General features: G+C 35.6%; 5 protein-coding genes and 1 long non-coding RNA gene across 14 annotated transcripts; 2 read left to right on the top strand and 4 right to left on the bottom strand.

The window, feature by feature from the left end:
* Window positions 1-15,567: 15,567 nt before the first annotated feature.
* Window positions 15,568-52,469, top strand: LOC110602956 (CBBY-like protein). 3 transcript variants are annotated; one of them, XM_021740578.2, is made up of 11 exons: window positions 15,568-15,941; window positions 22,526-22,575; window positions 22,682-22,745; window positions 23,938-23,986; window positions 24,059-24,127; window positions 26,565-26,626; window positions 31,032-31,112; window positions 42,852-43,006; window positions 43,111-43,195; window positions 46,044-46,187; window positions 52,326-52,469. In XM_021740578.2, the coding sequence occupies exons 1-11, from the start codon at window positions 15,679-15,681 to the stop codon at window positions 52,327-52,329; spliced, it is 1,026 nt and encodes a 341-aa protein (XP_021596270.1). In that variant the 5' UTR covers window positions 15,568-15,678; the 3' UTR covers window positions 52,330-52,469. The 3 variants fall into 3 exon arrangements, with proteins under 3 accessions (XP_021596270.1, XP_021596268.1, XP_021596269.1); XM_021740576.2 differs by lacking the exon at window positions 52,326-52,469 and adding an exon at window positions 51,917-52,238; XM_021740577.2 differs by lacking the exons at window positions 31,032-31,112; window positions 52,326-52,469 and adding an exon at window positions 51,917-52,238.
* A 116-nt stretch (window positions 52,470-52,585) lies between these two features.
* Window positions 52,586-119,036, bottom strand: LOC110602955 (protein ROOT HAIR DEFECTIVE 3 homolog 2). 6 transcript variants are annotated; one of them, XM_043951812.1, is made up of 23 exons: window positions 118,593-118,731; window positions 117,744-117,836; window positions 109,203-109,269; window positions 108,977-109,079; window positions 105,590-105,660; window positions 97,353-97,434; window positions 97,206-97,271; window positions 97,044-97,091; window positions 96,882-96,944; window positions 96,698-96,754; window positions 96,288-96,446; window positions 96,144-96,212; window positions 95,956-96,047; window positions 95,569-95,647; window positions 72,962-73,127; window positions 58,486-58,610; window positions 58,109-58,371; window positions 57,933-58,029; window positions 57,679-57,849; window positions 54,061-54,165; window positions 53,884-53,981; window positions 53,650-53,746; window positions 52,586-53,086 (listed from the first exon to the last, which is right to left on the bottom strand). In XM_043951812.1, the coding sequence occupies exons 3-23, from the start codon at window positions 109,220-109,222 to the stop codon at window positions 52,796-52,798; spliced, it is 2,322 nt and encodes a 773-aa protein (XP_043807747.1). In that variant the 5' UTR covers window positions 109,223-109,269; window positions 117,744-117,836; window positions 118,593-118,731; the 3' UTR covers window positions 52,586-52,795. The 6 variants fall into 6 exon arrangements, with proteins under 6 accessions (XP_043807747.1, XP_021596262.1, XP_021596264.1 ...); XM_021740570.2 differs by lacking the exon at window positions 117,744-117,836 and having other exon boundaries at window positions 118,593-119,036; XM_021740572.2 differs by lacking the exon at window positions 117,744-117,836 and having other exon boundaries at window positions 97,353-97,416; window positions 118,593-119,035.
* On the bottom strand, window positions 82,598-84,520 carry LOC122722107. The gene is made up of 2 exons (XM_043951813.1): window positions 82,855-84,520; window positions 82,598-82,761 (listed from the first exon to the last, which is right to left on the bottom strand). The coding sequence occupies exons 1-2, from the start codon at window positions 84,518-84,520 to the stop codon at window positions 82,613-82,615; spliced, it is 1,815 nt and encodes a 604-aa protein (XP_043807748.1). The 3' UTR covers window positions 82,598-82,612.
* Window positions 84,292-85,064, top strand: LOC122722108. The gene is made up of 2 exons (XR_006348955.1): window positions 84,292-84,348; window positions 84,442-85,064. It is a non-coding gene; the product is annotated as an uncharacterized LOC122722108 (long non-coding RNA).
* A 9,749-nt stretch (window positions 119,037-128,785) lies between the features above and the next one.
* Window positions 128,786-130,858, bottom strand: LOC122722082 (zinc finger BED domain-containing protein RICESLEEPER 2-like). Its single transcript, XM_043951736.1, has one exon. It carries the CDS (start codon window positions 130,856-130,858, stop codon window positions 128,786-128,788), a length of 2,073 nt encoding a protein of 690 aa, XP_043807671.1.
* A 7,590-nt stretch (window positions 130,859-138,448) lies between these two features.
* Window positions 138,449-140,609, bottom strand: LOC110604244. 2 transcript variants are annotated; one of them, XM_021742391.2, is made up of 2 exons: window positions 139,382-140,607; window positions 138,449-139,131 (listed from the first exon to the last, which is right to left on the bottom strand). In XM_021742391.2, the coding sequence occupies exons 1-2, from the start codon at window positions 140,010-140,012 to the stop codon at window positions 138,779-138,781; spliced, it is 984 nt and encodes a 327-aa protein (XP_021598083.1). In that variant the 5' UTR covers window positions 140,013-140,607; the 3' UTR covers window positions 138,449-138,778. The 2 variants fall into 2 exon arrangements, with proteins under 2 accessions (XP_021598083.1, XP_021598084.1); XM_021742392.2 differs by having other exon boundaries at window positions 138,781-139,131; window positions 139,386-140,609.
* Window positions 140,610-144,179: the final 3,570 nt, after the last annotated feature.

The raw sequence follows: 144,179 nt of genomic DNA on the forward strand, positions 1-144,179 counted from the left end.
TGGTCTCTATAGCAGTAGAGTTAAAGTTGATATATAATTCTATGGTTGAAGATAACAACTAGGGAGGATTTAATGTGTACTAGTGCAGCATCAAAATATCGATGTTGAGAGAAATTGAGTTTTGCTTGGATTTATGAGTGTGAGGTGCGCTTGATGCTCGATTTCTCTAGTTGAAGGCGAAGGGAGGATGATGGTGGAGGAGAAGGCGACGGCAGTATAAATTGAGATGAGGAGAGTTAGAAATGAGGGATTTGATGGAAATGGAAAGTAGGAAGATGGAAAAGTGGGTTCTTGGAGATGAGTAGGTGACGATTTCCGTTTGAGGGAGCTGGAGTTATGAAAGAATGGTTCTGTTTAATGGGTGATTTACAATATGTATGGTTGAAGGTGAAGAAGAGGTAAGTAAGAGAAAGTAGAAGTATGTAAATATTTATCCTTGTTTATGAATAGATGAGGAAGGTGTAAATAAAGGGAAGGAGGAGTAGGCTTATCCTTCCCTCCCCCTCAAATGCTAATTTTTTTTTTAGACACCATATTGGAGTTTAAGGAGGAGAAGTGAGATAATGCCTTGAAATTTGTCAGTTCACCTCTTTTCAAACATGCAACTTTCTTCATTGTACCTCTCCCTAGCCTTTCCCCTCTTTACCTTTCCTTAATTACATTCTCTCACCTCATCCAAACATAGTGCTAGAGGAGAGGAGGAATGGAAATGAAGGAGCTAGTTTAGAAAAGTCACATTTAGGTGGAAGTGGGAAGGAGGAGCTGTGAAGTGGAGAAAGAGAAGGATGAAGTGGCATTGGTTTTGGTTAGAAGGGCAATAGGAAAAGCTATTCTCGCAACCCCTCTTCCTCCAAAATTTCTCCAAAGTTCCTATAACAAATAAACTGTAATTTCTAATAGTTTTCACCCATAAACAATAACAACTAACACTTTATTATGTTTGTGAGGAGATAAAGTAAAATAAAATTTTTTAAAATATGATTTTATTAGCTAATATTTTTCATATTTTTTAAACTTTAATAATTTTTATTGTTTGAAAAAACGATAAGAGCGTGTCTAGTTATAATACATACATGTTTTCTAGAAAACGTATTTAATTTTATTTTTTTTTAATTTAATTGAAAAACATAAAATAAATTTTATAAAAGAAATAGAAAATACTGAAATGACTATTTTTCATATTTTTTTATTATATTAAAAAATTAAAAAATATAATTTTTCAAAGTAAAAAACATAGAACTCCAAATACGGATATACTTTACATAAATAAAATAGATTTTTAATAATTATATTTCTATATTTAAGTATGCATAAGTTTTTCTTTTTATTTTAAATTAATATAAATGCATGCATTTTTTTTCATTATTTTAAATTAATATAAAAACTAAGGTGGAAAGTTTTATAAAAATATAAATATATTTCTACAAAAAATAATGATAATTTAAATATATTTTCTAATTTTTTTAATTAAAAATAATTTTTAATATTATATGAAATGAACATATATTTTTTTTCAAATTTCTATGGAGAATAAAATAAAGAAAACGAAAATAAAACTGAGGATAGAAGACAAAAAATAACTTTTTATAACCAAATGCACTTTAAAATTTTTCAAGGTATTTGGAGGGTTTAAAATTCCACACTCTCACCTAAATACTTTCAAGGTTTTTAAATCTTGAAAAATTTTGTATTATCTTATAATACCTCTTTTCAAACAAAGAGTAACAAAATCTTAAATGTAGAAAATTAGAAAATTTTAGATGGTATAAAGACAATTTCCTAAAGAGAGTTTATGCATTAGCAGACCCAAATGCTTACCATTGAAAAGAAAAATTTTTAACAGGATTACCAAGATTATTTTCAACAAAAGTTAAAGAAACAATTGAACAAAGGTTTGGACATATTTCATATGATGATTTAACATATGGTGATTTAATAACTTGTGTAAATTTAACTGGAATAAGACTATGTAGAGATATGAAATTACAAAATAAATTAAAATCAGAAAATAGACAATCTAGAAAAGAACTAGGAAATTGGTGTGAACAATTTGGTTTTGGGACCATAAAAAAGCAAAAACAAAGAAGATATAAACCTTTCAAAACGGATAAAATTTATAGAAAATATAATTATCAACGAAAAGAATATAATAATAAAAAACAAATAGATAAAAGAAAACCATTTAAAAGAAAAAATTATAACAAGAAATATAATTACAAAAAAATAAATAATAAGGATAACATAACATATTACTTATGTAACCAAAGAGGACACTATGCAAAAAAATGTCCTGCTAAGAAAAAGATTCATGAGTTAGGATTAGAATTAAAAATAGACAATATTGACCAGTTATTAGATAAAATTGACCAAATTAGTTTATCTTCTTCAGAATTAGATGATGACTATAGTAGTGACCATTCATCAAAATCAATGTATAGCACAAATAGTGACCATAATTGTAAAGGAGAAATATGTGCTTGTAATAATAAAATAAATGTCTTAACAGAATATAACCAAGTACTAGAACAAATAGAACAAGTACAAGATTCTAATATTAAAAGAAAATTCTTTAAAAAATTAACAAAACTAATTAATGAAGAAATAAAACAAGTAACTGAGTCACCAACCAATTTTGAAGAAATAGAACAAATGTTCAAACAAAAGAAACCAATAACAACAATTTCTTCTATGGATTTACAATCAGAAATTAAACAATTAAAATCAGAAGTAAGACAATTAAAGCTTAGATGTGATCAATTAGAACAAAATCAAAATTTAAAAAACAAAGCAAAATTAGAAGAAAAACTAGAAGATATTAATTCAGATAATGAAAGTGAAAAAGAATTAAAATTTAATGATATTACTAGAATTAAATTCCAAAAATGGTATGTTAAAATTACTTTAACAATTAAAGACTTTAAACTTGAAACTATAGCAATGTTAGATTCAGGAGCGGATATGAATTGCATAGACCAAGGAATAATCCCAAGTAAATATTTCCATAAAACTAAACGAACTTTATCAGCAGCAAATTCAACAAAAGTCAAAATAGAATATAAAATACCAAGTGCACATATTTGTAATAATGGCATCTGCTTTAAAACAAGTTTTATGTTAATCAAAAATCTTAATACTCAAATCATATTAGGAAATCCTTTTCTACAAATGTTATATCCTTTTAAAGTAACACAATTAGGATTAGAAACCAACATTTTAGGGCAAGATATTATCTTCAAATTTATATCCCCAATAAATTACCATGATGTAAATTTATTTCAACAAGTAAACATAAGTAAAATCAATAATATAGAAAACCAAATAAAATTTCTCAAGAAAGATTTACATTTTACAAAAATAGATGAACAATTGGAAACATTAACTATTAAACAACAAATAAAAAATATTCAAGATCAATTTGAAAGAGATTTATGCTCAGATTTACCAACAGCTTTTTGGGATAGAAAACAACATATAGTAACATTACCATATGAACCAGATTTCAAAGAACAAGATATTCCAACAAGAGCAAGACCTATTCAAATGAATGAAGAAATGTTAGAATATTGTAAGAAAGAAATTCAAGATTTATTGACAAAAAATTTAATCAGACCAAGTAAATCTTCATGGTCTTGTGCAGCCTTCTATGTAATAAAAAATGCAGAATTAGAAAGAGGAGCACCAAGGTTAGTTATAAATTATAAACCATTAAACAAAGTTTTGAGATGGATAAGATATCCCATACCTAATAAACAAGATTTATTAAATCGATTATATAAAGCTGAAATATTTTCAAAATTTGATATGAAATCAGGATTTTGGCAAGTACAAATTGATGAAAAAGATAAATACAAAACCGCATTTACTGTACCCTTTGGACAATATGAATGGAACATAATGTCTTTTGGATTAAAAAATGCACCAAGCTAATTTCAGAAAATTATGAATGATATTTTTACACCATATGCTTTTATAATAACATACATAGATGATGTTTTAGTATTCAGCCAAGATATTTCCCAGCATATTCGACATTTACAAATTTTTTATAAGACTATAAAAAGAAATGGATTAGTTTTATCTAAACCAAAAATGAAGATATTTCAAACAAAGATTAGGTTTTTAGGTCATGAGATTTTTAAAAATACAATTGTACCAATACAGAGAAGTATTGAGTTTGCAGACAAATTTCCAGATGAAACAAAAGACAAAAATCAATTACAAAGATTTTTAGGATCCTTAAATTATATTTCTGATTTTTACCCTAATTTAAGAATTTTTTGCAAACCACTCTACAATAGATTAAAAACAAATCACAAACCATGGAGTGAAGAACATACTAAAATTATTCAAGAAATCAAAAAATATGTCAAAAATCTACCATGTTTAAATATTTGTAATCCTAATTTTCCAAAAATTGTAGAAACTGATGCATCAGATCAAGGATATGGCGGTATCCTTAAACAAAGAATAAATAATAAAGATTTTATTATAAGATATTATTCAGGAATATGGAATCCTACTCAAGAAAAATATTCTACCATTAAAAAAGAAATTTTATCGATTGTATTATGTGTTACAAAATTTCAGAGTGATCTTTTAAACCAAAAATTTACCATTCGAGTAGATTGTAAAGCAGCCAAAGATGTTTTAACAAAAGATGTAAAAAATTTAGCTGCCAAACATATTTTTGCAAGATGGCAAGCTTTCTTATCCATATTTGATTTTGATATTGTTCATATTAAAGGAACTGATAATTCTATTGCAGATTTCTTAACTCGAGAATTTTTGCAGGGCAAATGACTGACAAAGGCAAAGAAGCTGAAAAGATCTCTTTGAGATCACAAACTAATGTTTCTAAGACCAATTTGACAAAATTACAGTTATTCACTTCTGGACCATCCACTAATCAAAGACCAATTTATACTAGTAGTACAAGTATCATAAATAGACCAATGAGTCCGATGTCAAGTGCTTTAATTACCCAACCAAATAACCCAAGGCCCAGATCACCAAGACCAAATATTAATCCCAATTTTACTTCATTAAACAAATATAGCCCATTACAATCTCCCATGGGTGCTATCAGACCAATTACACCTTCTACCTTTAAACAAATTGTTTCAAACACACCATCCTCTACCCAAAGTCCAATAGTCTCACAAGACTTCATCCCAACAGATTACAAATACAAATCCATTGAAGACCATGTGATTACCATAGAGCCGGAATATTGGGCTAAAAACCCAAATCTCAATGCCTATCAACTATGTGATTCTATTTTTCCTAAATCACATTTCTATATTCCAGACAATTTTAATAAATCCCAACATTATTATGAAACCATCCTTGTTCAGACAAATTCTATTCTTATTCAGAACAATTATGATCCAAAATATCCAAACAAAATTCGATATTGTAAAGTCCACTTAATTAAAGTCTGGACTCTGGCAGAGTGGGGACAAGAGCCCCATCAGACAAAGGAATTTACTTTGACCAATGGACAAAATGCAAGATATAATTATTATGATTACCAAATTGCTTGGGAACGAGCATTCCTTAAGCAAAATGACCAAATGTCTATTTCTTTCTTTTTCTATATCTCTGACAATTTTGAATACCCAATACCATATGGGTTCCATCAATGGTGGAATAAATTTGGTATACATATAGACATTATCCCATATCAAATTCAGACAGCACAAAATCAATTCTTTGAAAGAACCAAGTTAAAGGTTTATCTTTATACTTATCTTTATACTGTATACATTGTATTTAAATCGTAGCTGAGTTTGTTAAATGGTATCAGAGCTTAGGAAGTTTCTATCTATCTTAAACAATTCAAATTAAAGTTTTAGGGTCAAAACTGTGTCTGGATTGTCGTCAGTCAGGCAAAGAGAGTGTAAGTCCTGCAGAAATGTTTCTAGAAGGAAGTGTTGTTGAAACCCTAAGATTTTATAATGAGTATGTTTAGGAGAAATAGATCTTCTAGGTCCCGACATTCAGATGAGGAACTTATAAACGATTTAAATATAAATAAAGATAATAATAAGACAATATTATCTAGAGAAAGTAATTGGAATACCCAACAATTAGCTAATTGGAAGCCACCTACAACACCCATATCAACAATATATAAAAAAGGTATATTAGATTTTAAGGCCGCTAGGGCAATTAAAACCAAAGAAAAAGTTGTACCCCTATATTCAGAAAACCAATCAATGAGTCTATTAAGTAAAAAGACAATATTAAAATATATTAACCAAGGTTATAGATTTATGCATATAGGCTTAGTACAAATTGCAATTAAACCATTAACGGTAGAAGGTTTAAATACTAGTATGCATGTAGCATTAAGAGATTGTAGACATATAAATTACAAAGACTCTTTATTAGGATTATTTGAAACGAGTTTAACAAATGGACCAATATATTCAAATTGTTTTCCCAATTTTACAGTATCCTTAACAGATCCACACATAATGAAAATATTAACATTAGATATTTTAACACATAATTATAATATGTTAAAAGGATCACATACATATGAAATATTTTATAGGTTAAATTATAAAATAATGAATACAGGATTATGTCCAAATGCAATAGACCATAATAGATTAACAGGAGAAACAATTTTTTGGGAAATTGACCAAACCAAAGCAAATATAACTGTACCAAAAACTATACAATGGAAAGATGTAAGTTTACTAGAAAGTTGGAAATATCCAGTAAAAACAATACCAAATCTACCTCCAAAAGAGAATAAAGAAATAGATTATATTATACAAAATTAAGATGGATCAGTAGAATTAAAATTTAAAAGGTCAAACTCTTTTAGACAAACTAATTCTAATATATACCAACCCTCTCGACATTCCTTAGAATCCTCACGAAGGAGACATAATATAGAAATACAAACAGATACAAGTATATCGGAGGAATCAGCTGTTCCTCAATACCAAGGACCCTTTTTTGGAGAAACATCTGGTACCAAACCTGTAGAAGAAACCTTTGACCATCAAACTAAACCACAAACTACAACAAAAGGAATAAAAATACAAGAAGGCATTTTTAGACAAGGACAGTTTAGTCAACCATATGAAGATAGTGATTTTACCATAAATATGTTAACCAAGACTTTTCTTCTTGATAAGGACCAAATTCAAGCTGACTATATGTCAGATAAAAACCGGGGGAAAATGGATATATTTCTTAACACATATTCCAGAAAAGAACAGAGTTTCATTAAGACTAAATATTTTGAATTCTGTGAACAAGTAGAAACAACTATACCATTTTTTACATACTTAAAATATTTTCATGAAGATAGACTAAATATTTTAGAGAAGAAAATACATAAATGGAACAAAGTTAATGACATAGGAGAACCAAGTGATCAATATTATGAGTCAGAGAGACCACAAATGAATAGGGCTTTTTTCAAAAAAGATCATATGAATAATGGATTACAACCAATAATACATACAAACAAAATACAAGATAATGAAATGAAAGATATTTGTTTACAAAATAATTGGACAAATGTAACATTACATTTATTAGGAAACCAATTAGATAGAATAGAAGAAAAAATAGAACAAAGTCATGAAGCCATAACAGATATAGATCATATAGAAATGCCAAAAGCACATTCTCCCATAACTTATAAACCAAAAACTACATATATTTCTCAAAAATACACTAATGCAAAACCATATAGCATAGACCCTGCTAAAAAACAAATAAATAAACTTTTCACAAAAATGATACCACCGTCACAAAATCCTATAGATATAGTAACAATAAATCCAAAAACAGAGTTAAGTGATATGTCAAAATTATTACAAAAAATAATAAATGAACAAAATATTTCTCCAAACACTAGTACCTCAGGAGGTATTAAAATAGAAGAACCTTTACAATTCCAAAGTAATACAAAAGGAGAAAATACCAGTAAAGACAAAGGTAAGATTACTATTTTAACTGAATATAATGAAACCTCTTCCTCAGATGATGAAACCATAGATAATCCTTTAGAAGTATCAGACTCTGACCAAAGTTATACCATTCCTCTAAATACCATAGAAAGACAATATAATAAAAGACCAGATGATTTAAAAACTTTAGACAGAAAGCAAAAACAATATAATGCAAAAAATATATATGAATGAAATATAGATGAAAGATCAGAAGTAGAAATAATACAAATTACAAAAGAAATGGTAATTGTAGGAAATATATATAAACAAAGAGTAGGAATTACTGAAAAAGAATCAGTAGAAAATATAATATTAGGATTCACAGGAGAATTAAGGACATGGTGGGACAAATTATTAAGTAATGAAATAAAAGAAAATATTTTATCAGCCAGAAGAATAAACACAACAACAGGAGAATTAATTATAGACCCATCAACTGGACAACCACAATCTTTTATTTTAGCATATTTAGTTTATAATATTATATCACATTTCATAGGAGATCTAGACTTATATACGGAAAGGAATAGTGAAATTTTACGAAATCTTAAATGTAGAAAATTAGAAAATTTTAGATGGTATAAAGACAATTTCCTAAAGAGAGTTTATGCATTAGCAGACCCAAATGCTTACCATTGGAAAGAAAAATTTTTAACAGGATTACCAAGATTATTTTCAACAAAAGTTAAAGAAACAATTGAACAAAGGTTTGGACATATTTCATATGATGATTTAACATATGGTGATTTAATAACTTGTGTAAATTTAACTGGAATAAGACTATGTAGAGATATGAAATTACAAAATAAATTAAAATCAGAAAATAGACAATCTAGAAAAGAACTAGAAAATTGGTGTGAACAATTTGGTTTTGGGACCATAAAAAAGCAAAAACAAAGAAGATATAAACCTTTCAAAACGGATAAAATTTATAGAAAATATAATTATCAACGAAAAGAATATAATAATAAAAAACAAATAGATAAAAGAAAACCATTTAAAAGAAAAAATTATAACAAGAAATATAATTACAAAAAAACAAATAATAAGGATAACATAACATGTTACTTATGTAACCAAAGAGGACACTATGCAAAAGAATGTTCTGCTAAGAAAAAGATTCATGAGTTAGGATTAGAATTAAAAATAGACAATATTGACCAGTTATTAGATAAAATTGACCAAATTAGTTTATCTTCTTCAGAATTAGATGATGACTATAGTAGTGACCATTCATCAAAATCAATGTATAGCACAAATAGTGACCATAATTGTAAAGGAGAAATATGTGCTTGTAATAATAAAATAAATGTCTTAACAGCATATAACCAAGTACTAGAACAAATAGAACAAGTACAAGATTCTAATATTAAAAGAAATTTCTTTAAAAAATTAACAAAACTAATTAATGAAGAAATAAAATAAGGAACTGAGTCACCAACCAATTTTGAAGAAATAGAACAAATGTTCAAACAAAAGAAACCAATAACAACAATTTCTTCTATGGATTTACAATCATAAATTAAACAATTAAAATCAGAAGTAAGACAATTAAAGCTTAGATGTGATCAATTAGAACAAAATCAAAATTTAAAAAACAAAGCAAAATTAGAAGAAAAACTAGAAGATATTAATTCAGATAATGAAAGTGAAAAAGAATTAAAATTTAATGATATTACTAGAATTAAATTCTAAAAATGGTATGTTAAAATTACTTTAACAATTAAAGACTTTAAACTTGAAACTATAGCAATGTTAGATTCAGGAGCGGATATGAATTGCATAGACCAAGGAATAATCCCAAGTAAATATTTCCATAAAACTAAACAAACTTTATCAGCAGCAAATTCAACAAAAGTCAAAATAGAATATAAAATACCAAGTGCACATATTTGTAATAATGTCATCTGCTTTAAAACAAGTTTTATGTTAATAAAAAATCTTAATACCCAAATCATATTAGGAAATCCTTTTCTACAAATGTTATATCCTTTTAAAGTAACACAATTAGGATTAGAAACCAACATTTTAGGGCAAGATATTATCTTCAAATTTATATCCCCAATAAATTACCATGATGTAAATTTATTTCAACAAGTAAATATAAGTAAAATCAATAATATAGAAAACCAAATAAAATTTCTCAAGAAAGATTTACATTTTACAAAAATAGATGAACAATTGGAAACATTAACTATTAAACAACAAATAAAAAATATTCAAGATCAATTTGAAAGAGATTTATGCTCAGATTTACCAACAGCTACGATTTAAATACAATGTATACAGTATAAAGATAAGTATAAAGATAATAGAATATGACTTACAAGTAATTAAATACTATACATAATGCATACATACTTTAATACATGGTAGATATACTGTTTATGCATACTGTATCTTATGAATTTTAATGTAATCAAATGAACAACACAATTTCTGATGTGGAAGATCAGCCTAAGCTGCAACCACAGAGCATACTTAATATGAATGTAAATTTTTTAATTTGGTTTAGGTTCCTGCAACCTTAACCTGGAATTCCCAGAGTTAAGTCAGAGTGAAATGTGTAGAGAGAGAGGAAAATTGCCGTCAATACGGACTTATACTGTAACAGTTGTATAATAGAATATAAATATACAAATACTTACTTTGTATTACAAACTTGTATTACAATATACTGCTACGTCCAAGTTGTTGTAAACTATGGACTCCTTACAATTTGTCAAAACATAAACTTGGAATTGCAACATAAAGAGAAAGAAAGATTTTCAGAGAAAATTCTTGTGTGTCTCCAAATGAAAATGGAAACCCTATATATAGCCGTCGGACTTCAATTTTTCATTCAATTTGATTGAGCGGTCATTGAATGTTTGTTGAGTTGTCTTTGTCTGATGTAGGTCATGCTTCGTCAGCTCTATTATGTTTTGTCGGCCATTTGTCTTGTGTGGGTCATGCTTAGTCAGCTCCATCATGCTTTGTCGTTGTCTATTGTGTCTGCTGTCATTTTCAGGTGAGTCACTTTGTGCTTTGTTGAGTCATTGTGGGGTCTTCATGTCTTTGTCAATCTTTATTTTTGTCTGGTAAATAATTGAGGAGTCTTCACATTTCAGCTTGAGTGAAAAAATCATCATTGTCATCGGATAAATCTACTGGTGATGCTGTAGAATTTTTTGTCTCATTCAATTCTTCTAATAATTTGTCATATTCCTCTTCGGAAGTACATGCTGCCATTTGTGATATTATCATTTGTTTCCTTGCCAAAAAGGTTTCATGTTTAGATATGCTAGCTGGACTTGGGCTTTTACAAAATTGTGGGTATCTTGAGAAAAATGGTTCTAGGGCTTCTGGGCCACAAGCCTGCAAATCAGTCTTGGACCACCATTTGGTCTTATATTTTCTGACTAGAATGGGTATTTGAAAATTGTCAATGGTCTGATCTTTAATTTGGTACTCTATCATAAATATCCATGGTATGTGAAAATAATGGCTATAAACTAACCATTTGGGAGAGCAATTAATGGTGTCTGGTAACTTGGTTCTTTCAAAGAATTGATTTTGTGCTGTCTGAATTTGATCTGGGATAATGTCTATATGTATACCAAATTTATTCCACCATTGATGGAACCAATATGGTATTGGGTATTCAAAATTGTCAGAGATATAGAAAAAGAAAGAAATAGACATTTGGTCATTTTGCTTAAGGAATGCTCGTTCCCAAGCAATTTGGTAATCATAATAATTATATCTTGCATTTTGTCCATTGGTCAAAGTAAATTCCTTTGTCTGATGGGGCTCTTGTCCCCACTCTGCCAGAGTCCAGACTTTAATTAAGCGGACTTTACAATATCGAATTTTGTTTGGATATTTTGGATCATAATTGTTCTGAATAAGAATAGAATTTGTCTGAACAAGGATGGTTTCATAATAATGTTGGGATTTATTAAAATTGTCTGGAATATAGAAATGTGATTTAGGAAAAATAGAATCACATAGTTGATAGGCATTGAGATTTGGGTTTTTAACCCAATATTCCGGCTCTATGGTAATCACATGGTCTTCAATGGATTTGTATTTGTAATCTGTTGGGATGAAGTCTTGTGAGACTATTGGACTTTGGGTAGAGGATGGTGTGTTTGAAACAATTTGTTTAAAGGTAGAAGGTGTAATTGGTCTGATAGCACCCATGGGAGATTGTAATGGGCTATATTTGTTTAATGAAGTAAAATTGGGATTAATATTTGGTCTTGGTGATCTGGGCCTTGGGTTATTTGGTTGGGTAATTAAAGCACTTGATATCGGACTCATTGGTCTATTTATGATACTTGTACTACTAGTATAAATTGGTCTTTGATTAGTGGACGGTCCAGAAGTGAATAACTGTAATTTTATCAAATTGGTCTTAGAAACATTGGTTTGTGATCTCAAAAAGATCTTTTCAGCTTCTTTGCCTTTTGGGTTAAGATTTATTTGTCGGCATTAAAATTAATGTTAAACTTAAAATATATACTAGTTTAATAAAAATTAAAGAAACAATTAATGTTTTAAAATTAAAAGTGAATAAAATTGATATTACGAAAAATAATAACTTTGATTAGATCTAAATTAAAATAAACATTTAATTTTTATATTTTTTTATTTTCTAATTTAATTAATTTTTAATTTTATTTAAGATTGTTTGGACAAAATATAATGTTAATAGTGAAAATAGAAAAGTATTAAAAGTACATATATATGATTCTTTTAAAATTTTAAAAAAAATTATTATTTAGTTAATATGGTATGAAGAAACTCACTGAATAGGTATTTAGTTTTGAAAAACGTTTCTAATGATTTAAAAAATCTATTAATTATTTATTTCATTAATTTTAACTGTTAAATATTATAAAAAAGTCTAAAATAGTATAATATGGAATGACTAGTTAATAAATTTTTTAAAAATTTGAGGAACTAACTATAGATTTTTAAAATTATAAGGATTAAATAATAAAATACTTAATAATAAAATTAATAGAGAGACTAATTAATAAACTTTTTAAAATATTAAAAATATTTTAATATATTTTAGTGAGTTTTTCAATATTGTAGAGACTAAATAATAATTTTTTTATATTTATTTTGATATTTTCTAAAGATTTAGGCAGCAATTATGCATATACTTATTTGAAATTTTTGGTTATATTTAGATATGTGTGCTTTTAGAAATATTACAACAAATAGCTGTTATCAGTTTAACAATACTAAATGAGATTTAGTACTCATATTATCTAAGTCTCAATCAGTACTTAGATGTATAAACCGTATGAACACCGTTTAATTAATAGATATTTTACTTGGAAAAGAAAATATAATTAATAAAAACTTACATATTTATAATTTCACTTATATATAAAATAATTAAATATATTAACTTTTTTATTGTATTAAAACTTAATTTGTTTATAGAAAATAACTTATACTTGAAAAAAATATTTTGTATAAGATAATTTATTTTTTATTATTTAATTTTAATTTAAAAAATAAATATATTAACAAATTTATATATAGAAATTTTAATAAGATTAAACTGTAAAATAACTTAATTTTTTTATTTAAAAATACTTTTTATTGATTAAATATTCTGAATCTTACAAATATTAAAAATGTGAAAAGTTAATTTTTATTTTTAAAATATTTTACGTGAAACATAGGGAGCCTAAGTAATAAAATTTTAATTTTAATTGATTTAGATAAAAATCGAATTACAATGGTAACAACATTTTGAAGTTATGTTACAATCCACAAATACCAAAAGGTTTTAATTTTTTATGCCACATCAGTTTTTTTTTTTTTCAATATTTATGTCATATCAGTTTCTCTGTGAATGATGGCTAATTTTAGTTTTGTCAATAAATTAAAATAAAAAATTATTACGAAAAATTAATTAATTAATTTTAAAAAATATATTAAAATGTTGTTGATACTTTAACAATTTATTAATTAATCTCTCAATTAATTTTAATTATTAAATATTATAAAAAATTTAAAATATTCTAAGACTAATTAATAAAGATATGTGATTTCGATTTTGATTTCGAAACGATTTCTTAATAGAATCGAAATTAAAATTCTGGTTTTGGAACGATTTCTTAAAGAAATCAGAATTAAAACTGAAAGTCGATTGCTTAAATGTTTTAAAACCAAAATCAAAATTAAATTTTGGTACGATTTTGATATAGGTTTATGCATTTTCAATTTCGATTCAGTTTATCAATTTTTTTTTTAGTTTTGATATATTTTTCAATTTCTATAAAAAAATTTAAATTTAAATAAAATAATTAAATATTTTTAATATAATATTAATATTATTTATATTAAACTAATCAGTATCCGTTATAATTTTGAAATAATATTCAATATTCATATATTATATAATATTTTTATATATTAATATAAAAAAATATAATATAATCTATTTAAATATAATAAAATATAATTAAAAATTAAATTTATTAAATTATATTCTTATAAATTTTTAATAATTATCAATGACTAAAATATATAATAATTATATATATATACACACATACTTATTAATAATAATTATAATTATATATATACATATCAATGTATATAATTATTTTAGTAATTTATATTTTATTAGTATAATTCTATCAATATTAATATTAAAACAGTGTATATACATTACACATAATTTATTTAGATAGAATGAATTTTAATTAATTAATTAAATTATATTATTATAAATATTTAATAATTGATTAATAATTTAAAAAGTATAATAATTTTATATTATATATAATAATAATAATATATATATATAGTTATTTTAATAATTTATATTTTAATAATATAATTTTATTAGTATATATATTATATATATGTAATTTATTTAAATAAAATAAATTATAATCAATCAATTAAATTGATTAAATAAAATGATAAAAATATTTAATAATTAAATAATAATATAATTATATATGCATCATTTTATTAAAATTTATATAATATATAAAATATATTATTAAAATTATAATATCACTATAAATTATATATACATATGAATTTTTCGATCAGATAAACGATCAATATTAAAATTAAATAACTAAATAACTAAATAAATTTTATTCGGTATAATTTTTATATTATATTTTTTTATTCTGATTTAATTTTTTAATTTAATTTAGAATTCAAAAAATTACAAAAAATTAAATAATAAAATATTTAATTTTAAAATTAATTAAGAAATTAATTATTAGATTATTTAAAACATTAAAAATAATTTATTTTTATAATTTTTTTATAAATTTAAAAAATTAATTAATAAATTTTTAAAAATAATAAAATATTTAATTTTAAAATTAGTTAAGAAATTAATTATTAAATTATTTAAAACGTTAAAAATAATTTATTTTACTTTTTAAAATTAAAAAATTAACTAATAAATCTTTCTAAATATTTTTATATTAATTAATGACAATATAACTATAATTTAAAAAAAATCTATTTTGTTATATTAGATTAAAATTTATTATTGGAAATTTAATGATCTACTACTTTATAGTTTTTATCAGCCCCAAAAGTAATGGATTTTTGGTTAGTTTTAGTTGGGTACCAGAAGGAAGCATCATAAACGACAGGAAGCTAGCAGTAACAGTCGCTCGAAATACAGAGAAGCGCAAGAGCATTTGCCAAAATTGCCATGGAAACATCTTCATATTCAGTTCTTTATTCCCTCCGTTTCTCAACCACCATAACCAACTCTAACAAATTCTACTATAGAATTCCACCAAGAAGTAATTACAATTTCAGCTTGGGTCCTTCATTTTCCTTCACTCCCACTCGGAAATTCAATTTTCTGCGAAAATACTTGCAACCCAGTGGGTTCGCTCCATTTTGTTCACCGCCTAGCTCCCCCAACCAAAACCCCTCTCCAGAGTTTGCTGTTCTTCTTGAAGTTGATGGGTATTTGTCTTTTATTTATTTACCTGCTGTGCGCTAGTGTTCCCTGCCTTTGTATTGGAAATTTGAAATTAGTTTAGGCATTGCTTTGTTCTTCAATTTTTGACGTTTACAAGTTTGATACTTTTGACTAAGAGGTTATGGTCTATGATGAATTGCTGTTCTTGATAAGTGGATAATTGCTTCATTTTCTTTTTCATTCTAGAATTATGTCAATACTTGTATACGGGAAAATGCTTGTATAGTCTTTCATACTATACCCCTTTGCTACCTGCCTGCCTTTTTGTGTCCTGGTTCTTCTTGCTTGTGCCCCTTCCTTTCCCTTGGCCCATAGTCTTTATTTGCTCACTGCATTTCTACCAGAAACTGTCCTACATTCTCTGACCTCTTTTTATTGGTTTGAATTTTCTTTTTTTTTTTTTTTTTTTTTTGCCAAAGAATTTTCTACTTCAGACCTTTTGAGAACGATGATGTTTCTCATCAAGTTACTGTACATGAAATTCAATGATATTTTGTTCTCTTATTAACAGTCTTGTTATGATGGATTATAGCTCCTGTTGTAGTTTTGGGTTCGGAATGTCTTGTTTCTCTCATGCTTAAATGGCTCAGCTCAACTGAACTCATCCTCGATCCAGACTTATTTATTGATCAAATAGACCAGGCTTAGCATTATTGATCCTCTTCCTTCATCCTGCTTGGTTTAGGGCTCCACTTTTAGATCACTTCCCAGTTCTCCTTGTCCTCCTTGGTAGTGTGTCTTTCTTCTCCTATCCTTTATCTTAGATATGCCATGCATTTGTCGTTTTATATTTGACAAGGCAAAATCATCTTCTTTGCTTCTCCAATTTATCATTAATGGGTGTACTTCTATAGTTCCACTTTTTGTAGACATGAACATATTTCTTACAATATGGTTACCAGATACATATATACCCACTGTTCTTTGTTTGATTCACTTTTTGTTTTCTTTTTCTTTTTTTTTCCCTTTCTTTCTCTCTCGCAATTCTGATCTTGCCAATGATCTAAATCCATATCAAGATTGGTAAGTAAAGTCTACCAAAAAGAATAATGTAAGGAAAACAAATCATTTTTCATTGAAATATATATATTTGAAGCATTTGTGGCTTTATTGTTTCCTCACTAGTTATTCACTTCTATAGAATGAAAGGGATGCTGTAAAAGATAAGATTGAAACTTGTATTGCTATTGTGAAGTATCAATCATTGACGCACTGATTTTTCTCTATTTCTTCTAGCTTTTAACTCTTCATTAATGTCGATACCTCTAGGCATCTTGCTTGTGTTGTCTATTTGCTTGCAGATTAAGTTCTCTGCATTCTTTCATATTAACTTCTCTGCATTCTTTTTGTTGACTTATTTGCAGATCCTAGCTAATTCTAGGGTTATGATTTGATCTGATTAGAATCCTTAATTATCTCTATAATTATTATTTGACTATTTGTTTCCTGTTTAGATATGATTCTTTGTGTATAAATAGTCATGTAGACCAATTGTAAAAATTAAGAGTGAAATACAAGAATACTCAAAATTTTTCCAAAATTCTTCATGGTAGCAGAGCCTTTTCTTGAGTTTTGGGTTCAAATTCAATTTTTTCTCTTTAGGGTTTCGAAACCCTAGATCTACCTTTTTTGGTACTAACCCATCTAGGAGCCTTTTCTCCTCTCACTGCTGGCACCAGGAGAATTGCTGGACTGTCGCCGGCCGATTGCCCAGCTCCGTGAGGCTCACGCGCCTCACCTTCCCGGCGCGTTTCCCATTGCTTCCCAGTGCGTGACCAATCGCCTGACGCCGCTCCGCCTCTTCGATCACTCCGGCGACGATTCCAACCATCTTTCCGGCCTTCTCGTGCTGCTACTCAGTCTTTTGGTGAATCGATTGGGCTCTCTTGTGTGTACAACCTTGGGTGCCTCCTATGATTTCACTATTCATAAATCTTTACCATGGCAAAAAGTAAAAGGGTCTTGATGGCAGAAGGTAAAAGGGTCTCGATTTCTAACTCTGATTACTCATCCTCCGGTGCCACATCTAACTTTGTAACGTCAGGTAATGCTTCCTCTCTTAATAATGTTCCATAGATTATCGATTCTGGTGCGAATAGACACATGATAGGCTCTTCTAAAGAATTTCTCAATTATTTTCATTCTCTAACTAAATATAGTGTCAGAATTGCTGATGGCTCTTTTATTCCCGTATCCGGAATAGATTCTGTTATTTGCACATTCAACATTAAATTATCATCTGACCTTCATGTTCTCCACTTTCCTGTCAACCTTTTATCTGTCAGTGCTATCACCAATGCCCTTAACTGTAAAATTGAACTCTTTTCTGATCATTGTATTTTTTAGGATCTTCGCACAGGAAAGAGGATTGGCAACGGTAGGCTGCATGATGACTTACATATGTTGGAGGGTGATCGAAGTTCTTCGATATATCAAGCCTGTTTTGGAGAAAATAAGGATGTCAATCAGGAAATAATACAGTGGCATAGGCGGTTAGGGCATCCATCATTTTTTGTCTTAGAAAAACTTTATCTTAATTTGTTTGCTAGAACCCAACTTGATTCTCTATTTTGTGATGCTTGTGATTCTGCTAAACACACTAGAACATCCTATCCTTTGAGTCATAATAAGAGTCAAATTCCTTTTACGACTATTTATTATGATGTTTGGGGGCCTACTCAAACTGTCTCCTTGTTTGGTAATCGATGGTTTGTCACCTTTATTGCACTCGAATGACTTGGATCTATTTGATTAAAGCTAAAAGTGATGTCTTTTCTTGTTTTCAATCCTTTCATAAGATGGTTTGTACTCAATTTGATACTAAAGTTAAAATTTTGAGAACTGACAATGGAAGAAAATACATAGATAGTAGCTTTTCTGCTTATTTGGAGAATAATGGGATAGTACACTAGACTAGTTGTCCTTATACTAGTGCTCAAAATGGTGTTGCTGAGAGGAAAAATAGGCATCTATTGGAGGTAGCTTGATCTCTTATGTTCACCATGAATCTACCCAAAGTATATTGGGGAGATGCAATCCTTGTATCTGCTTATCTTATCAATAGAATGCCTCTCAAGACCCTTAACTTTATAAGTTCTTTAGAGGTTCTACAAGGGAAGAATTCGTACGTTGTTCCACCAAAAGTATTTGGGTGTGTTTGCTTTGTTCATACTAGGACGACAGGAAAATTGGATTCCAAGCCCCTTAAATGTGTGTTTGTTGGGTATTCTCCGACACAGAAGGGATACAAGTGTTATCACCCTCCTTTTAGGAAATACTTAGTCAGTATGGATGTTACCTTCCGAGAAACTGAACCCTACTTCAGTACCATCCACTCACCTCTTCAGGGTGAGAATAATGAGCAAGAAGAGGTGATCCCGAATTCTGTGATTCTGGATGATATGGTTCAACTAGAGAGTTTGAGTTCTAGTAGACAGGGGAAGATGTCCAATCAGAGAGAGAGAATTGGTCGTTTGGACAAGCCAGATTTGAAAAGGTATTCGAGGAGAGACAAGGCAGAAGAAGCCATTATGCAGTCTACTCAGAGTCAAGAATCTTCTTCTGATAAGTTACCCAGTCAAGAATCTTCTTCAGGTAAGTTACCCACAACTCTTTCTTCTAGTGAGTTACCCACAACTCTCGAATGTTCCAATGACTTAGATAAACCTATTGCACAAGGAAAAATGGTAAGATCTTGTACTAAATACCCTATTTCTAACTTTGTTTCTTATGAATCCTTGTCTCTTTCCTATAGAGCCTTTGCCTTGTCTCCTTCCTATAGAGCCTTTGCCTTGTCTCCTTCCTATAGAGCCTTTGCCTTGTCTATTTCCTCTGTGTCTATTCCACAGGATTGGAAGAAACTTTTGCGGATCCTAGATGGAAGGAAGCAATGATTGAAGAGATGAAAGCATTGGCTAAAAATGAGACTTGGGAGCTTGTCACTCTCCCACCTAGAAAGAAACTCGTTGACTGTAAATAGGTTTTCATAGTGAAACACAAAGTTGATGGCACAATTGAACGGTATAAGGCCAGATTGGTTGCTAAAGAATTCACCCAAACTTTTGGAGTGGATTACCAATAGACATTTGCTCCAGTTGCAAAAATGAACTCAATCAGAGTTTTGTTATCTTGCGCAGCCAACTTGGACCATGGTTTTAAATAACGGCCGTTACGTTACGTAACGGCCGTTATGTAACGGGTTTTGGGGGGGTTGTTACCCGTTATCCCGTTATATAACGGCCCCTCCTGATTTGCATGCGTAACGGCCGTTACAGATTTGCATGCGTAACGGCCGTTACAGCCGTTACGTAACGGTAACGGCCGTTACAGCCGTTACGTAACGGTAACGGCCGTTACCGACCGTTACGTAACGGTAACGGCCGTTACCAATAATTAAAATTCTTTTATATCTTTTATTTTTTGCTCCTTATTCTCATTTTCATTAGTTTCTACACTTTTCAGCAGCTTCAAAGACTATTTTTTAAGTTTTCTCTTCCCTTTCTCTTTCAAATTTCAATCTTCCTTGCATATTTCTCATATAAACTACTCTATTTCCAAGCTTATTTCTTCTAAAAAGTTAGTTAAATTTTATCTATTTTAGTTTTTAATTGTTGTTTTTTTTTCCTTTTTTTTGTAAGTTTTTGTGGATTAAAGTGTTAGTTTTGAGTTAAAATTATACTTTGAGCTATTAGTTTACTCAATCTATAAAGATTATGTTGATTTTTCTTATTTTAAACTATATGATGTTTAACTTAAGTTAAATAATCTATATTTTATATATTTATATTTATTATGCATTTGTATACATTGTTCTATATTAAATCTAATCAATATCATTTTATTTATGAACTTTGCAAATTTTTTTAAAAAATTTGCATAGCGCCAGGCTGTTACCATTACGTTACGGCCGTTATAGGTCTGTTTCCGTTACCCGCAACCACGACCGCGAATGTGGCCGCGACCGCGATTTAAAACCATGACTTGGACTAGGACTTGCAACAGTTTGATGTAAAGAATGCTTTCCTCCATGGAGATTTAGAGGAAGAAGTGTTCATGGAAATTCCTCTTGGGTTCGCTGATGAGAAGACACAAGGAAAGGTGTGCAGATTAAAAAAGGCTTTGTATGGGCTAAAACAATCTCCCAAAGCTTGGTTTGACAGGTTTAGCAGAGCCATGATGTCCTTTGGTTACTAGCAAAGCAATGCTGATCACACTCTGTTTATCAAACATCACAAGGGTAAGATCATCCTTCTTATTGTGTATGTTGACAGGCGATGACAAAGAGGAAATGGCTCAACTAAAGAGGTTGTTGGCTCAGGAATTTGAAATCAAAGATCTAAGAAAACTGCTATATTTCCTAGGTATCGAGGTGGCTAGATAAAAAAAAGGAATTTTCATCTCCCAAAGAAAGTACATCTGGATCTTTTGGAAGAAACTAGTATGATGGGGTGTAAACCAGTAGAATCTCCTATTGAAAGTAATCACAAGCTGGAAGAAGGAACTGGTGAGTCCGTGGATGTTGGAAGATACCAGAGATTGGTAGGAAGGTCCCAAAGAAAGTATATTTTGGATCTTTTGAAAGAAACTGGTATGATAGGGGGTAAACCAGCAGAATCTCCCATTGAAAGTAATCACAAGCTGGAAGCAGGAACTGGTGAGTCCGTGGATGTTGGAAGATACCAGAGATTGGTAGGAAGGTTGAATTATCTCTCACACACTCGACCAGATATAACCTATGCTATTAGCTTAGTCAACTAATTCATGCATGATCCTCGCGAGACTCATATGCAGGCTGTACTTTGCATTTTAAGATGCCTAAAGTCTGCTCCAGGGAAAGGACTTCTTTACTCCAAACATGGTCACCTTCGAGTTGAAGCTTTTATAGATGCAGATTGGGCAAGATCTCTCGATGACAGGAGATCCACCTCTGGCTACTGCATGGTTGTGGGAGGGAACCTTGTCACTTGGAGGAGCGAAAAATAAAGTGTTGTTGCTCGATCAAGTGCTGAAGCAGAATACAGAGCAATGGCCTAAGGTGTGTATGAACTCTTATAGTTACAGAAGTTATTGGAGGAGTTGAGGTTGCTCGAGAGAGACAAGATAACTTTGTATTGTGACAATAAAGCTGCTACAAGTATAATACAAAATCCAGTCCAATATGACCGGACGAAACACATTGAAATTGATCGGCACTTCATTAAAGAAAAATTAGTAGACGGTGTCTTGAGTCTAGTTCATGTGATTTCTATTGGGCAATTTGCGGATGTGTTTACTAAATGGCTCAATAACAAGATCTACCATAATCTGATTTGCAAGTTGGGCATGTGCGACATTTTTGCACCAACTTGAGGGGGAGTGTTGACTTATTTGCTGATCCTAACTGATTCTAGGAATATGATTTGATTTGATTAGGATCCTTAATTATCTCTGTAATTCTTATTTGATTATTTGCTTCCCGTTTAGATATAATTTATTTGTGTATAAATAGTCATATAGACCAGTTGTGAAGATTAAGAGTGAAATACAAGAACACTCTAAATTTTTCAAAATTCTTCACTTTTTTTTACAGGGTCCTTATGGATGCATATCGCATAGGAAATCGCCAAGCCTTTAATATAGGTGCGTAGATGCATTAATATGACATAAGATTCAAATGCTTATTTTGTCTAATTATTTGGGATGCGTAAGTTTTCAATTTTAACTTACAGCATTTTTTCACCATCAGCATTTCAGAAGCTTGGACTTGATTGTGCAAATTGGACTGAACCTGTCTATCTAGATCTCAGAAGGTGTGAAGTCATTCCATATGTTTTTCAGTTGTGATTTAGATGAAGTTTATCATGCCAAGAATTAAATGGTTTGTAAGTCTTATAAATAAGTTTGTTAGTAATCAAATGTGCACTTCTGGCTACAATGCTTGGACAATTTTGGTGTACATATATATATATATATTAAATATCATTTAGGAGATTGATGCAAAATTAACATACAAATTTGTTCAGTTTTTAGAAATTAAATAGGATGTGAAGGAGGAGGAAAGGAAGGGAAGGGGAAGAGAAGAACCGAAAGGAGTACATTTTTAATTCTTCACATTTCTTAATTCATAGTACATAGGATAGAGCTCCATATTTATAATGGGAGACACTAGACAGGACAATCATATCCAGAAATATGGTGCATCAAAGTCAAAGCGCACCTTTAAAACATCTGTTTTGACACAAGTAAAAATACAGCCTACAACCTGTGTTTTGACAGGTCAAACCTTGTGTTCCGACAAGTGTTTTTTTTTTTTTTGCGGAGAATCTCATCATTTTCCATATTCCCCCTTGATGAGATTCTTTTTGAAACCAAAGACGTTGTCAAGAATACAAGTAGTACAAAAAATATATATATATACAGCCAGCAGCTTATGGGGTAGCACTAAGACAATACAGCACAAGAGTAAATTTCCAGCACATACAAGATCTAAACACATCTTTAGAATAATGCACTATATCAAGCAACCTAAGTCAAACAGCAGCTAGTCTCCAAATTCAGAAGCATCTTCTGGAAGCTGGTGGAAGTGGTCTTCTTGGGTCTGTTCTTTTCTTGAGAAACAGAGGATAAAAATAGTAGAAATAGAGTAGGAACTTTAAATATAGTGAAAGGGATCTGAAGCAAGTTACATTGATTTGAAGAAAAGAAGGCTAAGATGCAATAGCAAGTAGAAACAGCACCTCTAACAAAGAACGAGGAAGAAAGGAAGGAAGATACTGGCACTGCAACATTTTGAAACAAAGAGGCGACCAGAATTTTTAAGTTGGAAGTAAGAAAAGGAAGCCTAGTATTTTAAAACGCACCCTAAAACCTGGTATTGATTGGTCAAAACTTTTTCTTTGACAAGTGCCTAATCATTTTTCACAGAATTAAACAATTATTTCAGTTACATTTTTTCAGCTAAATGTATGTTACCATACAAATTATATCTTTTCCCATTTCCAGGAAGAGTGCTGGTGATGAGGAAAGGATGCTGATTTTATATTTTAATCAGGTGAGTCTTGTGTAGAAATTATGCATCTTGTGTGGCTTGTTTGGTCTACTTCACCTCTTTATTTGATTGCAGATTGGTTGGCCTACTTCTTTGCCCACAAGTGAGAAGGGCACATTCATAAAAAATGTTTTGCGAGAAAAGGTATTAGTTGAATGATTGGCATAATATTAATGTGATTCAATCACTTGGTTTGATAAAATATATTATTACCTCATGTTAGTGTGTATCTAGAAATTGGTTACTACAGAAGAAAAACCATCACCATTTAGATGTTCAATTATATATTTCACTAGTCAAAGAAGAAAAGATTCCAAGATTCAAAATTGTTAAAGAAGATTATAAAAGGAAAATTTATAATAATAGTTATAATGTATGGTCTTTAATTGGTCTGTTCACTTAATGAACTCACATTTACTATTTATCAATTACATTTATAGTGTTTGACATTGATTACAACTTCATCCATCTCACTAAAATTGGTAATAAAATTAATTTTGTTGCTAGTAACTCGAATAAAATGTTTTTAATTGCTTTTTAAAAAAAATTTTTTTTATCAAATGAAAAAAAGTTATTTTAGTAAAAAAATGATTGATTAATTCATGAAATATGAATATATATTTATACACAAATTTTCTATAATTATTTTACCTATTTAAGAATAAAAATCCTATAATATAAATAGGAATACAATATCTGTGGGTCGACTTCTCAATGTGAATTTTACCTATTTGTTGAATTTTTCATGAACAAAATGACCATTTATCTCAATATGTTTAGTTTATACACACAGGATTAGAAGCATTATGGAGAGTAGCTTGACTATTGCACCACACTTAGTTATTAGAATAATCCATAATGTCAATAAAATAAACCCTGCCCTAGAACTCCCTTTTAAGTAGCATAAGATCTATTCTAAGGTTGCATAATGATTAATTGTTGGATAAAACAGATATTGACTTGCAATGGTAATATTATATAAAGTGTTAGGATGAGTCACTATTAAATATTTAAGGATAAATTACACTTTTATATCTGAGTTATACCATAATTAACGGATTAGTCCTTTTATTTTTAAAATCGAACTCTTAAAATTCTGTATTTTTATACCATCCAACTTGGAGGTCCTTTCGTCCTAAAATCTGTTAAAAAGAAGAGAAATATTTTAAATTCTAAAAATACCCTTATTATGCATCAGCCAATGGGTTCTTGGATCCACCTCTGGCGCACCCCCTAGTAGCACTACAAATATGGATCTAAGATTCTTCCTCCGATTGAAGTTTCTTAAAACTTAATTTTTGATAACGATCTCTGGCGTAGTTGCCGCTAAAATGTCAATATGTCCTCTGGCAATCGATATAAGAAGTTCTATGACGACGATGATGAGTGACTTGAAAATACCTTTCCAAGGGAGAGAAGTCAATTGCAAGTCCTGCTTGTGAAAGTTCCCATTGGCTATTTTCGAAGCCTTTGAGGGTGGGAAATATCGATATCAAGACTCAGCGACAACGAGTCATTTATTAAGATATTTCCCTTACCCCATGGATGAAAAGGAAGCAATTAGCATCAAGATATTTGAAGTTATAATTTTATCATGCATTTCGTAGGAATCATGACCAAGGCTTAGTCATCATACATCATTCCATGGTTTCTCTGATAAAGATACTCTGTGTTTAGTAACAGAGCATAGTTGCGTTTCAGTTAAAATGCATCCTTTTCCCTGTTTTGATTTTTTTTTTGATAAGTTTACTCTCAATAATATGTCAGTTAGTTGATTACAAGAATTCCTTCATATGTTTATTACATAAAGAAATACAAAGAAATATTTAGGTAAAGCTGGTTGTCATGAGTCTTACAAATTCGTTGAAATCCATCACTCCATCTCTATTATCATCGTAGCTCTAATCATCCTTCTGCAACATGCTTCTTCTAAAATTTCTGCCAAACATAATGTACAAAGGATTGTTCTCAATTACTTTGCATCAATAAAACCTCATTTTGGTAAAGCCAAAAATTTGATTTGAAAAATCTTGCATTAAACGGTTATTAAAAGCCATTTGTTGATTCTGAAGTTGACAAAGATGTAGAGAGAGAGAGAGTTAATGTGGAGGGAAGTAAAGGGAGAAAGAGGGAGAGAGTGAGGTTTTGGTAAAGGGTGTTTTTGAAATTTAAAATATTTTTCTCTTATTTTTAACAGATTTTAGGATGGAAGGACCTCCAGTTTAGACGGAATAAAAATAAAGGGGTTTAAGTTTTCGGTTTTAAAAATAGATGGACTGATGCGTTAATTATGCTAAAACTTAGGAACTAAAATGTAATTTACCCAACATTTAATTTTGCAACTAAGCTCTTAATACTCTCAGGATCTTCATACAATTCACTACCTTCTTTTGTGCAAATTTAGTGTCCCTTGTTTCCATAATACTTCTGACTTAAAGCTAAGTATGTACATGCATGTGCAAGTGTTTCAGAAGCTTAATGCTAACAATTATGTATTTATATTATTCTCTAATCTTCCATTGTTAAATATAAGTGCTTTCAATATATTGTAAGTTTCTGAACAATTATTAGTTATTGCCAGAAAATTGCAATGGATGAATTTATGATGTCAGAAAGTTCACCTTTACGTCCTGGAGTAGTAGAGTGAGTCGTCTCATCCTAGCTGAGTTCATGAATTTTGTCATATGTATTCCCTTACATGGCTACTTCCATAGTTTTCATGCCTTTCTTTATTATTTAGGCAAATGTAATTATGTTTGAAATTCTTTGGTGATTCTTCTAGTTTTATGCTACTTGTGTTAGATGTGTCAAATCTTCTTAAAGTGTTAGAGTGTGAACGTAATCTATACATAATTAATGGAGATTACAAAATCATAGGTTAATTGATACTAACTGATTGATTGAGGATTCTTAGGAGTTGCTTTAACAAGACTTTGTAATTTGTATATAAACACACTTATTCAATAGAGAAAATACATAATTTTTTCCACAAATCTATCTGATTACATGGTATCAAAGCCTTTTAGCTCGTCTGCAGATATCAAAATTCCTTGATCAGAAGAGGCCTCAACTGCTATATGCGCCATTTGTGAGTGCTGATTCTTATTCTAAAGTTTTAGACATGTCTTCTTAGTGTGTCTAGGTTCACGGCAGTAATAATAAATGATTCCACCAGAGTCAAAAGTAGAAACTGCTTCCCCAGGACTTGAGATCCTCTACCACTATTAAAACCTCCCCTATTTTCACCTCTGTTATTCTGTCTGCAACTGTCATTGCGGATAACAAGGGCACTAGTGGTGTGTGAAGGAACTGGAGAGAAAGATTTTGTACGCAACACCCTAGTGAAAACATGACGTAATGATAATATTTCAGAGTCAGAAAGAATATGAGATTAAGTTGTCTAAAACTCTGGAGGGAGGCTTGCAAGGAAGCTTATAACAGCCATTTACTCTCGTTGAACTTGTTGAGTTAAGGCATCAAGACATTAAGTTCTTCGTACACTCTTTTAAAATCCATAAAATATGAGATCAAAGTTCTATCGTGTTTCTCAACTCGATAAAATGCCTTACACACATTATAAATGCGAGAAATATTTTATGTCAGAATATAAAAACTCCAAATAATCCATTAATTCTTTAATAAATTCATAGTAATTAATAAGGCTGATTACCTCACTATGAATGGAATTTCGGATCTGCAAAAATAATCAAGCATCATCCCTCATCCAATCTTTCTCAGTGTCATCAATTAGAGGATCATTGGTAAGATGATCATCCATTCCGATACTTCGTAAATAAATATGGATAGTCTTCAATCTAGAAAATTAGATCCATTTAATTTGTATTCTGTGATTTTTGTCACCACAGGAATCACATCAGCTATGGTTTTTTTCAACTTCAGCCATGAGAACAACTAACCCAAAACATGATGAGATTAATGATAATATTTCGGAGTCAGAAAGAATATGAGATTAAGTTGTCTGAAACTCCGGAGGGAGGCTTGCAAGGAAGCTTATAACAGCCATTTACTCTCGTTGAACTTGTTGAGTTAAGGCATCAAGACATTAAGTTCTTCGTACACTCTTTTAAAATCCATAAAATACGAGGTCATAGTTCTATCGTGTTTCTCAACTCGATAAAATGCCTTACACACATCATAAATGCGAGAAATATTTTCTGTAAGAGTATAAAAACTCCAAATAATCCATTAATTCTTTAATAAATTCACAGTAATTAATAAGGCTGATTACCTCACTATGAATGGAATTTCGGATCTGCAAAAATAATCAAGCATCATCCCTCATCCAATCTTTCTCAGTGTCATCAATTGGAGGATCATTGGTAAGATGATCATCCATTCCAATACTTCGTAAATAAATATGGATAGTCTTCAATCTAGAAAATTAGATCCATTTAATTTGTATTCTGTGATTTTAGTCATCACAGGAATCACATCAGCTATGGTTTTTCCAACTTTAGACATGAGAACAACTAACCCAAAACAATGGCAACAAAAGAAATAGAAGAAACAGGGTAGGATGTAAACAGTACCAAAATATGATCCAAACCAAAAACACCTCCACCAAATACCCAAACGGCAAACAGACCACAGAACTGACGAAAGTGCTTCAAGTCGACTCCGACGAGGGTGGCCGGAGTAGCAACGGACACGTGACGCGCCTCCATGTGTTGGTGAGTGGGACGGTGTCAGAAAACTTGTTGTGGCGAGTGAGATTGTCGGCTCTTCAAGGCAGTGTCGTCGGCTTTCCGACGTCCTTCCTGGGGGGCGGTGAGAGACGTGTCACCCTATATGGGTAATCTAAAAGAACAGGAGTCTAAGTCTCCAAACAGAACAGACGGAAAGAAAAAAAATTCAAATCTCTACACGAGAGGCTCTGATACCATGTAGTAAGGCAATATTTATTGTGTTTATTACAATAGTGTTGAATCCCACATCGATTGTGAAAAGGGGTAATGTGCCCCTTGTATGGGCTATAGGCACTCCTCCCTCTTGAGCTAGCTTTTGGGGTGAGTTAGGCCTGGCCCAAATTTAATAAATAGAGATTACAATATATTTATACATTAAAGGCCTTATCTAGAAATGAAAGGGCATCAAGCCTATGGTCATGCAATCCCTAAGATTAAGCAACTAATACATCTATTAATATTTACTTTCTATATCAACATATTTACTTCCTATAACCTATAAGAGATGGTTTATCACTTTTATTGATTATTGTACTTAGATGACTTGGGTATATTTGATTAAAGCTAAAAGTGATGTCTTTTCTTATTTTCAATTCTTTCATAAGATGATTTGTACTCAATTTGATACTAAGGTAAAAATTTTGAGAACTGACAATGGAAGAGAATATATGGATAGTAGGTTTTCTGTTTATTTGGAGTTAAATGAAATAGTACATCAGACAAGTTGTTCTTATACTAGTGCACAAAATGGGGTTATTGAAAAGAAAAATATTAGAGGTAGCTCGATCTCTTTTGTTCAGCATGAACCTGCCCAAAGCATATCGGGGAGGTGCAGTCTTTGTATCTGCTTATCTTATCAATCGAATGCCCCTCAAGGCCTTTGACTTTATGAGTCCTTTGGAGGTTCTACAAGGAAGGAATTTATACATTATTCCACTAAAAGTATTTGGGTGTGTTTGCTTTGTCCATACTCGGACGACAAGAATGTTGAACCCCAAGACCTTTAAATATGTGTTTGTTAGGTATTCTCCGACACAGAAGGATATAGGTGTTATCACCCTTCATAGGAAATACTTTGTCAGTATAGATGTTACCTTAAGAGAAACTAACCCTACGTCAGCACCACCAACCCTAAATAGAAGGGAGCAATGATTGAAGAGATGAAAGCCCAGACAAAAAAAGAGACATGGGAGTTTGTCCCTCTCCCACTTGGGAAGAAATCAGTTGGCTGTAATTGGGTATTTAGTGAAACGCAAAGTTGATGGCATAGTTGAACGGTTCAAGCTAGGGTATTTAGTGAAACGCAAAGTTGATGGCATAATTGAATGGTTCAAGCTAGATTAGGTGCTAAAGGTTTCACCCAAACCTATGGAGTTGATTATTAAGAGACATTTGCTCTAGTTGCAAAAATAAACTGAATCAGAGTCCTGTTATCTTGTGCAGCCAACTTGGATTGGGACTTACTGCAGTTTGATGTAAAAAATGCACTCCTTCATGGAGATTTAGAGAAAGAGGTGTTTATGGAGATCCCTTCTGGGTTTGCTAATGAGAAGACACGAAAAAAGGTGTGCAAATTGAAAAAAAGGCTTTGTATGGGCTAAAACAATTTCCCAAAGCTTAGTTTGACAGGTTTAATATAGCCATGATACTTCATAAGGAATGAGGTCATTATTAGTTGTTGCCATAGGAATTAGATTTGCTTTTCTTTAAATGGAAAGTAGCAAGTCTTGGGTTCAAATCCTAGCCAAAGATTCAGCCAAAGCTGTCATTGCCATTGGAAGTTGAGTCCATGTTTTCGAAATGGAAAGCAGGCGTTTTATGTTAAAGCAAAAGAATGCTATAACTGTTTCCCAAGGACCGGCTAAAATTGTGGAAAATGAGAAAATTGAAAATCAATTTTCAAATAAAAAAATGTTACATTTGAAAATAAATTCTGTGTTCCTGTTCCGTCAGAAAATTTTTCCAGAAATTTCCTAATTTTCTACAAGTAACGCATTCTTAGAGATTTAGGTTTCATTGATGGTACTTAACAATTCAAGTATGACTTGAATGTTGTGCTGCATGCTCAATGTTTGACTCGGAACACTTTAGGCTGCAAGTCTAAAAATTTATTTTGGTAACTATTTCTTAACAAAATGAGTCTTTTGAAAAAGCATGTGGAAAGGATCAATCATAGTAAATTTTTAAGGGGCATGTAAAATATGACTAAATATTTGAGATATGTAAACAAGCTTTAAAATTTTCCTTGTTTTTATGCCAATGAATTTATTCAGTGTTCTTGTATACTCCAATTCCCGTAGCATGAACTTTTTATATTTCTTTTGAAATTTTTTGTTTAACAGTTTCATTGATGATGCATCTAATGATGGAATACCTGTGGTCATTCTGACAGCATATGGTAAAAGTGAGGAAAATATTGCAAGGTATGGCTTATGGGCAATTTTTTTTTTTTATAATTTGTTAAAATATGAGTATTATGATTGGGAATGAGGTAATGCATAGAAGTTATACAAGCAACACTAATGGCCTCACTCTCCTTGCATTTTGTTTTGTTGTTTTTTTTTTTTTCAATTCAAATCTTAAGCACTTCATGCGGTAGTGATGACCTCCTACATCACATCATAAGGTAGAAAACTTAATTGCAACAGCTGATGCTGTATGATATAGGAAATAAATATGTACAAGTTCATTGTATTCATTAGTAGCTTGATCTTATGTTTGATAAAGGGATTCACTTCCTTTCTTAGATATATCTCGTGTATATAAATATGTTGTAATCTCCATTGCAAATATATAAGAAATATTATTTTCAACATGGTATCAGAGCCTGCCTTGTAGGAAAATTTTTTTCCCCTTGTTTGTTTCTTGAGGCACTATCTAAAGACTTCAGGAGAGGCTATCCTTATTGTCTGTTGCTTGATTAACTATATGCCTTCATTTCTATTGCAACATCAAAGTCCTAATTCTATCCTATTTCCTACTCAAAACTCCAACCAATTGTCCCTCCAAATTTTTGGATGTATATATTTGTTCATAATTATACTCTTGGCAAAAATAAATGTCGGTCTAAATCCATTAAATGTGTTTTTCTTGGATATTCACGACTTTAAAAAAGTTATAAACGCTATGATCTTGTTACTAACAAATATTTTGTATCTGCAGATGTCTCCAAATGTTACCCTTTATGGGTAACCCAAATACACAGAGCCCTAAGTCTCCAAATGTTACCCTTTATGGGTAACCCAAATACACAGAGCCCTAAGTCTCCAAATGTTACCCTTTATGGAGCGCTGAGTCTCCAAATATTACCCTTTATGGATAACCCGATGAACAGAGCCCTAAATCTCCAAATGTTACCCTTTATGGGTAACCCAAATGAATAGAGCCTTAAGTCTCCAAATGTTACTCGTAACCCAAAATGAACAGGGCCCTAAGTCTCCAAATGTTACCCTTTATGGGTAACCCAAATACCCAAATGAACAGAGCTATAAGTCTCCAAATGTTACCCTTTATGGGTAACGCAAAATGAACCGTCCTAAATCTCTAAAAGATTTATATCTCTATGGGTGAGGCTCTGATACCATGTAGAAGGATAATATTTGTTGTTGTATTTCACAATATAGATTACAACCTATTTATACATGAGAGACGGTATCTAAACAGGAAGGCAAATTAAGTCTATGATTATACAATCCTAAGATTAAGGAACTGATCTATCTATCAATATTTACTTCCTATATTAACATATTTACTTCCTATAACCTATAACAATGTCCAAAGCATATTTTCGTTGAGAAATTGCGATACCTGTTTTAGCTTGTGCCACTTCAATCCCTAAGAAATACTTTAGTTTTCCAAGGTCTTTAGTTTGGAAATGACTGAACAAATGTTGCTTAAGCTGAGAGATTCCATCATGATCATTTCCTGTTGTTGACTTATTTGCTAATCCTAGCTGATTCTAGGGATTTGATTTGATCTGATTAGGATTCTTAATTATCTCTGTAATTATTATTTGATTATTTGCTTCCTGTTTAGATATGATTCTTTGTGTATAAATAGTCATGTAGACCAATTGTAAAGATTAAGAGTGAAATACAAGAATACTCAAAATTTTTCCAAAATTCTTCATGGTATCAGAGCCTTTTCCTGATTTTTTGGGTCCAAATTCAATTTTTCCTCTTTAGGGTTTCAAAACCCTAGATCTACCTTTTTTGGTACTAACCCATCCGCCGGCCGATCGACCAGCTCTGACGTCGGAAAACCCTGCGCGTGAGGCTCACACGCCACCCCTTCCCGGCGCGTGACCCATCGTCTGTCACTGCTTCGCCGCTCCGATCACTCCGGCGACGATTCCGACCAGTATCAATTAACAAATAGGACTTAGAGATATGAGGTTGCATAGAGTTCAGTAACCATGTCATAACAAGACAATTATCCGACTCCCATTGAGAAAAATCTGGATCCCTCTTATCAGGTTGCTTTTTATTACCAGTGACATAACCCTGCAGTCCTCTAGTCTTGATAAACAACAAACAAGACCTTGACCAAGCAAGATAATTGGTTCCATCAAGTTTTATAGGACTAATTTGCAAGGAAGGATTATCAGAGTTAGGAATCGAGACCCTTTTACCTTCTGCCATAGTAAAGATTTATGAACCGTGAAAGAATAGGAGGTACCCAAGGTTGTACCTTATATGAGCCATAGGTACTCCTACCCATGGTTTTAAATCGCGGTCGTGGTCGCGGGTAACGGAAACAGACCTATAACGGCCGTAACGTAATGGTAACAGCCTGGCGCTATGCAAATTTTTTAAAAAAATTTGCAAAGTTCATAAATAAAATGATATTGATTAGATTTAATATAGAACAATGTATACAAATGCATAATAAATATAAATATATAAAATATAGATTATTTAACTTAAGTTAAACATCATATAGTTTAAAATAAGAAAAATCAACATAATCTTTATAGATTGAGTAAACTAATAGCTCAAAGTATAATTTTAACTCAAAACTAACACTTTAATCCACAAAAACTTACAAAAAAAAAGGAAAAAAAAACAACAATTAAAAACTAAAATAGATAAAATTTAACTAACTTTTTAGAAGAAATAAGCTTGGAAATAGAGTAGTTTATATGAGAAATATGCAAGAAAGATTGAAATTTGAAAGAGAAAGGGAAGAGAAAACTTAAAAAATAGTCTTTGAAGCTGCTGAAAAGTATAGAAACTAATGAAAATGAGAATAAGGAGCAAAAAATAAAAGATATAAAAGAATTTTAATTATTGGTAACGGCCGTTACCGTTACGTAACGGTCAGTAACGGCCGTTACCGTTACGTAACGGCTGTTACCGTTACGTAACGGCTGTAACGGCCGTTACGCATGCAAATCAGGAGGGGCCGTTATATAACGGGATAACGGATAACGGCCCCCCCAAAACCCGTTACATAACGGCCGTTACGTAACGTAACGGCCGTTATTTAAAACCATGCTCCTACCCCTTGAGCTAGCTTTTGGGGTGAGTTAGGCCTGGCCCAAATTTAACATGGTATCAGAGCCTCCCCATCCGATGTTAGGCGCCCCATAAATGTGCCAGCACCAGTAAAAAAATTCTGGGCGTGAGGGGGTGTGTTGAATCCCACATCGGTTGTGGAAAGGGGTAATGTGCCCCTTATATGAGCCATAGGCAATCCTACCCCTTGAGCTAGTTTTTGGGGTGAGTTAGGCCTGACCCAAATTTAACAGGAATGATGCCCAAATTTATGATATTCGGAATAAGATTCATGGTACTAAGCAAGGAGAAATGACTATCTCCCAATTTTATTCTGAGTTATGTGGCTTATGGCAGGAGCTTGATTACTATCAAGACTTCCAGGCAGACTGTACTGGAGATATAGTCAAATTTCGGAGAATGATTGAAAAGGAGTGGGTCTATGATTTTCTTGCAGGGTTGAATAACGAATATGATCCAATTCGGGTCCAAGTATTGGGAGGAAATCCTTTTCCTTGTCTAGAAGAGGCCCACGCCCATGTTCAATAAGAGGAAAGTTGTCGACATGTTATGCTCTATACTGCACCAGTTGAAAAGGCTGGGTTGACTACTAGTTTGAGCACACCACAACCTCCTACTTTTGAGAAAGATCACTTACACTGTGACTATTGTGGAAAACCGAGGCATACCAAAGAGACTTATTGGAAGTTACATGGTCGTCCCACTAGAGGTCGTGCAGGAAAATGAGGTACCTCTAGAAATCAAGCTAATTTAGCAGAAACTGTGGAGGAGCCCTATAAGGAGACAACAACGACTGAGTTTCTTTCCCCTAATGAACTTCAAAGTCTCAAGCGCCTCTTGTCTCATATTGACACTTCTTCATCCTCTGGTGCCACATCTAACTTTGTAAAGTCAGGTAATGCTTCCTCTTTTAATAATGTTCCATGGATTATCGATTCTGGTGCGAATAGACATATGACAGGCTCTTCTAAAGGCTTTCTCAATTATTCTCCTTCTCTAACCAAAGATAGTGTCAGAATTGCTGATGGCTCTTTTACTCCCATATCCGGAACAAGTTCTGCCAACATTAAATTATCATCTGTCCTTCATGTTCCCCACTTTCCTGTCAACATTTTATCTGTCAGTGCCATCACCAATGCTCTTAACTGTAAAATTGAATTCTTTTCTGATCATTGTGTTATTCAGGATCTTCGCACAGGGAAGAGGATTGGCAATGGTAGGCTACATGATGGCTTATACATGTTGGAGAGTGATCCGGGTTCTTCGATATCTCAAGCCTGTTTTGGAGAAAATAAGGATGTCAATCGGGAAATAATACAATGGCACCGGCGGTTAGCGCATCCATCATTTTTTGTCTTAGAAAAACTTTATCCTGATCTGTTTGCTAAAACCCAGTTTGGCTCTTTATTTTGTGATGCTTGTGAGTATGTTAAACACTAGAGCATCCTATCCTTTGAGTCATAGTAAAAGTGAAATTCCTTTTGCAACTATTCATTCTGATTTTTCGGGGCCTACTCAAACTGTCTCCTTATCTGGTAATCGATGGTTTGTCATCTTTATTGATTGTTGCACTCGAATGACTTGGGTCTATCTGATTAAAGCTAAAAGTGATGTCTTTTCTTGTTTTCAATCTTTTCATAAGATGGTTTGTAGTCAATTTGATACTAAAGTGAAAATTTTGAGAACTGACAATGGAAGAGAATATATGGATAGTACCTTTTCTGCTTATTTGGAGAGTAATGGGTTAGTACACCAGACTAGTTGTCCTTATACTAGTGCTTAAAATGGCGTTGCTGAGAGAAAAAATAGGCATCTATTGGAGGTAGCTCGATCTCTTATGTTCACCATGAATCTACCCAAAGCATATTGGGGAGATGCAATCCTTGTATCTGCTTACCTTATAAATAGAATGCCTCTCAAGACCCTTGACTTTATGAGTCCTTTGGCGATTCTACAAGGAAAGAATTCATATGTTATTCCACCAAAAGTATTTGGGTGTGTTTGTTTTGTCCATACTAGGGCGGTAGGGAAATTGGACCCCAAGACCCTTAAATGTGTGTTTGTTGGGTATTTTCCGACTCAGAAGGGATATAGGTGTTATCACCCTCCCTCTAGAAAATACTTAGTCAGTATGGATGTTACCTTTCGAGAAACTGAACCCTACTTCAATACCATCCACTCACCTCTTCAGGGGGGAGAATAATGAGCAAGAAGAGGTGATCCCGAATTGTGTGATTTTGGATAATATGGTTCAACTAGAGAGTTTGAGTTCTAATTGATAGGGGGAGATGTACAATCAGAGAGAAAGAATTGGTCGTTTGGAGAAACTAGATTTGAGAAGGTATTCAAGGAGAGACAAGGCAGAAGAAGCCATTATGCAGTCTACTCAGAGTCAAGAATCTTCTTCTGGTGAGTTACCCACAACTCTTGAATGCTTCAATGATTTAGATAAATTGATTGCATAAAGAAAATGAGTCAGATCTTGTACTAAACATCCTATTTCTAACTTTGTTTCTTATGAATCCGTGTCTTCTTCCTATAGAGCTTTTGCCTTGTCTATTTCCTCTGTGTCTATTCCACAGGATTGGAAGAAAGCTCTTGCAGAACCCAAATGGAAGGAAGCAATGATTGAAGAGATGAAAGCATTGGCTAAAAATGAGACCTGGGAGCTTCTCACTCTTCCACCTGGAAAGAAACTCATTGGCTGTAAGTGGGTGTTCACAGTGAAACACAAATCTGATGGTACAATCGAACGATTTAAGGCCAGATTGGTTGCTAAAGGTTTCACCCAAACCTATGGAATGGATTATCAAGAGACATTTGCTCCAGTTGCAAAAATGAATTCAATCAGAGTTTTGTTATCTTGCGCGGCCAACTTGGACTGGGACTTACAACAGTTTGATGTGAAGAATGCTTTCCTCCATGGAGATTTAGAGGAAGAAGTATTCATGGAAATTTCTCCTGGGTTCGCTGATGAGAAGACACAAGGAAATGTGTGCAAGTTAAAAAAGGCTTTGTATGGGCTAAAACAATCTCCCAGATCTTGGTTTGACAGGTTTAGCAGAGCCATGATGTCCTTTGGTTACCAACAAAGCAATGCTGATCACACTCTGTTTATCAAACATCATAAGGGTAAGATCACCCTTCTTATTGTGTATGTTGATAATATAGTGGTGACAGGTGATGACAAAGAGGAAATGGTTCAACTAAAGAGGTTGTTGGCTCAGGAATTTGAAATCAAAGATCTAGGAAAACTGCATTATTTTCTAGGTATCGAGGTGGCTAGATCAGAAAAAGGAATTTTCATCTCCCAAAGAAAGTACATTCTGGATCTTTTGGAAGAAACTGATATGATGGGGTGTAAACCAGCAGAATCTCCCATTGAAAGTAATCACAAGCTGAAAGTAGGAACTGGTGAGTCCGTGGATATTGGAAGATATCAGAGATTGGTAGGAAGGTTGATTTATCTCTCACACACTCGACCGGATATAGCCTATGCTGTTAGCTTAGTCAGCCAATTCATGCATGACCCTCGCGAGACTCATATGCAAGCTGTACTTCGCATCTTGAGATACTTAAAGTCTGCGCCAGGGAAAGGGCTTCTTTACTCCAAACATGGTCACCTCCGAATTGAAACTTTTACAGATACAGATTGGGCAGGATCTCTCGATAACAGGAGATCCACCTTTGGTTACTGCACAGTTGTGGGGGGAACCTTGTCACTTGGAGGAGCAAAAAACAAAGTGTTGTTGCTTGGTCAAGTGCGGAAGCAGAATACAGAGCAATGGCCCAAGGAGTGTGTGAACTCTTATGGTTGCAGAAGTTATTGGAAGAGTTGAGATTGTCCGAGAGAGACAAGATAACCTTGTATTGTGACAATAAAGCTGCTATAAGTATAGCACAAAATCCAGTCCAACATGACCGAACGAAGCACATTGAAATTGATCGGCACTTCATTAAAGAAAAATTAACAGGCGGTGTCTTGAGCCTAGTTCATGTGACTTCTACTGAGCAACTTGCGGATGTGTTTACTAAAGGGCTTAACAACAAGATCTACCATAATCTGATTTGCAAGTTAGGCATGTGTGACATCTTTGCACCAACTTGAGGGGGAGTGTTGAGTTATTTGCTAATCCTAGCTGATTCTAGGGATTTGATTTGATCTGATTAGGATCCTTAATTATCTCTGTAATTATTATTTGATTATTTGCTTCCTGTTTAGATATGATTCTTTGTGTATAAATAGTCATGTAGACCAATTGTAAAGATTAAGAGTGAAATACAAGAATACTCAAAATTTTCCCAAAATTCTTCACCTGTAATGACAATATCATCAACATAGATCACCAAGTAGATGCATCTATTGCCATTATGTCGAAAAAACACGGAATGAGACTTCGAGACATTCCAATCTGTTCAACTACAATGCTAAATCGTTCGAACCATGCTCTCGGAGACTGTTTTAGACCATACAATGAGCGTCGAAGATGGTATACTAAGCCTGAATCCCCCTGGGGACGATTTTCTGCAATTTGAGAAGACTAGGATGTCCCAAACGGTTATGAATAAGCTTAGCAGACGTGGTAGAAACAAAAGCAACTGGAGAGGTGGAAAGGTGGTACAATCCTTGTGACTCAGATCCTGTTCCAATCATTCTCCCAATACTCCGGTCCTGCACAACAACAGAATCAATAGTAAAGGTTACTGAACAATTAAGATTTTTGGTCAATTTGCTAACGGATATTAAATTATATGGACATTTAGGAGTGAACAAGATAGTAGTTAAGGAAATAGAAGGAAGAAGTTGTATGTCTCCTATTCCTCTAACTTGAGTTTGTGAACCATTAGCTAAGGTGACTTTAGATGGTGTAGAAGGTGAAACAAGAGTAGAGAAAAGATTGTGATTACCAGAGATGTGATCAGAAACACCAGAGTCTAGCATCCATGGACCAACAGGTGAAGACTTAGTTAGACAAGCAAAGGAATTACCGGAGTGAGCAATGCTGGTAGATGGAGGATGAATTGAAAAGACAGGTTTAAGAGACTCAGAACCTGTATTGAGGGTATTTTACTTCTCAGACATGTCGAGAGAAATTCTGAAACAATAAGGGATCGAGTAGGGACTCGAATCTGCAAAAAGGAGCTGAATCTGCCAAAAAGAACGCCTATGAACAGTAAATTTGACGACCGGACCCACTGGACTGGAGTCGCTGGCGTCGGGCGATGCTGGAGGAAGAGTCGTCGGCGTGAAACGGTCGCTGGAGGATGGTGCATGCGTCCGCGCGTGGATGAAGGACGTGTGAAGGCGAGCTGATCTGATGATTGGACCTACTGGGCTGGGGAGCCGGCGCTGGGCAAAGCTCAGAGAAGAATTGCCGGCGTGAAACGTTCACTAGAAAGTGGTGCACGCGCCGGCGCGTGGCCAGAAACAAGCTATGCGGGGTGGCACGTGGAGGCGAGTCTAATCATACTAGGTAAGAAAATAAATTAATTCTCTAATTATAGCCTAATCATATCACAATCATATCACACAATCATGTCCCTAATTATCACTATAAATCTAGGTTATTTACAGAAATAATCTCAACATACAGAAATAATCTCAATAGTGACCTCCAAGAGGAGGTGTATATGGAGCAATCACGATGGTTTATTGCTCAGGAGGAGTATGGGAAAGTCTGCTATTTGAAGAAATCTTTGTATGGTTTGAAGCAGAGTCCCCGTGCATGGTTTGGCAAGTTTAGTGAAATTGTTAAAACATTTGGGTTGAAAAAAACAAGTGTGACCATTCAATCTTCTATAGAAATTCAGATACTGGTATTATTCTCCTTATTGTATATGTTGATGATATTGTCATTACAGGGAATGATAGTACTGGGATCTCTTCTCTCAGAAACTATTTGCATGCGAGTTTTCATACCAAAGACTTGGATCAGCTTAAGTATTTCTTAGGAGTCGAAGTCTTGAGGAGTAAAAGGGGAATTTTCCTGTCTCAAAGGAATTATATCCTTGACTTACTTGCAGAAATTGGGAAGATGAGAGCTAAACCATATAGCACGCTAATAATTTCTAATATATGTCTTACAAAGGATGACGGAGACTCTTATGATGATCCACAGAGGTACAGGAGGTTGGTTGGAAAGCTGAACTATCTTATGGTGATGACTCGGCTAGATATTGTTTTTGCAGTAACCGTTGTAAACCAGTTCATGTGTGCACCTACGGTGAAACATTGGACCGCTCTAGAACAAAATCTATGTTATCTAAAAGGGACTCCTGGACTCGGTATACTCTACAGTGATCATGGGCATACTGCACTTAAGTGTTTTTCTGATGGTGACTGGGCGGGATCCAAAAGTGATAGAAGGTCGACTACAGGCTACTGTGTATTTGTTGGAGGAAACTTAGTGTCTTGGAAAAGTAAGAAGCAAAATGTGGTATCCAGATCCAGTGCCGAGTCAGAATATAGGGCTATGGCTCAATCCACTTATGAGATTCTGTAGATAAATTATCTACTGAAAGAAGTTGGTATGGATGTAGTGTCAGTAGCAAAACTTTGATATGATAATCAGGCTGCTCTTCATATTGCTTCCAATCCAGTATACTACAAACGAACTAAGCATATTGAAGTTGATTGTCATTTAATTTGGGAGAAAATTCAAGAAAATTTAATCTCCAACAGTTATGTGAAGACAGGAGAGCAACTGGGTGATCTACTCACCAAAGTTTTAAATGGATCTCGAATAGAATATCTTTCTAACAAGTTGGGCATGATAAATATCTATGATCCAACTTGAGGGGAAGTGTTAGAGTGTGAACATAATCTGTACATAATTATAGGCTAATTGATTGATAGAGGATTTTTAAGGGTTACCTTAACAAGGCCTTGTAATCTGTATATATATATACTTACTTCAATGGAGAAATTTCCTGATATTGTCCAATTATTTCTTATCTTATTACAGAGATATCTAGGAACCTCATAAATCTCAAAATATTTACTATACTTCCTGAGCCATCCTCAGAAATCTGAAAATATTTACTATACTTCCTGAGCCATCCTTCAGGATCTTGCCCTCCAAAAATCGGCAAATCCATCTTCAGTAATAGCCCACTCAAATACCCCCTACACCGTACCTCTACATGGGTTGCTTCTCCTCCATATTCACGAGGTATTGTTAGAATTCCTGGAGATTTATTAATAGTCAAAGGGGGATTGGAGTTTACCTGGACTGTTTCGGTCTCCTTTCCTTTTTCACCTCTTTGCATCATCTGCAATAGCTGGTTCAGTTTGCTACTGATTTTAATTTGTTCATTCCTCGGATTGATCGTGCAGTCGTTGTTTCTCCACACGAACTTGTTCATGTTGGCGCTGTTGTTCCTTCTGGAATGTCTTAAACCTAGCATTATAGTCGAAGTTCAACGTCTCAATCCTTTGATTTAGTGCCAGGATTTGTTCCTCCATCAAAATCATCTCCACTTCTCCCACTGATGGTGTTTGGTTTCTTTTAGTGCTTCAGCTCATCTTTTGCTATAAGGGTCACTGGGCAGGATCTATGCTCTAATACCGGTGTAAGATACTAGTTAGGTAAATAAATGAAACATGAATCAAACAGTGAATATGCACAGTAATGAGAAGAAGGTAGGGAAGAAGAAGAAGAGAGGAAGGAAGAGAGAAGATAGGGAATGATAGTATATTTCTCAAAAAAGTTGTTTTTGTCCTTTTCCTTGCAATATATACTTACGCTATCATAACAGAATGCATAACAAAATCAGAATATTCTTTAATGGAGATACTAAACCACTTTTTGTCCAGCTCATCATTCCAAATAGCAAATTCTTCTAGAACGTCTTCTTATTTCTGCGATGGTATGTGACGTGAAGCTTTTGAATGAACTAAAAGGATAATTATTTTCAATAATGAAGATTTGGTTTTTTTATTTTTTTATTTTTTAATTTTTGTGTTTATCTTTTTCTCTTTTGCAAAATGGGTTATGCATATATTTAGAATCTGAACTTCTATTCGAGGTCCCTTGTTGCAATGTTGATATGCACAAGGGTTTAGTTCTGCTTAAATCATCTATGTTCCAGTATGATGAAAGCATATTTTGCAGGCCCATCCCCCTCCTCCCCCTCTGCCGTCTCTTAAAAAGAAAAAGAAAAGAATTTTGGTTCTGTTATTCTTCTCTATTCCTCCCCTCCCCCACCCCAATTCTTTTCTCTAGTTACTTGCTCCCTTTCTTTTAGCTATGTATGATGCTAGTATTTGAAGTCATTTGCTAACAAGTAATTCCCGACACCAATAATAGTGTTGCTACTAACTTTCATGACCTCCACTCCACCAATACTTTTCTCTAATTACTAGAACTTCAAGTAAGGTCTTGCATGCTTCAACTTCCATAGACTTGATTCTAGTATCAGGATTAGCTCTGAGGACTCGCCTAATCTCATTCTTCAGTTATGATCTGGAAAAGCTACTTTGGTTGGTCAATTGGCGATCTTAATGGAGTGTGCCATTCTTCAATACTGAATTAAGTGAAATATATGTATCCTTGAACCTTCTGTAAATTAGTCACGATTATGCATCCTTTTTTGGGTATAAGTGGAACATTCTTTTTATTTCTTTTAATTTATTGAAATTGTTAGATCCATCGTAGACAAGCTTGGGCATGAAAGAACTTCAAAGATAAAGATTGTCGGGAATATGGAAGTGGAAAAGAGTCTATATGGCCAACTTGTGCTTGGTAGTGGATTGTTGTCTGGTATTGATGAGGAGCTAGCTAAGGAGGCAAGAAAAGCAGGTACATCCTAAACCTGGGTTGGATTTTACATATTTGTTAATAATTTTCATTTTTTCACTGCAGAATATTCTACTAAAGGAGTCTGTTCTTGCTTTCTGGACCAGTTTCTGCTGAAAAACAAAAGATAGCTGAGGAGGTTGCATCAATGCTGAAGTTGAGTGTTCAGATTGATACTAGTTCAACTGAAAGGTCAGTCCACATAAGTCCCTTATCCTTTTCACTGTCTTCAGAACTTCTCTTTTACTAAATCTTTTGTGGTGCATAGTGATGTCCTGAAATCCAGAGAATAGGATTTTAGTGGTTGTGTCTAAGCTTGGATTGAATTAGCTTAGCTTCGCCCGGTCCGGAGACCCCCCTGCTTGTGATGTATAACTGCCTCTCTGCTACATTGCCACCCGTCCTTGTCACTCAACTCCGTACGTACGGAGGTGTCAGTGTTCCACTCCACGCTAGGCGGACATTTAATTCCCCCAGAACGCATGCGGTTAGGGCTGCGAAGTGACTGGGCCAGCTATTCTCCTTCACGTCACGTCATCAGGCTGGATTACTTTCTGTCGGACCCGGGCTTATGATAGGCCCGGCCTGTTCATGTGTTTGGATCAGGGCTTGCGATACTGGATCGGTCTGCCTAAGGAAAGCCTGATGTGCTATGGGCATGCCTTCTTCTTCAGGGCCTGACCTTGTCCCTAGGTGTAAAAAGTTTGGCGGTCATCAAATGCCTTTTTACCTTCTCAGCAGTTATTACATGAGTGATGAGGGGGTAAATCCCTAGGACCCATTATGACCGCGCGGCCCTCAGCAGTTATTACAAAGCTGTATTACATTAAGATAAAATAGTTCCTTATTTATACACATGAATTGTAATCAGTGCCTCATTATTACAATGGCGTTGAACTTGTGGATTCCCTCTAACTAATTCCAGTTGTCCCCATTCCAAAATGATCGTTCTTCTCCACTGGAAGATTCTTCTTGAGCCCCTTTCTATAATAGACTTCTAATGAGCTGGATTTTTGACCCATGTTCCTTCCTTTTGGGCTTCTGCTATCACATTTGTAAATGGTTTATCAGACGCCTTGGTCTTGCTTGAAACTTGATCCTAGGTGCCAGTGAGACCTTGCTGTTTCAAGGTACTTTTTGACGCGGAACCCTATGGCACAAGCCTCAAACCCACACGCACAAGTAGATATGGAATCCAAAGATTTGATAAACCCACCTCCTATGGCACCCCACACTTAGAGAAGATGAAACACCAATGATTGAAGAATTTAGATGAGAATCTGACAAACGCCACAACGAATAGTTGATAAGTTAGTCAAGATTCTTGGTGCAATTGATGAAAGCAAATCATCACTCTCACTCAACGCAATATACGCTAAAAGCATGAAAAAGATTCTGAAAATTTTGATTAAAAGCTGCATCTTACAAATGTTTCTTATCCTTATATAGTAAGGAGAAAACAAATAAAACCCTAAGACACTTTTCTTAGGCCTGACTTAACACATAAGGCCCAAGCCCAATCACACACTAAAATAACGCATAAGTATTAAAACATAAGCTCAAAATATGGCCCAACACTCTCAAACTTAAAAGATAAAATATTGCTAGAATACAAGCCCAAACAAAACTAAAATAAAACAAATATTTAAATAATACAACATAGCAAGCCCATCATAATAAAACTGAATCTTCACAAAAACCTTTCTTGATCTTCACTTTAGGCTTCCCTTTGTGTAGTTTTAGCCCATAGGTTTGATTAGGCTCCCTAAGCCTATGATTGCAAGTGTTGCACCAAATCTGCCCCATATAAGTTGAAGCACACCCCAAATGTATATGGATCATATAAATATGATTTTGAACTCTTTTTAGATCCATTTGAATCATATAAGTTTGCTCCAAACTAATGTTAGAAATTTGCCCTATTGAATCCGTATCACTTTCCTAGTGGCCAAAGGCTATCTGTCACAGCATCAAAGTCCATTTTTCATGGCTCCAAAGTCCCTTTTGTCAAAACTGAACTCGAATTGCCAGAACTTTGCTGATTGGATCTCGGTCATTTGTGGTGTTTCTTCGTTGTCTAGTGTTCAATCAATGCCTGGTTGGTACTAAATGAAGCTTGACGGCTGCATGTCACAATCTTTGGGTTTGATCGTCCAAAATTGCCGCCATTTGGCTCGTATCTGTTTGAAAGCTGCATGAGAGAGGAGGCTTAGTCTGGAGTTTGAGGCCACCTCTAGACATGCCACATATCAGAAAAGGGTGAGAGGAATTGAACATGGAATCACATTGTTCAAGGTCAGGGTCATTGGAAAGGACACTTGGATATTTTTGCCACCTTCACACACACACACTCCCTCTCTCTTCTCTAGGTCCACAATGTTCATCATCTGAGGGATGCAGCGGGGTGGGGGGTGTGATTGTGGCTTGACTAGAGCTTGCTGGTGGTCTAGTGAAAGAAGATGAAGAGGGAGAGAGGAAGATTGTCCAGTACATCATGGAGTCGGATCTCATTTTTTTCTTTTAAATAATATTAAAACAATAATGGTATGATTCAAATAATAAGAATATATATATATATATATATATATATATACAATCCAAATAATAAGAACACACATGTAGGACAAAAAAGTCCAAATGTTGCTCGAATTCATTTCTATATCTAGAACTTTAAAACAACAAAGCCAACCTTACTAGTCGTGCAATTTCGGCCAAAGAGCTAAATTAAATTCTGAAAGTTAGCAGTAGACTGAAATATAATCTTTGCTTTTTTTTTGTTTTATTGACAAAATAATCTCTTAAATTAAAATTTATATTAAAAAGTAAATATATTTTACAATGTAGAAAAATTTAAAATATATTATTTACAGAGTCAAATATTAAAACAGATTCTACAGCATGAATAATAAAGCTACAGTAATATGCACAGTAAAATAATTCAAACCTTTAGCTCGTGTGTCACTCTTGGGTGTTAAATTTTTAGTTAATCTATTTTCCTTTTGACATCCTAATTTGTTTTGATGTATTGAGGGTTTCCCAGCCTTGTGAAGATCGTAGCTGCATTGCGTGCTGCTGCAGAGTATGCTGGGGTGCCTGTCAACAATTGTGTTCTTATTGCTGGAAGCCAATCTGGAGTGGCTGCAGCCGGGCAAATTGGCATGCCCTGTGTTGTCCTTCGGAGCAGGTAAATGCTTCTTTCTTATTTTGTTCCTACCAATTTCTTCAATAACTTGTATACTTCCTGGTCTGGTCCACTAGCCTCTTTTTCTTTTTTTTGTTTTTTTTTTATATATATAAAAGTTAATGAATAATGTATCATATCATTGGCTAGGCAATATATAATGAATTAATTTAACGGTCCACTTTAAATCACTTGGTAATACTAATGCCTTATCATTGCAATGGGTAGCCTGCTGCTAATGCCTTAACTAACCTCTCCTAGATTTTTATTATGCATTAAATTCAAGAGATCATACAATATATGATACCATTGGATAATTTCTTGCTATATCAACAAAATATGAATAATTTAATCTCCAAACACATTTGCTGTTATCATGTTCCTCGTTTTAGTTTCCTGACAAGTTTTGTTCTTCTTGTTATGTATCATATCTTATGTGACTTTGTCTGCTCAATATTACTTTTCTTTTCTTAATGCAATTACTAATAAACTAGAAGGTAAGATGTGAGAAATCTTAGTGAGAACGATTTGTCATGTGCACAGCCAGTTCTGGTTATTGAAAGGTTACTATGGACTTAGGGGGGCCAAATACCCTTGATTACCTTTATCATATAAAGTCATATTGCCAAGCTTTGTGCCATTAATTCTGTAGATTATAAATTGAAAATTTAATGTTAAATTAATATATAAAATTAAGTGAACTATATTTAGTTGCAGCTAGTATAAGATGCCATTAATTATCAGTCTTGCTAGCTTGCCATCGGAGCTGGCTGTTCAAGGCCTGTGGTAAGACTTACTGAAGATGTTCGAGAAATTCTAAGCTTTATTGATTCTCTATGTCAGTTACATATAATGTAATCACCTATTTATACACAAAGAATTGAATTTATGTAGGAAGTTTATACAAAAAGGCAACAAAATTAGCCACAATTTAGGACCTAAGAACCAACAATTAAATCAGTAATCAAATCTCTACAATCTTCTAAAATAGTCAACACTCCTCAAGTTGGTGCATAGATATCACATATGCTCAATTTGCAAATAAGGTGTGATAGATCCTATTGTTAAGCCCTTTAGCGAACACATCGCTTGTCAGAGGTCACATGAACTAAGTTCAAAACATCACCTGTCAGTTTCTCCTTAATAAAGTGTTGATCAATTTCTATGTATTTTATTTGATCACATTGAATTAGATTTTGAGCTATGCTGATAGTTGCTTTATTATCATAGTACAAGGGTACTTTATCCTTCCTCAACAATTTTAATTCCTCCAATAATCTTTGCAACCAAAAAATTCACAAACTTCTTGAGCAATAGCTCTATACTCAACTTCAGCACTTTGATCTAGCAACAATATTTTGCTTCTTACTTCTCCAAGTAACAAGATTTCCTCCCACAACTGTGCATTTCAAAGGTTGATGTCCTATCATCTGGAGATCCAGCCAATCTGCATTTATAAAGATTTTTATTTGGAGGTGACCATGTTTGGAAAGAAGACCTTTTCATGAGGCAGACTTTAGATATTACAGAATGTGAAAAGCAACTTACATATGAGGCTCACGAGAATCATACATAAGCTGGCTAAATGCATATGCTATGTTTGGTCTAGTGTATGAGAGATAAATTAGTTTTCCTACCAATATCTGATATTTGCCAATATTATATCACTCACTAGTTTCGCTTTGTAGCTTGTGATTGTTCTCAATAGGAGACTTCGTTGGTTCGCAACCCAACATACCAGTCTCTTTCAAAAGATCCAAAATATACTTTCTTTGAGAAATAAAGATTTCCTTCTCTAATCTAGCAACCTCAATTCCTAGGAAATATTGTAGTTTTCCATATCTTTGATCTCAATTCCGAAACCAAAATCTTTTTCAATCGAGCCATTTCTTCTTTGTCATCTCCTGTCATCACTACATCAAAATAAACTATAAAAAGAGTTTTCTTACCCTTGTAATGTCTAATAAACATGGTATGATCAGCATTACTTTGTTGATAGCCAAAAGAAATCATACTTCTGCTATAACTATCAAACCATCTAGGAGATTGTTTCGGTCCAATATAAGGCCTTCTTCAGTTTGTATACCTTTTTCTGTGTTCTTTCATTAGCAAATACAGGGAATCTCCATATACACCTCATCTTTTAAATTTCTATGGAGAAATGCATTTTTCACATTAAACTGCTTTAAGTCCCAATCAAGGTTCACTCACAAGATAGCAGGACTCTAGTTGAGTTCATTTTAGCAACTGCAGTGAATGTCTCTTCGGTAATCCACTCCATAAGTTTTGTAAATCCTTTAGCAACTAATATAGCTTTGAACTTTTCAATTGATCCATTAGCTTTGTGTTTCACAGTGAACTCTCATTTGTAGACAACAAGTTTACTTTTAGGTGGAGGGAAAACCAGCTTCCAGGTTTCATTCCTAGCCAAAGCTTTCATTTTTTCTATCATTGCTCCTTTCTACTTAGGATCTTTGAAAACTTCCTTCCAATCCTATAGAATAGGCACATAAGAAATAGACAGGCAAAGGCCCTACAGGAGGGAGATAATGAATCATAAGGGAGAAAGTTAGAAATAGAGTTTTACTGAAAGACCTAACTCATTTTCTTTGAGCAATTGGTTTACTTAGATCATCAATGAATTCAAGGATTAGAGATAATTCACCAAATGGAGAAGAAGAAGATTCCTTATAGGGGGTAGGCTGCACAATGACATTTTCTACTTTTGTTTTCTCTTTTTGGATATCTCCTTAAATCTGGTTTATCTTGATGCCCAATTATCTCTCCCTATCAATAGTAGTCTCCCCTGTCCACTAGAACTCTTCCCTTGGGTAAAAACCTCTAGTCATTAAACTAGGAACCACAGGAATCACTTATTCTCTCATTACTCTCCTCCTGAAGGGGTGATTGGGTGGTACTAAAGTAAGCTTCAGCTTCTCTAAACATAATGTCCATTTTGATAAAACATATTCTAGATGAAGGGTGGTAACAATTATAACCCTTTTGTGTAGGAGAGTACCCAACAAACATATATTTAAGAGCTACTTTCAATATATGCCTACTTTTAATTCCAGTAACACCATTTTGGGCAACAGTATAAGGACAACTAGTTTGGTATAGTATCCCATTAAATCCCAGATAAGTAGAAAAACGATTATCCATATACTCTGTGCCATTATTAGGTTCTCAAACTTTTATCTTAGCATCAAATTGAGTACAAATTATCTTGTGAAAAGATTAAAAGCAAGGAAACACATCACTCTTTGCTTTATCAGATAAACCCAGGTCATTCGAGTGGAACAATCAATAAAAATAACAAATCAATGATTACCAGATAGTAAGACAGTCTGAGTAGGTCCTCGGACATCAGAATGGATAGTCATAAAAGGGATTATACTCCTATTATTACTCTAAAGATAAGAGTTTCTTCTATGCTTAGTAAACTCATAAGTATCACAAAACAAAGAATCAAATTGAGTCTTAAAAAATAAACAAGAATATAATTTTTGTAAGACAAAAGAGGAGGATGTCCTAACCACCATTGTATGATTCCTAATTGACATTTTTATTCTCTCCAAGATGAACTAGAATCTGAATGTCCTTCCAACATATATAAGCCTTCTTACAGTCTACCATTGTTAATCTTCTTTCCAGTTTGAAGGTCCTGAAAAATATCATTGTCGGGAAAAAATTCAATTTTTTGCAGTTAAGGGCTTTGATAAGAGCATTAACGGATAAAAGATTACTAGGAAAGTGAAGAACATGAAGAACAGAGGTAGCTTTACAGTTGGAGTACAATAATAGAACTGGTTCCAGAGATAGGAGTAAAAGAGCCATCGGTTCCTAATAGTATTTTTGTTTAGATATGGAGGGTAATTAAGGAAGCCTTTAGAAGAGTATGTCATGAATCTATTTGTGCTAGAATCAATAATCCATGGAGCAGAATTAAGAAACAAAATGAAAGCATGATGAGAAGCACTTACATTACTCTCACTAGTCACTTTCATGTCTACCATGTGCTAGGGCTAGGAAACAACAATGAAACAAGCACAAGGGAATCCAAAAACATCATATCTAAACAAAAGGAAGAGGTTGCGCAAAAAGAATCCGTAAAAAAAAACCCAATAAAAGCTACAAACACCAAGAAGTCCTAAGCCAACACCAAGATGACCAAGAAGCAGCAGAAAGTGGCTGAAAATAAGCCAAAAAAAGCACCTACGACGCCTGAGAAGAAAAATCCAATGGAAACAGAAGTTCACGTGCCGGCACAATGGCGCGTGAGGATCACACGCGCGAAGATCCATTGCTGAAAGCTGGGGATAGGCCGGCGATGCTTGCTGCTAGTGGCAGTGAGGCAAGAGGAGTTTCCTAGGTGTGACAGCACCAATTAAGGGAGTTAGGGTTCCAAAAACCCTAAAATTGAAAGTAATTCAAATTGATATCCTAAAATCAGGTTTAGAGCTCTGATACTATGAAGATTTTTGAGAAATTCTAAGTTTTATTGATTCTCGATATCAATTACATACAATGTAATCACCTATTTATACACAAAGAATTGAATCTAATCAGAAACTTTATTACAAAAAAGCAACAAATAAATGAGCTACAATTTAAGACCCAAGAACCAGGAATTAAATCAGTAACCAAAATGCTACAGTCTTCTAAGGCAACACCTACGTAGTCACAATTTTTTTTTTTTTGTTTCAGCTATCAATTATGTACTTTTCTTCAATATTCTATTGCGATATATCTATTTCGCGAAGTCTGCCTTTGTATTAGATGCTTCTTCGGTAAAATGTTATTGCTACTATATATATATGTTGCACCTAGTTTATGTTCAATTTCTCAAATGAAATTTTGGGATTAGTACAAAGCTTCACAGTATCAGGTAGATTACAATATCACTCTTATAGTTTGAAACATTACAAATTGATTTGTAAACTAGTTTGTGATTTTAATTTGAATCATGGTAAATTTTTTCTTTCCTTCATTTTTGACCAATTCTTTCCTAAAATCTTACAAATAAGGTGTTTAAAGAGAATAAATACCAAATCTATGTGCAATAAGGTTTTTAGGACTTAACATATTCTATCCGTTTGAAATCAAGAATTTTACAATTCAATTTGATTGATTGTTTTTTTAATTTTTTTTTTTTTAAGTTTTGTTTGAAATGAAAAAATTAATTCTTTTTTAACTTAAAATAATTTTATTTAAAAGATATTGAAATCCTACATGATCTTATTTAAAAAATTTTTATCTTTTATTTTTTGCAAAATGAATCATTTAGTTTTGCATTAGGAAGGACAAAACGAGGCAGAATGGGGGGGGGGGGGGGTAGAATTTCTGGAAATTGATGATAATGACCTGAATTCAGTTCGATTTAGCGTCATGCCATAATAACTTCTAGAATGATTAAACCATGTTTCTAAAACTTATATGAAATTGCTTACTAAACCATTTCAGCATCGGTGCAAAGTTCGTGTCAAGTAAAGCTTCTTGTATTGGTGATAAATTCTAATCGATTGTAAATAATAAAAAAAAAAGTGGAGGGAAATTACAAATATTAAGTTTGTATTAACTTTTTCAAATCATTTGTGGTTCAAACTGTAGTGTTTTAATTGATATGGATAATAATGTAATTGATTACTATCATACTTGTTTGTCTCTTTGGTTCATCGCTCTTAAAAGTTTTGTTTTGGTTTTGCTTTTTCTATCATACTGCCTGCCAGCAGTTTGACATCTAGAGCTGAGTTCCCTTCAGCAAAAGCTGTAATGGATGGTTTTGGAGGGACAGACCTGACTATTTCAAAACTGCGGGCGAAGCTGTATTCATGAGTGCTTTTTGTTCTCATCATATCTGAGCTGTAATTTCTGTTCCAAAGCTTAATAAATATTTGAACAGACTTGGGGAAACATAACGATGATTGTATAAATTTTTGTTTATACTATTTTGCAATATTTAAGATCTAAATTTCGCTTTTGTAGGGACAAGTTGCATCTCTTATTTTCTCTGATGTTTGTATAACTTTTTGTATTGAGAAATCTATTTCTCCAGAGACTATTTTGCATTATTTCACATCAAAATTTCCCTTCTCTGGGGATGAATTGCATAGCTTTACCTAATTTTTAATACTGTTGCAGATAAATACACCTGTAGATCCAAGACAACACATCTGTACACATCTGTACTTATACAATCTTGACAATTATAACCGGATTACCTGTAGAACCAAGACAACAGAGGACAGAACAAAGTCTCATCCAATCATCAAAGCTTTTGAAGGCTTTTATCCAGTTAAAATGCAGAGGTTTTGGCGTTAATAAAGAATGCTAAAATCTCTTGGACTTGTCTCCATCCTAATTACTCAAGTCAAGATGCAGGAAAATGGAATGCAAATATCTGTGTCCAAACAAACAGTAAATACCCATTTTAGATGTAAATGCAAAAAAGTTGCAGCAACCCTTGTGCAAACATTCTGAAACATTCTGTCAGGCACAATGAGACTGAAACTTGTTTATTACATAAATCTGTAAAAAAAAGTAGACTTCCCAGTAAATTTCCTATAAAGGAATCCCCTAACCTCAAATACACATTTTGCACAATTCTGTTCCTATCCAGAAAATTTTCCCTCTGGAACTTTTTCACTTCTCCTGCGTGTCAAGTGTGGACTTGAGTATTCAATACCATCATCAGATGCTGAAACATTTGAAGAGACAGAGGACTCGGGTATCATGCTCGATATTGGATTTGGCCAGTTTTCATTCTTGAAACTCTGAGAATCCAGTGAATGTGTTCTTGGAGCTTCAGAAGCTGGATGCCCTTGAGCCTCTTCAGCAAGTCGTCTTAGAAGATTCATGATGGTGGGAAGGAACCTTGAAGAAATGGAAAGTATCCCTGCCAACTGTCAATAAAAGAAAAAAGGAATAAAGACACTCCATCTGCATATGGAAAAATAATTATAAACTCACTTCAAGATTTCCAATTCATTTGTTTCATAATCATCAACAGTTGTCAGCAGTATGCTGATGGCCTGGAATTTTATTAGGACCAATGCTTTTAAAGCCGGAGCAACTAAAGACTGGTTCACAAGTTCAATTAGTTCAGCCAGTTCTTTTTTTTTTTTTTTTTAATTTTAAACAACTATCAATAGTTTTCACGGTAAAAAATTAAAAACAAAATCATACTGAACAGTGTGCGTCAAGTTCCTGGTTTAACCTGTTCAACTGGTAGGTTGGTCCAGTTCAATTTGAGAAAAGGTGGTGTGATACCATTTAAGCATGTATACAATAAAGAACAAATTCAGCATGAGAGCACATTTGGCTTCAATTTAACGCATAATGAAACTAAAATTCTGTATTGAGTAATAAATGACAAGTTTATTCTATCATAGACCGTTAAAACAGTTGAATATAGTAACTGAGAAAACACAATATGCATTCAAAGCCAATCTTCTTTTACACTCACAGTGCCATTTCGGAACTCTCTGGTGATGTCCATTTGTACCCACAACGCTTTTGAAAGTAAATATACGACAAACAGAATCACGAGATAAAGCGGATTCCTGTTTCAATAAAAGACATGTCATCAATTGCATATATTGTCTGGACGAAAAACAAAAAGGAAATGTAAGAAAATATAAATTTTCTTTTAATCAGGCAACAAGGACAGGAGTTAAGACTTTCAGTCAGCAGTAATTACTTTAACAGAAGCATGAATTCATTGAAGCCTAGGACAATCATTGCTACAATTGCCCATGTAGGGGGTAACCAGTTGTTATTGCGTTTATGATGAGCCTCCTGTCAAAAATACAAGAATCATTTTTAAGAGAAGAAGATGGTAAGTAAAAGCCATATTACAAAGGTGGAAATAATATACCTGAATGGAAATTGCTTGGGTAACTGCATACTCGGTTTCTGTTTTGAACTGCCTCCATAATGACTTGCACTGAACTGGTGTAATTAGTGTATCTTTTGGAGAAACCTGTGTTGCATTGAATTTTGATGAGAAATCAGCTTAGGCAATTAGATATGAATTCTCATAACTAAACCATTATATGAAGGAAAACTTGTGCAAAAAGGTTTGGGATTTTTTGTAATTAGTCATTATTATTATCATCAAGAAAAAATTATTCTAAAGCGGGCGGAGGCTGCTAACTCGTCCATTAATGAGGCAAGCTAGTAAGCTGTCCATTTTCATTTCCACTAATTGCCCTCTTTCTTTGTTGGGCTTAAAAAGAAGTTAGAGAAAAACAAGTAATTAAAAGAAAAAAAAAATCAATGAGGTTATTAAATGCCCAAACCTTCTCTATTATTAATGATATGATCATTCTTATTGATCAATTTACTTATAGTTTTTAACAAACTTGAAATTTTAATTTATTAATTTGAATCAGCTTCAACAGCCAAATTTAAGGAGATTTCATCATAATGCATTATGTATCCCAAGATAAGGAAATAAAATGCAATGCGCATGCACTGATTCAATAGATTCTCAATGATTAAAAAATTTTTATCAGGGGAGATTTGAAGGGACACTTGGGTGGCAGCAAGACGGTTATGACCGGCTGCATGTAAGGTTTGGATATGGGAGTAAGAATTAGGAAGGGACGACCATTCTAGAATTGCGTTGACGCCAAAATGCATTTTTCAAATAGAGGGAGTCACAGTTGTTTATCTTTAAGAATTGAGGCAGCCAGAGTCAAATAAACTTCTTTCTTGCTAGAAGACAGGACAAACCTCTGTATAAGAATTGCGAAGTTCTCTCTCACGAGGCTTTACATACTCAACAGGCTAGTGAGCTTAGATGGAAAGATAAAAAGCAGACTGAAGGAGAAAATGAGATTAATGCAACCTATAACTTGATGGTGAACCCAAAAGACACTTTGACAAAAAAAAAAAAAAAAACTATTTTTTTGAAGTCGAATGAACTAAGCTCAAGACACAAGATAGCAAAATTCTGATTATATTCATCTTTGCAACAAGAGAACAAATGTCTTTTGGTAATCCACTCTATAGGTCTGAATAAATCCCTTAGCAACTAATCTAGCCAATAACCTTTCAATTGAATGGTTAACTTTGTAGTTTGTACTTAGTAATGAACACACATTTGCAACTAACTAATTTCTTTTCAGATGAAGGATTCATTTGCAGAAAGGGATTATCAAAAGCGCTGTTGTTAGTCCTAAGAGTAACTTTCCTACCTTTGGCCATTTCAAAATGCAAAAAAATGTAACTGTTGAAAATAACCCAAGGGTCAAAAGAATAATCAGGTCACCGGTACAGGTTGGTCAGAGGTGCGATGGAAAGGAGAGGGGGATGGAAAGAAGCACAGGAGAATGACCCACGCATCAACACACGGAAGAGGGTGCCAAAATTGTGGTGGCATGTGTTGGTCGGGACAGTGATGCAACACCGGGGATAGGCCAGAAGTTTGATGGGCAATCTTCTGGTATAGGCAATGTCAGTCAACTCCCTTGGTAGAGCTGCCTAGAAACTTCACCTATATTAAAACTGAAGAATGTGAACAGTCACAGGAACTCCATGCCAAAAAATATTGGCAAAACTCTCATACCATGAAGAATTTTGGGAGAGAAATTTTGAAAAGTATTGTATTTCTAATGATTTTATAGAGCTAAATACATCCTTATTTATGCAAGAGGAATAAGCCTAATTCGGAAATGGTAGAGATCTAATTGTAGAAATTATTAGTTACCTTTCTTGTAAATCTTCCTAGTTAAGCTTATTACAATTATTAGCTCTGTAAATTGATCAGAAATACAATTCAAAAATTCTCTCCCCAAAATTCAACATATTCCTAATTAGGTGTATTGCAAATGTTCCTAATTAGATTGTTTGTGAAGCAAATATTCCTAATTAAGTTGATTCTTTACGCATAAATACCTAAATCTTATAAAGATCAATTCAATTGAAATAAATATAGAAAATTCCTCCCAAAATTCTTCATACCATCATCTCTCGTGAGTGTTTCATGCTTTAAATGCTACCCCTAGTGATACGAGCAAGGAAATAATACGATGCTTCAAAGATTTAAAATGGAAAACTCCAAATCATGACAAATCAAGTTACTATCGCTCAATTCAAGGCTTACGATATGAGAGCTATATTTGGAAAGTATGGGAGAATAAGGAAACAAGCCACACTCTTCAATACATGTGAACGCGCAACACAATTTCAGATCACGGAATACATATATGACCAAATTGCATTTATGCCAATTTTTGTTATTTTGGTATTTTAATATTTTGTGGAATTTGTTTTAATTTAATTTGGCCTATATTAGAAGCCAAATTCGTGCAGCTCATTTAAGAAGGAGATTTCTCCAAGATAATTTAGGAAAATGATCTTTAATGTAATCCAAGTTTGACTATTTGACTAGATACCCTTTCTATAATGTAATTACACCTTCCTACAATACAATTAGGATTTGAAGGCTATAAAAACACCCTTAAGGTAGCAGCCACAAGAAGCAAATGAATAAAAATGATGTTATGAACAATATTTGATTCTTCTCCATTATTAGCAACTTATCAAGGTTTAACCTTGTGGCATTCTAATATGGATTTCCTCCATACTTAGTTAACTTATCAAGAATTTCTTGTGGCGTTCTAATATGGATTTCCTCCAAACTTAGTTAACTTATCAAGAATTTCTTGTGGCGTTCTTGAAGCTGGAATCACTTGATTATCTATATTTCTAATCACATTGGTTGGTTAGAGGTGTGGTAGAGCAACCTTCGCTTGATTATCTATGTTTCTAATCACATTGGTTGGTTAGGAGTATAGTAGAGCAACTCTTCTAGAATATATCTTTGCTTTGTTTTTTTATCAAGTTGTGTGACGGAGTTTTTTTATCACATGTTGATCCTGGATTCCGCATCACCTAGATGTGAAAGGGGCGCGTTAAGTATTCCACATATGCTAATAATGTGGATGACATGCCTTTTAAAGACTAGGGCAATCTTTACTCTTGAGATAGCTTTAAGGGTTAAGTTAGGACCAAGCCCATTTACTTAACAAGCTTTACATAAATATAATTAGCTTCTTCATTTTATTAAATTATAACAATTCATCTCCTAATTTATTTTTAAAAATGGTATATATTAATATTTCAATTGAAAAATAAAATCCATAAAAATCATACAGTTATGAATGATCCATCTAATTTTTAAGAACAATGAACCTAATGTTAACATTTAAAACTACTGCATCCTAAAAAATTTAGGAATGGAAATTTTTAAATCAAAGCAAATTAAATAATTTGATACTGAGAGAACATGTATTCATGATCATATTATTAAACAAGGCAGAATGGGCATTTAATAATCTCATTGATTGTCTGTTCTCAAAATTACTTGTTTATCCCTAAACTTTTTTGAGTCCAACAAAAAGTGAGGGTAGTTAGTGGAAATAATAAATGGAAATCTTACTGAACTAGTTATCAGCTCCCTCTGTATGTATAATTCAATAACCATTACCTCTTGCCATGTGCTTGATGCAAGGAGATCTGAAGTAGGTCCTACGCTTCTATCTTGACAAGATGAAACAGCGACGGTCCCATCCACTAGAGAGGAAAAAAGTGCACTCTCAATTTTGTCTGGCTTCTCATCCAAGCGTATGACTGCCATTACCGATAGAAGTTTCAAAGACTGCAACAAACAATTTCAAGACATTCAGAGATTGCAAAAGTGTCAAAAGCAATTGCACTTCCTTGAGAATCTCAATGGTTTACAGCAGCACGTGCTTCCTTTGTGATTGCCCTTATATCTTCTTTTCCAGTCCAAACCCTCGGCATTGAATCATTGTCATGATTGAAAACTGCAGAGAACCTGAATATGCTCCAAGAAATTAACTGACAAAGCTGTTTTTGGACAGAAAAGGAAAAAGAAAAATAATTATGTTCTCTACCTATCCTTCATGCGGATCAGAACTTTCCCTGCTTCTTCTCTTGCTTTTTTCTCAACTATGTTTCTTGCATACTCCCTCATATTTTGTACAACTTTGTCAATTGTAGCCTTATCCAACTCAAAACTGACAAAATCGGCTGTCAATCCTGATACAGCAAGCTCCATCTCATGTTCAAGAAGTTTTCTTATTGAAGCCCACGTGTCTTTTCCACCAGCTTCAAACAGAGATTCTACAGGTTCTGTTAGTGCATCAGTGAGTTGTTTCTGCAAATCAGTAATGTAATAAGATCTGTTGTTACCTTGCTCGCAGTTAAGAACAGTGAAAAATATACTCCCCTGACTGAAACCATGGATCACAACCACCACCTAGCAACTTACCTCATACTTGTTTATCATTACTGACAACTTCAAATTGCGTACAGATGAGGCATGTGCCTCGATATCATGACGAAGCTTCTCCCTCACTTTTGAAGCATCCCATTCGACCTGTCTTATGGAAGCATCTGAAGGAGACATAAAAGGTCACTTGCCAAGCTGAGACAAAATAAATAAGCAGACAACATATTTTTATCATTTATAGAAAGATCAACTATACTGAAAGCATGATAAGATGTAACAGTTGTCCATATGGCCATCACCATCATCACTACTATTATTGTCATCATCATCATCTCTTTCTAATACAAAATGCAATCTACAGAGCTATAAGAGTAATTAATACTCTATGAAAAAAGTAAGTGGCCCTTGCACCATTTGCACCTTGTAATTTTTGAATTTCCCATGATGCCCTTAATGCATTCTACAAAATTCATCGTACATTATTGAGGGAAACCAGGACATGGATGGTCACTCGCCATGCAGAGGCAAAATGAATAAGCAGACAACATATTTTTCCCATTTATAGAAAGATCAGCTATACTGAAAGCATGATAAGATGTAACAGTTGTCCATATGGAAATTATCATCATCATCACTATTATTACTAGTTATTATTTTTATTATTATCACCTCTTTCTAATACAAAATGAAATTTACAGAGCTAAGAGTAATTAATACTCTACGAAAAACTGGCCCTTTCACCATTTGCACCTTGTAAACTTTTGAATTTCCCATGATAATGCATTTCATAAATTCATCCTACTTTTCGTCTTTATTCATTTACTTTATTCTCATTACCAATATTAACTTTCTTTTTATCACCAAATTACCACTTTCAAGATCTTCCACAAGGTTAATAAAGCATTTTGTAGTATTGGCTTTTTCTTGTGCTAATAATTCCAGTATTAATTAACTTCAAAATAATTACTATCCATTTCTACATCTACACTATATAAAATGGAGTACTTAGTCTCTCTTCCTTGCCTTCTTTAAAATGAGAGTTTTCTCAACTTGGAAAGCAAACTCGAGCTTTTTTTCCCAAGCCGATCAATAATAGACCACTTCTATATTTGACATTGTTCATTCAAATATTTGGGATCCAAGTCGGATTAGTACAATTCTGAAATTTCAATATTTTGTTACTTTTATTAATGACTATTCTCGTTACACTTGGCTTTTTGTAATGAAAAATTATTCCGAGTTGTTCTCTGTTTTTTAATAATTGTTAAATTTGGGTCAGGCCTAACTCACTCCAAAAGTTAGCTCAAGGGGGAGGATTGCCTATACCTCATATAAGGAGCACATTACCCCTTTCCACAACCGATATGGGATTCAACATCCCCCTCACGTCCAGAATTTTTACTGATGCGTGATACATTTATGAAAGGCCCAACATCAGATGGAGAGGCTTTGGTACCATGTTAAATTTAGCTTTGGTACCATGTTAAATTTGAGCCAGACCTAACTCACCCCAAAAGCTAGCTCAAGGGGGAGTACCTATGGCTCATATAAGAGACACATTACCCCTTTCCACAACCGATGTGGGATTAAACACATACCCTCGCCCAGAATTTTACTGGTGCGTGACACATTTGTGGGAGGCCCAACATCGGATGGGAGGCTCTGATACCATATTAAATTTGGGCCAGACTTAACTCACCCCAAAAGCTAGCGCAAGGGGGAGGAGTGCCTATGGCTCATATAAGGGGCACATTACTCCTTTCCACAACCGACGTGGGATTCAACATCACCCTCACGCCAAGAACTTTACTGGTGCGTGACATATTTATGGGAGGCCCAACATTGAATGGGGAGACTCTGATACAATGTTGAAACAGTGCGGCCTAAACTGACACAAATAACTTTTGGACCCACTTTCCACTAGGTCCAAAATGCTTAACCCAAGTTATTTAGGAGTTTCGTGCTAGCTATTATATACAATTTCAATTTGCCGTAATGCGCCGATGTGGGACGGAATCCCATGACAGCTGACCGTTACACTCTATCCTGCTAAATTTGCGACGTCCTCGTCGCAACTGAATCGAATTCAATTGCTAAACTAACACCAGACCCTCGGGTATTGTGGTTCGCTAGTACCTCGGGCAGCTCCACCTCGTCTCATATGGGTAGCCCTTTCCTCGCAAGCCCACTAGCTCTGCACAATTTGTCTTGACCCAGGGTGGCTCTAATACCAATTGAAACAGCCCGACCCCAAATTTAACATGGTATCAGAGCCTCCCCATCTGATGTTGGGCCTCCCATAAATGTGTGACGCACCAGTAAAAATTCTGGGCGTGAGGGGGGATGTTGAATCCCATATCGGTTGTGGAAAGGGGTAATGTGCCCCTTATATGAGCCATAGGCACTCCTCCCCCGAGTTAGCTTTTGGGGTGAGTTAGGCCTAGCCCAAATTTAACATGGGATCAGAGCCTCCCCATCTGATATTGGACCTCCTATAAATATGTCGTGCACCAGTAAAATTCTGAGCGTGGGCATGAGGGGTGTGTTGAATCCCACATCGGTTGTGGAAAGAGGTAATGTGACCATTATATGGGCCATAGGCACTACTCCCCCGAGCTAACTTTTGGGATGAGTTAGGCCTGACCCAAATTTAACAAAAATTTTATGTTAAAATCCATAATCAATTTGGTGTTCGCATTATAATAGTGCGAAGTGACAATGCAAGAAAATATTTGTCTTCCTCGTTCACCCATTTCTTGTCTACTCATGTTATTATTCACCATATTTCTTGTTCTCATACCCCACAAAAAAATGGGATTGCCAAGTGAAAAAATCGGCATTTGATTGAAACAGCCCGCACCTTACTTCTACATCACAATGTTCTGTTGCGTTTTCAGGGGGAAGCTGTCCTTACTGCATGTTACTTGATTAACCGAATGTCTTCCTTTGTTTTGCAGCATCAAAGTCCTCATTTTGTTCTATTTCCTAACCAGAATTCCATCCAGTTGTCTCTGCGTGTTTTTTGATGTATATGCTTTGTTCATGATTATAATCCTGACAAAGATAAACTCCAGCCCAAATCGGTTAAATGTGTCTTTCTCGGCTATTCACGGCTTCAAAAAGGTTACAAATGCTATGACCCTATTACTAACAGATACTTTGTGTCCGCAGATATCACCTTTTTTGAAACTTCTCCTTACTTTTATTCTAGTCCAACAAACAAAACCTTTGTTCCTACAGCTTTGCCTATACCACCAACTCTTATCTCTCCTTTGCCTCAAGTGTGTCCATCTCCCACTTCTATGCCACCTCTTCAGGTCTACACACGTCGACACACGTCGGCCTCACCCATCTGCTAATAATAATGACATTTCCCTCCCTGATGCAGGTACTTCTAATGACTCACCTCCCATTCCATCATCACCTACTTCGGTCATGCCTTCAGCAGCAACAGCTACCCCTCCTCTTGCTCTTCGAAAATGTATTTGCTCTTCTTGAAATCCTCATCCCATTTATAATTTTGTAAGTTACCATCATTTGTCTCCTTCCTATTATACTTTTACTTCTGCTGTACCCATTGTCTCTATGCCAAAGACAGTTAGAGAAGCATTGGACCATCATGGTTGGTGTAATGCTATGGTTGAGGAAATGACTGCTCTTTATAACAATGGAACTTGAGAACTGGTATCCTTACCACCTGGCAAATCTACTGATGGTTGTTGATGGGTTTACACAGTTAAGGTGGGACCTGATGGCAAAATTGATCGCCTTAAAGCTCGCCTTGTAGCTAAAAGTTACACACAGATTTTTGGGCTTGATTAGAGTGATACTTTCTCTCCAATAACTAAGATAGGTTATGTTCGCTCCTTATCTCATTGGCTGCAATAAATCACTGGACTCTTCATCAACTGGACATTAAAAATGCTTTTCTTCATGGAGAGCTCGCCGAAGAAGTTTACATGGAGCAACCTCCAGAGTTTGTTGCTCAGAGAGAGTCAAGCTTAGTGTGTAGTCTTCGGCGCTCTTTGTATGGACTAAAACAGTCTCTAAGAGCATGATTTAAATGATTCAGCACTGTAGTTCAACAGTTTGGAATGTCTCAAAGTAATTTTGATCATTCTATATTTTTTCATCATAATTGTAATAGATGCATCTACTTCGTAGTATATGTTGATGATATTGTCATTATAGGAAATAATCATGATGGAATCTCCCAGTTTAAACAACATTTGTTCAGTCATTTCCAAACTAAAGACCTTGGAAAATTGAAGTATTTTTGGGGGGATTGAAGTGGCACAGTCTAAAACAGGTATGTCGATTTCTCCACGGAAATATGTTTTGGATATATTGGAAGAAACAGACATGTTAGACTGTAGACATATGGACACTCCCATAGATCCAAATATCAAACTTGTTCCTGAATAGGAGTAGTCACTTAAAGATCCTGCTAGATACAGAAAATTAGTTGGCAAGTTCAATTATCTCACTATCACGCGACTAGATATTTCCTTTGCTGTAGATGTGGTTAGTTAATTTCTTCAAACCCCCTGCAGTAGTCACTGGGATGTAGTCATTCGCATTCTTAGATATATCAAATGAGCTCCAGGACGGGGTCTACTCTATGAGGACAAGGTCACTCAGATTGTTGGCTACTCTGATACAGATTGGGCAAGTTCTCCTTCAGATAGATGATCTACTTCAATATATTGTATTACGATTAGAGGGAATCTTATATCCTGAAAAAGTAAAAAACAGGGTGAGGTTGCAAGATCAAGTGCAGAAGCATAATATCGAGCTATGGCTTTGACAACATGCGAACTCATTTGGTTGAAGCAACTCCTTCAGAAATTGAAATATAGCGATATTGGTCAAATGAAACTGATATGTGATAATCAAGTTGCTCTCCATATTGCATCAAATCCAGTCTTTCATGAGAGGACGAAGCATATAGAGGCGGATTGCCATTTTATTAGACAAAAGATTGAGTCGGGATACATTTATACTAGTTTTGTCAACTCAAATGACCAACTAGCGGATGTTTTCACAAAATCTCTTTGGGGTTCACGAATCGAATATATTTGTAACAAGCTTGGAGCATATGACATGTACGCTTCAGCTTGAGGGGGAGCGTTAAGATACTTTCTGTAAATAGCCCAAATTTGTAGTGATTGTGTGCATAATTAGGGATATATGATTGTGTGATATGATTGGGATATGATTAGGCTATTAGGAAATTAATTTATTCTTGTAAGTAGTATATATACCCCAATTGGCTTAAGGGAAATAATCAAATATCTCTCTCAAAATCTCTCTTTCTTTTTTTCATCACTGTTTCAAAAATAAAAAAACATACTTCCTTCCATTTCCCAATTTTTGGAAATGTTTAACGAAATCCATTTTGTATATTTCATTGGTAATTATTCAATGATTATAAAATATTTGGAAAAATATAAAAAAGTGCCATGTGGTTTCACTGCAGGAGCAGGATATGTGGTCCAATTTATGTTAAAATAGTATTTTGTGATATCACGCCGTTAACAAATAGAGAATTCCGGACACTCAATTTCCAGACACTACCAGAAAAGTTGAAGTAGAAATCATATCACAAGGTGATACTTTGACAAAAATTGAACCACAGACTCCGAAGTAAAAATGAGTGAAACCACATGATACTTTTTTGTACTTTTCCTTTTTAATTAATAAGTATATTTTGCTTGTCACATCACCATTTCCTAACACGTCTAAAAATTGTCATTGTTTACTACTGATCTTATACCTGAGGTACTGCTCTGATATAGATTGAAGTAAAAATGAGTGAAATCACGTGAATATATATAATTAATTTTATTGTAACAAATCATAAGAAAAGTCTATAAACTACGATTTGGCATTGGATATTGTCCTTTTGAAACAAATTTTAGTAATCATTAAAGTTAAATATATTATAAAATTAGTGAACATAATCTTCACATATAAGAGATAAGAATTAGTAATAGAAGTAGTTACATGAACTACAAGTACACAATAAAATGAATAAATAAATTACTCATGATATTTTAATATAAAAGTTATATAAAACTCTCATATTAAATCCATCTCCAATTTCGAGGGCATATTTATTAAAAACCTAGCGACATGAATTTTTTAAAAAACAAATAAATAGATAACATATAGACTTCTTGATTATTATCAATCTTTATTAGTATTTAGATTAGGATAAACTTTCTAATCATTATCAATTATTATTGTCTATTTTAGAATAACGTTTCTAGTTATAATGTTTAGATTTGCATACATATTCTAATTATTACGAAGTACCATAAGCCTTTTAAATTTGTTAGGAATTCGTATGCTCTTGTATCACCTTCATTATATATACGGGGTTAATTTATGAATAATAAGTCAAACAAATTTAAGATTTTAGACCCTCTCCCATTAACGAGTCTGAGGTGTTAAGAGTTCTTTGATGAGCTCCTTCATTGTAAATCATCTTGTGCCGTAATCCATGACTTGGGACCATAACAATTATCTAATCTCATAAATTAATGAATAAAATTGCTTTATTCATAGAGTTCAATGCTTTTTTTTATAAAGAAGCATTCATTCATATAAAGATTACATCAAAGACTTGAATTTCAAAAGTACATCCTATCTTTTACTAAAATGTAAAAATTAAACTACAGGTAACAAACTAGAAGCTCATAAATAAGATGCTCATCCCTTATTTGTTGTGTGAAATTTGAGTCAGGTCTAACTCACCCCAAAATTAGGTGAAGGGGGAGGAGTGCCTAAAACTGGACACATTACCCCTATCCCAAATCGATATGAAATTCAACGCACTCCTAATGCCTAGGACTACACTAGAGCGTGCCACATTTACGGGAGGTCCAACATCGATGGGAGGCTCTGATACCATGTTAAATTTAGATCAGACCTAATTCACCCAAAAACTAACTCACCCAAATTTAATATGGTATCAAAGCCTCCCAACGATATTGGGCTTCCCATAAATATGTAACGCTTCACGCTTCAATGTAATCTTAGGCATGAGGGAGTGTGTTGTATTCTATATCGATTTGGAATAAGTGTAATGTGCCTCTTATAAAAGCTCCCCTTGAGCTAACTCTTACGGTGAGTTAGCATGTCCCAAATTTAACATGTTGCAACTACTTTGACCAGAATCTATCAAGTAGAAGCATAATGCACATGGATAACAAAATGACTCCAATCTATTGCATATCAGCTAAAGAAAGAAATCTAACAGCTTTGCAGTCAAATGAGGTGCCTCAGCAAATTCACATAAAAAACCAACAACACACCAAGCCTGTATCCTACGTACCAGCCTTATTTCCATTTCACAGCGACAAATTTTGGGAGGGCTTTTAATTCTATTCCAATCGAATCGATCTTTATAAAGTTTGAATATTTATACACAAAGAATCAACTTAAATTAAAAATATTTACAATAAAAATAAAATCTTGATAATCAAACCTAATTAGAATTCCTAAGATCTAAATCTGCCTAATTAGGAACCTTCTACTTTAGTCAACACTCTCCCTTAAGTTGGTACATAAATATCATACATCTCCAATTTGCAAACCAAGGTGTGATAGGTCTTGTTGCTGAGCCTTTTGGTGAACACATCAGCTAGTTGTTCAATGGAAGTCGCATGATCTAATCTCAAGGCACAATTTATTAACTTCTCTTTAATGAAGTGTCGATCAATCTCTATGTGCTTCGTTCAATCATATTGAACCGGATTGTGAGCTATACTGATGACAGCTTTGTTGTCACAGTACAAGAGGAGTTTCCCCTCTCCAACAATTTCAATTCCTCCAACAATCTGTGCAACCATTGAAGTTCACAAACACCTTGTGACATCGCTCTATATTCCACCTCAGCACTTGATCGTGCAATAACACTTTGCTTTTTGCTTCTCCAAATGACAAGGTTTCCTCCCACAAGTGTGAAGTAACTACAAGTCTACCTCCTATCATCATGGGATCCAGCCCAATCTGCATCTATAAATGCGTGCATGCGAAGATCACCGTGTTTAAAGAATAGAAGACCTTTTCCAGGAGCAGACTTCAAGTGTCGCAAAATGCGAAAAATAACTTCCATGTGAGATTCACGAGAATCATGCATAAACTGACTATGTTGACTGCATATATCTAGTCGAGTATGCGAAAGATAAATTAGTCTACCTACCAATCTCTGATATCTGCCAATATCTACTGATTCACCAATCCTTGCTTGTAGCTTGAAGTTGCTCTCAATGGGAGTTTCTACTGGCTTGCAGCCTAATATAGCAGTTTCTTCCAAAAGATCCAAAATATATTTTATCTGAGAAATAAAGATTATTTTCTTTGATCTGACAATCACAATTCCCAGGATCTTTAATTTTGAACTCCTGACCCAAAAGTTTTTTTCAACCAAGTCATCTCTTCACTGTCATCCCTTATCATTACTATATCAACATTGCTCTGTTGATAGTTAAAGAAAATCATAACTCTGGTGAATCGATCAAACTAATCTTTGGGTGATTGCTTCAACCCATACAAAGCCTTTTTTAGCCTACACAGCTTTCTTTGTGTTTTTTAATCAGCAAATCCATGAGGGAATTCCATATACACTTCCTCCAAGTCTCCGTGGAGAAATGCATTTTTCACATCAAATTGGTGTAGGCCCCAGTGAAGATTGACAGCGCAAGGTAGCTGTTAATCCCACATCGATCGTGGAAAGGAGTAATGAACCCTTTATATGGGCCATAGGCACTCCTCCCCCTTGAGCTAGCTTTTGAGGTAAGTTAGGGCCTGACCCAAATTTAATATTGCATCATAGCCTCCCCATCCGATGTTGGGCCTTCTATAAATATGTCACGCACCAGTAAAATTCTGAGCATGAGGAGGGTGTATTGAATCCCACATCGATTGTGGAAAGGGGTAATGTGTCCCTTTTATGGGCCATAGGCACTTTTATGGGCCATAGGCACTCCTCCCCCTTGAGCTAGCTTTTAGAGTGAGTTAGGCCTGGCCCAAATTTAACAGTAGCAATACTCTGAGTTCATTTTGGCAACATCTCCTGGTAATCCACTCCATAGGTTTGAGTATATCACTTGGCAACTAGTCTGGCCTCAAATCTTTCAATTGACCCATCTGCTTTGTGTTTTACAATGAACACCCATTTGCAGCCAACTGGTTTTTTTTCAGGCCTCATTTTTAGCCAAGACTTTCATTTCCTCAATTATTGCTCCCTTCCAATTACAATTTTTAAGAGCTTCCTTCCAATAATTTCATGGTTGACATTTTGATTTCTTCCAAAACAAGCACGCAGTGAATTGAACTCTGACAGATAAAAAATTAACAGGAAAATGAGAAACATTGAGAACAGAGAATATCGGAACAAAAGAACCATCGGCTATTTTAACTGTGTCCTTTTGTAGACACGGAAGGTAATTAAGGAAGCATTTAGAGGGATTATTTACACTTGAGCAATATCAAAAACAGGTACATTACCTCCATTAATGCCTTTCTTATCTGACATTTTAAAGGTGAAAAGGAGCCAGCAAAACAAAGAGACAGGAACGACCAAATTATTGATAAAAACACCTTGAAAAACTCAAAGGAGAATTCGGTCACTGAACAAGGCCGATCAAAGGCGCAACATGTCGAAAAGAGGATGGGAAAGGAGCGCCGATAGAAAAGCATGCTGGAGAAAGGCTCACGCATATGCGCATGGAAGAAGACGCAAAATGATGTGGCGTCACGTGAGGACACGCGCGTGCTTGGAACAAGGTTGCGTCGCCGAGAATCAGCCGAAAATTCGATGGTCTTTCCTTCGAAACGGGTGGTGCCGAACAACTCCCTTGATATAATCGCCTAAAAGCTTGACCTATTAATTAACCCTAATTTTTTGTGATAAATTTGAAACCTATGCCAATTAAAGTGGTAAGACTCTAATACCATGAAGAATTTTGGGAGAAATTTTTTAATTCTATTCTAATTGAATTCATCTTTATAAGATTTGATTATTTATACACAAAAAATCAACTTAAATTCGGAATATTTATGATAACAATAAAATCTTTATAATCGAAGCCCTATAATTAAGCCTAATTAGGATCCCTAAAGTATTTTGGGAAAATTTTGAGTATTCTTGTATTTCACTCTTAATCTTTATAATTGGTCTACATGACTATTTATATACAAAGAATCATATCTAAACAGGAAGCAAATAATCCAATAATAATTACAGAGATAATTAAGGATCCTAATCAGATCAAATCAAATCATATCCCTAGAATCAGTTAGGATCAGCAAATAAGTCAACAATCCCCCTTAAGTTGGTGCAAAGATGTCGCACATGCTCAACTTGCAAATCAAATTCTGGTAGATCTTGTTGTTGAGCCCTTTAGTAAACACATCTGCAAGTCAAAGGTTCTATAGAAAGGAGCCCTTTTGTGTTTCACCGTGAACACCCACTTACAGCCAACAAGTTTCTTCCTAGGTGGAAGACACAGAGGAAATAGACAAGACAAAGGTTCTATAGAAAGGAGACAAAGATTCATAAAAAACAAAGTTAGAAATAGAATGTTTAGTACAAGATCTGACCCATTTTCTTTGTGCAATGAGTTTATATAAGTCATTTGAGCATTCAAGAGTTGTGGGTAACTCACCAGAAGAAGATTCTTGACTGGGTAACTCACCAGAAGACGATTCTTCACTCTGAGTAGACTGCATAATGGCTTCTTCTGCCTTGTCTCTCCTTCTCAAATCTAGCTTGTCCAAATGACCAATTCTTTCTCCTTGATTGGACATCTCCCCCTGTCTACTAGAATTCAAACTCTCTAGTTGAACCATATTATCTAGAATCACAGAATTCAGGGTCACCTCTTCTTACTCATTATTCTCCCCCTGAAGAGGTGAGTGGGTGGTACTCAAGTAGAGTTCAATTTCTCAGAAGGAAACATCGATACTGACCAAGTATTTTCTAGAGGGAGGGTAATAACACATGTATCCCTTCTGTGTCGGAGAATACCCAACAAACACACATTTAAGGGCCTTGGGCTCCAATTTCCCTACCGTTCTAGTATGGATAAAACAAACACAGCCAAATAATTTTGGTGGAACCACGTATGAATTATTCCCTTGCAGAATCGCCAAAGGACTCATAAAGTCAAGGGTCTTGAGAGGCATTCTATTCATAAGGTAAGCAGATACAAGAATTGCATCTCCCTAATATGCTTTGGGTAGATTCATGGTGAACATAAGAGATCGAGCTACCTCCAATAGATGCCTATTTTTCCTCTGAGCAATGCCATTTTGAGCACTAGTGTAAGGACAACTAGTCTGGTGTACTATCCCATTACTCTCCAAATAAGCAGAAAAGCTACTATCCATGTATTCTCTTCCATTGTCAGTTCTCAACATTTTCATCTTAGTATCAAATTGAGTACAAACCATCTTATGAAAGGATTGAAAACAAGAAACGACTCGCTTTTAGCTCTAATCAAATAGACCCAAGTCATTCGAGTGCAACAATCAATAAAAGTGACAAATCATCGATTACCAGATAAGGAAACAGTTTGAGTAGGCCACCAAACATCAAAATGAATAGTTGCAAAAGGAATTTGATTTTTATTATGACTCAAAGGATAGGATGTTCTACTGTGTTTAGCATACTCAGAAGCATCACAAAATAAAGAGTCAAACTCAGTTTTAGCAAACAAATTAGGAGAAAGTTTTTCTAAGACAAAAAATGATGGATGCCCTAACCGCCTATGCCACTATATTATTTCCCGATTGAAATCCTTATTCTCCAAAACAGACTTGGGATATCGAGAACCTAGATCACCCTCCAACATGTATAAGCCATCATGCAGCCTACCATTGCCAATCCTCTTCCCTGTCTGAAGATCCTAAATAACACAATGATCAGGAAAGAATTCAATTTTACAGTTAAAGGCATTGGTGATGGCACTAATAGATAAAAAGTTGACAAGAAAGTGGGAACATGAAGGACAGATGATAATTTAATGTTGGATGTGCAAATAACAGAACCTGTTCCGGATATGGGAGTAAAAGAGTCATCAGCAATTCTAACGCTATCTTTGGTTAGAGAAGGAGAATAATCGAGAAAGCCTTTAGAAGAGCCTATCATATGTCTATTCGCACCATAATCGATAATCCATTGAACATTATTAAAAGAGGAAGCATTACCTGACTTTACAAAGTTAGATCTGGTACCGAAGGATAAAGAGATGTCAATACGAGACGAGGCGCTTGAGACTCTAAAGTTCATTAGGGGAAAGGAACTCAGTCTTTGTTGTCTCCTTAAAGGGCTCCTCCACAGTTTCTGCTAAATTAGCTTGATTTCTGGTGGTGCCTCGTTTTCTTCCATGGCCTCTAGTGGGACGACTATGTAACTTCCAACAAATCTCTTTGGTATGCCTCGGTTTCCCACAATAGTCACAGTGTAAATGATCGTTCTTAGAAGTAGGAGATTGTGGTGTACTCAAACTAGTAGTCAACCAATCTTTTCAACTGGTGCAGTATAGAGCATAGCATGTCGACGACTTTCCTCTTGTTAAACATGGATGTGGGTCTCTTCTAGAGAAGGAAAAGGATTTCTTCCCAACACTTGGACCCGAATTGGATTATATTTGTTATTCAACCCTGCAAGAAAATCATAGACCCGCTCCTTTTCAATCATTCTCCGAAATTTGGCTGTATCTCCAGTGCAGTCTACCTAGAAGTCTTGATAGTAATCAAGTTCCTGCCATAAGCCACATAACTCGGAATAAAATTGGGAGATAGTCATTTCTCCTTTCTTAGTACTATGAATCTTATTCCGAATATCATAAATTTGGGCATCATTCCCAATCTTCGAATAAGTTAAGGACAAAGCCTTCCATATTTTTGCAACAGTATCAGGACTTAGAGATACGAGATTGCATAAAGTTAAGTAACCATGTCATAACAAGACAATTATCCGAGTCCCATTGAGGAAAATCTGGATCACTCTCATCTGGTTGCTTTTTATTACCAGTCACATAACCCTGCAGTCCTCTAGTCTTGATAAACAACAAACAAGACCTTGACCAAATAAGATAATTGGTTTCATCAGGTTTTATGGGACTAATTTGCAAGGAAGGATTATCAGAGTTAGGAATCGAGACCCTTTTTACCTTTTGCCATGGTAAAGATTTATGAACCGTGAAAGAATAGGAGGTACCCAAGGTTGTACACACAAGAGAGCCCAATCGATTCACCAAAAGACCGAGTAACAGCACGAGAAGGCCAGAAAGATGGTGGGAATCGTCGCCGGAGTGATCGAAGCAGCGACAGGCGATGGGTCACGCACCGGGAAGCGATGGGTCACGCACCGGGAAGCGATGGGTCACGCGCCGGGAAGGGGAGGCGCGTGAGCCTCACGCACAGGCTTTTTCAGCGTCGGAGCTAGTCGATCGACCGGCAACAATCCGGCGGTTCTTCTAGTGCCGGCGATGAGAGGAGGAGAGGCTCCTAGATGGGTTAGTACCAAAAAAAGGTAAATCTAGGGTTTTGAAACCCTAAAGAGGAAAAATTGAATTTAGACCCAAAAATCAAGAAAAAGCTATGATACCATGAAGAATTTTGAAAAAATTTTCAGTATTTTTGTATTTCACTCTTAATCTTTACAATTGGTCTACATACTATTTATACACAGAATCATATATAAACAGGAAGCAAATAATCAAATAATAATTACAAAGATAATTAAGGATCCTAATCAAATCAAATCATATCCCTAGAATCAGCTAGGATCAGCAAATAATTCAACAATCCCAAATATTTGAATCCTCCTAATTAGCAACTTTCTATGTTGGTCAACACATAGCAAAACCCTCAAGTGTATGTTCTTGTGTTGAGATATTAAAATCACAAGAATATACAAATCTGACGACTTCTAAATCTTTGATCTTTTTATATCTCTTACAATTTTGAGTGCAATTTAGTCCATTTTTTAGTTATGAAGACCTATTTCATATTTGAATACTACTGTTCCCTTTTCATTTAGTTTTACAAACCAGCTGTGTGATTAAAAAAAATACTTATTATATCTCTGTGATAATTAACAATAAAAATATAAAAGCACCATCAGAATAAATAAATAAATAAGCCCCATATTATTGTACTGCCTACAACCTGAAAGAGACTAAACTAAATGAATGTGAAGACAAAGTAGGAAAATTCCTAATATAATCACACTAACAGCTTCATCAATGATGTTAAGCTAAGTCGACCAATGCAGAATGCTGATCTGCTTTAGTGCATCAAAATCTGAGCAAAGATCAGTGGAGGCACATTTATGTTCAGAATGCACTCAATAAATGTAAGCCAAGACACGATAAATAACTATCAGGAAAGGTACAATGCAGAATAAGAGCACACATAAAAACACACCTCTAGCACTTGACCAGTAACAATCAACATCTATGAGAAGCACATGTAGTCTTCACATCCATTATATTACCTGCACATCCTTTGTCAAACTCAAGCATGCAAGACCGTTCACAATTACGAACAGAAGCTGCAAATCCTTCTCCACAGTTCAGTGCCTGTTCCAACCTTGTCTTAAAATTTTCAAGCGTTTGAGAATGTAGATGTTCCAGCATGGTGAGATAAGTTGGGTGTACCAACTGCATAATACATAAGAAATTTCATCTTCAGAAATTGTGACACGACTTTAAAGGGATGAATATTTTAAGAACCATGCAGTTCACAAAACAAAAACCAAAAAAAAAAAGCATTTTCTTCAAATCAACTAAATTTTAATCCCAAATGAAAGAAATCCATTTCCTCCTACTATGTTTAAGGACACACTTCATCTTGACAAAGTTCTAGAGCTGCTTAATATTTTCCAGATAAACCTAGATTTCCCTCTCAATTTATTAATCTCACGACTCCAAACCTTCCAGGTCGGTAGATTTTCCGGTCTACAAAACACGTCCAAACTCTTATTCATGATCCTGATATCCTTGCATTTTCACACATCCTTTGAACATCTTCATTTCTACCACACTGAAACCATGAATATGCTTTTTCTTTGAAACAAGAGTGATGTGGAACTCAAAATCAACACGTGATCAAAAATCCCAACACACAACTTAACGACGAAACACACTAAAATTATCTTTCAAAAGTTGCTCTACTATATCTCTAATCAATCAATATAATTAGACACATAGATAATTGAGCGCTAATTCCAGCTAGAAAAAGTCACACGAAAGTCTTAATAAGTTAACTAAGTATGGAGGAAATATAGATTAAAATGCCATAAGGTTAAACCTAAATAAGTTGCTAAATATGGAAGTACAAAGAAGAATCATCTTTGCATGTGATAAAAGAACCAAAATACCAAGAAAAATCTCATTATGAGAGAATATCAACTTTTAACTTCTTCCTCCTTTTTTTTTTCTACATGAATATATCTGATTTTTTTTTTCTTTTTCTCTTTTTTTGTTTTTTTTTTGCAAACTAAAATTATGAGATAAACTAAAATAATAAAATAACGAAATAAAACTAAAATTAAACAAAAACAAATATAAAACTTACAAAATAAATAAATATAGATAAATAGGAATTTATCCATCACTATACTCTAATACCAAACTGATGCGAAATTCAGAATTAATAATGCAATCTAAAATCCCAACACACAAATAATATCAAATCATAAGCCAAGATTAATTTCCAAGAGTTCTATTACACCCTTGAATAATGAATAAACAAAAACGTGATAATCGAACAAGAAAACAAGAGTGGAATTGCTACGAATTTACTAATCTCGATAAAATGTCAATTCTTAATGCAACACATAATTAAACAAAATTCTTGTTAAATTTAGGTCAGGCCTAACTCACCCCAAAAGCTAGCCCAAGGGGGAGGAGTGCCTATGGCCCATATAAGAGGCACATTACTCCTTTCCACAACCGATGTGGGATTCAACACACACCCTTCACGCCTAGAATTTTTACTAGTGCGTGACACATTTATGGAAGGTCCAATATCGGATGGGGAGGCTCTGATACCATGTTAAATTTGGGTCAGGCCTAACTCACCCCAAAAGCCAGCTCAAGGGGGAGGAGTGCCTATAGCCTATATAAGGGGCACATTACCCCTTTCTCCAACCGATATAGGATTCAACAATTCTCAATAGAATTTTATTAACCCAAGAAAATAATTATTCATAAATAAGTCTTAATTCTTGGCTGCCACTTAGAGGAGTTTTTATAGCCTTCTAAAACCCTAATTCTAGCGGTTAAAAAATTAATTTAAATATAGGAAGGATTCTTGATTAAACAGTCAAACCTACCTCAACCAGGAATACAATAAATATCATTTGCCTAAATGGACTAGGCGAACTAATCTCTATATGTGGGCTAGACAAATTTGGCTTCTTAAATAGGCCTAAATAATTAAAAACAAGTTCTACCAAAATAACAAAATGGGTCTAAGTGCATTTCGGCTCATGCTTCCCAAATATAGTTCTTATCTCGTAAGCCTTTGATAACTTGATTTCTCATGATACAAAAGTCGAACCTAAATTTTGGAGCTTGTATTCTTCAAGAATAATTGAGCTCTCTTATGCTTCAAATTGTTGAAAAGTATTATCCCTCATATGCACGCCTCAAAGAGTGAAATAAAAAAAGAGAGGAAGAATATTTGTGCTTGATCTTTCCCCTCAAACCAATTATAATATATAGTATGTACACGAATATAGAAAAGGAAACAAATCACATCAATCCTCCTAATTATATCTAATCATATCAAATAATCTATGCACCTAATAATGCACAAAATCACTGCAAATCTAGGCTATTTACAAAAAATATGTCAACACTCCCCCTCAATCTGGAGTGTATATGTCATATGCTCCGATCTTATTACAAATATGCTCAATTCGTGAACCTCAAAGAGATTTAGTGAGAACATATGCTAACTAGTCATTCAAGTTGACGAAACTAGAAGCAATACATCCTAACTCAAATCTTTTTTCTGATAAAGTGACAATCCACTTGTATATGTTTCATCTTCTCACAAAAAACTGGATTTGATGCGATATAGAGAGCAACTTGATTGCCACATATCAACTTCATTTGATCAGTGTCGCCATACTTCAATTCCTAAAGAAGTTACTTCAACCAAACAAGTTTACATGTTGCTAGAACCATAGCTCGATATTCTACTTCTACACTTGATCTGGCAACCATATTTTACTTTTTGCTTTTCCAGGAAATAACATTTTCTCTAATCACAATACAATATCCTTGTTATAAGAAGTAAATATGTTGATATAGGAAATAAATATGGATAGATTTGTTAGTTGCTTGATCATAGGAATTTGCTTGATTGTCGAATTGATAAAGGGATTCCCTTTCCCTTTTCTAGATAGGTTCTTATGTATAAATATGTTGTAATTTACATTGTAATGTAAAACAAGAAATATTACTTCTCTTCATAGTATCAGAGCCTTGTAGATAAAAGATTTTGAATTTTTTTCCCTATGTTCTATTTGGAGACTTAGGACTCCATTTGTTCTGTTCTTTTAGGTCATCCCTATAGTGTGTTGTTTGTTTCCCACCGCACACCCAAGAAGGACGCTACAGAGTCAACGATGCTGCCCTAAAGAGCCGACAACTTTCCGATCAGCCAGTGAACCTCGCATGCAGCTACTGGTTTCTGACGCCGTCCCACTCACCGGTGCATGGAGGCGCATCGCTTTCCACTTGTGCTTCGGTCACCATTGTCAATGTCGCTCCAAATTTTCTCCTCAATTCTGTGATCATTTTGCCGTTTGGGTATTTTGTGGAGGTGTTTTAGGGTTGGAATGTATTTTGGGTACTGTTCACTTCAGGTACTGTTCACAGGTCCTCTCTTCAATTCTATAGTCAGTTTGCCATTAGGTGTTCTATGGAGGTATTTTTGGGTTGGATTGCTTTTCGTATACTCTTCACTCCTAGTACCGTTCACATTGAACTGTTTTTTTCCCTGTGCCTTCTGTTGTCTTTGATTCAGGTGTGTGGTTTCCATGGCTGAAAATACAAACACTGTAGCTGAAGAATTTTGGGAGGAATTTTTTATTTTATTCCAATTGAATCGATCTTTACAAAGTTTGAGTATTTATACACAAATAATCAACCTAAAATATGAATATTTACAATAAAAATAAAATCCTTATAATCAAGCCTAATTAGAATCAAAAAAATCTGAATCTTCCTAATTAGGAACCTTCTATGTTGGTCAATGCTCACCCTCAAAGTTAGTGCATAGATATCACACATGCCTAACTTAAAAACCAAAGTGGATAGGTCTTGTTGCTGAGCCCTTTAATAAATACATCAGCTAATTGTTCATCGGAAGTCGCATAATCTAATCCCAAAACACCATTTATTAACTTCTCTATAATGAAGTGTCGATCAATCTCTACGTGCTTCGTTCGGTCATGTTGAACCGGATTGTAAACTATAATGATGGCAGCTTTGTTGTCACAGTTCCGGAGGAGCTTATCCCTCTCTAACAGTTTCAATTCCTCTAACAATCTCTACAACCATAGAAGTCCACAAACACCTTGTACCATTGCTCTATATTCTGCTACAGCACTTGATCGAACAACAATACTTTGCTTTTTACTTCTCCAAGTGACAAAATTTTCTCTCACAAGTGTGTAGTAACCACTAGTTGACGTCCTATTATCAAGGGATCCAGCCTAATCTACATCTGTGAATGCGTGTTTTCGGAGATGACCGTGTTTAGAGAATATGAGACCTTTTTCAGGAGCAAACTTCAAATATCACAAAATGCAAAAACCAGCTTGCACGTGAGACTCACGAGGATCATGTATAAACTGACTGACTAAGCTAACTGCATATGCTATACCTGGTTGAGTATGCGAAAGATAAATCCATCTGCCTACCAATCTCTGTATCTGCCAATATCACTGATTTATCAATCCCTGCTTGTAACTTGTTATTGCTCTCAATGGGAGTTTCTGGTGGTTTATAACCTAACATATTAGTTTTTTTCCAAAAGATCCAATAAGTATTTTTTATGAGAAATAAAGATTTCCTTCTTTGATCTGACAACCTCGATTCTCAGGAAATATTAAAATTTTCCTAGATCTTTAATTTTGAACTCCTAAACCAAATGCTTTTTCAGCTGAGTCATATCTTCAATGGCATCCACTGTCGTTACTATGTCATCAATATAGACTATGAGAAGAGTAATTTTACTCTTGTGATGTTTGATAAATAGGATATAGTGAGCATTACTATATTAATAGCCAAAGAAAATCATAACTCTGTTGAATCAATCAAACCACGCTCTGGATGACTGCTTCAACCCATACGAAGCATTCTTTAGCCTCCACATTTTTTCTTGTGTTTTTTCATTGGCAAATCCAGGAGGGAGATTCCATGTACACTTCTTCTTCTAAGTCTCCGTGAAAAAATACATTTTTCACATCAAATTGTTGTAGATCTAGTTAAGGTTGGTAGCACAAGATAACAATACTCTGATTGAGTTCATTTTGGCAACAGGGACAAATGTCTCTTGGTAATCCACTCTATAGGTTTGAATGTATCCCTTGGCAACTAGTCTGGCCTTGAATCTTTCAATTGAACTATCTGCTTTGTGTTTCACAGTGAACATCCATTTGTAGCCAACTGGTTTTTTTCCAGGTGGAAGAGACATCAACTCCCAGGTCTCGTTTTCATCCAACTTTCATTTCTTTAATCATTGCTTCCTTCCAATTAGAATCTTTGGGAGCTTCCTTCCAATCCTGTGAGAAATAAAGTGTTTCGTGCAACACCTAAATCCTTTTCTTTGAGTAATTGGTTTATTTAGATCATGAATGGGCTTAAAGTTTAGAGATGACTCACCAAATGGAGAAGAGGAAGATTTATGACACTGAATAGGCTGCAAAATGACTTTTTCTACTCATGTTTTGTCTCTTCTTGAGTATCTTCTTAAATCTGGTTTACCAAACGCCCAATTTGGTCACCAATAATCTCTCCTTGTATAGTAGTCTCTTGATTACCATAGTTCACCCTTAAAATGAGAATATTTACAATAAAAATAAAATCTCTGCAATCAAACCCTATAATCAATCCTGATTAGGATCACAAAGATCTAAATTCTCCTAATTAGGAATCTTTTATATTGGTCAACAGTAGTTGATGCGATGCGATTCTTCTGATGACTAAAATCACAAAATACAAATTAAATGAGTATAATTTACTGAATTAGAATAAGACTATCCGTCTTTATTTACGGTGTATCGGAATGGACGATCACCTTACCAAGGATCGTCTAACTGATAACACTAGACAAGATTGAATGAGAAATGATGCTCGATTATTTTTGCAGATCCGAAGTTCCATTCATAGTGAGATAACCATTGTGCATTTATTAAAGAATTAATGGATTATTTAGAGTTTTTATACTCAGACAAAGAGAATATTTCTCGCATTTATGATGTACGTAAGGCGTTTTATTGGGCAAAAAAACATAATAGAACTCTTACCTCATATTTTATGGATTTTAAAAGACTTTACAAGGAACTTAATGTCTTAATGCCTTTTAGCACATATGTGAAAACTCAACAAACTCAACAAGAGCAAATGACTATCATGAGCTTCACAATCACAATAAACTCTAAATTATTGTTTGCTAACTATATTCACAAATCCCAATTGAGGATATCCATATTAGAATGCCGCAAAGTTAAACCTTGATATGTTGATAAACAATAGAGAACCCAAATATTATTCATAACATCATTTCTCTTGATCTTATAAATTCATGACTGCCATTTCATAGCCTCCAAATCCTAATTCTGGTATAGAAAAATATAATTATAATATAAAAAGGGTATTTAGTCAAATAATCAAAACCTAAATTACATTAAAGATCATTTTTCTAAATTGCCTTGGAAAATCTACTACCTAAATGGGCTGCACGAATTTGACTTGTACAAATTCTACAAAATACTAAAATATCAAAATAATAAAAATGGCCTGAAATTCAACCATGCATGTATTACGCGATCTGAAATTACGTTGCACGTCTATATTGCATATTTTCTGATTCTACCATACTTTTCAAATATAGTTCTCAACTCATAAGTCTTGAATAAGCAATAGTAACTTGATTTATCATGATTTGGAACTTTCCATATTAAATATGTGAAACTGCTCGAACTCTGTTGTTTCAAATGCAAGTTTCAAATACTGCCTCTACTGCATGCTTTCTCATTAATCACATGCCCTCCACAGTACTAAACAGTAATACTCCTTATAATGCCCTATTTCCTAAGAAGCTATTATTTCCTCTTGAACCACGACTGTTTGGCAGCATTTACTATGTTCGGGATGTCAAACCTTATGTGACTAAACTTGATCCTAAAACTTTGAAGTGTGTTTTTTTGGATGTTATCGCCTTCAAAAGGGGTATCGGTGTTACTCTACAGGCCTCAACAAATATCTAGTCTCAACAGATGTAGCCTTTTTCGAGCAAGTTCCTTTTTATCCTATTGCACAAACCTCTCCTCATCAAGAGGAGGACGATTAGTGGCTCATCTATAGAATCATATCTAATGTTGGGACCTCTTCGAGTATGTCTTCTACTGTACAATCTGATGGTAATATTTCTCCTAGTACTCAGCCTCCTGTTAAACCGTCAATTGTTCAAGTTTACTCTCGGAGACTAGTACCTGATAAACATGTGCTGCACCAGAATCTTCTTCACCATCGGATCCACCACCGAGTGACCTTGACCTCCCCATTAGTCTTCGTAAAGATATACGATAGTGTAAATCAACCTATTTTGTTGCTAACTTTCTGTCTTATGATCACCTATCTCCTTCTACCTCCTTAATTGTGTCTCTAGATTCCATTTCTTTGCCTAAGACAGTTAAAGAGGCCCTAGCTCATTCTGGATGGCATGATGCAATGTTTAAAAAGATCAAGGCTATAAATGAAAATCATACTTGGGAACTAGCTGATTTACCCTCTAGCAAGAAGGTTGTGGGCTGTAAAAATGGGTTTTTGCCATCAAAATCAATCCAAATGGTTCCATAGCGAGGCTTAAGGCCCGTCTTGTCGCCAAAGGTTATGCCCAAACCTATGGCGTCGGCTATTCTGATACTTTTTCTCGTGTGGCAAAAATGACCTCAGTTCACTTGTTCATCTCCCTAGTTGCTTCTAAGCGTTGGCCTTTACACCAGTTAGATATCAAAAATGCATTTTTACATGGTGACCTCCAAGAGGAGGTGTATATGGATCAACCTCCAGGGCTTGTTGCTCAGGAGGAGTATGGGAAAGTCTGCCATTTGAAAAAATCTTTGTTTGTTTTTTGTAGAAAGATAATATTTATTGTTGTATATCACAATAGAGATTACAACCTATTTATACATGAGAGACGGTAACTAAACAGGAAGGAAAATCAAGCCTATAATTATACAATCCCTAAGATTAAACAACTGATCCATCTATCAATATTTACTTCCTATATTAACATATTTACTTTCTATAACTTATAACACTCCCCCTCAAGTTGGATCATAAATGTTAATCATGCCCAACTTGTTACATATATAATCAACTCAAGTCCCATTTAGAGCTTTAGTGAAAATATCTCCTAATTGTTCTCCAGTTCGGATATATCCTGTTGATATTATCTTTTGTTGGACCTTTTCACGAACAAAATGACAATCAATCTCGATGTGTTTAGTCCTCTCGTAAAATACTGGATTGGAGACAATGTGGATAGCTGCTTGATTATCACACCATAACTTAGCAGGCACCGAATTTGTGAACCCACTTTTTTCAACAGTTGACGTACCCACAAGATTTCACAAACGGCTTGTGCCATAGCTCGATATTCAGATTCAGCACTAGAACGGGAGACCACATTTTGCTTCTTACTTTTCCATGAGACCAAGTTACCTCCCACAAAAACACATTACCCAGTAATTGACCTCCTATCAACTTTTGAGCCTGCCCAATCAGCATCACAAAAGCATTCAATATTTGAGTGCCCATGGTTACCATAGAATAGGCCTCGCCCTGGGGCCCCTTTAAGTTAACAAAGAATCTGTCCCAGAGCATCCCACTGGGCAACAGTAGGAGAAGACATAAACTGACTTACCACACTCACTGAATATGCAATATCAGGACGAGTCACCATCAAATAATTCAGCTTGCCAACTAATCTTCTATACCTTCCAGGATCTGCAAATGGCTCACTGTCTTCTGTGGTAAGTTGAAGGTTAGGGGTCATTGGGGCACTACAAGGCTTAGCATCCAATTTTCTTGTTTCTGCCAACAAATCAAGAACATATTTTCTTGGAGACAAGAAGATGGCTTTCTTACACCACATAACTTCGATTCCCAAGAAATATTTCAAGGAACCCAAATCCTTTATATGAAACTGTGTTTTAAGAAATTCTTTTAGGGATGTGATGCCAGCAATGTCACTTCCTGTGATAACGATATCATCCACATATACTACAAGCAGAATTACTCCACTATCAGAATTTCTATAAAACACTGAGTGATCACACTTACTCATCTTTATTCCAAACTGTTGGACCACCTCACTAAACTTGCCAAACCATGCCCGAGGACTCTGTTTCAAGCCATAAAGCGATTTTCGAAGTCTACAAACCTTACCTGACTCCCCCTGAGCAACAAAACCAGGTGGTTGCTCAATATAAACCTCCTCCTGAAGATCACCATGAAGAAAAGCATTTTTGATATCCAGCTGAAGTTGTTTGGCTCAGTACTTTAATAGCAATTTTTCTCAACTCAGGAGCACTTTCTCCATAATTAATCCACCACTCAGCTGCAAAATATTTTAAAATTTTTATTATTTTGATGAACTTAGCTATATAAAAAGGAACGAACAAAAATAAATTATACTTATTTTATAAACTTAGTACCTGGATTAGTGAACTTAATTGCCTTTTGCGCCAAAGCTGTTCCAAAACTCTCTATTTTGTCCCGAAAAAGTAGGGCCTACATGTTCCAAATTCCAGTAAGTTAACTTCAAGTTTAAAAGCAACAGTTCAAGCTTCAAGCCTTCAACTACACTAACATAGTAGTAACACTTGAGAATTAGCTTGTTAGTTGTTACTTACTTGATTTAATGTTTTTCCTTGATTTACTAAATCCCCCTCTAGACGTTGAATCACATTTTTGAGACCCAACATGATCTCATTATCATTTCCAATATCATGTGGGCCATATTGATATTGAGGATTTAGAAAATATCCTGCAAAATAAAATATGAAGATAGATAATAAGTTATCTTTTAATTTAACAATTTAACTTTCTAAACTATCAAATTATAATATAATGTTCTTACCAGCGGCATGTAAGTCATGATGCAATTGAAAATTCCATCTATGATCAATTATTCTCCAATATTCCAAATAGCTTCTACAATTTTTTTGAATAGCCAATTTTGCTCGCTCCATTGCCTCATATATAAATCCCATTGTTGGCTTGTCATCTCCATCAACTAATCTTAAAACCTTCAGGAGAGGTTCTTGAACTTTCATTATTTGTTGTGCCCTCTCCCAAAAGTTTCTTCCTTCGTTGCCTAAGCCAAGCACAATTTTCTTGGCTTCATGCGCTGGACCACTTGTTGCTTGCCCATATTTACTCATTATCCATTGCTCCGATTCAAACATATTCCTTAGCCCCACCCTATAACGGACAATAGACTCTAAAGCAATGAAGTTTGTGGCAAATCTAGTGATGCCAGGTCGAATAATATCTCTATTGTCCGTGAATTTCTTCATATAATTGACTACCCAATTATGATTATAAATAAATTGAGTAATTACCTTGGCTTGGTCAATTATTTTTTTCACACTCTTCTTCTTTCCAATACAATGAGCACTACAAGCAGTCCAATATAGATTAGGGAATTTCTCCATTAGTTTCTTCCCTCCTAATTTAATGGCAGCTTCATTATCCGTTACCACTTGGACAACTTTTTGAGGGCCAATTTCTTCCACTACTTCTTTCATAATTTTAAAATAGTATTCTCCATCTTTATGCTCCACATTGGATGCATCAACAGACTTGTGGAACACTGTGCCTCTGTTTGAGTAGACAAGGAAATTTACTATACTCATACGTGTTGGCCCACTCCAACCATCACACATTATGGTAACTCCCCTCTCCTTCCATATTCCATCAAATGAGGCTATATATTTTTTCATCTCATTGTACTCATTTTTCAAATAAACTTCTGCAATTTCATAAGCACTAGGTGGAGATACATTAGGCCCGATTTCTGCTGCTGTTCTTAAAAGTGGTTTTGTCCACGGTGACTCAACAATACTGAAGGGAAGTCTATTATGTATAACAAAATTTCCAAATGCTTTCAACATTTTCTCCTTCTGTGCCTTCAACCATTTACTTTTTAATTTTGGCTGCTTTTGTTGAGCTCTGCTTCTCTCTATCTCAACTTCTGTGGCAGCCAACCGAGATGCCGGTGTAGATACTTCTGCATATCTTTGTGCTTCTCTACCTCTCTCACGTGTAGTAGCAGAACGACCCAACACTTGTCTGCTACTACCACCAACATCAAATCTAGATCCAGTTCTCCTTCTAAATTCATCTTCTTCCAATTGTCTCATGCTCGCCCGTCTCGCCATTTCCATTTCGATGTCCTCCTCCTCCTCCTCCTCTTCATCATCTTCGATTCTATTTATATTCATAATTTCTTCTTCTAATTCTCTTTCTCTTTTTTCTTTATCCTTTTTAGCTAATCGGTATTCTTTCAGGACAGCGGTCATATCCTTCTTAACTTGGGAAGAAACTTTCTGACAACCTGCAATTTGACCAGGTATATTAGCCAAGTGCAATTTCAATCTCGTTATTCCACCTGTGACTTTTCTCCCACATAAATTACAAATCAGTTCTCCTTTTTTCCCTGTAGGTGTTGCAAACTTCCACCCAATATCTTCACTTGGTTTACCACCTCCTTGAGTAGAACTAGAACCACTTCCACGAGGCATTTTCAATACAAATATTTAATAACTGTTCATAAAAATTAAAAGATATCAAATGTCAAATACATGGAAGGCAAATATTTTTTTTCATAACTAATATTTTAATTTTAACCTAACTCCATACATTAATTTCTATTTAACATAAATTATATAAATATGAAATTTTTAATTGTCAGACTACAAGTCTTAGTCTACCACTATTAATTTAACTCAAAACTAACACTTTAATCCACAAAAATAAAAAAAAAAAATTACAGCAACTAAAAATAAATTAAATTCATAATAATTTCTGAAAAATAGTCTAAATTAAACTAACAAAAACCATACAATTTATAGATCTAACAAATTAATAGCCTAAAAGTATATTTTTAACTAAAAAATACTAATTTAATCAACAAAAATTAAAAAAAAAAATTACAGCAACTAAAAATAAATTAAATTCATAATAATTTCTGAAAAATAGTCTAAATTAAACTAACAAAAACCATACAATTTATAGATCTAACAAATTAATAGCCTAAAAGTATATTTTTAACTCAAAAATACTAATTTAATCAACAAAAATTAAAAAAAAAAAAAAATTACAGCAACTAAAAATAAATTAAATTCATAATAATTTCTGAAAAAGAGTCTAAATTAAACTAACAAAAACCATACAATTTATAGATCTAACAAATTAATAGCCTAAAAGTATATTTTTAACTCAAAACTACAAATTTAATCTACAAAAATTCAAAAAAAAAAAATACAGCAACTTTAATTAAAAATACACAGAAATATTAACTCACCTTTTAGAAGAAATTGCCTTGAAATGAAGTAGTTAATGGTAGATTGAAGCTTGTAATTGTAAATGAGAAATGTTTAGGGAAGCTTGAGATTGAGATATTTGAGAGAAAAGGAAGAGAAAGTTGGAAATTTTAGTTGAAAAATGAAGTTGTCTGCTGTGTTTGCTGGAGAAAGAGGGCAAAAGTGGTCATGCATAGCTGGATTCCACAATCTGAACATATTCTCTGCAGGCTGAAATTTTTGTTGGATAAAGTAACGGCCGTTACCGTTACTTCACTGTCGGTAACGGCCGTTACCGTTACGTAACGGCCGCAATTCAGGGGGGCCGTTGGGTAACGGCCTAACGGGTAACGGCCCCCCCTGATACCGTTACATAACGGCCGTTACGTTACGTAACGGCCGTTATTTGATACCCTGCTGCAAACACCCATTTGCACCCAATAGCCCGCTTTCCTGGGGGCAAGGACATCAACTCCCAAGTACCATTAGTGTCAAGGGCCATCATTTCCTCTTCCATTGCAGCACGCCAACCAGGATGGGACAAAGCCTCAATAACAGTTTTGGGAATTGAAATAGAATTTAAAGCAGTGACAAAACAACGAGAAGAGGAGGATAATTTATCATAAGAGACACAAGATTAAATAGGATAAGTACAAGTACGTTTACCTTTGCGAAGAGCAATGGGCAAATCCAAATCAGACAATGAAGGATCAGTAGGAGCAGGATCGGTCGACGAAGAAGCGGGTAGCGGAACGGAGTCAGAGTCCTCTAAGCGTCTGGAATACACATGAAAGATGGGAGGGCGACCTGGCACATGAGCGAAAGGTGTAGGAGTAGTCTGAGGAGACGAAGAGCGAACAGTGTATAACAAGAGGTCATCTTCCTCCTCCGGGGTGTTATAAACAGATGATGGCGGAAAAAACGGAGTGGACTCAAAGAATGTTACATCCGCAGACACAAGATACCGATTCAGATCAGGAGAAAAACAACGATACCCTTTCTGACGTCGAGAGTAGCCAAGGAAGACACATTTGAGTGATTTGGGATCCAATTTAGTAACTTGTGGACGAACATCACGAACAAAACAAGTACAACCAAAGATACGTGGCTCAATAGGAAACAAAGATTTAGTGGGAAATAAAATGTTATAAGGGATATCACCATGAAGGACGGAGGAAGGCATGCGATTGATCAAAAAACAAGCAGTGGATACAGCATCAGCCCAAAAATATTTAGGTACCTTCATTTGGAATAAGAGGGCTCTGGCTACTTCAAGAAGATGTCGATTTTTTCTTTCAGCAACTCCATTTTGTGAAGGAGTGGCAACACAAGAGGACTGATGAAGAATCCCTTTTTGTAACAAATAAGATTGAAATTCCCCAGAGAGATACTCTTTAGCATTATCACTTTGCAATATACGGATGGAAGTATTGAATTGGGTTTGGATTTCAGCATAAAATGCACAAAAAATAGAAAATAATTCTGAACGACTCTTCATTAAAAATAACCAAGTAGTATTTTAAAGCCAGACTTAGACACAACGGGACAAGGACCCCAAACACCTGAATGGACCAACTCAAAGGCAGACGAAGCCCGTTTATTGACTCTAGACAGTGTAGGTAAACGATGATGTTTGGCAAATTGACAAGACTCACAATCTAGAATAGACAAAGAATGAAACTGTGGATATAACTTCTTCAAAACCGAGAGAGAATGATGCCCTAAACGACAATGAACATCAAAAGCTGTTAAACGCGTGGAGCATACCAGAGATCGAGGAGATCGAGGTAGTTGCTGATCCAAGACGTAAAGACCCTCTGACTCACTTCCTCTACCAATAATCTACTTCGTCGAAAGATCCTGAAAAACACAGTGATCAGGAAAGAATGAGACACAACAATTCAATGCACAAGTGAGTTTACTCACGGAAAGCAAATTAAATGCGAACTTAGGGAGACATAACACAAAGAATACAGAAAGAGAAGGGGTTAAGTTGACATGACTAGAACCCATGACAGACGATTTAGTGCTATCAGTAAGAGTAACATAAAAAGGCAATGTATGAGACTCAAGATTGGACAAAAGGGTAAAATTACCTGACATATGATCGATAGCACCAGAATCAATAACCCATTTGGAGGATGAAGACACAAGACATGCAGTAGAATTACCTGACTCGGCAATTGCAGTGATAGAGGAGGAATTAGAAGATTTTATAAATGTCTGGTATTGGATGAATTGTGCATACTCATCTGCAGATATTAAAATTCTCTGATTGGAAGATCCATTCAATTTGTGTTCCGTGATTTTAGTCATCATAGGAATCACATCAGTTACGGTGGTGGTTTTAACTCCAGCCCTTAGGACAACCAACCCAAAAACGATAGCAACAAAAGAAACACAGAATCAGAAAACAGTACCCGGCGTGAACAGTACCGATGAACAGTACCACGTGAACAGTGCGAACAGTACCAATGAACAGTACCAAATAAAACACCTCCACCCAACACCCGAACGGCAAACAAACCTCAAATCTGACAAGGAGTCGGTGTGGTGACTCCAGCGATGGTGAGATCCAAATGTTACCCTTTATGGATAACCCAAATGAACGGAGCCCTACGTCTCCAAAAAAACTTTAAAACTTTACGAGAGAGAAAAGAGAAAAAAAAATCTCTATGAGAAAGCCTCTGATACCATGTAGAAAGATAATATTTATTGTTGTATATCACAATAGAGATTACAACCTATTTATACATGAGAGACGTTAACTAAACAAGAAGGAAAATCAAGCCTATAATTATACAATCCCTAAGATTAAGCAACTGATCCATCTATCAATATTTACTTCCTATATTAACATATTTACTTTCTATAACTTATAACATTTTTATTTGACTTATTTGCTGATCCTAACTGATTCTAGGGATATGATTTGATTTGATTAGAACCCTTAATTATCTCTGTAATTATTATTTGATTATTTGCTTCCTGTTTAGATATAATTATTTGTGTATAAATAGTCATGTAAACCAACTGTAAAGATTAAGAGTGAAATACAAGAATATTCAAAATTCGCCCAAAATTCTTCATGGTATAAGAGCCTTTTTCCTGATTTTTGGGTCTAAATTCAATTTTTCCGCTTTAGGGTTTCAAAACCCTAGATCTACCTTTTTTGGTACTAACTTATCTAAGAGCCCCATCGCTTCCCAGCGCGTGACCCATCGCCTGTCGCTGCTTCACCGGTCCGATCACTCCGGCGACGATTCCAACCATCTTTCCTGCCTTTCCGTGTCGTTACCCGATTTTTTTTTTTTTTTGGTGAATCGATTGGGCTCTCTTGTGCATACAACCTTAGGCACCTCCTAGTTTTTCACGGTTCATAAATCTTTAACATGGCAAAAGGTAAAAAGGTCTCAATTCCTAACTCTGATAATCCTTCCTTGCAAATTAGTCCCATAAAACTTGATGGAACCAATTATCTTGCTTGGTCAAGGTCTTGTTTGTTGTTTATCAAGGCTAGAGGATTGCAGGGCTATGTCACTGGTAATAAAAAGCAACCAGATGAGAGTGATCCAGATTTTCCTCAATGGGACTCGAATAATTGTATTGTTATGACATGGTTACTTAACTCTATGCAACCTCATATCTCTAAGTCCTATTTGTTAATTGATACTGCTGCAAAAATATGGAAAGCTTTGTCCTTAACTTATTCCAAGATTGGGAATGATACCCAAATTTATGATATTCGAAATAAGATTCATGGTACTGAGCAAAGAGAAATGACTATCTCCTAATTTTATTCTGAGTTATGTGGCTTATGGCAGGAACTTGATTACTATCAAGACTTCCAGGCATACTGTACTGGACATGCAGTCAAAATTCGGAGAAGGATTGAAAAGGAGCGGGTCTATGATTTTCTTGCAGGGTTGAATAATGAATATGATCCAATTCGGGTCCAAGTGTTGGGAAGAAATCCTTTTCCTTCCCTAGAAGAGACCCACGCCCATGTTCAACAAGAGGAAAGTCATCGACATGCTATGCTCTATACTGCACCAGTTGAAAAGGCTGAGTTGACTACTAGTTTGAGCACACCACAACCTCCTACTTCTGAGAAAGATCACCTACACTGTGACTATTGCGGGAAAAATGATACGAGCAAGGAAATAATACGATGCTTCAAAGATTTAAAATGGGAAACTCCAAATTATGACAAATCAAGTTACCATCGCTTAATTCAAGGCTTACGAGATGAGAACTATATTTGGGAAGCATGGGAGAATAAGGAAACAAGTCACACTCTCTTCAACACATGTGGACGCACAACGCAATTTCAGATCGCATAATGCATGTATAGTCAAATTGCATTTAGACCAATTGTATTATTTTGGTATTTTAGTATTTTGTGGGATTTGTTTTAAATTAATTTGCCCTATATTAGAAGCCAAATTCGTGCAGCCCATTTAGGAATGAGATTTCTCCAAGATAATTTAGGAAAATGATCTTTAATATAATCCAGGTTTAACTATTTGACTAGATACCCTTCCTATATTGTAATTAGACCTTCCTACAATAGAATTAGGGTTTGAAGGCTATAAAAACACTCTCAAGGTGGCAGCCATAGGGAAGCCAATGAATAAAGATAATTTTATGAACAATATTTGGTTCTTCTCCATTATTTAGCAACTGATCGAGGTTAAAACCTTGTGGCGTTCTAATATGGATCTCCTCCATACTTAGTTAACTTATCAAGAATTTCTTGTGGCGTTCTCGAAGCTGGAATCGCTTGATTATCTATGTTTCTAATCACATTGGTTAGTTAGGGGTGTGGTAGAGCAACCTTCGCTTGATTATCTATGTTTTTAATCACATTCGTTGGTTAGGGGTGTAGTAGAGCAACCTTCTGGAAGATATCTTTGTCTTGTTCTTTATCAAGTTGTGTGACGAGGTTTTTGATCACATGATGATCTTGGGTTCCACATCAGTACCGAGGCATACCAAAGAGACTTGTTGCAAGTTACATGGTCGTCCCACTAGAGCCCGTGGAGGAAAACGAGGTACCTCCAAAAATCAAGCTAATTTAGCAGAAACTGTGGAGGAGCCCTTTAAGGAGACAACAACGACTGAGTTTCTTTCCCCTGGTGAACTTCAGAGTCTCAAGCGCCTCTTGTCTCATATTGACACCTCTTCATCCTCTAGTGCTACATCTAACTCTGTAAAGTCAGGTAATGCTTCATCTTTTAATAATTTTCCATGCATTATCGATTCTGGTGCGAATAGACATATGATAGGCTCTTCTAAAGGCTTTCTCAATTATTCTCCTTCTCTAACCAAAGATAGTATCAGAATTGTTGATGGCTCTTTTACTCTCTCCCATATCCGGAACAGGTTCTGTTATTTGCACTTCCAACATTAAATTATCATCTGTCCTTCATGTTCCTCACTTTCCTATCAACCTTTTATCTGTCAATGCTATCACCAATGCCCTTAACTGTAAAATTAAATTCTTTCCTGATCATTGTGTTATTCAGGATCTTCGCACAGGGAAGAGAATTGGCAATGGTAAGCTGCATGATGGCTTATACATGTTGGAGGGTGATCCAGGTTCTTCAATATCTCAAGCCTGTTTTGGAGAAAATAAGGATGTTACAGTGGCATAGGCGTTTAGGGCATCCATCATTTTTTGTCTTAGAAAAACTTTATCCTAATTTGTTTGCTAAAACTCAGTTTGGCTCTTTATTTTGTGATGCTTGTGAGTATGCTAAACACACTAGAACATCCTATCCTTTGAATCATAATAAAAGTCAAATTCTTTTTGCAACTATTCATTCTGATGTTTGGGGACCTACTCAAACTGTCTCCTTATCTGGTGATCAATGGTTTGTCACCTTTATTGATTGTTGCACTCGAATGACTTGGGTCTATCTGATTAAAGCTAAAAGCGACGTCTTTTCTTGTTTTCAATCCTTTCATAAGATGGTTTGTACTCAATTTATTTTGAGAAGTGACGATGGAAGAGAATACATGAATAGTAGCTTTTCTGCTTATTTGGAGAGTAATAGAATAGTACACCAGACTAGTTGTCCTTATACTAGTACTCAAACTGGCATTGCTGAGAAGAAAAATAGGCATCTATTGGAGGTAGCTCGATCTCTTATGTTCACCATGAATCTATCCAAAGTATATTGGGTAGATGCAATCCTTGTATATGCTTACCTTATAAATAGAATGCCTCTCAAGACCCTTGACTTTATGAGTCCTTTGGCAGTTCTACAAGGGAAGAATTCATACATTGTTCCACCAAAAGTATTTGGGTGTGTTTGTTTTGTCCATACTAGGATGACAGGGAAATTGAACCCCAAGGCACTTAAATGTGTGTTTGTTGGGTATTCTCCGACACAAAAGGGATACAAGTGTTATCACGCTCCCTTTAGGAAATACTTAGTCAGTATGGATATTACCTTTCGAGAAACTGAACTCTACTTCAATACCGCCCACTCACCTCTTCAAGGGGAGAATAATGAGCAAGAAGAGGTGATCCCGAATTCGGTGATTCTGAATGATATGGCTCAACTAGAGAGTTTGAGTTATAGTAGACAAGGGAGATGTCCAATCAGGGAGAGAGAATTGGTCGTTTGGAGAAGCCAGATTTGAGAAGGTATTTGAGGAGAGACAAGGCAGAAGAAGCCATTATGCAGTCTACTCAGAGTCAAGAATCTTCTTCTGATGAGTTACCCACAACTCTTGAATGCTCAAATGACTTAGATAAGCCTATTGCACAAAGAAAAGGGATCAGATCTTGTACTAAACACCCTATTTCTAACTTTGTTTCTTATGAATCCTCGTCTCCTTCCTATAGAGCCTTTGCCTTGTGTATTTCCTCTATGTCTATTCCACACGATTGGAAGAAAACTCTTGCAGATCCTAAATGGAAGGAAGCAATAATTGAAGAGATGAAAGCATTGGCTAAAAATAAAACCTGGGAGCTTGTCACTCTCCCACCTGGGAAGAAACTCGTTGGCTGTAAATGGGTATTCACAGTGAAACAAAAAGCTGATGGCACAATTGAAAGATTTAAGGCCAGATTGGTTGCTAAAGGATTCACCCAAACCTATGGAGTGGATTACCAAGAGACATTTGCCCCAATTGCAAAAATGAACTCAATCAGAGTTCTGTTATCTTGCGCAGCCAACTTGGATTGGGACTTGCAACAGTTTGATGTGAAGAATGCTTTCCTCCATGGAGATTTAGAGGAAGAAGTGTTCATGAAAATTCCTCCTGGGTTTGCTGATGAGAAGACACAAGGAAAGGTGTGCAGGTTAAAAAAGACTTTGTATGGGGTAAAACAATCTCCCAGAGCTTGGTTTGACAGGTTTAGCAGAGCCATGATGTCCTTTGATTACCAAAAAAGCAATGCTGATCACACTCTGTTTATTAAACATCACAAGGATAAGATCACCATTCTTATTGTGTATGTTGATGATATAGTGGTGACAGGTGATGACAAAGAGAAATTGGCTAAACTAAAGAGGTTGTTGGCTCAAGAATTTAAAATCAAAGATCTAGGAGAATTGCAATATTTTCTAGGTATCGAGATGGCTAGATCAGAAAAAGAAATTTTCATCTCCCAAAGAAAGTACATTCTGGATCTTTTGAAAGAAACTGGTATGATGGCGTGCAAACCAGCAGAATCTCCCATTGAAAGTAATCACAAGCTAAAAGCAGGAACTAGTGAGTCCGTGGATATTGGAAGATACCGGAGATTGGTAGGAAGGTTGATTTATCTCTCACACACTCGACCGGATATGGCCTATGCTGTTAGCTTAGTCAGCCAATTCATGCATGACCCTCACGAGACTTATATGCAGGCTGTACTTCGAATCTTGAGATACCTAAAGTCTGTGCCCGGGAAAGGGCTTCTTTACTCCAAACATGGTCACCTTCGAGTTGAAACTTTTACAAATGCAGATTGGGCAGGATCTCTCGATGACAGGAGATCCACCTCTGACTATTGCACAGTTGTGGGAGGGAACCTTGTCACCTGGAGGAGCAAAAAACAAAGTGTTGTTGCTCGGTCAAGTGCTGAAGCAGAATACAGAGCAATGTCCCAAGGTGTGTGTGAACTCTTATAGTTGCAAAAGTTATTGAAGGAGTTGAGGTTGCCCGAGAGAGACAAGATAACTTTGTATTGTGATAATAAAGCTGCTATAAGTATAGTACGAAATCCAGTCCAACATGACCGGACGAAGCACATTGAAATTGATCGGCACTTCGTTAAAGAAAAATTAACAGACGGTGTCTTGAGCTTAGTTCATGTGACTTCTACTGGGCAACTTGCGGATGTGTTTACTAAAGGGCTCAACAACAAGATCTACCATAATCTAATTTGCAAGTTGGGCATGTGCAACATCTTTGCACCAACTTGAGAGGGAGTGTTGACTTATTTGCTGATCCTAGGGATATGATTCTAGGGATATGATTTGATTTGATTAGAATCATTAATTATCTCTGTAATTATTATTTGATTATTTGCTTCCTGTTTAGATATAATTATTTGTGTATAAATAGTCATGTAAACCAACTGTAAAGATTAAAAGTGAAATACAAGAATATTAAAAATTCTCCCAAAATTCTTCAAGTTTAAAGCAGAGTCCCTGTGCATGATTTGGTAAGTTTAGTGAAGTTATTCAAAATTTGGGTTGGAAAAAAGCAAGTGTGACCATTTAGTCTTCTATAGAAATTCAGATACTGGTATTATTCACCTTGTTGTATATGTTGATGATATTGTCATTACATGGAATGATAGTACATGGATCTCCTCTCATAAATTACTTGCATGCGAGTTTTCTTACCAAAGGCTTGAGTCAGCTTAAGTATTTCTTAGGAGTCGAAGTCTTTAGTAAAAGGGGAATTTTCCTATCTCAAAGGAAGTATGTCCTTGACTTGCTTACAGAAACTGGGAAGATGGGAGATAAACCATGTAGCACACTAATGATTCCTAATATATGTCTTACAAAGGATGAAGGAGACTCTTATGATGATCCAGAGAGGTATAGGAGGTTGGTTGGAAAGCTGAACTACTTTATGGTGATGACTCGGCCAGATATTGTTTTTGCAGTAAGCGTTGTAAGCCAGTAATGTCTGCACCTATGGTGAAACATTGGGCCGCTCTAGAACAAATTCTATGTTATCTAAAAGGAACTCCAGGACTTGGTATACTCTACAGTGATCATGGGCATACTGCACTTGAGTGTTTTTCTAATGCTGATTGGGCGGGATCCAAAAGTGATAGAAAGGCCGACTACAGGCTACTGTGTATTTGTTGGAGGAAACCTAATGTCTTGGAAAAGTAAAAAGCAAAATATAGTATCTAGATCCAGTACCGAGTTAGAATACAGGGTCATGGCTTAATCCACTTGTGAGATTCTGCGGATAAATCATCTACTGAAGGAAGTTGATATGGGTGCTGCGTCACCCACGAAACTTTAGTGTGATAATCAGGCTACTCTTCACATTGATTCCAATCCAGTGTAACACGAACGGACTAAGCATATTGAAGTTGATTATCATTTCATCCGTGAGAAGATTTAAGAAAATTTAATCTCCACCAGTTATGTGAAGACAGGAGAGCAACTAGGTGATCTACTCACCAAAACTTTAAATGAGTCTCAAATAGAATATCTTTTTAACAAGTTGGGCATAATAAATATTTATGATCCAACTTGAAGGGAGTGTTAGAATGTGAACATAATTTGTACATAATCATAGGAGATTACATAATTATAAGCTAATTGATTGATAGAGAATTCTTAAGAGTTGCCTTAACAAGTCCTTATAATCTATATATATACACACTTACTTCAATGGAAAAATATACAGAAATTACCCAATTATTCCTTATCTTACTATAATTCTAAAAGTATAAAAGTACATAGATAATTATCTTGTGTTATTTGAATATTAATAAATGATAGAAATTTATTTAATTTTTTTAAGTATTGTGCCTTGCATCACTCAAGCGTGTGTTTGCTCCTTGCTGCTTGTGCCTAGACTCTAAGGCCCCTTGGTGCCTTGGTATGTCTCGAGGCTTTAATAACTATATAGACAATACCCAGAAGTAAAACTGAAAACATTTAAGACAAATAAAGCAGCACCATTTACTGAAACTACACAGATTACCTATACTCAAAATGCTTCTAAAATATGCAAGTTGGCTGGGGAGAATTTGCTAAATAGTAATAGAAAGTATTAAATAAGACTGTAAGCCTTACATCCAATGCTTTTGTTTCCAACTGTTGCCGTTTAGCATTTCTTACACCTTCATCAAAATATATTGCTTCCATGTCATATCTGTTAAGAAAGAACTTTTTAAGTTTACTAGAGATTTCAGTACAAGTTGAACAAAGACTCTAATTGAAAACATTAAACATTTGATGTGAATTGTTAAGAATAAAAATTGCAACAAGTCTAGGCAATGACTTCAGTTGTGACGTACACATCAGAGATGTAAGCAGTCAAAAAAAAAAAGAACCACAAGAATTAAACTGAAGAAATTTCAAATAAGAGAACACCAAAAGATAAAAGTGATTTTGAACTCCCGACTCTTAGTTGAGCGTCACCACTACTACTTCCAGAGACATCAACAAATATATACTTACTCTGAAAGATAGGTTTCCAAAATAGAGCTGAGTTTTTTCCCAAACCCTGACGCTGGACCAGCTTGAACAGCTTCTAACAATTCCAACCAATCCTATAGAAAACCTACTTCAGTACAACCAGATGATAAATTTCAAAAGTAGTTGAAGAAACTCCTAGAAAGGAGGAATAAGAATATAGATGCATTTACTTTATCAGAGCTCAATTTCCTTAGCTTCTCAGCGGCAATTTCTTCACACCGAACAGTGGCAACCATTACCTGGTAAACAAAATGGAGAAACACATTAACACTTAAGGAATTTCCATTCTCACTAGAAAGGAGAATTTAATTAACCTTGTGAGCAGGAAGATCCAGATCCTTATTCTCTTTTATGATTTTCCAAATCTGCTGTGCACTAAAAGAAAATCCAGAAGCAGGGACAACTCCTCGTCTATCACCAGCAAGCCCTCCTGGAGAAATAGAATGGAAGAATTGCTGCCTCAGTTGCGCAACCTGCATAATAGGTAATCATAGGTAATAAGACTGGAATACCAGCTAAGAACTGTGAATTATCTATGTAACTAAGTCGAGCATTGATGAGTTTTGTGCTTGATGCAGAGGTGCTACAATGCGAAGATCCTTCTTCTCATTCTTTAAAAGAAAAAAAAAATACTTATTGCTAACAAAATGCAACTGCACGCTCCCGAAGTTGAAAGCCAGAGTAAGAGACAAAGGTAAGGTTTGAATTTAGTCATAAGAATTACCTCTTCTTTAAACTGCTCCTCCTTTTCTTCATAGCTAGACAAAGCAATGACCTTAACCTTCATGCCAACAATCAGAAGTGAACATTGAAACTTAAGTTTTGGGAGGTGAGAAGATAAGGTTAGAAATTTTAAAAAAAAAAAATAGATACAACAATAAGAGAGCAATAGAAAAATATTTTCATACATTAAAAAAGTCGCTTAAAGGAGTACTTTTATGAGCCTCAGATTTAGCAACAGCATCCCATATCTGCAGCAATTGTGAAATTTGAAGATGTTGATTGACGCCAAATAATTCATCAGGGGGAAGAAGGCATAACCAGTACAGAAGAAAATATGCATTTGTTACCTTCTGGACATCTTCCCTTAGAATAGGCTCCAGATATTCAAGTGGTGTCTATAAGAATATTAAAAAGGCATAGATTAAATATGAATCAAAAAATTACTTTTCAATTATAAAGCGCAAGGAAATGGAATCAACCTAGAGAAACTTATGAGAAAAAGTCCAGACCTTTGTTTTATCACGTATAACAAACAGCAATGTTGTTTTACGAGGGCTGAACAAACGCGTCATGACCTAAGTAGCATACAGAAAATGGACTGTCAGGTAAGTGAACACACAGTGGCATGTTAGCCACAGGAAAAATGGCTGGAGTACCTGAAAAACTGTTTTAAGAAGAGGTTTGTTGGCAGCCTGTTCCCTTCCAATGTCATGGCACCACCTGTATATGGTTTCAATACTAGATAAAATGTCAAGGGAACACTACTAATAGAAATTGAATGTTTTTGTCTGCGTTTGTGTGCTCATGACTCATCAACTTTAGCTTTATCTCTCTAATTCAACACTTACTAAAACAGAATCAAATTTCATATAGTACCTGAATTTTTTCTTCAAGGCATAATCCCACATGAATAGTATCATAGAAAGTCAACTATGTAGAAGAAAAATTATTTCTATTTAGGCAGCACAATAGTAGGGATATTGATGTGCATTATCCATCTACTTGATAGATTCTGATCAAAGTGGTTGCAACAAATAAGGGATTGGCATCTTATCATCTCTCAGCTTAGCTTGTTATCTTTAGTTTAATTTTTAATTGTTATGGTTAGTGTTGAGATTATTTCTGTAAATAGCCTAGATTTGTACTAATAATTAGGGATATGATTGTGTGATATGATTGGGATATGATTAGGCTATAATTAGGGAATTAATTTATTTTCTTACCTAGTATGTATTCTTGTAAGTAGTATATAATATATATACCCCAATTGGCTTGAGGGGAATAATCAAGTACTTTCTCGCAAATCTTCTGCTCTCTTTTTCTTCTTTTCATCAACGGTTTCATGGTATAAGAGCCAAGAAACTTGGTTCACCTTTGAGTGGCAGATCTGCCACCTTGCTTTAGTGACTTTCTGGAAATCAGTTATTCTCAGCACCCAGTCCATTCTCCATGCCGGCTTCCGATCTGCTTTCCGGTGAAGCATTGTCTCTAGATCCGGCCCCATGCGCCTCCACACGCCACCCAAAGCAGCCTGTCTGCGGCCACGCACAGCCCATTCTCCACGCCGACCTGCTTTTCGGGGAACCACTGCCTCCAGATCCGGCCCCACGCACCACCCCAAGCAGCCTATTTCCAGCCACGCGCAGGCACATGCACCATCTTCCGGTGACCATTTCACGCTAGCGATTCTTCCTCCAGCATCGCCTGGCGCCGGCGACTCCAGCCCAGCAGGTCTGATCGCCTATTCAGCCCACCTTCACACACCCTCTGGCCACGTGCGGATGTGTGCACCATCTTCCGGTGACCGTTTCACGCTGGCGACTCTAGCCCAGTAGGTCCGATCGCTTGCCCAGCCCGTCAAACGTCGGATTTACTGTTCACAGGCATAGATCCTTCTTTTTTTGGCAGATTCAGATTCAGTCTTCATGGCCCAATCAAATATTGCCCATTCTTGTAATTCTTTTACTTATCTAACCAAGTCTTTACCCATTGGATCATGGATCCTCGACTCTGGTGCTTCTGATCATATCTCCGGTAATCCCTCTCTTTTCTCTACTCTTGTTTCACCTTCCACACCATCTAAAGTCACATTGGCTAATGGTTCACAAACTCAAGTTAAAGAGATCGATAACATATATCTCCTTCCTTCTATCCCCTTGACTAATGTTTTATTTACCCCTGACTGTCCATACAACCTAATCTCTGTTAGCAAATTGACTAAAGATCTTCACTGTTCAGTCATCTTTACTACTGAATTTGATGTTGTGTAGGACTGGAGTACTGGAAAGATGATTGGAGCAGGATATGAGTCACAAGGATTGTACTATTTTTCCACTTCTAACTCTCCAATTGCTTTTGTGTCTTCCACCTCTGCCGAACTCATTCATAATCGTTGGGGACATCCAAGTCTGAACAAATTACAAAAACTGGTTCCTAGCCTCTCTTCCTTGTCTTCTTTAGAATGCGTCTTGTCAACTCGAGAAGCACACTCCAGCTTCTTTTCCCAAGCGAATCAATAATAGGGCCAATTCTATGTTTGACATTGTTCATTCAGATATTTGGGGTCCAAGTCGGGTTAGTACAACTCTGGGATTTCAATATTTTATTACCTTTATTGATGACTATTCTCGCTGCACTTGGCTTTTTCTAATGAAGAATCGTTCTGATTTGCTCCCTATTTTTCAAAAGTTTTATGCTGAAATCCATAATCAATTTGGTGTTCGCATTAAGATACTACGAAGTGATAATACAAGAGAATATTTGTCTTCCTCATTCACTCATTTCTTGTCTACTCAGGGTATTACTCACCAAACTTCTTGCTCTCATACCCTACAACAAAATGGAGTTGCCGAGCGAAAAAATCGGCATTTAATTGAAACAGCCCGCACTTTACTCCTACATCACAATGTTCCGTTGCGATTTTGGGGGGAAGCCGTCCTCACAGCCTCTTACTTGATTAACCGAATACCTTCCTCTGTTTTGCAGCATCAAAGTCCTCATTCTGTCCTATTTCCTAACTAGAATTCCACCCAGTTGTCTCTGCGTATTTTCGGATGTATATGCTTTGTTCCTAATCATACTTCTGGCAAAGACAAACTCCAACCCAATTCAGTTAAATGTGTCTTTCTCGGCTATTCACGGCTTCAAAAAGGTTACAAATGCTATGATCCTACTACTAACAGATATTTTTTGCCTGCAGATGTCACCTTTTTTGAAGCCTCTCCTTACTTATCTTCTAGTCCAACACAACTTTTGTCCCTAGTGCTTTGCCTGTACCTCCGACTCCTGTTTCTTCTTTGCCGCAAGTGTGTCCATCTCCCACTCCTACGCCACCTCTTCAGACCTATACACGTCGGTATCACCCATCTCCTAATAACAATGACATTTCTCTCCCTAATGCAGGTACTTCTAATGACTCACCTCCCGTTTCGTCATCACCTACTTTGGTCATGCCTTCAACAACGGCTACTCCTCTTGCTTTTCGAAAAGGTATTCACTCTTCCCAAAATCCTCATCCCATTTATAATTTTGTGAGTTAACATCGTTTGTCTCCTTCCTATTATACTTTTGTCTCTGCTGTGCCTGCTATCTCCATACCCAAGACAGTTAGAGAAGCATTGGACCTAGTTGGTGTAATGCCATGGCAAAGGAAATGACTGCTCTGCATAACAATGGAACTTGGAAACTGGTATTCTTACCACCTGTTAAGTCTACTGTTGGTTGTCGATGGGTTTACACAGTTAAGGTGGGACCTGATGGCAAAATTGATCGCCTTAAAACTCGCCTTGTAGCTAAAGGTTACACACAGATTTTTGGGCTTAATTACAATGATGCTTTCTCTCCCGTAGCCAAAATTGCTTTTGTTCGCCTCCTTATCTCATTGGCTGCAATTAATCACTGGACCCTGCATCAACTGGACATTAAAAATGCCTTTCTTCATGGAGAGCTCGCTGAAGAAGTTTATATGGAGCAACCTCCAGGGTTTGTTGCTAAGGAGTCAAGCTTAGTATGTCGTCTTCGGCGCTCTTTGTATGGGCTAAAACAGTCTCCAAGAGCATGGTTTGGACGATTTAGCACTGTAGTTCAACAGTTTGGAATGTCTCGAAGTAATTCTGATCATTCCATATTTTTTCGTTATAATGGTGATAGATGCATCTACTTGGTGGTCTATGTTGATGATATTCTCATTACAGGAAATGACCATGATGGAATCTCTCAACTTAAGCAACATTTGTTCAGTCATTTCCAAACTAAAGATATAGGGAAATTGAAATATTTCTTGGGAATTGAAGTGGCACAGTCTAAAACAAGTATTGCAATTTCTCAACAGAAATATGTTTTGGATATATTGGAAGAAACAGGCATGTTAAACTGTAGATATGTGGACACTCCCATGGATCTAAATGTTAAGCTTGTTCTTGAACAGGGAGAGCCACTTAAAGATCCAGCTAGATACAAAAGATTAGTCGACAAGCTCAATTATCTCATTATCACACGACCAGATATTTCCTTTGCTGTAAGTGTGGTTAGTCAATTTCTTCAAACTCCATACAGTAGTCACTGGGATGCAGTCATTCGCATTCTTAGATATATCAAAAGAGCTCCAGGACAAGGTCGACTCTATGAAGACAAGGGTCACTCACAAATTGTTGGCTATTCTGATGCAGATTGGGCAGGTTCCCCTTCAGATAGACGATCTACTTCAGGATATTGTATTATGATTGGAGGGAATCTCATATCCTGGAAAAGTAAAAAACTATGTGTGGTTGCAAGATCAAGTGCAGAAGCAGAATATCGAGCTATGGCTTTAGCAACATGTGAACTCATCTGGTTGAAGCAACTCCTTCAGGAATTGAAATATAGCGATACTGGCCAAATGAAGTTGATATGTGATAATCAAGTTGCCCTCCATATTGCATCAAATCCAGTTTTTCATAAAAGAACAAAGCATATAGAGGTGGATTGCCATTTTATTAGGCAAAAGATCGAGTCCGGATGCATTTCTACTAGCTTTGTCAACTCAAATGATCAGCTAGCTGATGTTTTCACAAAATCACTTTGAGGACCACGAATCGAGTATATTTGTAACAAGCTTGGAGCATATGATATGTACGCTCCAGCTTGAGGGAGTGTTGAGATTATTTCTGTAAATAGCCTAGATTTGTACTGATAATTAGGGATATGATCGTGTGATATGATTGGGATATGATTAGGCTATAATTAGGAAATTAATTTATTTTCTTACCTAGTATGTACTCTTGTAAGTAGTATATATACCCCAATTGGCTTGAGGGGAATAATCAAGTATTTTCTCTCAAATCTTTTGCTCTCTTTTTCTTCTTTTCATCAATGGTTTCAGTTAGTCTAATTTTTAAATTTTAGTAGAAGATAAGAAATATTTTTGAATTCAAGTCGTTGATGTAATCCTTATCTGAATGTAGTCTTCATTATAAAAAGGGATTAAATTCTATGAATATGGCAGTTGGAAAATTGTTCATCAATGTATGAGATTAGAGAATTCTCTTAAATAAGTTTTCAATTTATTTTCACAATAGGTTCCTAAAAGAAAAGCAGAAACCTTAACAAGGGAAAATCAATCTCGCATGAGAAAGATTTTCCAGTTAATTGACATTCAACTAGTGACAAGATCCTATTCCTCAATTCATAACAATTTTGTATTAGAGTCTGTTATCATGGGTGATCCACCAAATCTGGAAGAGAAGATGAACTCTTTCATGCAACAAACGGGTGCTTGATTCAACGACTTGGCTAAATAAATTTCTAAGCTCATTTACACCTTAAATGGAGCAAACCAAAACCAAGATGGTACGAGTTGTAGTGAGCAAAATTCTGTCCAGCCAAATATGATATCGTTCTGAGCGGAACATAGTGCTGAGATATACAAAACTTGATTTCTCCTCGTCTGATGGTCCGATGATCCACTTGGATGGCTTAATCATTGTGAACAATTCTTTCACAATGAATGAATGGCTAATGCAGATAAAGTCAACCTAGTTGTCTTCCATCTAACAAGAGAGGCTCAGTTTTGGTTTTAGAGGCTCGAATAGGGAGAGCTTAGGGTGACGCAAAGGTGTTCAAGGAGTAGTACAACTTGTGATGTGCCCTCCTTTGCCTAACAATCCCTTGGGGAAGTTGGTAAACCTAAAGCAAGTTGGATAAGTAGAATTATTATCAGCACCAATTTCAATCATTATTGGTGAGACCAACAACTATAAATCGACAAAATGTTGACCTTTTTATTTCAGGATTCTATGAGACTATTTGACTTGAGGTGAAAATATAGAACCCTCCCAATTTAGTTACTGTAATGAATTCCACTTGAACATTCATAATGAATTCCACTTGAACATTCGAGAAAAACAATTAAGTCTATTGAATAATCAGATGGTTACAGCTTAGGGGTCATTTCAATAGTCTGCAACATCTACTAGATGTTTAACTCACGAATCCAAGGAAAATAACAATGCAACATTTTCAAGTGTGGGAAGCACCTCAATTCCATTTAACAGATGTCTTAGCAGGATAGAAATGGTTGAATTTTGAGTAAAGGCCTTTGCTACAATTGTGATGAGCCATATTCCATCAACAATTAGCGCAAAAAATTATTTTGGGTGGAACTTGGAGGATCCAAAGCTTCTTATTACTGAACCAGGTGACCAGGGAAATCCTTTTCTCCAAGAAGGGGGTAATGTTGTGAATATACATTTTCCTTCTACTAGATTAGGGTCCAAGTTCTAGGTAAATATCCATTTCCTTCATTGGAACAAGCATAATCCTATGTTCAACAAGAGGAAAGTAGGACTACTATGCTCTATATTGAAAAGGCTAGGTTGGTTGTTAGTTCTGAAACACTGAAAGTCTCTAATTCTAAGAAAGATCGCTTACATTGTGACTGTTGACTAATGTAGATAGCCTCTGATTCAGTGGTACTAGTTCTTAATTAGGCTTGATTGTAGGGATTAATTAGGCTTGATTTGCAAAAATTTTATTCTTTTGCCAAATTAGGCTTGATTCTTTGTCTATAAATACTCAAAAAATGTAAAGATTATTCTTTTTCTATTAATCTTTTATAAGTAAATTTCTTTGTTCGTGTATTATTTTCCAAATTGTCAATATCTTCTTTCTAGTTTTTACGTTCTTTTTTCTATAGGATTTTTTCTTTGTTTTTTTAAACGCACCTTGCAGTTGGTTGATTGACTTTAAATTCTGAAGTGCAATTGAAGAATCAGCAAAAGAGTGGTAAAAGTGCAAACACTTGAGTGCTTTTATTTCTAATACCAAATTTGCGAGTTCTCTTTGTTTTTTATTGATTTAGGGCAGGATGAGTAAAGACAATAATGTAGTGGATAGTACTTATGAAAGTGAATCGTACATTGCTAATGAGTATAAGCTCTTTAAGAAATCAATCGATGGTTAGTTTCAAAGGCTCAATAGGGCTCTTGAGAGGATGACTAAAGCTATGGAGAGTTTGAAAGTCTCACAGGCTTTCACTTCTACAAGAATACCTCAAAGAACTCATAATGTCAATAGGCCTCAAGTTCGAAATGAAGAGTTAATGCACCAGAGATTCATCCCTTCACACTATTATAGGGATATGAACACCAGGTTGGCAAGACTAGTGCAAGGAAAGAAAAGGAGAAAGAAAAGGAGAAAGAAAAGGAGAAAGAAAAGTAGAAAGAAGAGGCTAAAGTTCTAATCTCAACTTCCATAGAGATTGAAATTGAAGAGAGAGTTATAATGCATGACGAAAGTTTCATGCTATTTCCACCTATTCAAGAGGTCTTTGAAGAAGCATTGGTTTCTGACGCTTCCCTTTCTGACATGAATACAAGCAAGATTCAAGGACGAATATTTTCTAAAGGAGGGAATGATACAGATTTAATAGGGTAAATTTCCAATAATGGTGTGGCACAATCTTATATCATTCAAATGGGTCTAAAAGGAGTTCAAAATCATATTTATATGATCTAAATACACTTGCAATCATAGGCTTAGGAAGTCTGATCAAGTCTATGGACTAAAGCTACACAAAGAAAAGCCTAAACTAAAGATTAAGAAATGCTTTTGTAAAGATTCAGCTTTGTCATGATGGGATTGCTATATTTTATTATTTAAACACTTGCTTCATTTTGGTTTTATTTAGACTTATATTCTAGTCATGTTTTATCTTTTAAGTTTTAGAGTTTTGAGTCATGTTTTGGACTTATGATTTAATACTTATGAGTTTGATGTGTTATTTTAGTATTTAATTGGGCTTAGACCTCGTGTGTGGTTCGGTCAAGCTTAAGAAGAATTTCTTAGGGTTATTTCTTCTTCATGCCTTTAGCGTGTGTTACTTTGAGTAAGAATGAAGATTTACTTTCATCAATTGCATCAAGAACCTTGGCTAACTTATCAACTATTCATTGTGTCGTTTATCGAATTCTCATCTAAATCCTTTGATCATTGGTGTTTCAGTTTCTCTAAGTATGGGTGCCATAGGAGGTAGATTTATCAATCTTGATTGGAAATTACAATAATTTGAAGTGAAAAATGCATTTATTCATGAAGACTTTGAGGAGGAAGTGTATATGAAAATCCTCATGGATTTGCTAATGAAAAAACACAATGAAAAGTGTGCAGTTAAAAAAGGCTTTGTATGGGTTGAAGCAGTCACCCAAGAGTTTGGTTTGATCGATTCAGCATAACTATAATTTCTTTTGGCTATCAACGAGCAACGCTAATCATACTCTATTTATCAAACATCACAAGGGTAAAATTACTACTCCGAGAGGCACAAGATTATCCTTAGCTACACGCAGCAGTGGGCATCCCCTCAAGTTTACAATGTAAGAACAGCATCCAAGTTATTATGCTAACAAACAAAACTCACATGTTTATGAGAACAATGTCAGCAATTGCCAAAGCAAAGAGGGCACTTTGTTTCTCAAATGCAGTGTCATCCTGAAAACAGCAATCATCCCAAATTATTCCTGTCAGAATTTCCCTTGAAACTGAAATACAGAGACTGAAATTCTTATTCAAAACTCATCTCTGTCTCTCTCTCTCTCTCTCATAGACAGCCATACACCACCCACTTATAAAACCATTTGATTATCACATAACATCAAACATTAAAAGTAAAGTAATGTTGAAATTTCATTTAAGGTAAAGCTTAATATAAACACATATGGAGAATATTTAAGCCCTTTGACACATAATTGAAAAAAAAAAATGAAGCTCAAGAACTAGATTGTAAAATTTTGAGAAGTCCAGACACCTCTAGTATATTTACGAAAAGCTAAATAATCTTTGTGTGTGTATATATATATCACTAGCTATATACAAAGCAAGACAAAATTATCTTTCATCTCTTTACTTTCTATAGTTATTTTCTCACAAAAACTCGCTAACCAAAAAGACACACAAACACAAACATATACCCCAAAAAACAAACGAAAAAAGAAAAAAAAAAAAAAAAGGAAACTCTCACCTAGAAAGATAATGGTTCCCAATAAGGGTAAGCATTCAGTTAAGCAAATCAAGTCAAAGAGAATTTGGGAAAATTGATCTATAAGTTCTAAATAAAAATAAAATTATAATTATAGTATTAAAAATATAATTAAAGATTATACAGTATTAATTAAAAAAATTATCAATGATTCGCATTATTACAAGCATTATAATACATATTACTTGACAAAAATTTAGTTATTTCAATCATTTTGGTTACGATTTTTAAGGTAACTAAATAGATAATCAAGTGCAGAAGTTATGTAGAAACTATGAACCAAATCAAACTAAAAATTGAATCTCCTCTTATAGAAACATCCAAAGTTCATCAATTTGTTTGAGATATTTGTTATAACTTAATAATGCACACCTCCGTTCCCATTATGGTGTAGATTGGTGTTGACACAACACAATCTATTTTGCTGACTTACAATGAAGAATATTTCTGCACTTGCACTATAAGCCAACATGCATAACAACAAAACCCGACATACTTCATTACATCAAACCACAACTTCCACTATAATAACAAAGTTGGCACAAAGCCACATGTTGCCTCCCAAGATTTTCATTTTGTGCTATCCGAAACCAATTTTCCTTCTCTCCCTCCCTTTAAAATTTGCAACCCCCAATCTCAATAGTTCTTAAAATTATGGAACTGGGAATCACGTTACAAGATCATACTAAATCAGTCTGAAACAAAATGAATTGACCACCTATTTCGTAAATATTTTTAAACTATTAGCAAAATAACAAACATCAATAATAAAGCAATGATTGAACTAAATATCATCCCACTCCTGCATATCTAGTCAATTTATAACAAAAATGTTAAAGAAAGCTTATTACAAAAGTTCATATAAAAATTACTCCCTCTATTCTCTTGATAGAAACTTTCCATTTAGGGTTTTTCATTTAAATAGAGAAATTTACTTGATATGAAAATTTTGGAAAGTGTAAAATGATTAAAAGTTTGAAATGTCCCTAAACTAGCATTGTTAATTTCTTTAACCAAGTTGGATATACAAGATAGTGGGGAATAGCATGTGGGTTAGGCATTTGTTCATACAATTAAGTTATATTGGAGAACTGAAAGTGTAGTAGTGTACGCATTTAGAAATTATGAGGACAACAAAATAGCTTTATAGTCATACTCTGCTTATTTAAAACATTCAATATGGCTACAAAATTAAAAAATCGTGCTCACTTCTTTTGTTGTAGTTGGTGCCAATATTTGTACCTTGTCATTGAGAAAAAAGTGTTAGCATTATTTTAAATTTGAATTACCAATATATGCACAACTTCTTTTCAATAGAAAATGTAATTCGCAACTTTGTCATAACTGCACAGATAAAGAACCTTGTTGCATCTTCGATAAAAGCATGGTACAGCCTAAACTCTTCACTATGTTTTTCTTTTAGTTTCCTGTGTTTCTAATTTCTGAACCTCCACTTTGGGATTGATTAAGCTCCAAATCCCCAACATCAGCTTTTCGTTCAAAAAGTACAGAGTTCAAATCAAATGATCATGTTTTCAGAAACTGTGCCAAATTGGTTGGAATTTCATTAAGGTGAATTAGAAAAGGTTGATTATTTGTGATGGGGATACTGGTTCTTCCATGTTTTCTCTATTTTATGTTTTGTAGGTAATGAAAATTGCCATTGAACATTTGATATAAATATATATGTGGGCATATTGAAGGATTTGAGGAGATTGGTTATTAAATTGCAAAATTTAGGCTCCATACTTTTAAATTTTTATTTTGGGCACATTTTGTTTAAAACCCGCAAATAATAAAATCTGCTCCAATTTTGAATTTTTATGGCGCAAATTTTGGCATAATCAATGCATGATCTGTTTCATTCCCTCGCAATTTTACTCAATAAATGTGTCTAGATTACTAATGTTGTATGAGTTGGCTATCCTTATTTATTTCACTCATTAAATACTGATTAAGGGTAAATTAGGCATAAATTAGAGAATATATATAAGTTAACTGTCATCTTAATACAGGCAAAATTCTATTCTCTATATAAAGAGAACAGAGGGAATATACTTTTATATGAATGGATTATAATTTTAAGTTATTGAAAAGTAGATATACAGGTTTAAATAGATTAAATTGAAAATTATAAAATATAATTTCACATAATGATTGTATTAAGAACTTTTACATGAATTATTTTGTTTAGATATAGAATGAAAGTTATAATCTACACTAAAATTGAAGTGGAAGCCTCTATCATTAGGTTTGAGAAATAAAAAGCCTACCATGTCAAGTCTACTGAATTTAAGTTAAAGAAAACAAAAAATGTTTTCCCTCTTTCTTGACTCCTCTTTTTATCATCCTCTACTTCCTCAATTTATGTTCTGACAGTTGAAAAAAAAAAGGCAAAAAAAATATGAAAATTCAACCATCATAGATTGCCACTGTTCATGTAGAGAGGTGAGATATGATTTTGTCTTACTTGTTATTCGGTTAGTGGGAAAGAGGAAGTAGGGAAAAAAGAGAGAAAGAAAAGGACAAACTAATTAATAGTACTCATTTCAATAAACTAATTAATTTTGAAAGATTTATTAAAATAATAAAATACATAAAAAGGATTAATAAACAATACTATTATACTATGCTATTTACATTTAAGGTTCCAATTGCACATTTGGCATAAGAATGAAGGCCTCCAACTGCATTTTGCCAACAGAGAAAAAAAAAAAAAAAAAGCGCTAAAGTTAAATGAACCACAATCAACAAGGAAAAGAATAATACCTCACCCCTTTCCCTCCCATCAGTTCCTTCCAAATCCATTGCAATTGTGAAAGGCTCAATGCCAACACATCTCGCAATCCAAATTCCCTTGGTTGTTTGACTCCTAAAACAAATGTAGATTGTCTTCCATGTCATGGTGGCAAATAAAATGACATTAAAAAACAACTGGGAAAAAAATAGCTTTTTCTTCCAAAACTAAAGACTTGAAATACTAAGAACAGACTACCTTCCCCTGTATGCATCCATCTCTCTGAAATTGGTATGAAAAAGATGATTCAATAGGGTGCTCTTACCTGTTCATGAAACAGGGAAAATGAAAAAGGATATGGGAATTGAAAACCGAAAATAATTTTACTCAATTCATGCAACTACATCACATATACGGTCACGTGTTGTAGAAGAAAGTATAGAAAGTAGTGTGAATAAGTGTGAGTAATAAGTGTGGAAAAGTCAACAAAGTTGGCTACTGTTTTTGGAAGAACACTTAAGAATCAGTTAGGCAGTTACAACTACTCTAACAGGCAAGGAAGAAAGAATAAAAGGATTAGCTTGTATTTTGTATCTTATCTTTCAAGATTCATACAAGTCTCTTCTCCCTAATTTCTCTCTCTTTCTTCTCTCTAATTCTCTTCTCTTCTTGTTGAGATCCAGGACATCTTGCCAAATACATGCTTGATTTGCTATTGTAATTAGGAAGATTAGCTGCTGTAAATAGGAGGATTATTAGCCTAGAGTCTGTAAATATTCCTATTTTGTATATCTTCCTATTTTGTGATTTCTGTAAATTCCCAATCAGCTTGAAGGAATAATCAAGCTTCACTTTTACAAAACCTCTCTTTCTTCCTTATTTTCTCATGGTATCAAAGCCTAGTTACAAGGTCAAAGAGGAAAAGGCTAGATTAATCAGTTGCCTCTGGCAACCTGTTCCCTTGAAGATCAGCTGGAAATCTCCAAGCACCTCTTCTCTTTCCGGTAATGATCTCCACGCACCGGCACCATCTATGTACCATCTATGTTTGACATTGTTCATATACAGTCCAAGTCGTGTCAATTCAACTTTGGATTTTCAATATTTTCTTACTTTTATTAATGATTATTCCCATTGCACTTGGGTATTTTTAATGAAGCATCAATTTGAAATGTTCTCCATATTTCAAAGTTTGTGAACTGAAATTTGTAATCAATTTGGTGTTTTGATTAAAACTTTGCACAATGACAATGCAAAAGATACCTTTGCAACTTTCATATCTTCTCAAGGGATAACTCATCAGACTTTTTGTTCTTATACTCCTCAACAAAATGGAATTTCTAGACACAAAAATCAACATCTCATTGAAACTGCTCGTACCTTACCTCTGCACCACCATGTTCTACTTTGTTTTTAAGGGGATGTTGTACTCACTTCTTGTTATCTCATTAACTGAATGCCTTCTTCTATGTTGCAATATCAAAGTCATCATTCAATTCTTTTTCCAGATGAAAATCCACATCACCTAGGCTTGTGCTTGGTTGTATTTGTTTGGTTTATAATCACACTCCTCGTCAAGATAAACTTCAACCTAAATCTGTTAAGTGTCTTTTTTAGATACTTTATCTTCAACTAACACTCCCGTTTTCAAAAGGGTTACAAATACTATGACCTAACTACAAATAAATATTTTATCTAAGCAGATGTAATTTTCTTTGAAATATCTCCGATGTAACTTTTTTTGAAACATCTCCCTACTCCAAAAACAATACCAATACACATCTTATTCCTGAATCTCTCCCTATCCTATTGTTCCACCTTCATTACAAGTCTACTCCCACAAGTTAGCCCACCTCCACTACAAGTCTACTCCCACCCCTTTCCTACTGCTGAGATTCTTTCTGTAAATAGCCTAGATTTCTAGTGATAATTAGGGATATGGTTATGTGATATGATTGGGATATGATTAGGTTATAATTAGGGAATTAATTTATTTTCTTATCTAGTATGTACTCTTGTAAGTAGTATATATACCCCAATTGGCTTGAGGGAAATAATCAAGTATTGTCTATCAAAGTTTCTGCTTTCTTCTTCTTTTCATCATCGGTTTCATGGTATCAGATCCGAGAAACTTGGCTCAATGAGTGGCAGATCTGCCACCTTGCTTTGGAGACTCTCTAGAAATTAGTTGGTCTCACCACCTAGCCCATCCTCCTCGCCCGCTTCCAATCGGCTTCCCGGTGATGCACCGCCGCCAGAACCAATCCCATGCGCCTCCACGCGCCGCTCAAAGTAGTCCGTCTCCAGTACACGCTCCAGCTTGTGAACCGTCCTCCGGCAACCATTTCACATCGGCGACTCTTCCTCCAGCATCGCCTGGCGCCAACGACTCCAGCCCAATAGGTCTGGTCACCTGCCCAGCCCATCTTCACACGCCCCTTGTGAACAGTAGGGTCAGATTTTCTGTTCACAGGCACAGATCTTCCTTGTTTGGCATATTCAAGTCTCTATTCAGTCCCTTGTTGTTCCAGAATCTCTCTCATATCTGAGAAGCAGAACACCCTCAATACAGAAGATGTGTCAGCTAGGCTCTTACGCATTTCCCTTAGTAAGAGTGACGTTACAGATATGGAATCCTCAGTTTTGGCTGTGTAGCAAGGGAATCAAGGACAAGAAGGAAATCGCAAAAGTAAAGGAAAGAAGTTTCATTACTCCTATTGTGATAAGAAAGGTCACACACGGAATGCATGTTGGGCATTGCGTAGCCGACCACCACGGCCCAATCAACCCGATAATACTGGCAAGTCAGCAGCTCATCTTGGCCCTGCTTCCACAACCTACCAATAAATATCAAGAACTAGTATTGTACCAGCAGTCGGCTCAATCAACCAACCACCACTGCTTTGACCTTGGTTTCACCCAGTAGAAATTGATGTAGGTTAGAGGAGAACCACCATAAATAGCCTCAAATGGTGTCATACCAACAGCTGAATGATAATTAGTATTGTACCAAAATTCTGCCCAACAAAGCCACTTGTTCCATTGTTTTGGTTGTTCCAAAGTGAAGCATCGAACGTAGGTTTCAAGCCCCCTGTTTAGAACTTCCATCTGGCCATCAGTCTATGAGTGGTAAGCATCCCAGTGGTAAGCGATACTCATCTTCAGTTTGGTACCATGTATTCGGAAAAGTTCAGACCAAAAATTACTCAGAAAAATAGTCACGGTCACTGACAATTGTTTTAGGCATACCACGAAGCCAGACAATCCCCTCTACAAACTTTCAGCCACTGTTTTGGCAAAATATGGGTGTCTTAGTGCAATGAAATGACCATGCTTTGACAAACAATCCACTATTACCAGCATAGTGTCCGCTCCATGAGAATGAGGTAATCTAGTAATGAAATCCAATGAAATGTCCTCCCATATTCTGGTAGGAATTGGCAAGGGTTGTAGGAGACCCCAAGAGAAGAAGCTTCATATTTATGCTTTTAACATACTAAGCATTCAAAGACATATTCCTTTACTTTCTTCGTCATCCCTAGCCAGTAGATATTGGAAGCTAAACATTTGTAGGTTCTGAAAGCACCAGAATAGCCACCCACTGTGATAGAGTGAAATTCTGCCAGTAATTTTGGAATACATGAAGATGATGCTGGTATGACAATGCAGCCTTTATAGAATAATTGATCTATACAAGAGTATATGGACCAGCACTACTTGGGTGAAATTTTACCTTTTGAATAATCTATTGCTAATGTGAATCAGCTGCGATCTCTACTGCAATAGTATCCCAATCCACCCACTGAGAGCAACTTAAGCTTTGCAATTCCCCTTCCTCTTCCTATCGGGACAGAGCATCAACTACAGAATTTGTTTTTCTAGATATGTAGATGTTGAATCCCACATCAGTTGTGGAAAGGGGTAATGTGCCCCTTATATGGGCCATAGGCACTCCTTCCTCTTGAGCTAGCTTTTGGGGAGAGTTAGGCCCGGCCCAAATTTAACAGTAGACAATTTGAAAATCATACTCCAGCTAAGCAGGAGTGTTAATTTGTTGTTCTAAGAGGTGTCTTAGACTCTTTTGATCTGTGTGCACCAAAAATTTTCTACCCCACAGATATGGTCACCAATGCCTGACTGCTAACACTAAGGCCATCATTTCTCATCCATATGTTGATCGGATCAGATTTTTAGCTGACCACGCCTTGCTAAAATAAGCAATTGGTCATTGCTCTTGCATAAGAACTGTGCCCAATCCAACTCCAGATGCAACACACTCTACTATGAATATTTTGGTGAAATATGGTGTAGCCAAAACAAGTGTTGTAATCAATGCTTGCTTAAGCTTGCAGAAGGCATTTTGGGCTATCTCTGTCTATTTTAGATGACCCTGACATTCCTTTTTGAGCAATTGAGTCAAAGGTTGAGCTCTGCTGCCATACCCCTTAATAAACCAATGATAATAGCCGGTCAGACCAAGAAACCCACGGACTGCTTTTATCGACTTGGGAGTTGGCCAATTGAGAACACTTGATATTTTTGTTGGACCCATAGCAACACCATGTTGTGAAATGATATAGCCTAAATATTCGAACATCACCCTACCAAAAGTGCTTTTCTTCTTGTTAACCCAGAACTGATGATCAGCAAGCAACTTTAGAACTATTTGCAAGTGGGACACATGATCAAACCATGTGTTACTGTAGACCAGTATATCAAAAAATACCAAAATAAATTTCCATAGATAAGGTATAAATAGATCATTCATGGTGGCTTGGAATGTTGCTGAAGCATTAAACAACCCAAACGGCATGACAAGAAATTCATAGTGATCCGAATGTGTGCGAAAAGCCATTTTGGGGACATCTGATTCCTTCACCCTAATTTGATGATAGCCCAATTTCATATCCAGCTTAGAAAAATATCAACCTCCATGTAACTCGTCTAGCATTTCAGCGATTACTAGAATGGAGTATTTATGAGGAACTGTGGCTCGATTGAGTGCCCTGTAATCAATGCAAAATCGCCAACTTCCATCTTTCTTCCCTACTTACAGAACAGGGCTGGAAAGAGGACTTGAACTAGGACGAATGATTCCAGCAGCTAACATTTCTTCGATCAGCTTCTCAATCTCATCTTTTTGATAGTGACCATAGCGATATGGTTTCACATTCATTGCTGAAGTTCCTGCTGCTAAGGTGATAGAGTGATCAATGGTACATTTGGGAGGTAAGGAAGTCACGTCATCAAACAATTATGTGTATGGTTGCAGTAGAGAAGACAATAGTTGTTGTTGGCCCACTGTAATGTTATCCTCAAGAATAGGGGCAGTTGGTAATGTAGAGACTTCCCACAGAACTAATGAATAATCAACATCATTTATTTTAGATAACTTAGATACTACGTTTACCTCCATGGTGCAAGATGGCAATCCTATCAGAGTGACCGGATGTTCTTTTAGTTGGAATGTCATCCTCATTTTAGCCCAATTAAACTGCATATCACCTAATGTGTCAACCAATTTCCACCCCTAGAACAATTTCCACCCCTCCCAAAGGAAACACAAAGCAATCAACTGTAATATCAACACTACCCAATCTGAGAGGAAGCTGTCGGCACACGCCAAAAGTAGAAACCTGATGACCATCACCCAATTTTACCATAAAAATAGGTGTAGCTTCGACAAGTAGCTGCAACTGGGCGACCAAAGTTTCCAACACAAAGTTATGACTGGCCCCACTATCAATCATGATGGTAATAGAGCGATTGAAAAACTGCCCTAGAAGTTTCATCATCTTAGGAAAAGAAATGCCACCAACAGAGTAAAAAGGCAACTCTATATTTGAGAAATGTGCTTCATTTACCTGAAACAGAACCGGAGGGATTGAATCCATAATAGTAAAATCGAAATCACCCTCTGCTATGGATTCTTCATCATCACCGACAATAATCACTCTGAAAGATTTGTTAGGGCGTTCATGCATGGGATGAAATGGCTGCTTGCACTTGTAACATAGCCCTTTGGCGCGCATGTTAAAGAACTCTTGATGGGTATATTGGCGAGAACTGCAACTTCGATTGTGAATGGGTTGAGGTTTGTTGGACGGAGACACGATGGTTTAGAGAGATTTGAGGGCGTTCATGCATGGGATGAAATGGCTGCTTGCACTTGTAACATAGCCCTTTGGCGCGCATGTTAAAGAACTCTTGATGGGTATATTGGCGAGAACTGCAACTTCGATTGTGAATGGGTTGAGGTTTGTTGGACGGAGACACGATGGTTTAGAGAGATTTGAGGGATGTGTTGGGATTACGTCGGGAGGTTTAGGAGCCGGCAATTCGGCGTATTTTGGCTTAGAGATGGAGGCTGCTGTTGAGGCAAATGGGTTAGGGCTTTTTATGGTGGAAATGGCTTTAGCTTTAATGGGCGACCCAATCCCAAAGTTCCAACAAGGACCACTATCTAGGGGTGAGCATTCGGTCGGTTCGGTTCAAAACCGAACCAAACCGAATAAACCGAAAACCGAAATTTTAGTGTTTATGAAAACCGAACCGAATCGATTTTGGTCAGAAACCGAATCGAACCGAACCGGTCTGATTCGGTTCGATTCGGTTCGGTTTGATCGATTTCGATTTTTAATAATTTTTTTATTTTTTACACTTTATTTTTAATATTTTAAAATTTAATTAAAATATTTTAATCTTAATATGATTTAATTTCTCTATCTTATTGAAAAAATATTTTATTATCACTAATCGGTTCGGTTCGATTTTTTCGGTTTTTTTCTGATCAAAACCGAACCGAACCGAAATAACCAAAATTTCTGAAATTAAAAACCGAACCGAAATGTATAAAAAACTGAACCAAATTTTCAAATCAGTTCGATTCGGTCGGTTTTTTCGGTTTGAACCGAATACTGCTCACCCCTACCACTATCTCCAGTCAGCCGATTCATTTTGTGGGACTGCAGAAACGTTGTTTCCATCTCAATTTCATGGGCAATAGACATGATGCGAACCAAATCAACTGCTTCATGCGAGCAAATGCGCACTCAAATTTCATCGCGCAGTATGCTTAGAAATTATCCCAGATATTGCTGGTCAGATACCCCTGTCACCTGTGAAGCTAGAGTCACAAACGAATTACCCATAAACGGATTGTTCTTGTCTCCACAACATCACTGTAGGAGTTCATGGGACAGTTGTTGCCACAAAATTGATGGACTCCTCTGCCTTAGCCACCTAATCCAATGCAAGGCATGACCTTTCATGCAAACTACAGCAAGCTGGACCTTTATATCATCTCTAGTGTTATTAATAGAGAAATATTGCTCAGCCCTTGCAAGCCAGCCAATGGGATCAATCCCGTCAAAATTTGGAAGCTCCACTTTTTTTATGGCCATAGGAGTCAATCCATAATAATAGGAGTAGGAATAGTGGTATTATTGAAGCATGAGAGCTCGTGGGAAGGACGAATGGAAACCTCAGCCTCATCGGATGGTGCTTTACCGCGGAGCACGAAGGTTAGTAGTTGTTCCATCTTAGTGAAGCAGTAGTCTTGTTCAACCTGGAAGGAGGCCAGCTTTTGCTCATGTTCAAGCTTCATGGCAGCCAAAACTTCTTCAAGAGTATTGATGCTCCTCTCTACCTAATCTAAGCGATTATCGATTCCTAGTTCCATTCTAGTTTTGGGCATGGAGCGAGCAAAGAGGGCAGGTCCAAGGTCGGACCAATTTGGTAGAGTTTGGAACACAAATGGAAAAATAGGGATGAACAGGGGTGAAAATATTGAGCTGTATATTGAATATCAAAACATCTCTAATCTTAAATTGTCGCAAATACTCAGAAGACTGTAACTAAGGATCAGGAGGAAGAAAATACTCCCGTCTAGCAGTTGCTAACCCAGCAAAAAAAGCTGAAAACAAAGATAAGAAAACAAGCATACCCGGCACAATACTCATATTCTCTTTTTATAACCAACCGCTGACTCATTAAAAGGAATATTGCCTCATGATTGGTACTAGGGAATCTCCTGCAGTGCCCAATCTCCCCATCTGTCGTTTACTACAGCTGGGATATTCTAGACTCTTCCTGCTTCTCTCTCCAGCTCTGTTTCCTCCTTCCCTTTCAATCTCTTTCTATAATAAACTCTTAATGGCTGTTGGTCATGGCTCATGTTCAGCCCATTTGATCTGCTTCTATCAGAGTTTTAAACATTGATACATGTTCAGCCCATTTGATCTGCTTCTATCAGAGTTTTAAACATTGATACAATTATGGCAATAACAAAGTCAAGGTAATAAATAACTTAAAACCTGAATTGAAGCTGACACCTTACTCCAATTCTTTTCATAATTATCCCAAATAGTATAGTTACCACCCAAAATATTTGTACCCATAAATATTATGCCTATCCTGTTTCAATATTCTAGTACCAAGATCAAACTAAGATCAGTAATAACAAGTTGAGGCGATTAGACAAAAAAAATGCTTATTTTCCCGCTTTCCAGAAAATTCTAACTAGCAATGGAAAAAAAAGAATATGAAAATGAAAATGAAAAAGAAGAATGGAAATGAAGAACAAAAAGCTTTTTCCTCTTGAACTAAAAAGGATCAAAGATTTTACTCAGCTACCAGATGTCGCTGATAAATTACAGTTTTAACTCTTATAACATCATTGAGATTAAATAAAGACCCAAAATTGAATTTTTATGTAATCATAAAATGAAAAAGTGTCCAAAGTCCAAACTACAAATCTATGTGAACACCACCCTTATAGAAAATTGCTTATGAACACACCTTAATTGCCAAGGTCTGAACCTTAGTTGGAAATAGCTATTAAAACCCACTTCCCTCGACTGTTTCACTTGATTTCCTGGAGATGCCTTATGTCTAGTTTACAAAAAATAAAAATTAAAAAAATTAAATTAAACTAAAGGAATCAGCTAGTTTAACCAACAAGAAACACCTGATAATATAACCTTATACTAAAGCAGCTATGAAATATAGTTGAAAAGTTCTCAGTGTGACAAAAGCTTTGACCAATAGTATCACAACTTCAATCCAGTAGAAAGGGCATTTTTCACTAATTCAGTTGCGACAAGAAAACTACTGGCATCTTTTCTAAGAACTAACATAAACTCCTGCTTACAAGAGAGCTTAACGAAATAAAGACAATATTTCAATTTCAGGGAATCAATTTACTTTATTGCCATGCGAATAGAAAACAAATTTCAACTATAGTTAGCGAATACAATATACATGGCAAAAAATAATTAAACAGAAAAATACTTTCGAAAAGAAATCCATTTTGAAGTGAGATCCCATACACAACCAAAGCTGCCCTTTAAAACAAATACCTCAAACTTGAACAAGTTCAGTTCGAGTAAAGTCGGATAAAATGCAAAGGAACATCAAAAAAGGTGAGAAATTAAATTCGATGAACTCATAAGCCTAACTAATCTTTTTTTCTAAGTTTGAACAAGCTGATTTCTACTTAACCTTGACAGAAAAAAGAAAATAGAATTCAATATCAAATCAACTCGCATACCAGTAAACCAAGCGCTAAAACCAATCAAATCAACTTCCATAAATAACCACTAAACGAATCAAAAGCAGATAAAAGATAGATCAATAGAAGTATCTTACCACTACTTTGAGGACCCATGATTGCAACAACCGCATAGGAGAGACCACAATCACCGAGCTTAGACGTCCTAACGAAGTTGTCAAGACCTACCACATTGAAAACTCCGTTGCCATCAATCAGTTGGGTAGCGCAGCACTCTTCCGCCATCCTGACCTAAAACCTACCAGAGATAACCACCACTAGGCAAGTTGCTTTCTTTTGATGGTCTTTCTGATTCTCAGGCGCTGGACATTACCCAGCGGATCGGCCAAGTAGGAGAACAAGCAGAGAAAGTAGGAGAAGCGACGAGAGAAATTATCAAATTGAGCAGAGATGAAGCAACGAGAATTAGCAGATACTTCTGTCTGCTTCAAAATTGGTCCAAATGAGTAGATAGAAGAATCTCGTTTTGCGTGATTTGTTTGTATACATTTTGTTTGTGGAATTATTCGGGATTCATATATGGTTGTAATTTTTAAGCAAAGACTATTTAGTTTTTATAGAAAAGTTTCAGTCGGTAATTAAAATATTTTTTATGCTTTTTATTTTAAAATGAGAATCGGAAATCGAAAAAGAAACACATCAAAACTCGTGTATTTCTTTAAATATGTGAGTATAATATTTTATACCATATTAAATTTATGAGTATAATATTTTTGATATTTTAAAAAGTTATTAGTTAATTTTTTATTAATTTTAATTATTAAATATTATAAAAAATTAAAATATTTTTAATATAATAAATTAATTAATAATTTTTTTAAAAATTTAGGTAATTAATAATCTATTTTGAAAGAAAAATTTGAAATTCATAAAAAAAATAAAAATAAAAACCACATTTCTCTTATTTATCTTGATTTAGCTGAAATTGTAATATATTTCTTATTTCATATATATTGCCTTAACTATCTCAATTGATGAGTGTAATTTATAATAATCAATTTTCAATTTTGAATTGGATTGAATTCAGATTAGGAGATAAAAGAAATTTTGCCTATTTTCTAAAGTGCACATTTAAGACAATTATATCTAAATTGATTTGATATCAAATCCTTTTTTTAAGGTCAGAAAATTCGTCTATGATACTAAATTGAGTGAAATTTAAATTTTTTTTTCTGATTCTACATGTGGTGTTTTGATACTTGTCTTTTTGGATAGTTTTAAATAGATTCATATTTAATTTATTTTGAAGTGAATTAAATTCAAACTTTTGTCTAGGTTCGTTTTTATTTGAATTCTAAGTTTCTTTTTTTGTTTAAACTTGCTTTTATTTTCTTGACATTGCCGGAGTATTGTTTGTTTGTGTCTATACTCTAGGTGATATTTTCAAGTAGCACAAAACCTAATTCGTGTGTTACTTTTCAAATTGTCAGTATCTTCTTTCTAGTTTTTGTGCGCTTCCTTCTATATTTAGGTTTTCTTCTTTGCTTCATTAAATGCACCTTGTGGTTGATTGGTTGACCTTAGTTTCTGAAGTACAATTGAAGAATCAGCAAAAGAGTGGTAAGAATGTAAACACTTGAGTGCTTTATTTTTTAACACAATATTTGCTAGTTCTCTTTGTTTTTTGTTGATTTAAGGTATGATGAGTAAAGACAAGAATGTAGTGGATAGTACTGATGAAAGTGAATCGGACATGGATAACGATTATAAGCTCTTTAAGAAGTCAGTCAGTGGTGAGTTATAAAGGCTCAATAGGGCTCTTGAGAGGATGACCGAAGCTATGGAGAGTTTGAAAGTCTCGCGGGCTTCCACTTCTACAAAAATGGCTCATCGAATTCTTAACCTCGATAGACCACAAGTCCGAGAACCTCTAGTCCGAGGTGAAGTTGATGATATAGAAAATAATGTCAGACAAGAAAGGTGAAGAGGTGAAGTTCATGGAGGTAATAGAACTGGCGTTGGATGGCATAGAGGTGGAGATGCTAGACTTGGTAGAAATGATGGTGACACCGAGACATACCAAATCAACACAATTGATGGTGACTTGAGCTCCATAAAGATGAAAGTTCCTGAATTTAAAGGGAATAACAATGCTGAAGAATACATTGAATGGAAGAGAAAAATTGAGCAGACATTTGAGTGTCATAACTATATTGAGGAGAAGAAGTCACATATCGTCGCCGTTGAGTTTACGGGTTATGCCTCTTTCTGGTGAGATCAATTAAAATCCACTAGGAGGAAAAAGGGCTTAAGGGCAGTTCCACTATGGAAATACTTGAAAGAGTTGATGCGCCAAAGATTTATTCCTTCGCACTATTATAAAGATTTGTACAACAGGTTGGCAAGACTGGTGCAAGGAGGAAAGAGTGTGGAAGAATACCACAAGGAGATAGAGATGATGATGGCTTGGGCTCATATTGAGGAGGATGAGCAAATGTCGATGTCCAGATTTCTAGGTGGTCTTAACCACTATATTGCTGAAGAATTTGACATGTACCAATATAATACCATGAAGGATATGGTTGATAAAGCAATAAAAATATAAAGGCGTCACAAGGGTAGAAATAACCTTAAAATCACATACAAGTTCTCAAAATGTGGTGGTAGATTTCAAGGCTATAGAAGTAGAGAAAATAGAGATTACAAAAGCTCAATCCAAGGGGGCAAAGATTCGATCTCCACAAAGGACCTTTTCAAGGGAATAACAAGCAACATTCAGGTAATTCTAACTCTCCTAACCCTAGTAGAGATATAAAATGTTTTAAATACTTGGAAAAAGGACATATTGCATCTCAATGTCCTAATAAGAGAGTTATGATAGCAACTGCTGATGGAGGTGTAGTGTCTAATTCTGATCATAGTGATGATGAGATATATGCTGATATGACTAAATTGATTGATGCTCATAATGATTGTGATGATTCGGATATATTTGTTGATAATGTGTTTGCTGAACATGGTGAGATACTTGTTGCTAGGCGTGTTTTGAATATGCAGGTTAAGCAAGAAAGCTTAGAACAATGGAAAAATATATTTCACACTAGGTGTTTAGTTAATGGAAAAGTGTGTACTCTCATTATTGATAGGGGTAGTTGCACAAATGTGGCTAGTGTGTATATGATTGAGAAATTAGGCTTGGCTTCTATTAAACACCCCAAGCCATACAGATTACAATGGTTGAACGATTGTGGTGAGGTTAGGGTTACACGCCAGGTGGTTGTACCATTTTTTATTGGTAGGTACAAGGATGAGATCTTGTGCTATGTGGTACCTATGCAGGCAAGCCATATATTATTGGGTAGGCAGTGGCAATATGATAGAAAGGTACAAAGGAGAGTGAGAGCTTGAGTTCTGCGGAAAAAAATGAGAGAAAAGAGTTAGTCTGAGGGTAAAGAGGCTGGAAAAGAATCAAGACCAATAAATGGCCCATTGGTGAGAGAAAAGATGCAAGAGGGGAGGGCAAAACAGACATTTTATGTGAGAGCGATAGAGGTTAAGAGTGCTATTTCTTCAGGGCAGCCCGTGTTGCTTATAAGGTATAAGGAGATTTTATTTGCTGACACTGATATTAACATTTCTTCTTTGGCTTCTAGTTTTAAGTCGATGATGCAGGAATTCACTGATATCTTTCCAGATGAACTATGATACGAGCAAGGAAATAATACGATATTTCAAAATTTTAAAATGAAAAACTCTAAATCATGACAAATCAAGTTACTATCGCTCAATTCAAGGCTTACGGGATGAGAACTATATTTAGAAAGTATGAGAGAATAAGGAAACAAGCCACACTCTCTTCAATACATGTGAACGTTCAACACAATTTCAGATCGCGTAATGCATGTATGGCCAAATTGTATTTAGGCCAATTTTGTTATTTTGTGTAACGACCCGAAAAATCCGGACCGCTACCGGCGCTAGGATCCAGATCGGCATAAGGCCGCCGGGACCCGTAGCAAGCCTAACATAACCTGTAAACATGTTTAATCCCATACATGATCAACCATATACATAAAAATTAAAACTTTTCTTCATACATACTGTCATCAACTAACTCAACCTGTGCATACTCTGAACATGTACATAACATAGTCCCTCTGTGGGATCTCATCAAGCCTCAAAGGCAAAACAACCTGTGTTGAGTTAGTTTACAAAAACATCATAACATAAGATCATGTACATACAAAAGGGATTAACAATATACTGTGGTCAAGCACAACTCTATCCTCAATAACCTCATTACATAACATACTGAATATTTTTACATTTCATCATAATACAATTGTCATGTCCACAATCTAACTATTACATACATATGACTTTTTCTCTTCTTGTCTTCTCTATCTATCCCGTACCTGCAAGCCTGGGGGTTAGGGGAGAGGGGTGAGCTAGATGCCCAGTGAGTAGAACTATAAAAAGAATATTTAAAACATGCTGTCATGAAATGCGTCACTGCACAAACAAATCACACCACGGATGGACTGATTCAAAAATCCCTCAGCTCCATGCCCGGCCCTATTATGGGCACCACAGGACTTCGTATTGCCCGGCCCTATTATGGGCACCACAGGACTTTGTAACTCGGAGCTATTGCCCGGCCCTATTATGGGCACCACAGGACTTCGTATTCAGAGGCTAATGAATCATCCTAATGTCCATCCACTATCATCTATCACAACAATGTAATACGGCATATTCGTGAATTCTAATGCAAACATCCTATAGTACAATCATGATGCATGAAGCATGATAAAAACATTTAATTTCTTAATTTAAAAGATTAAGTTTAGTTCCACTCACCTCTGGCTGACTCTGACAAACTCTGTAGCAGCTGGCTCACTGCTGGGGTCCTTGGTTCCTCGGGTCCGAACCTACACAGGTGGACTCCAATGAGGGACCAAACATACATAAACATAACTCTAATATATCCCCCAAAACCCCCCCTAAAATATCATTAAAACATCACATGAAAATATGCATGAAATGGCTGAACAGGGCACTTTCGGCGGCACCTTCGGCGGCCGAAAGTCCCAGACAGAGACGAAACTCAGGTAGGTTCGGCGGCACCTTCGGCAGCCGAAAGTGCCAGACAGAGACGAAAGTCTCTGTTCGGGGGCAACTTCGGCAGCCGAAAGGCCTGCCTCCCCAGCCATGTTCGGCGGCCGAAAGTACCTTCGGCTGCCGAACCTGGTTTCTGCCAAAGGGCAGAAACTTGGCTCCCTTTGCACATTTCGCCTCCAAACCTTCCAAACATGCATATTTTTCAACCAAGGCATGCATACAAGTTCCTAGGGGCCTCAAACATGCATATACCCCATCTACAACACTTCAATCACACACAATCAAGCTACATTGTTCAAAATCACAACATACACCCATAAACCTAACCATGAACTAAACATGCATTCTACCCCATAGATCTTACTCAAAGCTTGTTTAAAACATAAAAAGAGTTCAAGATCGACCCTTACCTCTTGAAGAAACGAGAGGAAAACGACCTTGACTCGAAGATGGGAGGATTGAGCTCCTTGAACCTCAAAGTTCCAAAACGTGCTTAAAACTTGTAAATCTTCAAAACAAATGTTATAAACTTGTAAAAAATCATGGAAAAAGGAAGGAAAATCTCAAGATTGATGAAAGATGGCGGAGAGCTCACCTTGGCCGAAATGGGGAGAAAAAGCTCGCCCGTTTTCGGCTAAGGGACCCTTTTATAGTGGCTGGCCAGGCCACGTTCGGGGGCCGAATGTGCCTCCGCATCCATGCAATGTTCGGCGGCCGAACATAAGGTTCGGCGGCCGAACCTGCACTTCCCTCACTCATGCTTTCGGGGGCCTAACGTGCCTCCAAACGCATGCATGTTCGGCGGCCGAACTTGACTTTCGGCGGCCGAACCTGGGTTTTCCTCCAAGGACTTTTCATGCAAAAACTCATTTAGTTTCATACTTAAAATCATAAAACACATTAAAACATTTTTATAAACATGCTTTTACCCTTCTAGAGGTTTCCGACATCCACATTCCACCGGACGGTAGGAATTCCGATACCGGAGTCTAGCCGGGTATTACATTCTCCCCCCCTTAAGAACATTCGTCCCCGAATGTTCCTCAACTAGTACATGCATATCACAACAATCATATAGCATACATATACACCACAAGATTCACATATACACTAACCTCTAAAAGAGATGGGGATATTGCTGGAGCATAGACTCCCGTGTCTCCCAAGTGCATTCTTCCATATTGTGGTGGTTCCAAAGGACTTTCACCATCGGGATTTCCTTGTTCCTCAACTTCCTGATCTGGGTGTCTATGATCCGCACTGGCTGCTCAACATAAGTGAGATCCTCTTGGATCTCTACATCAGGCTCACTAAGAACCTTGCCCGGATCTGACACGAACTTTCTCAACATGGAAACATGGAAAACCGGATGGATTCTCTCCATAGAAGCAGGCAAGTCCAGCTTGTACGACACATTCCCAACCTTTTGCAGGACCTCAAAGGGTCCAATGTACCGTGGAGCTAGCTTACCTTTTTTCCCAAACCGAACCACCCTTTTCATTGGAGACACCTTGAGCAAAACAAGATCCCCCTCCTGAAACTCTACCTGTTTCCTGCGGATGTCTGCATAACTCTTTTGTCTGCTGGAAGCAGTCTTGATTCTCTCTCTGATAATGGGCACCACCCTGCTGGTGATCTCTACTAATTCAGGCCCTGCCAAGGCCTTCTCTCCTACTTCTTCCCAACAGATGGGTGACCTGCACTTCCTCCCATACAAAGCTTCATATGGAGCCATCCCTATGCTAGCATGATAGCTGTTATTGTAGGCGAACTCCACTAAGGGTAGATGTTGCCTCCAAGAACCGCCAAAATCTAGCACACACATTCTGAGCATATCTTCTATTGTCTGGATGGTCCTCTCTGACTGTCCATCAGTCTGGGGATGAAAGGCAGTACTGAAGTCTAACCTGGTACCCATAGCACTCTGCAGACTCCGCCAAAACCTGAAAGTGAACTGGGGCCCTCTATCAGACACTATAGACACTGGAACCCCGTGCAGCCTGACGATCTCATCAACATACACTTGTGCTAACTTATCCACAGAGTAGTTGCTCCTAACAGGAATGAAGTGAGCAGATTTAGTGAGTCTGTCCACAATCACCCATATGGAGTCTAATCTGTTGGATGTTGCCGGTAATCCCACTACGAAGTCCATTGCTATATTTTCCCATTTCCATTCTGGAATAGGTAGCGGGTTAAGCATTCCAGCCGGCTTCTGATGTTCCAGCTTCACCCTCTGACACACTTCGCAGGCTGACACGAACTGTGCCACTTCCCTCTTCATAGCTGGCCACCAATACACTCTTTTCAGATCTTGATACATCTTGGTGGCTCTAGGGTGAACACTGTATCTTTCATTATGAGCCTCTCTCATAATGTCTCCTTTTAGCCCGATGTCATCTGGTACACATAGTCTATTCCCATAACGGAGGATCCCTTTGCTGTCAAATCTGAACTCACTGTCCTTGCCTGACTGAACAGTCCTGGCAATCTTCACTAGCTCTGGGTCCTCATGCTGTTTCTGAGCCACCTGCTCCAGAAACACTGGTGTCACTTTCATCTGGGCTATCAAAGCACCTGTACCAGACAACTCCATCTGTAGACCTTCATCAATGAGCTTATAAAACTCCTTCACCACCGGTCTTCTCTCTGCTGTGATGTGGGAGAGACTGCCAAGTGATTTCCGGCTTAAGGCATCTGCAACTACATTAGCCTTACCCGGATGGTACTGAATCTTGCAATCATAGTCACTGAGCAGCTCTACCCATCTCCGCTGTCTCAAATTCAGCTCTCTCTAGCTCAAGATGTGTTGAAGGCTCTTATGATCGGTGAAGATCTCACACTTTACCCCATAGAGGTAATGCCTCCACATCTTGAGTGCAAAGATAACTGCTGCCATCTCCAGGTCGTGTGTGGGGTAATTCAACTCATGCCTCTTCAGCTGTCTAGAAGCATAAGCTATCACCCTTCCATTCTGCATTAGCACACAACCCAAGCCTACTCTGGATGCATCACAGAACACTATGAAGTCCTCATTGCTGGTTGGCAGAGCTAACACTGGTGCTGAAGTCAACCACTTCTTGAGCTCCTCAAAGCTCTCCTCACACTGATCGGTCCACTCGAACCTCTGATTCTTTCTGGTTAATCTGGTTAGAGGAGCTGCAATTTTGGAGAAGTCCTGAACAAACCTCCTGTAGTAACCAGCCAAACCCAAGAAACTTCTGATCTCAGTCACGGAGGTGGGTCTTGGCCAGTTAGTCACAGCTTCAACCTTCTTGGGGTCCACCTCTATCCCATTCTCTGACACTATATGCCCCAAGAATGATATGCTCCTTAACCAGAACTCACACTTGGAGAACTTGGCATACAAGCCATGTTCCCTCAAGGTCTGCAGAACTATCCTCAGATGATGGGCATGCTCCTCTGCATTCCTGGAATACACTAAGATATCGTCTATGAAGACAATGACAAAGTGATCCAGGTACGGTCTAAACACTCTGTTCATGAGATCCATGAATGCTGCAGGGGCGTTAGTTAACCCGAACGGCATCACAAGGAACTCATAGTGCCCATATCTGGTCCTGAAAGCTGTCTTCGGTATGTCTTCTTCTCTTATCCTCAGCTGATGGTACCCTGATCTCAGATCTATCTTGGAGAAACAACCGGCTCCTGCTAGCTGGTCGAATAGATCGTCGATCCTTGGCAATGGGTACTTGTTCTTGGTAGTGACTTTGTTCAACTGCCTGTAGTCGATACAAAGTCTGAGGGATCCATCCTTCTTTCTCACAAATAGCACTGGAGCACCCCAAGGTGAGGTACTCGGCCGGATGAAGCCCTTATCTACTAGATCTTGCAACTGCTCTTTCAATTCTTTTAATTCCGCTGGTGCCATCCTGTAGGGAGGGATAGAGATCGGTCTAGTTCCAGGCATTAGTTCAATCTCGAACTCTATCTCCCTAGTAGGTGGTAGTCCTGGAAGCTCTTCTGGAAAGACATCCAGAAATTCTCTGACAACTGGCACTGAGGCTGGCTCCCTGACTTGTCTATCTAGCTCTCTCACATGAGCTACATACCCCTGACATCCCTTCCTAAGCAGCCTTCGAGCCTGTAGGGCCGATATCAGACCTCTAGGCGTACCCCTCTTGTTTCCTCTGAAGACAACCTCTGACCCGTTCTGATCTCTGAACCTGACTACCTTGTCCCTGCAGTCCAAGGTAGCACCATGGGTAGACAGCCAATCCATCCCTAGAATGACGTCAAAATCTGTCAAGTCTAGAACCACAAGGTCGGCGGAGAGGCATCTCCCCTCAACAAAAACTGGACTAGCCCTGTGCAATCGGTCGGTTCGGTTCCGAACCGAACCGAACCGATAAAACCGAAAACCGATTTGCTGAAATTTTAAAAACCGAAAAAACCGATTCTGAAGGTATAACCGAACCGAATCGAACCGATAAAAATCGGTTCGGTTCGGTTCGGTTCGGTTCAAACCGAAATTTTTTTTTTTAATTTTTTATTTTTAATTTCAAAAAAATAATTTAATAAACATTCTAAACATTTTCAGATGAGAAAATTGATATATCAGAAAAAAGAAAGAAAGAAAAATTGCAGTAATTCGTAATTGATTGAAGCAGAAAAAAGAAATCCCAAATGGGAACCTCAGCTCTTCTCGTATACATATGGAAGAAGCAGTCAGCTTCAGATGAGCACATGCACATAAATACTGTCTGAATATACAATAATAAAACTTAAAAAGTCCATATACATTCAAATACATCCATATAAAATTTAGAAGTACATATAAAATCAAAATTCCACATAATAAATTCGCCAAAACATATTAAATTCACAACAGTAAATTCACAGCAAAATATCATTTCACAAACAACTTTTAACAATATATTAAATCCACACCAGCCTTCAACAGCATATCTGAATCTGATCCCACAAAATATTGAGTTGAAGCATATTTAAAAGACTGAAATCTGCACATAAAAATATTTAAAAATCACCTTAATTCCTTATCATCAAATAAATTTAAATTTTCAATAGTTAATCTTACATCTATGAGGTAGGAGTAGAGCATGATTCACCTAAACCATAGGTGATTCTAACAGACGGTAATTCTGCAAATAATAATAAACTAAAAAAATTAATATATATATATATATAAATATTGAAATTAACACAAATATGAAATGTATATAACATATTACATACCTTCTTCAAGCTTTTCAAGTTCCTCTAGATCTTCCTCAACATTTACTTGAACATTTGATGGACGAATCCAATCTTGCACACATATCAAGCCCTCAACAATTTTAGGAGTCAGGGAACTCCTGAAGGAATCTAGCACTCTTCCACCAGTACTGAAGGCACTCTCTGAGGCAACTGTAGAAACTGGAATTGCTAATATATCTCTAGCCATTTTTCCTAAAATAGGAAACCTTTCAGAATTTATTTTCCACCATTTCATGACATCAAAATCCTCCTTTTCCTCTTGAATTGCCTCACTTAGATACACTTCTAACTCTGTTTTTGAATCAAATCCACCAGATTCCTCCAACTTCTGCTTCTTGTAGTGATGCTTCAAAAAGAATTTAGGCTTAGGGTTTATTGAACCGGTAGTAGTGCAACTCCCACTTAATTGTTGTGAACTATTATCATTCAATTGCTCAACATCAGATTGATACATTTTTTTGTATTCATTAAACAAATCAAACAAACAACTCTTGACATTGTTGAATAGCTCTACTCCTTTCTCTTGGCCATACATTTGGGAAAAAGAATACTCCATAAACTCAAATTTGTCACGAGGGTCAAGAACAACAGCAAAATAGATAATTTTATTCATTTTATCCACATCTCCCCAATACTTGTCAAATTTAACCCTCATTCTTTCCCCCATAGATTTCATATAAAGATCATTGCTATTAATCCATTGGTTTAAAATGAAGGCTAAGTCACTGATCTCACTGAAAAATAGGTTTGATGTGACATACCTGGAGCCCGAGATACGCAAAGTGAGCTCATAAAAATGAGCCAACATATCTGCCATCTTTCTAACTTGTGTCCAATCATAATAGTCAGGTATACCATTCTCTCCCATATCAATCTTAAACATTGGATCTTGTGACTCGTACCTCTCAAATGCCCTTTCATATTTTTGAGCTGTATTCAACATCATGTACGTTGAATTCCATCTAGTTGGCACATCTAAACATAATGAAGATTTACTTTCAATTTTTTCATGAAGCACACACTCCTTAAATCTCTTCAACCTAGCTGGAGAACTCCTTATATATCTTACTGCATCTCGTACTTTCATCACTGAATCATTCACATCTTTTAAGCCATCCTGGACAACTAAATTGATGATATGTGCCATACATCTCATATGCAAGTAAGTAGAGTTAGCAACACTAACACCCCAATTAGCAAGCTTCTTTTTCAAATAAGATATGGCCACATCATTAGAACTAGCATTATCAACTGTAATAGTGAACACTTTATCTAACCCCCACTCTAGCAAGCAAGTCTCAATTGCTCTGCCTACTGCTTCACCTTTATGACTTGAAATGGGACAAAAATTAATGATTCTCTTATGCAACTTCCAATCATTGTCAATAAAGTGAGCGGTTATGCACATGTAATTAATGCGCTGCAATGATGTCCATGTATCTGTAGTAAGACTCACCCTTTGACAATTTTTCTTAAAAAAAGACCTCAATTTTGATCTCTCCTCAATAAACAAATCATAACAATCACGTGAAATTGTCCAACGAGAGGGAATCCTAAACCTTGGACAAATTGCTCTCATGAAGCTTCTAAAACCTTCTCCTTCCACAAATCTAAAAGGCAATTCATCAATAATTATCATATGGACAAGGGCCTTCCTAATTGCATTTTCATCATACTTCCAAGTAGTAAGAGTGCCTAAATCATTCACATTATTGTCACTTGCAGTATTTTGCAATGATAATTGTGCTTGTCTAGTCTCAATAGAATGTGGGTGTTTTTTGCATGAATTAAGGTGATTCCTAAGTGCAGTAGTTCCGTTTTTCTTTGGATCACAACAAAATTCCTTTTTGCAATAATTACACTTACCTTTTAATTCACCTTCACTATTGACGAATCTTGTGAAGTGATCCCAAACTACAGACCTTGGCTTTACTGGTTTTCTCTTTGCTCTTGATGATGTGGTTAATTCTGTTGAAGCGTCAGTACTAGTTTGATTCGAATCACTAGTACTATTTGGAAGTATCTGATCATTTCGTGACTCCATGATTCACCTAAAAAGTAACAACATAAAAAAAAAAGGAATTGGAAATAATATTAACAACAATATTCAATTGGACATAAGCTTAGTTAATAACAATATAAAAAAAGGAATTGGAAATAATATTAACAACAATATTCAATTGGACATAAGCCTAATCAGTTGTATGTTGTTAAAATATTAAAATTTTTAAATCATAATAAACTCTAATTATCTTAAATATTCAGTAAATTATTTCATCACTAAACTTCCAACCTACTCCTAACCAAAATCAGGCCAAGAGCCACAAGATGAAATTCCACAACAGACTATATTAATCCCAATGAATAAACCATGTTAAGTTTTTTATCTCTACTCTCAGCTGTCTCTCACTTCTTGGCAGTCCTTGTGTTCATAAACTAGGAAGTCAAGAGCAATATATTTCAGGGGCTCCCCCCACACAGATCCTATATCTAGAAACAAGTCACAAGCGAATATGCAAATCATGTTGTAATGCCTCATCAATAAAACCTTTTTTGCCCGTTGACTCAATTAAAATTTAATGATCAAACTTAGTGCAAAGTTTAATGGCCATTAATATAATTTACTCCGTAACAAAACTAAAAACTAAGATTGAATTCCAAATACTGTGGAGCATTCAATTGCTCCAGTTATGTCCTGCATTCAATTACATTTTGCTGTTTCCAAAAAAGAATTATACTCACAAATCAGTTAAACATACATAAACTTTACATTGAGCTGAAGTTTTGGCTGTATAATAGTTATGCACACTTGATTGTTAATCCCAAATTCATTTAGGACTTTTAACAAATAGTCAAATATCTTCTGAAATGTCTCTAAAGCCTACACAATAAACTTGCACTGAAATGGTAATTACTAATAAGATGCATATACATTTTAAAAATGGTGAAGAGAAAAACAGAAACTATCAGTAACCTCTGCAATTTAATTGGAAGGAAAAATCTCTCATGCTCATATCTATTGGCTCATTAAAAATTCACAATACAAAGAAAGAAAGGGAACAAATAAAAAGGCAAACAAAACCAAAATCTCTCTGCATCCCAAACCTATTTACCACTATCTGCACACTACCTGAACCCATCCAACCATGAACCTTTTTTATTGTTTAATGAAATTTTAATCATATGAAACATTAGGTAGAATAAGCTGAAAAGCGGTAGTACCTCTGCTCTCAAGAGATCAGTCCACGGTCGGCGGCGAAACTCACCAAATCGACGGGAAAGAGGTTGATGGTCGACGGTCGACGGTCGGCGGTCGGAGGTCGACGAGAAAGAGAAAGAGAGGCCAGGGGGAGGAATCGGGATTCGAGAATCGAGAGAGAGAATAGGGGTTCGGGGGGGGAATAGGGTTCGAGAGAAGAGAGGAGACTGCAGAATGTGGAGAACGGGAACGGGATGAATGAAGGGGTTCGATGGATGGGGTTGGGCTGCTGAAGCCGCTTCGATAGGCCAGGCCAGGGGGGAGGGCTCGGGCTCAGGCATGGGCTTGGGCCTTGCCAAATCGGTTTTTCGGTTTGATCGGTTATTTAACATATTTAAACCGAACCGAATCGAAAACCGAAAAATTTTAAAAATACTAACCGAACCAAACCGATCATACCGATTAACCGAACCGAAAAACCGAAATTAATCGGTTCGGTTCGGTTTTTCGGTTTAAACCGAAAAACGCTCTCCCCTAAACTGGACTGTACCGGCAGACTGACTCTGCCACTGACGGGTCACACTTGGGTCCACTGACCCATAGGGGACACTCTAACCCAGAGACCATCAACCCTAATCTCTCAACTGCCCTCGGAGCAATAAAGGAATGAGATGCACCCGGGTCCATTAATGCATACACATCAGAACACCCAATGATGAGATTACCTGACACCACGGTGTTGGATGTGTTCGCCTCCTGCTGAGTCATGGTGAAGATCCTGGCTGGAGCTGATGGACCTTCACCTCGGGAACCAGAAGAAGAGGCTGCCCCTCTCCCTCTACCTCTGCCACTGCCCTGTGTTGTGGCTGGAGCTGCTGGTTGTGCCACACTACTTGAAGCTGTCTGTTGGGGCTGGCCCGTGAAAGGTGCCCTAGGACAATCCCGAGCTATGTGTCCTTCCTGGCCACATCTGAAACACGCATTGGTCCCGAATCGACACCCTCCTTTGTGTGGCCTCCCACACCTTTGGCATTCTGCACCGTCTGAGCCTGAACTCGAGCCACCGCCTAATCCCAGACCGGATTTCAGCTTATTCCAGAACTTGTTCTTCTTGGGCTTCTTGGTGTTACTCCATCTCTTACTACCTGAACTCTGAGTAGAGGGTCCTAGCCCTCCTCTGCCTGGGGTCTTAACCCCTGAAGACTGGGTCACCGACTGCTTCACTAACCCCTCAATTATAGCACTGGCCTCCATTCTTCGCGCCATATCTACCACAGTGTGAAAACTTTCCCTCTCAGCTGATTGAATCAATGAGGAGTACCTGGACTGTAATTTCATAACATATCTCCTGGCCTTCTTTGCATCTGTATCTAGAGCTTGCCCTGAGAAGGGTAATAGCTCCAGAAATTTATCTGTGTACTCCTCTATGCTCATGTCTTCTGTCTGTCTCAGTTGCTCAAACTCAATCATCTTTAGCTCTCTGGAACTATCTGGAAAGGCCCATCCAGCAAACTCATTGGCAAATTCCTCCCATGTCATACTGTCTAATCTCGGGTCCACATAACACTTGAACCATTCCCGTGCTTTCTTGCACTTTAAGGTGAACCCTGCCATCTCAATGGCTCTTCTGTCATCTGCCCCTAGCTCGTCAGTGATCATCTTCACTGCTCTCAGGTATTCAAAGGGATCATCCCCTGACTTGTACTTGGGAGCATCCAGCTTAAGGTAAGCTGTCATTTTCACCTTACTCCCACTGGCTGAGCTAGGTCTAGGAGGTTGAGCAACTGGGGCTACTAGTTCTGTAGGTGATGGAGGTGGGGGTGCAGCATTCCCCGAGGTGGGGTTTGCTGGGTGAGGATGGAAGGATGAGGGTGGATAGGCTGGGTACTGTGGGTAAGGTGGATAGAAAGGTGGATAAGGCATGTGAGTAGGGTAGGGGTTAAAGCTGGAGTAATCCGATGTACTTCCCATCGGATACCCGGGACTCTGTGCATAGGGTGGATAATAGGGTGGAAAGCCATACCCCGAGGCCTGAGTGCCTCCTTGTGACTCCCCCGTCCCTTCTTCTGACATGCTAACATCCAGATTCCCATCCCTTCTCTGATCTTCTTCCATAACCTCCCTCACATCTGAAGAACTTCCTCCTCTATCTGTCCCCCTTCTGCTAGTATCAAAAGACCTTCTAGGGTCCCTTGACACTCTTTCTCTGTTTACTCTGCATGACATTGCCCTAGGCAATGTGGGAGGACGGGCGCTCGTGCCCTCATCCTCTGGTGGGACTCCTGTCAATCGTGCAGATCGACGAGTTCCTCTCATCCTGTTTTCTCTGAAAAACCAGCACATAACCCACAAGCATTAGCATCACATGGTTCATGTGGGCACACATGAACCCTCATCACATACATAGCAAACATAGCATATCATTTATGCACATGCATATAGTCATGGCATATCACATCATCATCAAGACAGGACTCTACATCCTATCTTAGTGGACATGACTTTTCCTATTGTGCTTGACCTTCTATAACATCTATGAGCCCGACACGCTAGGTCCGACCATATGAACCTAGGGCTCTGATACCACTCTGTAACGACCCGAAAAATCCGGACCGCTACCGGCGCTAGGATCCAGATCGGCATAAGGCCGCCGGGACCCGTAGCAAGCCTAACATAACCTGTAAACATGTTTAATCCCATACATGATCAACCATATACATAAAAATTAAAACTTTTCTTCATACATACTGTCATCAACTAACTCAACCTGTGCATACTCTGAACATGTACATAACATAGTCCCTCTGTGGGATCTCATCAAGCCTCAAAGGCAAAATAACCTGTGTTGAGTTAGTTTACAAAAACATCATAACATAAGATCATGTACATACAAAAGGGATTAACAATATACTGTGGTCAAGCACAACTCTATCCTCAATAACCTCATTACATAACATACTGAATATTTTTACATTTCATCATAATACAATTGTCATGTCCACAATCTAACTATTACATACATATGACTTTTTCTCTTCTTGTCTTCTCTATCTATCCCGTACCTGCAAGCCTGGGGGTTAGGGGAGAGGGGTGAGCTAGATGCCCAGTGAGTAGAACTATAAAAAGAATATTTAAAACATGTTGTCATGAAATGCGTCACTGCACAAACAAATCACACCACGGATGGACTGATTCAAAAATCCCTCAGCTCCATGCCCGGCCCTATTATGGGCACCACAGGACTTCGTATTGCCCGGCCCTATTATGGGCACCACAGGACTTTGTAACTCGGAGCTATTCCCGGCCCTATTATGGGCACCACAGGACTTCGTATTCAGAGGCTAATGAATCATCCTAATGTCCATCCACTATCATCTATCACAACAATGTAATGCGGCATATTCGTGAATTCTAATGCAAACATCCTATAGTACAATCATGATGCATGAAGCATGATAAAAATATTTAATTTCTTAATTTAAAAGATTAAGTTTAGTTCCACTCACCTCTGGCTGACTCTGACAAACTCTGTAGCAGCTGGCTCACTGCTGGGGTCCTTGGTTCCTCGGGTCCGAACCTACACAGGTGGACTCCAATGAGGGACCAAACATACATAAACATAACTCTAATATATCCCCCAAAACCCCCCTAAAATATCATGAAAACATCACATGAAAATATGCATGAAATGGCTGAACAGGGCACTTTCGGCGGCACCTTCGGCGGCCGAAAGTCCCAGACAGAGACGAAACTCAGGTAGGTTCGGCGGCACCTTCGGCGGCCGAAAGTGCCAGACAGAGACGAAAGTCTCTGTTCGGGGGCAACTTCGGCAGCCGAAAGGCCTGCCTCCCCAGCCATGTTCGGCGGCCGAAAGTACCTTCGGCTGCCGAACCTGGTTTCTGCCAAAGGGCAGAAACTTGGCTCCCTTTGCACATTTCGCCTCCAAACCTTCCAAACATGCATATTTTTCAACCAAGGCATGCATACAAGTTCCTAGGGGCCTCAAACATGCATATACCCCATCTACAACACTTCAATCACACACAATCAAGCTACATTGTTCAAAATCACAACATACACCCATAAACCTAACCATGAACTAAACATGCATTCTACCCCATAGATCTTACTCAAAGCTTGTTTAAAACATAAAAAGAGTTCAAGATCGACCCTTACCTCTTGAAGAAACGAGAGGAAAACGACCTTGACTCGAAGATGGGAGGATTGAGCTCCTTGAACCTCAAAGTTCCAAAACGTGCTTAAAACTTGTAAATCTTCAAAACAAATGTTATAAACTTGTAAAAAATCATGGAAAAAGGAAGGAAAATCTCAAGATTGATGAAAGATGGCGGAGAGCTCACCTTGGCCGAAATGGGGAGAAAAAGCTCGCCCGTTTTCGGCTAAGGGACCCTTTTATAGTGGCTGGCCAGGCCACGTTCGGGTGCCGAATGTGCCTCCGCATCCATGCAATGTTCGGCGGCCGAATATAAGGTTCGGCGGCCGAACCTGCACTTCCCTCACTCATGCTTTTGGGGGCCTAACGTGCCTCCAAACGCATGCATGTTCGGCGGCCAAACTTGACTTTCGGCGGCCGAACCTGGGTTTTCCTCCAAGGACTTTTCATGCAAAAACTCATTTAGTTTCATACTTAAAATCATAAAACACATTAAAACATTTTTATAAAACATGCTTTTACCCTTCTAGAGGTTTCCGACATCCACATTCCACCGGACGGTAGAAATTCCGATACCGGAGTCTAGCCGGGTATTACATTTTGTGGGATTTGTTTTAAATTAATTTGGCCTATATTAAAAGCCAAATTCGTGTAACCCATTTAGGAAGGAGATTTCTGCAAGATAATTTAGGAAAATGATATTTAATGTAATTCAGATTTGACTATTTGACTAGATACCCTTCCTATATTGTAATTACACATTCCTACAATATAATTAGGGTTTGAAGACTATAAAAACACCCTTAAGGTGGTAGCCACAAGGGCCAATGAATAAAGATGATGTTATGAACAATATTTGGTTTTTCTCCATTATTTAGCAACTTATCAAGATTTAACATTGTGGCGTTCTGATATGGATTTTCATTAATGCGAAACCCATGATCAACATGTGATCAAAAATCCCGTCACACAACTTGATAAAAAACAAAGCAAATATATCTTCTAAAAGATTGCTCTACTACACCCCTGACCAACGAATGCGATTAGAAATATAGATAATGGAGCGAAAGTTGCTCTACCACACCTCTAACCAACCAATATGATTAGAAACATAGATAATCAAGCGATTCCAGTTTCGAGAACGCTACAAGAAATTCTTGATAAGTTAACTAAGCATGGAGGATATCCATATTAGAACGGCACAATGTTAAATCTTGATAAGTTGCTAAATAATGGAGAAGAACCAAATATTATTCATAAAATCATCTTTATTCATTGGCTAATTGTGGCTGATACCTTAAGAGTGTTTTTATAGTCTCCAAACCCTAATTCTATTGTAGAAAGGTGTAATTACAATATATGAAGTGCATCTACTTAAATAGTCAAATTTAGATTACATTAAAAACCATTTTCCTAAATTGTCTTGGAGAAATCTACTTTCTAAATGGGCTACATGAATTTAGCTTCTGGTATAGGCTAAATTAATTTAAAACAAATCTCACAAAATTCTAAAATATCAAAATTATAAAATTGGCCTAAATGCAATTTGACCATATATGCATTACGCAATCTGATATCGTATTGTGCGTCTATATGAATTTTAATTTTCATAGAATATTTTAAAATAGTTTTTTTATATAATATTTTAAACTACAATACTAAATAACTTTTAAGTATTAGTTAGATTGAATATTGCTCAACCTTTCTCACGGGAGAACGAAAAGATTCACCCTCTAATTTAGAATATGAATTAGCATATTTAGAGCATATAGTAAGATAAAACGGTGGACTATATGTATGAAAGTGAATTATATAATGAAACCACTTGATTTATGAATAAGTTACATGGAATATTCTAAATATGAAACTTAAAAAAAATTAAACCTCGATATGATCAGATTCAAATTGTGAATTGAAATTAAAATCAGATTCAAAAAGTCAAACCTAAATGTTAAATTTAGAATCATAATTATTTCAATGGTTTCCGTTTATAAATCGTGAATTGTTTTTTAGGAGATAACGTATAAGCCTGATCTCCTTAAACCAGGATAGGCACCATACTAAACGGGCTGGTGGCTTATTACAAAATTTATTTTTCTTTGTTTAAGAAAATAAAATTATATTGGTTGATTTAGTTTCTTCATTTTTTTTATATAAACTAGAAAACTAAGTATTATAAATTTATATATTTTAATGTATGAAATATTATTATTGATCTAATGTTAATAACTTTAAAATTAAAACTAAATTGAAGTCGAAAGTGAATCCAAATTATTTCGAAATATAAAGACAAATGAAGCTAAGGGTTCCGGCCTCAAATTACATAAATAAGATGGAAAAAGCTGGGGAAGCTAGCTGGTGATGGAATCGACGGATAAACAAGGGAAGAGGTGAGTCCAATAAAATGGCATATACAACACATTTAAAAAAGAATAAAAATAGTAAGAAATACAACATTTAACCAAAATGGGATTAATTAGTGATTAAAGCTTTATCTTGGAATGAATAGGGAGTCATAAATATTGTTTATATAGTGGCTAATTTAAGGTAATTAATTAAGTGATACACAACATTTAACATAATGGAAATGATCATTTGGGAGTTGATTGGTGCTTATGGGAAGCCAAAGCAAGGATTGAATTAGCAAGATTGTTAATGGAATCAACCAAACCATTAATGCCTTGCCTGTTGAGCTCAGTCCTGGATTCCTCTATCTTGAGTCTTCTCTCATGCAAACTCAATAGATCTCTGTGCCTTCTCTCTTTTCTCTCCTCACAGGCCTGAATAGCTTCTGCAATACTGGAAGCACTTTTGGAGATTGCAGTGCCCACTTCATGTGAGGTGCTTCCACTGGCACTGCCACCACTGCTTGCTCCTCCACCGCCGCCCCCTCTTCTCCTCCTCCTCTTTGCTGGTGAGTTTGAATGCTCACTTGTATCGGAATCTGAGAGCATTACACATCTCTAAAACATAAAAATGTGCAACCAGCAACCCATCAATACTAACTGAAAAATAATTCTTGCTGCTATAATGGTATACATATCATTCCATTATTAATTACAAGTTTCATTAAATCAATCAGTTCCCACTTTCTTAATCCTATATACGAACTAATAATAACTTAATGCACACATTTGTTACGTGTAGGCATGGGATTTTAGGCTTCTTTGCAGAGAGAGAGAGAGAGAAAGTACCTACTGCAGGCAATGGCGTCTGAGAGTATGGGAGAGGAGGAGATGGTTGTGCTTGTAGTGCTGGAGGCAGCGGCCGCGGTGGCGGCGCCAATACTGGAATTGGAACTGAAATTTGACGTTGCAGAAGAGGAGACAACGGAGGCCGAACAGTAGTAATGGGTCTTGGATTGGAAGCTGAACCACCAGCAGTAATCACCACCTTTTGAGTTCCTCTCCTCTCCACTACCTCCACCAAAGCCTCATACACCTGAATTAACATATTGCTGGGCAAGTTTTCCTCTTTTCTCTCAATTTTTTCAAGCTTCCAATAGGATGAGGATGATGCTTCATTTCCAACTCCTCTTTCAGCTATTCTCCTTTCATAATCTCTCACTTTCTTGTAATCTCTCATGAGATTATCCCACTTGTCATTGCACTGATTTTGGCTCCTTAAACAACCTTTTCTCCTGCAATAATCCTCAACCCATTTCCATCTAAGCTCCGCTGGCTTGCTTCTTCCTTCGCTATCACTACTCTTCATTCTTCTCTCGTCATCCATTCTTTTTGCTTCAATCAACACCATAGTTTCGCTCAATGTCCAATTTCCTTTCCTGTAGTCTCTTATCACAATATTCCCACCTTGATCAGCCATCAACGAGATAAATACATGCACTTACTAACAATAAGAGCAGAGAGAGGGAAGAAGGATTTTAAAGAGTCGAAGGGATGGATCAAGAAGAAGAGAAGAGGCAAAGAAAATGGGTCCAATGGGGTCTTTCAACTTGTACTCTTTTGCTTTCTTTTTGGAGACTTGATTTGATGTGGGTATTCAAAGCAGTCAAATCTCACTAAAATTGCTAATTTAGGCAAATGGGTATCAATATGGGAGATAAACAACTATCATCACCTCCATAACCATCGCTCTAAGACAAATGGATTTTTGTACTTTGGTAGTTATCAACATTTTTTTACTCATCCTTTTTAAGCTTCGGTCAGTTCTTCTCTCTTTTCCTTAAAACTCTCAATACATTTTCTTTTCATCTTTGTTAATTTGCACTGCTCCCCTTAAAATCTTCAAACCCCAGATGGGAAAAACTAAGAGAGAAGAGGAAGTGGGAGTAGAAGATGAAGATGAAGAAGAAGAAGGATCCAATGAAATCCATTAAAACTGACACATCTGCAAGCCCCAAAAATTTTCAGAGAGAAAGTTAGATTAGGAGAAGAAAAAAAGATAGGGGTGTAGCCAGCATTAGCATCATTACTACTGGACACAACACACGTGGTCTAGTCTCTAATCATATCACATCTCTTTTGAATATCTTTTACACCTGTAGAATTCCTCAGGTTCTTTTTTATGTTTGAGATACTTGTGATTTGAGAAATGGGGTATTTTATTTTATTTTCTTTGGGCTCTAATTAAGATTTCTTTAGTAATTAATCAAATGATATCTCTCCCCCATATAGATACAAATTTAATAATGTTTAAAAAATTAATTTATTAATTGCAATACAATTTTAATTTAAAAATTTCATCATTTAAAAAATAGAATATTATTGATAAATGAAAATTCTTTGCAAATTTGATAATTGAGTTCCTTAATTATATAAGGGATGATAGTTATTTTCAGGTTAAGAGTTTTTTAGTTTCAATAATAAAAATAGTAAATAATAATTAATTTCAATTCAAAGACTTCTTCCACTTCTGATAATCTAGCAAGTGGCCTTTCAACCTAGCTACATGTGGACTTCATGACCTCCATGTTAGGGTGATTAATATTTATTTACAAGTTGATTCAATTTTATTTTTTTAATTTAAAAAAAAAAAGTCAAGCATTTGGGTGATATTTAATTTTTAGAAAATTATATATTTCTATAGTACTTTTAATTGGTCTATAATTGTGACAAATAGTTCAATAAAAAAAAGTATCTCTTTCCATTTTGCTATATATGAAAAAAAGTATCAATTTTTTTCTCAAAAGAATTTAACAGATCTTTAAAAAACTAAAAAGTAAAGGAAAGTTAATATTGTTTACTATGAATACCCAAAAAAAAAAAACGCTACTAAGTTTTGTTAGTTCTACTAAATTGGCTAACTTTATTTTTAATATCATGAAGTTATAATATAATAGTTTAAAAAATTAAAAAAATAGTTAAAGTAGAATATGCAAAATTTTGAAATTATTTATTTTCAAAAGAAATTTAGTTTTCCTTATAATATTTTTATAATCTGAACATGAATTTGAAGAAATGATATATATTTACAAGTGTACTTCAAAACTTATTATTAAACATTAATTACTCAAGCACTTCAAAATATAAATAAATTCTTAAATTTTTACTTATGTAACTCCGTATGAGAATTTATATATTTAAAAATAATTTCACTCTCACTAAAACAAAGTTATTATTTTTATCAACATATCTAACTAATTTTGGTTTGTTTCTTGATTTTTTTTTTTATTTTAAAAGTCCTAAATCACTTCCATATATCTCTCAATTAATTATTTCAATTATTAATGAGCAAAATTTTAAAAGCATTAATAACCATAATACTAAATAGTTTTTTAATATAAGAGTTTATTTTTAAAGATAATTTTTTTAGGTTTTTTGCATGAATGGAACAAAAGTTATTATTGCATGCATAAGAAGATCAAGCAGAGGAAATCTACATTAAAAGGCTAAATAACATGACTTGGCAGTCTTTAATCATCTGCTTAGCCTCATCACAACTCCATGTTACAATGAAAAAATAATATAAAATAATTTCCCGTGTAATTACATTTGAGAGAAATTACGAGAGTACCGACGAGTTTGGATCTTTGTGGCAGACCTGGACATTTTTGTCCTTTTGACGGGAACATAAATGTCGATACAGTTTAAATGGTATGTGCCACGTCATCGCTTTCAGTGCCAGCTAAAGCTGAATATAGGCAGAGTTACTTGGACTATGGTTTGACCAAAGAGGACGGTCCAAATGGGCCCCCCCAAACCCCTTGACTCGTCCTTTTCGTTCTATGTTTTTGGAGTCTAGCCTGTTCCATTTACGGGGCGCATAAGCCTTTGGGGCACTTTCGTCCTTACATCTTGTTGAACCACGGTCTTTTTTGTTTTTCTTGTTAGAGAAAGAACATAGGGAGGAATGGTTGGTACCATTTTAAATCGAATCAAATTTAAAAAATTAAAATATATATTTTATAAAATTAAATTAAATTGAAAATAAAAATTAATTAAATTGAATTAAATTAAAATAAATAATTTGATTTGATTTGATCATTTAAAAATTGATTATTCAATTCATAACAAATCTCAACTAATATTTGATACGGATTCAATAGGGCAAATTTTTAACAATGGTGTGGAGTAAACTTATGTCATTCAAATGGATCTAAAAGGAGTTCAAAATCATATTTATATGATCCATATATATTTGGGGTGTGCTTCAACTCATATGGGATAGATTTGGTGCAACACTTGCAATCATAGGTTTAGGGAGTCTAATCAAACCTATGAACTAAAACTACACAAAGGGAAGCCTAAAGTGAAGATCAAATAAAACTTTTGCGAAGATTCAGTTTTGTTATGATGGGCTTACTATATTTTTATTATTTAACACTTGTTTTATTTTAGCTTTGTTTGGGCTTGTATTCTAGCTATACTTTATCTTTTAAGTTTTAGAGTGTTCGGCCATGTTTTGGGCTTATATTTTAATACTTAAGTGTTATTTTAGTGTGTGATTGGCCTTGAGCCTTATATATTTAAGTCAGGTTCAAGAAGAGTGTTTTAGGGTTTTATTTGTTTTTCTCCTTACTATATAAGAATAAGAAACAATTGTAAGAGGCAGCTTTTAATCAAAATTTCAGAATTTTTCTCATACCTTTGGCGTGTATTGCTTTGAGTGAGAGTAAAGATTTGCTTTCATCAATTGCACCAGCAATCTTGGCTTACTTATCAACTATTCGTTGTGGCGTTTGTCAGATTCTCATCTAAATCCTTCGATCATTGGTGTTTCAGCTTCTCTAAGTGTGGAGTGCCATAGGAGGTGGGTTTATCAAATCTTTGGATTCCATATCTACTTGTGCGTGTGAGTTTGAGGTTTGTGCCATAGGGTTCCGCGTCAATATTTCAATCCAGAAAGAATTATAATTGCAAGTGGCGTGAAAGATGAAAATAAAAATACTCAACTAAATTTCTTAACCAATAAATTTTATATTCCAACGAGAACTTGCAAAATTCTCAATCTTCTTTACTTTTACAAATTTCTATTTATGATAATTTCTTGATTGGAAAGGGAAAATAAATGACTACTTGCAAATTTCTCAACCAATAAATTTTTATATTCTAAGCTAATCAATCAAAGAACAACAACAATTAATAAAAAAAAATTCAAATTACACATCCATAGAAAATAGAAGAAAATAAATTAAAAATCACAAACAGTAAATAAAACAGAAATCCAAATTGAATATGAAATCAATACAAACTACAAACCCATAATCAATGAAGTGGAGACTAGAAAAGCTTGATGACGCTGCAAACATGAGTTGCATGCTTGCGTGGATTTGAGTTGCACCACTAAGTGATTTCGAGTCGACAACAGAGGCTATTGAGTTGATACATATGCAACTTGACAATAGAGGTTCGATAGCCCTTTGAGTTGATACATATGCGACTTGACAATAGAGGCTCGATAGCCCTGCAATTTTGATGTGGAACTCAAAAACCAACATGTGATCAAAAATTCCAAACACACACTTGAAAAAGAATAATACAAAGATATTTTCCAGAAGGCTGCTCTATCACACCCCTAATCAATCAATAT

Source organism: Manihot esculenta, chromosome 16, assembly GCF_001659605.2.
Source record: "Manihot esculenta cultivar AM560-2 chromosome 16, M.esculenta_v8, whole genome shotgun sequence".
Taxonomy (NCBI): domain Eukaryota; kingdom Viridiplantae; phylum Streptophyta; class Magnoliopsida; order Malpighiales; family Euphorbiaceae; genus Manihot; species Manihot esculenta.

What these genes read in the sequence shown, in the direction of transcription:
- LOC110602956 (XM_021740576.2), top strand. Translation starts at nt 15,679, where the DNA reads ATGGAAACATCTTCATATTCAGTTCTTTATTCCCTCCGTTTCTCAACC. An exon ending in GTCTATCTAGATCTCAGAAG is followed by an intron (nt 22,746 to 23,937) that starts GTGTGAAGTCAT and finishes TCCCATTTCCAG; the next exon opens with GAAGAGTGCTGGTGATGAGG. An exon ending in TTACGTCCTGGAGTAGTAGA is followed by an intron (nt 26,627 to 31,031) that starts GTGAGTCGTCTC and finishes TTTGTTTAACAG; the next exon opens with TTTCATTGATGATGCATCTA.
- LOC122722107 (XM_043951813.1), bottom strand. Translation starts at nt 84,520, where the DNA reads ATGCCTCGTGGAAGTGGTTCTAGTTCTACTCAAGGAGGTGGTAAACCA. An exon ending in TCATGACTTACATGCCGCTG is followed by an intron (nt 82,762 to 82,854) that starts GTAAGAACATTA and finishes TTTATTTTGCAG; the next exon opens with GATATTTTCTAAATCCTCAA.
- LOC110602955 (XM_021740570.2), bottom strand. Translation starts at nt 118,740, where the DNA reads ATGGCGGAAGAGTGCTGCGCTACCCAACTGATTGATGGCAACGGAGTT. An exon ending in TTGGAAACCTATCTTTCAGA is followed by an intron (nt 95,648 to 95,955) that starts GTAAGTATATAT and finishes CTTTCTTAACAG; the next exon opens with ATATGACATGGAAGCAATAT. An exon ending in TAATGATAAACAAGTATGAG is followed by an intron (nt 58,372 to 58,485) that starts GTAAGTTGCTAG and finishes ACTGATTTGCAG; the next exon opens with AAACAACTCACTGATGCACT.
- LOC122722082 (XM_043951736.1), bottom strand. Translation starts at nt 130,858, where the DNA reads ATGGAGTCACGAAATGATCAGATACTTCCAAATAGTACTAGTGATTCG.
- LOC110604244 (XM_021742391.2), bottom strand. Translation starts at nt 140,012, where the DNA reads ATGGCTGATCAAGGTGGGAATATTGTGATAAGAGACTACAGGAAAGGA. An exon ending in GACGCCATTGCCTGCAGTAG is followed by an intron (nt 139,132 to 139,381) that starts GTACTTTCTCTC and finishes TAATGCTCTCAG; the next exon opens with ATTCCGATACAAGTGAGCAT.